This window comes from Drosophila navojoa, chromosome 4, assembly GCF_054131105.1.
Source record: "Drosophila navojoa isolate 15081-1374.11 chromosome 4, UAZ_NAV_1.0, whole genome shotgun sequence".
In the NCBI taxonomy this organism is placed as follows: domain Eukaryota; kingdom Metazoa; phylum Arthropoda; class Insecta; order Diptera; family Drosophilidae; genus Drosophila; species Drosophila navojoa.
This window is the reverse complement of record NC_142892.1, coordinates 7,583,752-7,727,930: the sequence shown is the minus strand read 5'-3', so window position 1 is coordinate 7,727,930 and position 144,179 is coordinate 7,583,752. Positions and strand designations below refer to the sequence as shown.

Here is a 144,179-nt window from a genome sequence, read left to right as displayed (position 1 = left end):
ACGAGCGAGACGGCAGCTGTGATGACGTCGACGGGGCAGCGAACGTCGCTTGCATTCCAAAGATGGATTTTAATATTCTGCATGTGTGGAAAGGTCGCTGCCCGACCAGCAACAAGCTGATGCTGCCTGTTGGCTGCTGCTGCTGTTGCTGCTGCTGTCCTGCTGCATCCTTTTTTATTTTGCCTGTCGTGTTGCTGTTTTATACTACATACATACTTTTTTCTGCTACTGCTGCTGCTCCTGCTGATGTTTTTTTTGCTGTTAGACGTCACCTTGATTCTGCTGGCAATGACCATGAATATGGATGGCAGGCCATGTGCATATTGCCGGCGCTGTTTAGCCCACTTTGCATGGCCAGGCGCTCGAATGTCCTGGCGCTCGTAAAATGCCTTGAGAAACGAGCTATGCGCATTTTACAGCACATTCCTTAAGCTCTGGCCGAGATTAAGCTGCTCAATTTGTTGCTGTCATTGTTGTGGTTGTTAAATTTTGATTTGAAAATATGGAAATACGGCCACAGGACACACAGAGCAGAGCGCACAGGACATGGCCGGAGCACACACACAATAAGAATGAGGCGAAGCGGAAAAAGCACAAAATTAAACTTAAACGCTACAGGATGCACGGCTGGAGGCCGACACAGCGATAGGCAGGCCAAGCAGAGACAGAGATAGAGAGAGGGAGAGAGAGAGAGCGAGTCCGACAGGACGACAGGACAATGGCTGTGGACAATGCAAGACAATGCCAGTTAATATATGAAGATATAATAACTTCCGGTAATTTCAATTTTATGACTCCGCTCTCGGAGATGTCAAGTCAAGCTTTGCTGAGCCGCACAGATAGTGCATATATCATGCGTGCGGCGTGCGGCGGCAGCGGCAGTGGGTGTGGCACTTGCTCAGCCACTTGGCTGGACATCAAGTTAAGGCCGTCGCTTGTTTGGGACGCATAGGCAAATGAATTGCGGCGTGTTTTGCGTTTGAAGAGCGTGAAAAATTTGTGAACAAAAATAAAAATGGAAAGAAGAACTGAAATTGAAAAGGAAAACTGCACATGTCAGAAAGGCCAGTGGGGCGTGGCAGAGGCTGCGACTGAGACTGAGGCTAGGGCAGTTCTTCAGCTGTGGAGCCGGGGGCATGACGAACCCAGGTCGATGGCTGTCAGTGCCAAGTCAACTTCCAAGTCATTTTTTTGCTTTTCTGCTTGCTGGCACGGCTGAGCCCAGGCCCGGCTCTAGCTAGGGCATTGTAGAGCTTCTTCAGCGGCGGCTGCTGCTGCTGCTGGCTCGACACTAAGAAGCAATAAACCTAAAGGGAAATGTAATAAACGAGAAAATCTTGTACGTGACCAACCGCACCAGGGGTGCACAGACAGCGGCAAAAGCGGCACAGGCGCTGGCACTGGCATCGCTCAGGGTTGGCTTGGATGGGACTCGGATTGGGATTGGGAATGGGATTGGTTTTGAGTTGGGCGGCAAATGGACTTTTACTGAAGCGAAATTGCAAAAGAAATGCAAAAGAAAGAATGAAACAACAACAACAACAACTGGAAAGCGGAAGCATTTTAAAGCGTAACACAAAAAAACCGAAATTCAAAAAAAAAAAGAAAAACAATATATTTATATATAGATGTGTGTGTGTATGAGTATGCCTAATCGATATCGTGTGTGTGCGTGGCCCACACGAGAAGGCGAGTCAGTGAGTCTGGAAGTCTGGGAGTCACTACTTAGGCACAATTTGGATGGTTATGGCAATGGCACTCCAGAGACCAGAGTGCAGAGACCGAGCGCAGCCAAGAGGCAAACAGCCACCAAATCGATTTCAGTGAAGCGTTTCAGTCAAATTCTACGAATGAGTTTTGTTCGCCTGGGCGTTAAACAAACTTGGCCCAGCATCGCTGATAAGCCAAGAAGCAGAAAAAAAAAAACTAAATAAAACCAGAAGCTAAATAAAAAGCCAAGTCCGAGCCGAAGTCTTACGTGGAAATCAAAATGCCAGCTCTTGGCCAACTAACTGACCAAACGAGCCACGAGACAGACGTTTGAGCCTTAACTGTGATTTCATTTTAATGGCGTGACACTAGACAACAACAACAGCAGCAACAGCAGCAACAACAAGCTGCAAAACAAGGCTTAATTACTCAGTCGGAAATCGGCCATCGAGCAGCTTGGCTGGCAGCGATCGAGTGGAACACCCAAGCAGGATCAGCAGCTGGCTGATGCGCCGGCCGAGATTTGCATGTGGACAGAGTCCAGGGAGTCAGAGTCAGCGAGCGTCCACTCCCGCCCCCCAGGGCGGCTGCTGCCAATGGTAACAGTAAAAGCCATTAAGCGGCCATAAAAATTGTAGCCGGGCTTTGGCTAAATTGTCATAAGGCGATTTGTACAATCGCGGCCATTAAATCGAAGCGCATTGTTAATAAAGCGTAAAGGAAAAAAAATAAGAGAGAAAGAAAAAATAAAGCTAAAAACTTTGCATAGAAAAAAGCTGAGCAAATGGAAATGGAAAACAGTGGAAAACCTCCCCAAACAGTTGTCGAGCTTCGGAGCGCGACAATTTTAATTTAATGATGCGGACTTAGTCCTTGTAATGGCCGAGTCCTTGCGCTACGTTTGTTAAATTAACAGCCGCGTTTGTCATTGGGCGCAAAGAATCGAAAGCAAAAGAAAGCCAGCGAAATCCGCATAAAAATAAAAATGCAGATAAAAAACAAATAAAAGCATATGGAGACGCGCTCCACGCCAACAACAACTGCAAATTAATTTAAATGATTTTTATGATGTCATTGCGCAACTGAGCCTGGACCAGCGAGGCGCCCCCCCAAATTGAATACATCTATATGCATGGCAGATATACATATACATGTATATAGAGCGGAATATCTATTTTGTACAACAGCAAAAAATAAACAGAAATGTTGCGGGCTGCCCTTTAGCTGCTGCTGCTGCCGCTGCTGCAGTAGCTACGAGCGGTAACGAAATTCACGGTAGGAGATAAAAATGTAGCAAATCGAAGCGACGATCAACAACCCGAGGTGCCTTCAGAGGGCGGACCGGGCTCAACCGCAACCGGCCATGCCAAGCAATTGGATGCGCCACAGCCAACAGCCGCCTCATGCAGCAGGCAGCTATGCGACTCCTGATCAGTATGAACATGGCAATACTCTACTTGGATTGGAGTAAACTATGATAGGTAGTGGTTAGATAAGATATACTACCCACATCATCTAAAATAAAGAGAGGTATATAACTAGAAAGAGGTCAAATCAAGTCAGCTTGCAGAGAGAATATAAAAGTCAGCATTCATTTAATTAAATAATGATTTTAGTGCATGGATATTTATTTGAGTAAACAGGACTTGAGCATTGGCTTCTTGGATGATTAATATACATACTGTGCTAGTTTAATGTATATATTTACAAAAAATATAAAAAATATTTGACCATTAAATACAAAGCACGAGGAAAAGAAAATATAGATATACGATAAAATAATGGTAAAAAAAATATTAAAATAATTAATAAAATAAAATATATAAATAAAATATAAAACAAAAAAAATTTTAATAATTTAGATACATATATATAAACAAAAAAAAAAAAACAATTAAAGAAAATAAATCATAAATGAGCCTTTCATTTCTTCTAAACGTTTCTATGAAACGTTACAAAGCGCATGCGAGATGCATAATATCCATTATTAGCCATGCTCTGGCGACTGGAAGGCAACGAAACTGAGACAAATGTGATAACCACGCTGCGATATACGAGGAGTTTTCAGGTCCGCGACCAAAAGACACGACGCCAGCGATGACGACAAAGCTGAAGCAGCAGGGAAGGGGACTAGCAGAGGGACGGGTGACGGGGCGCAGCTCAGTGCATTGCGACTGCAACGGGGGCATCATTTCATGCACGGCCACTGAGAATTTATTGTCGATTTGGCGAGGTGTATCGACAACGCAACTGCTACTGGGCACAGAATCAGAGGCAACTGTGAATGGCGAGTGGCTAGAGCGAGAGGAGAGGGAGGGAGGCAGGGGAGAGAGAGACGGAGATGAAGGCGCGCTCCTTGGCTATCGGGCAGCGTAAATCTGCATCCGAAAAAAAAAAAAAACAACTCTTGTGCTGAGGTTTTAATTTGTACGCCGTTGCGGCTGCTGCTGCTGCTGCTGCTGCTGCTGCTGCTGCTGCTGCTGCGGCTGCTTCTGCGCACAGTCATCGCCACCGTGGCATGAGGCAAGGTGATGAAGTTACTGGGGCTCGACTTGGGCCTGAGCCTGAGCCTGGGCCTGGCCTGCGCACAAGTTTTTTGATGCGCGCACTGATAAGCGGGTCGGGCCAAGCGGTGGCAAGTGGCGGCGACTCCGCGAGTCAGACTCCAACTACGACTTCTGCTCCGACATTGTGTCCGAGGCCGAGTGCGAGTGCGAGTCCACGTCCGCGTCCGAGTTGCAGCAGCCCAAGTCGCAGTCGCTGTGCTGTGGCTAACTTTGGCTATGGGGCTTGCGGCTTCTCGGCATGATAAAGCCTCCAAAAGTGTGGATTATTTCATTTTGCAACGTTTTGTTGCCGCCTGCCACACCTCTGGGCGCATGCAGCACCGCACCAGCTGCTGCTGCGGTTGCAACTCATGCTGCTGCTGCTGTTGTTTTTGCGGGTAATGAATAAATTTGCGCAATTTGTTAAGTGAATTCCTTTGTAGCGCGATTTTTTTTTTTTTTATTTTAACCAATTCGTTCGCCTCGCTTCGGCTTCGTCCCAGTGGCGCTTGGAGACGTTGGCAGTCCGAGTCGGAAAACTACTTAGAATCAGAGCTAACGAATGGAAAACGATCCAAGTACTGAGCTTGAGTTAAGTTTAATATTTAAAGTTATCTACTAAGCATTTAGTCTATAGCTTTAGCTGAACTTGAGATATAGAATATTATAAATATGAGGAACTCTTCCCATTCAGCTGTAGATCTTATTCATATATGTATATTTTTACAGACATTACAAAGCATTCCCACACTCTAACTAGATTAGAAACGTCTTTGCTATAAACCGACACAAATTAGCCTATTACAAGACATCTCCTCAGGCAGCCGGTATTCACCTCGCCTCAACTCGAGACCCTAACCCTTGACAGCGTTTCCTATAAAATCTGAGCACTTCCGGCAGCAACGGCAACTGCAATTGGGCATGAGGGCATGAGATGCCACCCCGGTTGCATCAAATGTTCGTTTTTCCTGCAACAATTTCCGCTTCGGGTGCAGCAAAGTCGAACAAATTCAAATTAGAAAATCCCAACATAAATATCTATGCATGCGCTTGTAGTTCGCTTGTACAACAATAGATGTCGCTGGCTGTGATTGCCCCCAGACGAAAAGGGTTGCAAAATGCACCCCTGTGTGCATGTGAGTTGTCTGTCTGTTTGCACTCTTTGCTCTCTGTGTATGAGTGTGTGCCTGTGTGTGCCTGTGTGTGTGTGTGATTTTTGCTGGAATTCAAAAGATTTACAAATACTTGTGCACTCCTTTAGTTGTTGCGCCTCGGCTGCACTTAAGCAGCTGAGCGCGTCTCCGTCTTTAAGTGCAAGCAACCCCGTAACGCCTGCCTCTGTCCCTGCCCCTGCCCCTGCCCCTGCCACTGCCTTCTGCTTCCCTCGGCTCTGGTCTGGAGCGGAGCTGAACCAATAAAAATCTACGTCCAAGTCATTTTTAAAGCAGATACTTGTCGTCAGCAGAAAATTTTTACCTCTTCACTTTGAGCGCTCGCACACACACACACACACTCACACACGTTGGTTTATCCTTTTGAGCGGTTTCTGCTTATTTTTTACAGCACCCCAGCGTCTTGTCAGCGAACCTGCGCTCGAAATGTTTGTTTTGTTGTATGCTCCACTGTATTTGTCTTTGGCTTCACGTTCTTTTTTTTCTCCTTTTTCGCTTTGCTTTGCTTTTACAATGCTCGATTTTTGTTTATTTCGCTGACGATGCAAAAGGCGCTGCTGAGAACGCCATGAAATTGTCAATATAGCGAGACGGAGCGAGGCAGAGAGAGAGCGGGAGAGAGATGGAACATCAGCGGGCATAAAAAACACAAGCAGGAGCCACAGGATGCGCCCACATTACCAGCTCTGTGGATTTTTTATGGCGGGAACCTCGGCGCTCCACTCGAGGAAGGGTTAACAATGGCGCTACGTCCAGCTTCCTCCCGGCCCTCGCCCCTCGTCCCACGCCTGCCCCTGTCATATGCAAAGCACTGCAGGGAGCAGGAGCAGGAGCGGCGAGGGCACTAGACAAGGACTGCCAGCAGCGGACTGGCAGCAACACTTTTGATAACATTTTATTACAACGTACTCGTAGGTGTGATTTTTATGGTTTTTGCTATGCTCAACGATTTTTTTTATCGTCCTTGTGCTGCTTCTTCTACTCCATGTTGTCTATGCTGATTGCGTTGGGCGGCCTTTGCCAACTCCAGTAAAGTTGCTTCAGCTCCACAAAACTAAATGGGTTGATTGCCTGTGCCCGTGTCGGGTGGCTGGAGCTGCATGTATGATAAAAGCAAGAAGATGAGCGGAAAAAACGAAGCTGATTAGAAAAAAATCAAGTGACTTTTCACAGAGATAAAACCAAGCTCAGCGAAGAGTTGAAGAGTTAAAGAATCAGCATGTGATTGAAATGGATTTGAATACTCGGATGTTATGGGAGAATGAGAAATGTTGTATTAAATTGAAATGCATCGATGTACTCTGAGGTTAAGTTGAAGAGAGTCGGAAGTTTTATTAGAAAGTATCTATGAAAAGATATATTTATAAATATCTGTATGCAGAATGAATTAGAGAGTAAGAAATGAATTAAGAACTCTTCGAGTGACCCTAAAAATAATAAATAAATAATAGATCCTCCCATTTAACATCTAAAATAATGAGGGAAATTATTTGCAATGCTTTAAGAATCAACTGACTTTGTGTATGGAATAATAAGTTCCATAGAGATATAAAACGCGACTAGCTTTCTACATATTCTATATTCTATACATATAAATTCATAGTAAATGTATAAATAACAATTCCAATTCTCAGTTTGCTCAACTACTCATCCATTGCCGCAGCTTGATAGATTATGTGCATATACTATATAATATATATGTTTATATGTATGCCAAGCCATGAGACACTTGATAATTTGTCAGAGTGACTCGCTCTCTATTTGCTAATTAGCTGAACAATCAGACCATAAATCACTTGTGGGCTACAGCTGGCTCCCATGTCAACAGCTGATTTGAACGCCGCATGCAATACTTCATCTCCCCTCTCTATCACTCTTTAGTTTTTTTTTATTTTTATGCCACTAAATATATATATCAATATGGATTTTACAGCACACTCCACATCTACCTACGATAGTAAACGAAGACAGCGAGCGACTTGAATTATTCATACGCCAAATACAAAATAAAAACCAAAATAAATTATAACAGATTCACAGCAGCAACAACAGCATGAGCAACAGATAATTATTCATTATTATGCACCAGATTTGCGCATAAAAAACAACACAAGAGAAACGTTTGACCAATGTGCTGCCCCCTGCTCCTGCGCCTGCGCCTGCTCCTGCTGGTTCGGCGCGGCGCGGATCTCTAGTTTAGTGGGTCAAGAAATCCAGTTTATTAACATTCAAATTAATACATACAAATGACGTCTCTCTGCGTTTATGGTGCATAATAATTAGCCAACAGGCTGGCGCTAATGCTGCCGCTGCCGCTGCCGCTGCCTGCTGCCACTGCCTCTGCCGTTGGTTAAGGACCAAAACAGTGGCATTAGCATAAAATTAGAATTTGTAATTGCGGCGGCGCAACAGGCTGCGGCGCAGGACTGGCTGTCTGGCATGCGTCGCTTAATTAAAATGCAGCCAGGGGGGACGGGGAGCGGGAAGAGCCGAGCGAATTGCCAGAGAGCAGGAAGCGCCTGCGCAAAAGGACAACGCGCCGTCAGCTTTTGAATTATTCAAATGCCAGTGCGCGCGCGATGCCTTTTTGGCGTGTTGACTTTTTCTAGTTTTGTATTTTGTTGTTGTTGTTGTTTATTTTTTTTTTTCTGTTACTGATTATGCGCATAATTTCCCATAGGAAATGCTCTGACTCGGGCTGCTGGTCGAGGCGCGCGCCTCTTGATTAAGCCATAACAATTAGCCGCAAGTTGCTAGCCAGCCAGACAGACAGCCAGATGCCACGCCCCCTGGAAGACGAAATCAAATCGACAGCCACCACTGATTCGATTTCCATGCAATTTTCATTGAAAGTAAGGAAAATGTCATCCATAAACAATGCCGCGAGGCAAAAGGGTTTCCAAGTGGAGCTAAGCTCGAGCGCTTGTCGCACGGCGGCATTTGCATGTGTAAAGTCATAAATAACGAGACAACATAACACTTAAAGCACATACAGAGAGAGAGAGAGAGAGAGAGAGAGAGAGCGAGAGACAGAGCGAGAGAGAGAGAGAATGGCGAATATATTGCTGTTGCTATCGAGATGCGATGTATGACAGCAGCCCCAAAATGCATGAGCTACGAGAGACAAAGAGAGTGTGAGTGAAAGAGAAAGAGACAGAAAGAGTGGGGAGAAGGACAGGTAGATAGAGCATTTGTTTTGGGCCACATACAGACGTATCGCGCCAAAGTCTGGCCCTCGCTTATCAAATGCAAAATATACAACAACAACAGCAACAAAAAAAGGAATTTATTTCGTTTAGGAAGTTTGCTCGCGGGTTATGCAAAAATTTGCAAAGGCATCGGCGCTGGGGGGAGAACGGCAAATAGGTGGGCTGCAAGTGGAGCATAAATAAAAATAAGTAACGAGCGCCACACACAAATTGATAAAACAGTGAAAAGAGCGAGACCGAGAGAGAGAGAGAGAGAGATGGAGAGAGCTGGAGCAGCAATAGAGTGAGAAATTATTGAACAAAAGCGTACGGCACAAAAATGTTTGAAATTGAATTTGATAAGAATGGAAAACACGAGCAAAGATTGTCAACGAGATGGAATTGTGGAATGCGCTACAGAGTGGAAAGTGAAACGAAACAGATGTAATGAAAATATACCAAGTGATAATAATATAGATAGTTATATATACAATTAAGATTTCGAGTGACTATAGCCTAACTAGTAAAGTCTCTCTATGCTCTCTCAATTACTACTGGTAATCGCTCTCTCCAGGTACAGCTGCTTGCAAAAGTCTTCCACTCATGTGATTCTGTAGAGCTTGCCAAAATGGGTGCAGGGCACATGAGCTAAACCCTTTTTGCATACAAGCACAAAACACGGCAACAAGAGTAGCAAATGGCAAAAAATTTGTAACTGCCCCCCGGTAACACACGGCAGCAGCAAAGAAAGCAAAATGAATAAGAAAATAGAAATTGAAAAGTAAAACTGAGAATAGAATTGGAAAATAGAAAACTGGCTACAATGAATGCTGCTACAGCAGCAGCAGCAGCCGCCGCATCGAAATAAATTAAATTTTCTAAACGATTGTGCGAAGAGGGCCCACAAAGCACCTAAGGCAGCAGCCGACGTCCCAAGAACTTGCCCTCGCAGGTTCACAATGGGATTTGCATACGCGAAAATGTGACGGACCACCTCAAGTGCTGAGGAAATGCAAAAGATTTCCTGCTTTTCACTTTTTGCGACGGTCTCGAATTACGCAATAATGGCGATAAGGATAAAGCCGAGGAAGAGGCCGATGCGAAAGGAGTTGCAGGCGAAATTGTGTTTTGCATAAATTATAAATTAGCGAGGCGAACGCATAACCCTCGCCTCGGCTCCTGCCCCGTCCCCTGCGCCTGCCCCTGCTCCTGCTCCGACACCCATGACAGGCCATTGAGGCAAAGGTGACGCATTTATGCATAAATTAAGGATCAATACCGCGAGCTCTAGCCAGCCCTCTGGGCCGCCTCGCATTTGCATCACAATGGCAAGCATTGGCAAAGGCTTGCCAAAAAAGACGCGAGCGAGCTCCGTTCCGGGCGATAATAATAGGTCATCTATTAGGGGCTGTTGTTGCCGATTTTCGCTGGCTGTTGACGTCTACCGGCAAAACACAGCAGCCGCAGATCAAGACGGAGACGGAGACGAAGACGAAGAGAGAGAAACTACCCTTAAGTCGGCCAGCAGAGATTAGGCGACGACCCCTAACCCGACCTCGATCGCAGCTCAATCTGGCAGTCGCCTTTGATGTCACATTTTGTTATTTATTTCGGGGCAGCATTTTGATTTGCATGAGAATGGAGAAAATTGATATTTGGTCTGCTGAGTTGTCTGTTGTCGGCGCTGCGGCGTCTTCTTCCCGAAAAGGGGCACACGTGTTGCGGCAAGGGTGCACGCCGGGCAAGGGTTGATCCTGCGGCACATTGTGAAAATTATGCAGATGAAGCCAGATCGAGCTACCTTTTTCTGCACAAACGGAAGACGCCCAAGAAGATGAGTATTCAAATGGGTTGAGGCATCTTCTTCCAAGGGGGTTGCTGAGGTAATTTGCCTACGTGGCAGCACGGCCGCTCGGCAGATAGGGCGATCGGGCGATCGGGCTACGCACCAAATGGGATGACATCTGTGCGCAAGGGTTTTGCATATTATTTAATTTTCCCAAGCCTGCGGAAGGGTTAGGCTGAGCGGAGCGAAGATGATTTTTCTTTCCCATGGCAATGCGCTGAGCACAAAAGACAATATTGATCGCGCATTGAAGATGCAATCAACTATAATAAATGCATCGAACCCCTTTCGCATCCTTCGCTCGTCTCTTTTGCATGCGAAATTCAAATTAATGTGAAGTTCGTAAATTCGTAATTTGAATGTGCGAAAAGCGTTGATCGAGGTACGCGAATGACAGTTCGATTCTGGATAGATAGCAGGGGTCGTCCTTTAGAGTCCTCGGATGATCATTGATCTGTGCAGCATTTTTCGCAACGCTTCATAATGATCATCGTTATCTAGAATTTTGTAACAGACTTTCTCGTCTTGGTTTCTCACGCTTCGAGTTGAGGGCAAAGTTTTGGCCAAAAGGGTTGCAAGCCGTTGGCAAACTTGGCATTGCCCCCCTCTACTGCCCCCGCCTTCGGTTTTGCTGCGCACAAAAGTCAAATAAGGCAACAAAGGCAAATAATAATTTAAAAGGTTTTGTTGACGTTTCAAACTGTGTTGTTGACTTTGCCGCGCGCGCGAACCAAACACTGAGACACACAACAGAAACAGAAATCAAACAACAACTCCAACTGCAAGTGGCTGACTGGCTGAGGTTGCGGCGCTGCCAACCACCCGCAACCACCGACAGCCACCAGAGCAAACAACGAGCTGCCAGAGAGACGGCATCGACAGCATTCACATTCGCATTCGCTTTGGCATTCGCTCCTGTTCTCTGCTCCGACTCTAGCGCTTCATTATGAGTATTTGCGGTAAAATTTGTGGCGCTTTTAGAGTCGAATAATGATTTGATACGGAAAGGATTAAAATTAAGCACAAACTTTGTCCGCCTGTCAGCGCCGGGCGAAGCCGCGCGAAGCCAAGTTGCGCATTTGTTGATTAACTTTTTATTTGATTTATTAGCGCAAACAAACGCGAAATGCTTAACGCGCCGCGTATTTCCGCTCGGGTCATGAACTCCACTCCACTCCACGCCGTGACTCAGTCCCAGTCCGAGTGCGAGTGCCCCTCCCCCCGAGAAGCCCCACGCTTGGGCTTCTTTAGCCCCATGTTGTATAGTTTAACGACGACGACGTGTTGCTGCCAGATTCGTATCTGCCAGCTACAGCTGCGAGTACCTACGCACGCTCAATGTGCGGGTGTTGCTCTGCCGCTGCCGCTGCTGCTGCTGCTGCTGCTGCTGCCACTGCTGCTGCCACTGCTGCTTCTGCTGCTGGTCCAAACAATTAGCAGCTCTCCAGCGCAGCTGATCGACTAGCACTGGACTGAATGAGACTACTTCACGTCTGCCAATTGCATAATTCATTAACATTCGACTGGAATTTCCCTCGAATTTACATTGAAAGCGTGTTATAAATAGATCGAGCTAAAGCTGACATATATGTAGTTACAGTTATAGATTGTATTCGAGATATAGAGCATTTATTGATCTATATTTATTTCATATAATATTGTTTTCTTCTGAAGCATTCATATAAGAAAGTCGGTATTTAGTTAAGAAAATAAATTCTTTGGCTAGAGTTTATGAAAATAAATAGCTAAAAATATCTCTAACTGTGCTATGCAGTGTAAGTGCAAGCAGTCTTTCTCTCTCGTTTCTCTAGTTATTTTCCATTAAATTTGATGCCCTCACTTTTGTTGCACAGTGTCATTCGATTTGCAGTCAATTACAGATCAAGCAAAAATCATTTTCTGCCTCACTCTACTCTCTCTCTCTCTCTCTACTCCTCTCTCACTCTCACACTCTCTCCCTCCCATCATTCCTTTGTAGCTCCTCTCAGGTGGGTGTCTTACGCACCCAAAAAGGTGTAAATCATGATCATGTCAATCAACGGGGCAGCGGCCCAACCTTTGGGCGCACACCTCGACTCCAAATTCACTTTTCATTCATTAAAAGGGGCACGAGAGCAACAGCAACAATAACAACAACAGCTGCAACATGAAAAACTGTTGCAATTGTCGCGCCTACTTAAAGACGACGTCGCAGACGCAGCAGTTTAAATAAAGCCTGGCTTAATGATATCCGTTGCCAAGGCTCGTCTGTGCCGTGGGCCGCAGACTGCAGAAGAATGAAGTCAGCAGAGTGAAGACTGTAGAGTGAAGCCTCTCTTCTGGCAGACAGCCACAGGCACAGGCACAGGCACGGGCGTAGCTTAGTGAATGAAAGACAGACGGCTATGCGGTACGTCTTGTAAAGATGCTGTTGTTGTTGTTGTTGTTGTTGATATTGCTGCTGCTGTTGCTGTTGCTGTTGCTCATGGGCATGTCCATGCCCATGCCCAGGGACGAGCTTCAGACAGCAACTCATTCATGAAGAGCTCGCCCCAGAGTTCGCATTTTTTTTTTGTGATTTTTTGTGTGGCTGTAATCAGTCCACGCAATAAAATTGTTGGCAACTCTGGCCGGGTTCTTGTTTATTGGCATTTTGTTGCTATTGTTGTTGTTGTTGTTGCTTGTTGTGTGTGGCTGCTTTGAAGTTTGCTTTTTTGACAGTTTTCGAGGTGTGTGTGTGTTTTATATATATATATATATATATATTTTTTTTTTGTGCCGACTTTGCCAAGATCTTGTCTTCGTTGCCGACAGCGTCGCTTTTCCTGCGTGGCAGTCAGTCAAAAGTCTGTCGAAGTCTGCGTCTGCATCTGCGTCTCAGTCTCTGCCCCAGTCTGCGTCTCAGTCTCATTCTCATTCTCAATCACAGCCAAGAGACCGTGCCTCAAAAGATGTCAATTAAATTAATTATTGCTTTTGAATTTCATTGTTTTACTTCTTATAAAATGTTGCGTTATTTTTTGTTTTTTGTCTCGTTTAATGCAATGCAAAACTGTTGCATGCCACAAAGGTCGCTCTGGCTAGGCCAACACCTAAGCCTCGTACGCTTTTGAGCCAGTTTTTAATGCTTGTACTTCTTTTTCTTTTTCTTTATTTTTATTTATTTATTTTTTTTGGGCAGACCTCAAAAGTATGTCAAGCATTTTATACCCGCGTAATTCTTTTGTTTAATTAATCGCCAACCGTTGACATGTGGCTGGTTCCAGTAGAGCAAGCCACTGCCGAATTCATCAGGGTTGATAACAAGTTGAACAGGTCTGCAGTTGAACGAATATTTGATGCACTAACAAGCTAATTGAGCGAGTATGAAACTCAAGATGTAAGATATCAAAAGGCGAACTTTTGATTAGCAAGCAGAAAGCAAAGTTGATAGACTCTTTGATTCACTTTTATCTCAAAACAGAACTATATTTTTACGTTTAGGTATGAGTTACTGGAGAACAGCCTCAGCTTGCTTCAAGATTCTCTCTACTTTAGGTACCTGGAACAGACTTCCATGCTTCCATGCGAAAACAATGCCTGGCAGCTAGTCGACATTATCATTTAAGCACTTGCAGGCAAGTCCGGGCAGAGCTGCCGACAAAGTGCTTATGCCCTAACCAGGAACAGGGCCTAACAAGCCGGAGCCACTGCGATACCCTCGCCAGCGACTTGGCCACAGCGTTGCAGAGTGACACATTTTCCGGGCCTGTAGGCGCGATATGCGCATAATTAATGAGCCTTTTATGGTTTATTGAACCGCAGCACCAGCGGCAAAGCTAACGGCAACGGCAGCACCAAAAAGTCATGGCTACACACACACACACACACACACACATACATCTTTATATATGCAGTAAGGCAGATGATAAGGTGCCCACCAGCAGCGAGTTGCGCTTGGCTAACTCCTGACAACACGGCCAAGAGACAGCGACCGCAGCAGGCAGGGGCAGGGAGAGGCGAGCCAACACTTGACTTGAAAATTTATGTAGCCGCCTTTATGGTTATTACATGTAGTTTTGGCTACACAGCTGTGTGCTGGCCCGGCTCTGAGTGTGGCCAAGGAGTAACAGTTCTCGACATTAGACGACAGACAAAGCTGCTCTAATTGCTTAATGTGACTTCCTCTCTAGCAATCTCTCTCTCCCACTCCCACTCTCCCTTTGCAACTCTCAGATTATCTGATTTACCACTCACAAGTTCTATGAGCCATTTAAATTAATAATTTGTCAGAGCGCAACGAATGATTATCAAGAATTTTGATCAGCTCCCGAACTGCTTGCGCTTAATGAGCACCAGGCGAGAAAGAACTTCGCGTCAGCTACCCCCGGTATATACATATATTCGGGAATTTTAATTTCAAGTGCTCTCTCTGAAATTAATTTCAACGCACTGAACAACAAACCGCAACCCTTAACCCTTGTGGGCGGGCATTCGGGCAATTGTTGTTGCTATTGTTGTTTTTGTTGTTGTTGTTGTTGCTGCTCATCATCATCATTTTATTTCATTTTATTTTTCCATAAATAAACTGCGTTGATTGTCGTCTGGGCTGTTCCCGTTCACCCCCTTTAACCCTTGCCCCCTTGCTCCCCCCTCCACCCTTACCCCATTGGCATGGGCAGCCCCTTGAGTGCTTTTAAGCTGATGTCGTTGCGTTGATAAAACTGCAGACGCAACTCAAACATGGGCAGGTTCTGCTAGCGCCAACCGTAACCAGCTATGGCTCCTGCTCCAGCTCCAGCTCCTGCTCCAGCTCCTGCTTTACGGTTACGCTTCGTATCTTTCAAATTGTTGCCAGTTGCTGGCTGCTGATTGTTGATGGCCAGCTAGACGGCTGGGGGAGAGGAGGGGGCGTGGCTGTCGCATGTGTGCCTAACAGACCGTTTGCCATTTTTGCATGTACGCACACCCACACACACGCACTGATTATATGGCGCCCACACAGACACAGACACACACACACACGAACACATACACACGCTTTCCATATATTTAATTGACTGTGGACATGTTGGCTGCGGTGGGTTTATGGGCGCAGCGGTGCGAAGGGTCTGCAGCGTGGGCTCTGGGTTCGGCACTGTGATTCTTGAGGTTTCTGTGTGGTTAAGTTTAAATACTCGACAGCCATCAACAGCGCATAAAACATTTAACAATATTATTATGTATAATGCGAGAGTGAATGACTGAGCTGAACCACAGCTCGGCCGAATTGCGTGCCGGGCGATGTGTGAATGACTCCAGAGCAGTTGCTAAAAATATCATTGCATATCCACAGGCGTTGATGTACCGAAAAGGGGGGCCTTGCCGTGGAGCAACTGAAGCCTCATCTATTCATTTACTGTTTGAGTGTTCATAAAGCTTGGTAATGACTTTTACTAAATCGATAACTTATCGATTGACAGACATGAGTCAATGGCAGCATAACATATTCTACAGCATGTTTAAAGAAGAATTTATTTCTAAATTTATTGAATATCAAAGCAATAAAAAAATATCAACAAAATTGAGTTCTTGTGCATCGACAATCGAATACCGATAGGCGCACAGTGTCCCGCTTCAATATCGATTGTCTCTTGATTAATTTTCTCACAAATTTGATAATAGTCAATCATGTTGAGCAAAAATTTGATTTGCGACACTTCATCAGCACGCGGCAAACATGTAATGAAGCATTCACATTCAGACTCCTGCCCCGCCGCTGACCGCCGTCCGGCTGTCCCCCACTTCAAAGTGCTCTGCCGCGCCGCAAAGGATGCCATTTTAACACCCGAGCCGAGTCCACCAGTCCAAGCAAGTTCAAGTGAGTCCAACGCAATTGCCTTACGCACGTACGCAGCTCACTCATCTTCTTTTTTACATCTATACAGAGCTCTGCTGCTGCCGCTGCTTCTTCTTCTTCTGCTTTTTTGGACCTTGCCGACGAGACAGGAAGGCAGGCACATGGACGTTGACGTCAGCCGAGCGAGAGTGAGACAGTGAGAGAGAGTGAGAAGACCTTTAGTAACACGTAAGAATTAAAACTCCAACGCACATTATTATTTCTTTTTATGAATCTCATACAGCCAGCCAGCCAGGCAGCCATCCATTCGAGCAGTTGACAATCCAGCAATCCAGCAATGTATATTGCATTTTGCGTATAATCTCTTCTCTTCTCTCTACTCTTTTCATTTTTTTTTTTTTGGGGGGTGGGCAACGTAGTTGGGGGAGCGGATCGCAACGAATTGTATTGAGTGCCACTAAAAATGTTGAGAAATGTGCGAGTGCCAATGCCACGACATATATATAAAGAATATATATACACACACATACATATATATATATATATAAGACGTTCTGTTGTTGGTCGCGTCCAAAGTCAACGTTCCTTCTGTGGCAGCACGCACGTTTCGTTTTTTTTTTTTTTTTTTTATTCAAACGTATGACATGGACGGACGCTGCCGGTTCGCTTTTTTCATTTAACGTATCAGCGCTCATCGTTGACAACGGCAACGGCAACAGCAGCACGAATGAATGGCCCATGCCCATGCCCATGTCGATGCCGATGCCGATGCCGATGCCCATGCCCATGCCCAAAACCGAGTCCCAATCCCATGGACTTGGAGCAGTAGCTAAAGGCGAGGGCGAACGCTCGTCGCTGTCGCACAGCCGCAAACCAAACCGTTGATCACGTTTGGCGCAGGCTTCCGGTTAATGCGAGACGGGCCAACTCATAGGAGCTCTGCCAGCAGCGAGCAGCGAGCAGCGAGCAGCGCGCAGCGAGCTATACGAGTCGTTATCACTGCCTGCCTTTGGTCATACAACAAATGACGGCTGACGACTGACGACTCTCGACTGTCGACTGATGACTGAGTGCTCGGGCACTGGGAGCAGAGGGCGGACAGCGGGAGGGACAAAAGACAGACGCCCGCGCACGTTGACGGATCGCAACGCACGCGCGTCTCCATTGCCAAGTGTAAGAAATTAAAACGTTCCCAACTTGGACTTTGTTTGGCCTGCTACGTGTTTGGCAACCGGGCAGAGGGCAGTAGGGTGGGGGCAACGGGCAACGGGCAATGTCGACAAAGACGATCCTCAATTTATTTATTGTATTTTTCTAGCTAGCTTCGACAACGCACACACACACACACACGCGCGGGGGGAAGTCATAAATTATGTAACAACCCACACCAGCTCAATCCTCAGTCCAGCTCAGCTTCTGCTGCTGCTGCTTCTTCTTCTTCTTCCTAGCACTTGGAGCTCTCTGCTCTTTTATGAGCTGTTGCTCTCGGCTTTTTGGGGCAATTGCAGCTGCACGCCTTCTTATCAAAGTGGATGGGGCAGCTCGTAAACGCTGGCCTTTGTTCTGCTTCTTATTGTCTTCGTGCGACACGCGTTGTCTATGAACTGCAGATACAGATACAAATGTATCTGCTGGCCACACTCGCGACTCGCAACTGATAAACAGGCGCTGCAAATATGCAAATCGGACAACTCTCTGACGACTTTAAGGCCTGATAAGGCGCGCACAAAGACAAATGCAAACAGAGCGACAGCCAACAAGAAACGGGAATAAAAAACATTTAACAAGTTGCACAAAACATTTGCAATGCCAGCGAGTGGGGACAGGCTGTCAAACAACTTAAAGTCTCATTTATCATGTGCCGCTGTCTCTGTATATGTGTGTGTGCGTGTGTGTGTGTGAAAAGTTTAAAGAATTCTAAAAGATGACAAAACTCAGCAATTTATGCAGCAAAACAACATAAATAGATGAAAATACTGAACTGAAAATATATTTTGCATAATTTGTGAAGGCTCTGAGCGGGGGGAGGGGCCGGGCTAAATGATGAGTACTTAAACAGTGCCAAGACATGACCTACAGCAAGCCGATCAACAAGTGGCACACACACACCCGCACACATAGTCATAAAAATGAATCGCAGACGATGAGAAATCCATAAGTCAATTTTCAAAAATTATGCAAAATTATTTAAATTGCACAAGAACGTAGCCAAAAAATCAACAGGAGCAGAAAGCGAGAGCACACACACAGACACACACACTCTCTCGCTCTCCCTCGCTCTCTCTCTCTCTCTCTCTCTCTTGGCTAACGCTGCTCTGCATGCAAATGCCAAACGGAAATGGCAAACAAACCATAATGTGACGACGACGTCGCTGCCGGCGCTGACGCCAGCGCATAAGCAACAACTTCCGCTGTCGACGCTGGCGTCAACGTCAACATCATTTGTGCCAAAATGAAGTTCTTCTGCTGCCGCTGCCTCTGCTGCTGTTGCTGCTGTTGTTGCTGCTGCTGCTGCTGCTGGCCTGGTGAGCAGACAAAATCGTATGCAAATCAGTCGCCGCAGTGGCAGGCAAAAGTTCAGCGTACGCTTAACTTTCAGCCAGCATGGCCTCCGCCCGCACCACCTACACACCGGCGAGTGGCTCCCTTGGCGGCGCGCTTCCCTAAATCGAGAGCAGCGCGCATGAGCGCCGACATTGTCTGCCTCATTTGCGCCAATTTTTTACATAAAAATCGGAGTGCAAAATAACATAAAAGAAAAAAAAAGAACTTGACGCCTCAGTCAAAGCCAAAAAATGACGCCCAGCCGCCCCCTCACTGCGACTCGCTCGCTCTCTCTCTCTCTCTCTCTCTTTCCCACTCACTCTCTCTTTGTTCGTGCCACATTTACATTTTTTACTGCTGTTGAACTTATTTTCGCATTTTGTTGGTTACTCTCCCTCTGTGTGTGTGTGTGTGTGTGTGTGTGAATGTTTGTGTTTTTCTTTTTTTTTTACTTTTTACATCGATTTTGCATAATTTTTCAAGGTCGCCAGTTGACGGCGGGTGTTGCATACATTAGCATGTTGCCGACGCTGCAAGGCGCCCGCTGCGCGCTGCGCGCTGCGCGCTGCGAGTTGCGAGTTGACGGTTTGTGCAACCAACTCAACTCGGTAGCTGGCTCTTTGGCTCTCTGGCTGGCTGGCTGAATGGCCGCAGTAAAAGTTGTTGCCACAGTTTGCGCATAGTTGGCATATTAAGCAAATGTTATGTTCAGTTTGTTGATTCGCAATGATTTTCCGCTGGCGTGTTGAGCATGGCCAAGGAAGGTGTCACGACTGCACCCTTGCCCCCCCACCTGGCCCGCCCAGCTGTTAGCTGCCAGCTCCCTGGGGGCTGCTTCGAGTGATTCAACAGTTTTCAAAGGATACAGAACGGGTTGGTTGAGCATTTTTATTTATTTTTTGTGCAGCTCAGTGCAATGAGATAATATGAGGCCAATGAGAGAGAGAGAGACAGAGGAAGAGAAACAGAGCGAAACTCGAAACATTTAAAAGAGTCTGAAATGTGGGCATTTTATTTAGTTAATAACGAAAGAGAAGAGAAGAATGAGATAGAGATAAAAAGAGAGAAAAAGAGAGAGAGAGAGAGAGTGGGAGAGAGAGAAAGAGAGGGAGTGGGAGAGATGTCAAGTTCGGATCTTATATGAATATAAACACAAATTTAGTTATGTCTAAGCCTAAGTGTAAGATATATTATTACATTTATACATATGTACATATACATACGCATAAATACACACATATATACATATGTATATGTACAGAAAGAGTAGAGAAATATAGAAAGTCTTTGCTGACTTCTTCTGCTGTTAAATGACGTTTATTAAAATCAAATATTTAATAATGTAATAATATTAATATTAAATAAATATATTATACTAATATATTTTATTTATTTAATTTAGATTTTTATTTTTATTTTCATATTTAATATATTGAAATATTATTAATAATTTTATTAATAAATAATATATTATTTTTTTTATTTTATTATTTTGATATTTATATATTAATTATTTCAATATGCTTTCTCTATTTTATCAATATTAATGCTCATATTGTGTCAATGGGCTAAAATCTTTAATCACAGCTTATATCAATAACCCACATATCTTTCAACTCCCCTGAGAGGTCAGATAAGTTCAGCAAATAAATGTTATGTGCTTGGAAATCTATTAGCATTTTAATGTTGTCGAATTAGCAAAGTTTCAGACTCATTTTTTCCCACATATCTAATGCAATATTATTATTTTTTATTAATTTGCTATATGTATGTATGCTTTTTTTTTTTTTTTTAATATTCAATTGATTTGCTGTTCTTGTGGCTCACATGTGGTATTGGTGGTTGCGGTGGTTGCTCTGTCTGCGGCTGTTCTGGCTGCATTTCGAAAACCACTTTGATCGCCAGGTGCGCACCGAAGTTGTTCTGGTTCTCCTTGTTGCTGCTGGCGCTTGTTGCTAGTTTCTGTGGCTGCAGCTATTTATTGGTGGTGCGATTAGAGGCGAGAGCGCAAAAAATGCTTATGGAACCTTGTTAAATGTCACCGCGCGGTATGCGACCTGAAATTGATAAATCGACCCGAAACGCGTGTGCGTAAGACGCCGTCAAGATCGCCAGCTAATTTGCGATAACTCGCGCAATTTGTGGGCCTTGAGATGGAGATTGAATCGCTGGCAACTGGTTCAGCTTCTGGACCAGTTCATCGAGCAGTGATTTTTCTTTTTCACTCTTTTGGCCAATTGCGAGTCTAACTGCAATTTCTCTGCCTTGACAAAATGTTATTAATTGGACCGAGGACAATGCGTCGGCCCATTCAGTTGCGTGTGATTTCTGCGGCTGCCAAGTGCTAATAATTGGATGCCAATATGGTCACTAAACAGCAGACAATGGCCAGATGATTATCGATGAGAAGAAAAAAAGAACAGATAAACGGAACAAGAGGAGACCAAGAGGCAGCTTGACCAAAACAGGAGAACAACAAAAACTCAGCCAGCTCTGGCCGGCAGCGTAACAATATAATTTGTGTACCTGTAGTATCGAAAGTGTCTATGTGTGTGTGTGTGTGTGTGTGTGTGTGTCCTGGCCAGTACAAGGTGCGCGCAACCCCGTGCTGCGACGCACCAGCTCAATGGCAGCACTGAGTTTACCTTTGTCAGCGATCAACTGAGCGCGTAAATGCCATCAAAATTGTTCCAGCCACGGTAATTAGTTGTTGTCCTGCCGATGACGTTGGCGATCCCCAGCGGCAGCAGCAGCAGCAGCCGCAGCGAGGCAAGGTGTTTTTCAGTTAGCCCCGGGGGCCGGTCATGGCTGGGATCGTGGCTGTAATTCATTAACGCTTCGTTGGGTCGCTGACACGACGAGAAAGTATGCGACTATTTAGCCAACTCTGCGCCGCTGTCAAGGGTGCAGCGCAACTGCGGCAGCTGCCAACTGCAATTGGTGGCAGGTTCAAGGCTGCGCTAGTCCCGGCCAAGGCGAGACAAAGCCATATTTTCATTAGCAGAAACTCGGCTCAAACTCAAGAAGACTATTGCCTCTGGCTTAAATTCCAATGAAAATCGAAATTCGTAACTCGAAATTCGAATATCTCTGTCAACAGTTTCGAGTGCGTGGCGTGGCGTGGCGAGGCGAGGGAATTTCGTCGTGTTAGACTTTCAGGCATTTCGTTGACCAGCACCAAAGATTTCATGCTATTTATGAAGAGCAAACAGAGAGCACTGAGTACAGGCCGTGCAAACAGCAATAAAAACACGATGACAACAACAGCCAGCCCGACGATTGAAAGAGGCCCGAGGAGAGGCGGGCATAGACCAAAACCAAACCTGGCTGCGACGTAAAAGGTCAACAATTACTTCGGCTGTCTGTCTGCCTGTTTGTCTGTTTGTCTGTCTGTCAGACTGACGAATTGTTTGGCCTGTCTAAACTTTGGCTACCAAAGAGTCTAGCTCGACCACAGCGAAGACATCGACAGACGCTGAACGTCGACAAACAAGGCCCGAACAATTGTCAACGCTCTCAACGAGCGTTTAGAGCAAATTGTGGGCCATGTTGTAAGTCTGTAAGTCCCAAGCCCAAGCCACAGTCAGTTGCCAGTTGCCAGTTGCCAGTTGGCAGTGGCACGCACATGTAAACATCAATAAATCAATTAGGCAAGCATTGGCAATGCAAGCAAGTGAATGCTCTGAACTGCAGAGGAGCTGCTGCTCCATGCTCCATGCTCCATGCTGACTCCGAAGCTGAGGAATTCAGCGCCAATCGCCGTCAACAAAAGTGTGACAATATTTCCATGAAATTGTTCATTAACCGCTTGGCACACATTGCACTTGGGCATTGCCAGAGCATTCTCCATTCTCCATTCCCCATTCCCCATTCCCCATTCTCCATTCTCTGTTGCCCAGCAATTTCTGGCAACTGGCAACTGGCAATTGGAGGCTTACTAATTGCTTGCGCCAACAGCTGCCCCATCATTGTTCTGGCAGGACAGCGCCATCCTCTCCCAGCTACAACTACAGCTGCTGCTGCTGCTGCTGCTGCTGCTGCTGCTGCTGCCTTTGTTGCTTTTCTTCGGAAGCTGCATAGCTCACGTTTGCCCGACAATTCAACGGAAGTTTCTGGCCCATTTTGTGGGTCGATCGGGTCGATTCACTGTGGCAAGGTGTGAAGATTAGTGCGCCCCGAAACTTGCCACAAATAGTCACATGGGCAAGTGCATTTGCGAGAATTCCTGGAATTCTTTGGACCATGTGCCATGGGCTCAGTTTGAGCAAAGAGTTAAGAAACTGTGAAATGTCGTTGGTATTTGCAGACTGAGTGGCGGTAGAGCTGTGCCTGGAGCTGAAGAGGGAGGGAGCATTTGGCTGTGCCTAAGCGCCCTTCTCCACAAACAGAAGCATTTACCAAAAGAGTTTCCAGAGCCATTTGCTTAGAGTGAAATACGATTCATTCCAGCTAAGCATCTAGCGGCAGCCAAAGACCACCCGAGAGCGATTCTTGATAAAGAAGGATGTAAACACATTATTATTATTAGCTTGCAGCCATCTCTGAAATATTGCTAATAAATATCAAATGCAGATTTGCTGCAGCTGATTCATTCGTTAACCCCTTTCAGGCCCTGCTTCACACTTCACGCCTCTTAACTATATATTCGCCACATTTATCATCGCAAGTGGCATCCATCTCTCATTCCGGACTAGACACAATGGCCCTGGCTATTACTATTACTGTTCAATAATCGCAACGCCCTTTTGTTGCAAACACAAAGCGCATGGTCTAGCCTGATGTGGCTGCGCCTTCCGCCCGCCGCATGCCCCAGAATCAAAGCACAAAATGACAGCCGCAAAAATTATAACAAAACTTCTGATTCAGCTATGAAGTGGTTGGCAAGGGGCTGAGGGGATGAGGGGGCTGTGTACAATGTTCGTTTTGCCAGCATTTTCAACCAATCAAGCGGGGCCAACAGCAGACAAGCCAGGCCAGGCCAGACCGGGCCGGGCCGAGCCAGGCAACAGCGCGAACAACAGCGAACGACAACAGCAACAACAACAGCAACAACAACAACAACATGTGTTGCACATTCTGCGCTCTCGTATTCCCATATGCCCCTGGGCCACAGTCGCTGCTGTTGCCGTTGCCGCTGACATGTGGTAACGCGGTTTTGGTTTTGGTTTCAGCGCGGTCTTGTAATGCGTATTCAATGTTCCCGGACAGATTGGCAGACGGACAGACAGACGGACAGGCGGACAGGCTGACGGGCCAACTACTCCTGCCTGACCCCCAAATGGCGCAGGACACACGCGTTGCTACACGCTTGTTGTTGTTGCTGCTGCTGCTGCTGTTGCTGTTGTTGTTGCTGCTGTTGTTGTAGACTTTTCCACATTATGCGACGTTCGTTGTGTGGCATGTAGCCTTTGATTGAGTTTGAGTTTGAGTTTGCCTGCCAGCTTTTCACGACGCGTTTTTGACATTTCTCTTCGCCGGCTGGCTTTTGGCTTCCTTTTTTCTCGTTGTGCTTGCTATTCCCCGTCCGAACAACTTTGAAGCGTGTTAAAATGTTTGATTTTGTCCGAATGTCATTTACAGCTGTTTCGCCATGGTTTCTAAATTTCTGACATGAGCTGCTGCTCGGCGGTGATGGATGTTGTTTTGCCAGTGCCACTGCCCACAACTTGTGGCTTATTAAAGCATCAGACGGGCATCAATTGAGAATTGCATAGAAAGGCGGAGTGTAGAGTAAAGCAGAGCACGCTGTTGAGCCTTGGCCGAACTCTGTTACAATTTGTTTATCTGCTCAGTGCTGTTCAACTCGAAAAGGTCCTGCCATAAACTGCAGATCCTTTGTGCTGCGCTCTGTTTTGCATGTTATGCGTCGCCCTTTGAAGTGGCAGCGCGCTAATGTGGCGAGCCCCTGCCGCTGCCCGCAACGGACACGCTGCAGCTATTGGCCACAGTTAGGCCGGGCAGCTAGCGTTAATTTACGACAAGCCCTTTGGTCACGGCCTCTGCACTCGGTGTCCTGCGCTGCCCACACTTCGCGGCCCAGGATTATGGTGGGCAATGCAAGGCTGGCCAAATGCAGTACCCGACTCTAGGCTCGGTGGCCTTTGTGAGCTGTGGCTGAGTGCGCCTGAGTGCCACCTGATGTTCGTGGTCGATAACGATTTATGACACCAACAGACAAAGCAGCAGCAGCAGCAACAGCAGCAACAACAACAACAAGCACAACAACAACGACAGACTGACAGACGGCTGCTGCTGTCGTTGTCAGTTTGACATTGTGCCTGTCGTTGGGTTCCGTTTCGGCTTTGACATTTCCACCACATTCTGTTGCTGCTGCTGCTGCTCCTGCTGCTGCTGCTGCTGCTGCTGCTGTCGTGTGCGAGTCGAGAAGGATATGCTAGCGACTGTCGCGACTTAGATGCCTATCACGACAAAGGGGACACAGGAGCACAAGAGCAGGTACAGTGCAGAGCGGAAGTCTATGGCCCAACGGCTTAGCCATGTTTCAGGAGTTGACTCCTTGGCCCGATTCCTGCCACGACTAGGCGAAGCGATGCTGGCTAGGTTAAGCAGGTGTCTCTTTGAGGCATTCAGCGATTACACAGTAATTCAATATAGTTTATAAGCGACTTGTTGGGGCATTCCATACCCATATCCATATCCATATGCACACCTAGTATATACCTATTATATAGCGCTATATAACCAACTGGTAGTAAATAAGTTTTAACCTTATCTTCAGTTACAGTCGGACAATCGCATGGAAAATTCTTTTTCAAAACTAGTTTTACCCGTTTCTCAGCTGTTCTCTCGCACTCTGCCCCGCTCTGCTCGTGTGGGCCAGTTCAACTACGGGGGTAGGTGCTGGGGTGCGGCTGGTGGGGGTAGGGGCCAAAGGGGTTTGCGTACAAAACAAAAAACCTGAACGCGCTTTAACTAAGGTGATTTATAATGGAAAACATGAAAAGCTATATGCATGCCAGGGGAATTTTTCTAGCTGGAAAAATCACAAATATTTTAGCGGCTTAATTAAAAAGCATAAATTACAGTGCTCGACATATTAGGCTGACATTTTTCCACGTTTCGCTTGCCTCTGCAATTCATAACGATTTTTTTTTGTTTTTTGCACAATTTTCCATTGCTGCTGCTGCTATTGCTTTTTATGTCTCAATTTTTCGAACAGCAGGTGCAAAAATGTACGCGCCCAGACTTAGCCTTAGCCTAAGAAAAAAATATACAAAAAACGTCTAACCTAACCCTAACCATAACCCTTTTTTCGGGTACTACAATTTGCCACGCTGCCAATTCTCTGACCCCCCTGGCACTATAATTAACAGCTGTTGGCCCACGGCCCACGGGCTAAACGGGGATGGGGAGGCGTCTATACATACATATATAATATTTATATATATATATTTTTTTTTTGTATATATTTTTCAAGTGGATTTCTGGTATTCTTGGTCTTCTTCTTGCCAATGGAGAAGCGACTGCAGCGTAAAATTATGCAAATTTCTTTGTTGCTTTGCGTGTCAATAAACAATTTTTGACCTACATAATTATGCCAAATGCCGTGCCATAAAATCTCTAAGCTCGAGACCGAAAAGGAAGCCAGCAAGTGGCATAATTATTTAAATTATGAAGGACGCCGCTTCAAGGGACGAGGACAACGACGCGTGTTCCTCGAGTGGCAAGGAGCACTCGCAGCTTAGCCGAAAAAGTGAAAAAAAGCTAAAACAACTGAAAACAAAAAATGCAAATCGACTTAGTTCCGGCCCAGCTTCTATGCACAGAATCGACGGGATAATCCAGCGTCTGGGCTCATTTGCATAATTATTGGTCAAATAGCAACCAGGAGAGAGAGAGAGAGAGTGAGAGAGGGGGGAGAAAGACAGGGAGAGAGAAGCTTCGATCTGGTCTAACCCCCTGTCTGATACCCGTCGGCAACGTCGGCGTCTAACGATCCGTTTGATCAGCCCAGCCCAGTCTCAGGACAACAACAACAACAGCAACAACAACAACAGCAACAAAATACCTGCACAGGGCTAAGAAATTTATGGGCCAAGCTGACATGCGTGCAACAGCTAACGAATTTGGTATGCCCAAAGACAGTGAAGAGAGAGGACAGAGGGAGTAGGAGAACGAGTGTGAGAGAGAGAGGGAGAGAGAGGGAGAATGGGGTGAGGTGAGAGGCCAGCCACTTGCACTGGCTTTCTAACTGCGCACCTTTCTCCCGGTTGGACACTTTTATCCATTATGTTTTCTCTCCAGTCTCTGGCCGGATTGTCAATAAATTTAAGTCTTGCCGCGGCGTTTTATTGTAATCACAGCCCTCTAGGTCTTCGATTTGGTTGTAATGAGTCGCTCGGCGTTGTCAGGGCCGAGGCCGACGACCGTCGATAAAGTCTTCATTGATTTGTGACCTCTAATAATAGCGTTTAGCCGGAGCCTGTGCGAGATAGCCTAGACCTTTTCTTCTTCATCGTTTTAGTCTCTTTTTGGGGATCTCGGCGTGCTGGGAAGCAACATCTAAGGGTTGCGACAAACGCAACAGCAACGGCAACTGATCCCAGCGGATCTCGATTGGAATCCACAAGATCCCAGCGGCTCCTCAGTTAATTATGTATTTGGTTCGGTGCTCGATCCTCACGGGCAGCAGCAGCAGCAGTGGCAGCGGCAGCGGCAGGTGTGTCTGCGCTGTAACCACCTTTGCGTCGACCTATCAATTAGCAAGCTGTGGCTAGCCAGCACGCTGTACTAGGCTCTGACTCAGCGACTTCGAGCGACTCGTGTGAATCATTCCGTGTGTGCAAAAATTAAGCGTTTACTTCCAGCTATCAATAGACGACGTTTTGATAAATGAGCTAAGATGTGATGTTGTTTTTTCTTTTCTCTCTCTCTTTTTTTCCACCTTGTTGTTTCTCTACATTTTAGTTGGCCAAGAAACAGGCTGAAGATTCCACAATCAAATTGCCCCTCAGCTATGGGCCAAGCAAATACGAAAAGCTCTTGTATTGGCCAAGTCTACATCGAATGCCCAATGCTCTTGACTGGATATAAAATATATATAAATTGTGACTACAACAGATCTATCCCTGAGTTACATAGCCTATGTGAGCTACCCTCTCTCTCTATCTCTCTCTCTGTATTCCCCCTTGCAAGTGTTACCAATCCACTCGCATAGTTCACATAGTTTTGGCACCAGTCTGCTCAGTTGGCCAAATCATAGTGCGCTGTCCAGCTCTTGGCCAGAGCCCGGCTTGTAGTTAATGATAGCCAAGCAGATGCTTGTTTGCTAATCAAAGATCGCAGCTTCTTGAAAACAGTTAGCAGTTAGCAGTTGCTTTTTCTCTTTGTTTTTCTTTTTCTTTTTCTTTTTGTTTTGGCGCTTGAGTACCGTAAACTATTTGTCCAAGTTTCAACTACAAGACATTTGCGATCTTCTCCAGTTTTTGGGGCTCCGGCTGGCTAGCTATGTTGCCATGTCTTTCCCTGTCGGCTCTGACGTCATCTGGCAGCTCTTTTAGCTGCTATCAGCGCGAAATCAAATGCCATCGTCCACGTCGCCGTCGTCGTCGTCGTCGTTGTCGTTGTTTTAGTCCGTCGTCAAGCACAAAACTTTCGATCGAATTTTATGTATTTATTTCAACAACAACAAAATAAGGGAAAAAAAACTGAAAATAAACAAAAATAAATAAACGACGCAAAAACAAAGCCAGGCCAAGCCAAGCCAAGCCAGACAACGGCCAGCGGCAACGCATCAACAACAACAGCAACAACAACAACAACCTGACTGGAAACCTGAAATGTCTCAACACTTGGACCCCCACCGAACACCAGCCAACAGTCGAAGCAGCCGCAGTCAGCCGCAGCAGCAGCAGCAGCAGCAGCAGCGGCAACTGATCGCCTCGATCGAAGCGTGCAATCGTCTTACACACACACACACAACGAGAGTCGAATACAGGCGCGTTTCTAGCCGCGCCAAAGTAAAGGTCTACCGGTGGACATAAATTTAGCTGTAATGCGACAGGTGTATTTTTTATCTATGGAGCGGCATAAAACGAGCGACGCGACGCGTCGCGTCTCAAGCCAGCAGTCGTTGCCGTCGCCGTCGACGTCGACGTCGGCGTCGCGTTTTGCTGCGCATGTGCAACGCATTCAAACTTTGATATAATATAAAAGTTGTTGTTGTTGCTGTTGTTGTTGTTGCTTTAACAATTTCAATGCTATAACTGAAATAAATTCTTGATGGCAACTTTTTGACAGGCGCCGCGAGTGACGGGCGAGTGGGTCTAATGTGACGCCGGTGGTGCTCGAGGTGGTGTCGCGAGTGGAGAGACTGGCAGAGACTGGCAGGCGCGTTGTTCATCACAAAAAGCAACTTTAAGCCGCTTGCAGTTTTCATTATTTACTTTCAATAGTCGTTGATTAAAGCGAATTTCAAATGGCTTCCGTGATGGCCGATAGATTCCAGTTATTGCATAACGATTTCTGACTGACCGCAGTCAAGGACAACTACACACATCTCCCGCTCTGTCTTTCTCTGTCTCCTTCTTTCCCTACCTCACTCTCCCTCTCCTTCTCTCTCGATCTACGTGATAACCACACTCAGTATTATGTGATAAGCCTGACGAGCAGCTTTGTAATTATCTGGGAGGAAATGAGTTTTCATGAAAAGTCACAGCTCTAATAAAATGTGAGCATAAAACAAAGTGAAGTTTCTAGAGATAAGCTAGACTGAGCGAGCCATTTGCTGGATATCAGAGAAATCTATGTGCCTGTCTCACGATTTTGCTATATGTTTCTGAGGCAGAACTGGAGGCGGTAGAAAGTAGATACGATGCAGTTTACTTGAAAGTCAGCTTCCTGCCCGGATATTTGGTTGCTAAGTCAAATTTCTTAGATATGCTTTAGTCTAGTTAAGTTTGGCTTATGTTGAGTAGATTGAGTATAGATATATGTACATATATATGTGCTAATGATTATATATCTTCAGTAGTTAAGTATGTATATCCAAATGTATTTCTGATCATATATACATACACATATAGAATATATATAGACTGACTTTCTGCTGCCTCACCCCGAATATATCAATAGCTAGGGATTTGGGCAGCTTACAAGTCAACTGGCTATGCTCTGACCACTTAAACCCCATTTGCTGTCACACCCAATTGCCAATAGCCCAAATTCTCAACCACTTCTCATATTTGAACATATGCGATTTACACGCTGACAATAATTAGCCGTAGCAAAAAAATAAAAAGATGAATAGAAAAACGAAAAATGGAAAGAAAGGAGAAGTAAAACTTAACGCCCCGGCTGCTTAGCCACATGGATGGGCAGTGTCACAGTAGCAGAGCCACGTCAACGACATATGTCCAATATGAAACCACCACCGAAACAATGCACATGTGTGCGTGTGCGTGCGTGTGTGTGTCTCTGTTGATGGCTTATGGCGAAAAAAACCCAAAAGTAAACACACACAATTTGCGATTTTTATTCGCAATCAATCATAAAATAAACTGCCTGTCTGACGGTCCGACTGTCTGCCCATCCGGGTTGTCTTTGGAGCAGAGCAGAGCGGAGCGAGAAACCCAACTGGAACAAAAGGGGCGCGCGTGAAAATGCGGCTAAGGCGTGGAAGTGCGGATTACCGCAGTACGCAGCATGTGATCGATCGCCTGACCAGAAGCAGCAGGAGCAGGAGTAGCAGCAGCAGCAGCAGCAGGAGCAGGGGACAGTCATAGAGGCCGCCTGTGACACGTTTTGCTGCTTAAGCCAAAAGACAGAAGCAGAAACGTACGGAGACGAAGGCTGAGGCAGCCTCAACGCTGGCGGCACAGGAAGTGTGGGTTGTTCTCTCGGCCATTGTGGCCCAAAGGAGGCGACATGCAAATGCGGCTTAATTAACTTGTTGCACGTCGCCTCAGTTCGCGACGACAACAGCGACACGCATGCGCAGGCTCCTCGCTGCTGTCTGGCCATTGCCTGTTGCCTGTTGCCAGTTGGCTCCCAGGGCCAGCGAGTTCATTTCGGTCTCGCATTGAGCCAAAGCGAACATAACACGGCCGCCAAATCAGCGCCAAATTGAAGTCGGCCGCACAAGGTGCCATCCACTGGCATTCGCTGGCATTCGCTGGCATCCGGAGCTGCTGCATCGCAATCCTGGCAACTAATTTCGCCAAGCGTTGCCCGCGCTGCCTCATTTACATTTGGCGCCAGTGGCCAGTAGCCAGTAGCCGTTGGCCGATGGTCGATGGCTGGTGGCCAATGGCTTTTTTCGATTTGTGCTTTTTGTTTTTAATTAATTCGATATCACAGCAGCATTTTTTTCGGCTACCGGTCTTTACTTGGGCTACCCTTTTTTGCGACTGCCTGGCAGGCCATTTGCATTTGGACAGACAGTCGGACATCGATACGAATTTCGGCATACGAATTTCATTCAGAAATAATTTTTTATGTCCAAATGTTGTGAGTTGATGCGGGACGCTGCTGCCGCTACTCCTGCTGCTGCTGCAGTTGTTGCTGCCGTTTTGGCCTTATCCTCTTGAACTTCATTTGCATAAACGGCATGAAATAAAATCAACAGTTGCAGAATCAACAGACAACCGAACGACACTCGCCCAGGCACCAGAGACGCAGCCAGAGATGGAGACAGAGACAGAGACAGAGACAGGTAGCAGCAGCCTACCTGAACATTCTAAAGAAGAGCAACACAACAACAAAATACAAAAACAAGGTAAATATCACCGAAAAATAATAATAAAATAAGAAATGTGTCGCATGGCGAAAGATAAAGCCCGTCGGGAGTAAATAACTGGCTCAGATTGCAGTTGTTTCGGCTACTGTTTGACTCCCTGATAGAGCTGCCAGGGAGGACTTTCTGCCTGACCCAACATATGGCAGCTGCTGATAGCCAAACAATGTTTAATGGGCCTCCAATCGTTGCTAATATTCATATTGAACTATACTAAGTCTTAGCTACTTAACCATATTTAATAATCCCGTGGATTCAGTCTATCTACCAAGCTGTTTTCCCTTATTCTACTTAAGCCGACGATAACCCTATCTTAACTGCTATCTGCTGTCTGTCATTCATTCAGTTCAGGCACAGCTTCACAGCTTCAGTTGCCTGTGAGGTCCACTTGAGGAGCCGCTCTTAAGATTAGCAATTAGCAAATCTCTGGGCAGGCACAGCATTCGCCATTGGCTGCAGCTACTGTTGGCCCAGCATGTGTCCGCTTGATGTCTGTTAATTCACAGCATTAACGCTGTATTTTTTCTCTTTTTTCTTGTCTGTTGGCCAACCATAATCCTGGCACATTTTTGCTACCAAAACATAAGGCCTTGCTGGCCTATTAGCGGACCCTTGGCCTATTCACAATGATCAATCAGCCGCAGGACGGCAGGCAGTCAGGCCGTCCGACAGTCCGATCGTCCGACAGGCCGTCAGCCATTCAGGCACCGCAGGAGGGCGTGCAAAAGACACGATCACGCCTCTTAAACGCATTACGAGAGCGCAAGACCGCAAGACGACGATGCGGTTGCAATGCCAATTAGGCAGCAGGACGAGCCAATGGACTAATGTGTCAATTATGTGGCCTGCCGTCACACTGAGAGACAAATGAGCCGATAATATGGGAAAAGATCTCTGAAATTGTCAGCAGAAAAAACAAAACACAAAAAGCAAAATCAAAGAAAACAAAATAATGTCTGGGCAAAGTTCGAGGCGGAGACAGACAACACTAATTCAAATGTTCCTCCACATATATCTCTATCACTGCTGGCTGGACAAACAACAAAACGATCTTTGGCTTATCAAACTCTTAATCTAACGCTCACATTTCCATAGTCATTAAGTTGAGAACGGTCAACAACAACTGGTTTGAGCAAAAGTTCCCAAAAATCATGCTCGATTTCCACGAAATTAATTTTCTCATGATTCACTTTCGTATATGTATGCAGAGAGACAGGTCAGAAAACGAGAGTTGAGCATAGAATTTAATTGAAATTGATTGTCGACTGATGTGAGGGAGAGTGAGTGAGAGCAAGACAGTGATAGAGTGAGAGAGAGAGAGAGAGAGAGAAAGAGAGAGAGAGAGAGAGAGGGAGTTCGACAGCTCCACAGATGAGGAAGCTGCCTCAATTGCAGCTCGTGCTAAGGCACTTTTCATTTCTATTATGCCAAGGAAGTTGCATTTAATCAGTTCTACACCAAAATATTGTCAGACACACACACACACACAAACACACACACACAGACATCTACACATAGAGAAATCAGCGCATATCTGTGAGATACATAAAATATTGCAAGGCGGCACGCTAATTTTGCTCGCGTGTTTCCTCAAGTGGCAGCCACTATGCCACTTGCGGCGCGGCAATCGCATAAATACGAATGGCTCCCCCTTGCCTTGCCCCTTAACCTAACCCGTTGACTTTGGCTGCAATTTCCCGCTGCGCTTTGTTTGCTCATTGGGCGCATCCGTTGCCGGTCGCCCGTCTTCGTCGGCTTCAGCTCAGCTACGGCAGCTCCGTCTTGGACCTGGACTATCAGTGCTCATTGTTGTGTCAATTGTCGTGGCTGTTGCTCCACAGTTGTTGCTGTTGCTGTTACTGTTGCCGTTGCCGTTGCTGTTATTTGTCATTTGCCGTGCAAAAGCGCAAATCTCAGACACTGCACTTTATCAAGTCATAGGCAAAGCAATGTCTGAAAAAAAATAATAAAAAAAAAAAAACAGATCGGGCGCTCGACCGCCCACCCGCCCGCCTACTTCTAACTGGGTCAGCCGGCACTTAAGCGAATCGTGCGTCCATCTTTTGGCATTGGCTGCCACTTGAGCGCTCGCTTTTCACATTCAGCGCTGGTGCTGCTGGTTTTGCTACTCCGCCTAGGTTAAGGAGCCGGCCTAATGATAGTGCCCAGCTCGACACTGAGCGCACAGTAGCCCACAACAAATCACAAAATCGTTTAACAATCATTTCATAACAGCAACCCAGGCCTCGACTGAAACTGTTCACAGAGCCGCAGCGCAAAATTATAGCGCGATCACTTAGCTCACGATCGCGATCAGTTGGGGGCATTTAGATTACCGGCTACTGGCAACGGAAGCTCCATTTGGTAGCTGCCTGCCATGCCGACTCCTGCTCCAGCTCCAACTCCTACTCCAGCTCAAACGCCGATGCCAGCTACGATCGCCGCCTGATCAGTCGTCATCGTCGTCGTGTAGCAACCGAGCTGAACGCACGAACAAGCTGTGGCTGTGGCTCAGTGTGGCTGAGGATCTTTTGGCGCGTCGTCCACGCGAAATAATTTTTATTGAATAATTTTTCATTATTTTTCGTTTGAATTGAGAGGCCGGCCCGGCTGGCATCTCGAGACCAGACCAGACCAGACCACGCCAGACCAGGCCAGGCCAGACCAGACCAGAGCAGCAGCCTCTCCAGCCACTGGCTGCTGCCAGCTCGCCTGCTCGGCTGCTGCGACGTAACCGTCAAAAACAATAAAGTCCAAAACGAGCGAACAATGTAAATGGCAAGTCATGATTTTGCTGTTATGCGCTGTTAAAAGGGGGCGCTCGCCGTTCGACACGATCAAGAACAAAACCGAAAGCCAAAAACCCAGGCCCGAAACTATGGCCCTCAGCCCAGGCCTGAGCCTGGACCTCCACAGCCAGGGGCCTGAACCTGGACAGTGGCTCTGTCTGTCACTCAGTCTGTCTGTCTGTCTGTATGTGTGTGGAGGATGCTACCGTTGCTACCAACGCCAGCTACGACGACGACGACGACGCCGACGCCGACGATCAACATGACCCAAAACAATGCACTGAACAGAACCAAAAAGAAAAACAACAACAACAACAACAAAATACTTTACTCATACTTTATGCCCAAAATGCGGCTGGAGGAGCGAGCCGAGGAAGAGCAGACCCCGATCAATGCAATTGTTTGCCCCTTTTAGTCAAGTTGCGCACTTCATAAGCAAATACAACAAAACCAAACAAACCCAAACAGAAGAACAGAAGAACTGAAAAACCAGGGCCAAAAGGCAAACAATGGACGCGGCCACAGCCCACGACGAGTGCATAAAAGGGGCAAGCGACAACAGGTGGAGGGAGGGAGGGCAACGTAAAGAGGAAGAAGGAAGGCAAAGAGAGGAGGGCGGGGAACAAGGCAAAGGCCCAACAACTTTGGCACTTTGATTGGAACTACCCAAAAACTGAGAGGAAAAATACATAAAATAAATATGTAAGAAAATGTAAAGAAAAATGGTTGAAAAGAAAATTTACGCATGCGGAAAATTGACAAGAAAAGCATAAGAAAATACGCAAAAAAAAATACATATATGAAATAAATTATTATATAATGAAAAGTATATATTAAAGTAAATAAATATATAACAAGTAAAGCAAACGAAAATGAAAATGAAAAGAGAAAATTATGCATGTGAAAAATTGACTGAAATAGTTTATGAAAATACAAGGAAAAAAGATAATAATCTATAAAAAGAAATAATAATAAAATAAATTTAAATAATTAAATTTAATATTTACATTTATAATTGACAAAAAAAAAAGAAAATAACAAACAAAAATTATTCATAATATTAAGAATACAAAAATCTTTCATTGAGTTCATTAAGCTTTGCTTTCATTGTGTTAGCCTTCTTCTGCTTTCTTGTTTTGTGAGCTAAGCCTGTTAAACGTAACTCAGTCGCATTTGACACACTGACGTGTTTATAAAGTCCAATTGGACTGGGCAGACGAACAAGAAAGAGTTATAAGCGATGCCCAGAAGACGCGCTGACCTTGAAGCTGCTGTGTTGCTGTGTTGCTGTGCATCCCGAACATTTTTATCATTTGGAACGGATATTTCCACTCAGCAACAATGAAATGCGGCGACAAAAAGTCAACGCCTCCCTACCCTTCCGATCCCTGGTATATGGCCAGAGCCGCTAGCGGTACCGTTTAGTGCGCATGCGTTGCGAATGGCGGCTGCGTCTCAAAGCGAATGCCGCCACCAGGCATCCATGATGCTCCCTCGGCCAGACGGAGGCAGGAAATTTACGCGTGTGCTAAACACGAGACTTCCACGAACCGCTTTGGTCAGCAGCAGACCCGCTCTGGCCAAAGACAGCCACAGAGCCCTTTGGCTGCATTTATGTGGCGTGGCAAAAGACGTCGACGACGTTGTCTCGTATTGTTTCTAAAATGAAAGAGAAATTCCTCAAAAAGCATTTCAGTGCCCAAAGGATTTCTATTGTTTCAGTTTTTGGTTGAATTGTCGCGACGTTCGTCAAACGCTAACCGAAATTCTTTTTTCCTACTCCGAGCAAAGTTTCCAAAAACAAAACCTCAGCTCTGGCTCATTAAAACCTGGCCAAAGACATTCCACGATAGGCGAGAGGTTCGCCTCTCCGCTTTTAGACGCTGCTGTAGGTTTATGGTCGTTTGACGATTACAACGCGAAGGTCGCTCATTAAATGCCAAATCAAATTCGTATAAAAACATAAAAATTGGCTCGCAGCAATCCAGCGATCCATGGGCACACTTGTGCGTGATCGGTTGCGGTCGTAAATACGTCTCGGGGTATACAGCTTTTGTGTTTTGTTGCCGTTGTTGTTGTGGTTGTTGTTGTTGTTGTATTTTGGGGCCCATGCCAAGTGTTAGCACGTTCTATGCCCGAAAGCCACTTGACCCAGCATCGACTAGACGAGACTAGATGACTAGCTGGCTGGTTGGCTGGCTGGCTGGCCCACTGAGTAACTAGCGCCAGCGCTTATCCATGTAGATAGTAAAAAAAATGTATTGCCTTCCCTAGCCATAATGCGTCGCACACTATAAATCATGCCCAGCTTCGACAAAAAACTAAATCAAAGTGTGCTGCCTGAAGATTTCACAAAACCAAACACGGGAAAGAAGACGAAGAAGAAGAAGAAGCTGAAGCTGAAGGAGAAGAAACAGCTCCAACAGCGCCTCAAGCGCATCTGCTAAAACTCACACGCAGTCAGAGATACAGTGAGCACTCGATATGGCAGACAAATTAACTTGATGTGCTTAATATCGCCTCTCTATGCAGTTCTCATGAGTAAGCACTGTCTTTTGAGAACTGCATAGAAGAGCTATATTATATATATAATCAATTTACTTCATATACTGCTCACAAAGCATCTTCAGCGTGCCTCAGCTATAAATATTTATTGGCTTCAGTCAGCAACTCGAATGCCCACTGTACTCTCCACTCGTGTATCTATTGTGTGTGTGTGTGTGTGTGCGTGTGTTTGTGTGTGTATAAATCTTCTTTTAATTTGTGACAAGATCAACAAGTTCAAAGTTGTTTCAATCAATTGACCTCGCTGCTCCCAGAGGCTACAAAATATTGTAACAGATCTGTCCAAGTGGCGCTGACGCTGGCGCTGACGTTGACGTTGGCCGCGACGTCGACAGCTGCAGCAGCAGCGTAAAGCGTATAGCTATCAAAATTTAGCGAGCAATTTGCGCAATTTGATCGCCGCATGCACGTGCAGCATCGTCAGCGGCATGCCACACGACGAGCAGAGAGAGAGAGGAGGGGCAGGAGGCGCAGATGAAGGCAGAGGCTGACCTGCATTTTGTCGCGCGCAGATTTGTGCAGCGGCTCATATAGGCTATTATTCAATTAAATTGTTGGATATATATACCATATATACACATATATATATATAATATATATACATATATATAGTTGGCAGTCGAGTCAACTGCAGTGAAAGGCCATTGCGCATACGACGCGTATGTCGCCAGCTGCGTGCAACCTGTCCTCAGCTTAAACAGACCCATTAACCCAGTTTCTTTGTGTGGCTGCTACTGCTGCCCCCGCTGCCCCTGCTACTGCTGCTTTATGCTTTGTTTGTCTCAATTTAAAGTTCAATTTCATTGGCCCTCGTCGCTCGGCGCTCAAATTGACAATGTGACAGTTTCAGTGGCTACGCAGCTCAAGACGTGTGGGTCAATGAGCTCAGCGCTCTGGCTCTTCTGCGGCTGGAGATCACATTTCTCAACAAATTGAGATTCGTATTTGCCCGGCAATTCGGCGACATGCGGTGAAAGTAACTGTTAAATCACAGGCAAATAACAAACGCAATCAATCTGATGGCTCTTGCACAAAAGTGACGTCATATGCAGTGAGTGAAGCTAGGTGGCAACGCTGGCTGAAGTGAGCAGAGAATGTGAGAGGAGGGCAATCGAGGGAGGTAGCAAGAAGTGGGTCTAGAAGAAGGAGAGACGAGGTGGAACCAGGGAGCAAGATGCTGGCAAAGGCAGAAGCAGCAGATGAAGAAGAAGTTGCAGAGGAGCTGAAGCAAAGACTTAAATATGAAGTACATATATTAATACATTTATTAGTCGCTTACCAAGAAATAAAATAAAATAAAATAAATTCGTATTACTCTCTGATTGCTCCTAAACTTGGCTAATATATTCCTAATTAATGAGTTTTATAGGCCACTCGTTTTGGGGCCACATTAATCAGTTGGAGCTCTTGGGACGGCGCACGCAAACGCCTGGCGTTGCATGCAACATGCGGCGACATTCGCACAAAATGGCGCCCAAAAGCACACAGCGCAAATTTTATGCAGACGCCACCCAGTAAAGCCACCAACGCCCAGCCACGCCCACCGACAGCAGCCCTCAAAGAGAGAGCGCCATCAACTTTAATGCATAAAATATTGAATTTTTGCAGACGGATTAACCTTGACTTTCGCTTTCGTCGTCTGCGTCGGCAGCGCTGCCAGCTGCACTGCGTCCTGTCAAAGGATATAACTTTGACTGGCGCGACAGCAGCAGCAGCAGCAGCAGCAATACAAATGTTGCCAGCCAGCCAGTCAGAGTCTAGCTGAGACCAGGACATTTGTATGTACGACTCGCAGCAGAAACGACTGCGCCGCACACACACACACACACACACACATACAGAGAGAAAGAGAGAGTTCCATTCACATGTAACTGGGCTTCGTCTAACTGGCTAACATCAACTGGTTGCTACGTCGTCGTCGGCGTCGCCAGCTTTTTGCCTTTTTTGTATGCCGCGCAGCGCTTCAAACATTCGTCCTTGGCGGCGACGAAAAATTGTTCCTTTTTTGAATAATTCATATCGCAACAGGACATTCAAAACACACACGCGATGCGATGCGATGCAATCTGAATGCGAAACAAGCTGAAAAGAGGTGGAGCACGTGTGTATAGGTGTGCGTGTCTCTGTCTGTGTGTGTGTGTGTGTGTGTGTGCTTACACATGTTGCTTGTTGTCAAATTGAGACGCATTGTGAACAATTAAAAAGTGCAGCTCGAATAGTTGTGCGAGGTCCTTGCTGAAAGTTATCGATAGACGAGCCAAGCGACAGCAGAAAACAAACTTCCGGCAGCTCATCGGGCAGCTATTTGGTATGCAGGATGCGTTCCACACACACACACAGAGACACAGACAGACGGCAGGCAACGACCTCGTTACGAAACTGGAGCTAAGAGAGACACAGAGAGTGTGTGTGAGAGAGAGAGAGAGAGAGAGAGTCGGCGTGAGTAAGGCAAGTCCTTTCGCACGCCCCACTTCTGCTGCATTTAGATTTAATTTTTGTTTTCTGCTTGTTTTTTGCTTTTGTTGTTCGATGCATTGGCGTGGCTCGTCCTATTATCCAACGCCGTTGTAGGTGTTGCGTGTTTGCGCATTTGAGCACATGATTAAACTACATTTTGGTATGCGTATTGCCGCACCGACCGCGCCCCCGCCTCGGCGCAGCCAAAGGGTTAACGACACCTAGAGACGGCATCTCCCTGCGCCTGTGAGAAGGACACCTGCCACCTGAGATTTCTGCTGCTGCCGCCAGACGAGTTATGCGATAAGCATCAGGGCGAGGCGAGGCGAGGCAAGGCACAGGTACAGCTAGGGGGGCGCGCAGTCACAGGTAGACAACAACAACAAATGCTGCACTCTGGTGTCATTATCCCGCCTGTCAATCCTTTTCCCAGGCAGTCAACTAGGCAAAATGCAAACCGTTGCAATAATTGCAGTGGCAGTGCACCGTTAAAGGATTGCGAACAACCAGAAACAGTTAGACAAGTCCTGGGAATTGTGCAATGATATGCATGTGAAACGGCGCTGAGATTTGGGTTTTGGTAACTGTTGCATAGCAAATCGATGAAAAGCTGGGAACTGAGAGAGATTTTGTGAGGGGACTGTGGGAAATTGTGGGTGTCTTTTATATGACAGAATGAGAAACGGCTTGCATTCGAATGTGAAAATGCAGTTATATGAAAGAAGATATCGCAAACAGCTTATTAGAGATATATAAAGTGCGAAGAGGTTTGCGGCTTAGAATTGTGTAATCTCTTTGGATTATTGAGTAGAGAAGGTTAGATGAGACTCTGAGAAAGGTAGGAAGTTATTGTCAGAACAGCACAAGTTTCTAAATGCTTCTCTCTGTATATATATCTCTATATATGTATACATATATTGCCGCCTTTTAGGACTACAAAGCTTCAGTCTCAGTTGATTCTCTCTTTATAAAAATAAACCAAAGTAAATATTTTTTTTACACATTTATGATAATATAATATATCATAAACACACCTTAAAGTAACTTATTTTACATATATTGAGTTTATAATATTTATATATATTGAACTTTACTACCTCAGCTATATATTTAAGGTCCTGTCTACTCTTCCCATATTTATCAACAACTCCCATTACATACGCGAACATCCTTGTCAAGTTGTAGAGCTCGATAAACTCTTAAAGGCTTGGTAGTCTTGCTCATCTGCTGCCAATAGTTAAAACAATTTAATCATAGTAACAAGAAACACTTGCAACACACACTTCGCGCTGCTCGCTCCACACTCCGCGCCCCTGGCCCCATTGTTGGAGCAAACGGCTTGGATCAAATGTTGCCCGTTTGGGCTTAAGAGTTAAGCGCTAAGAGCATATGATACGCGCTCAATAGAGCTCTTTTTGGCTGCCCCTCCCTTGGGTATCATGGTCGCATAATTTATGACATTTTTGTGCGTCTTTTGTGTCGCGCTTGTATTAAATTTTGAAAAAAGAAGAAAAAAATAGAAAAAAATTCAAACTTGTCCAACTCCAAGTCAAAGTCGAAGTCGCAGAGTTGGGGCAACATTTGCCTGATTTTCACTGAGCGAGGTGCCGCAAGAGCCAAGGCAGAGGCGGGTCACAGAGAGGAGGAAACCAAATTTAAAACGCACGCACAAAATCTAAACTACGAAGGGGGAAGCAGAGGGGGAAAATAACTAAGCGACGATCATTGGGATTTTATTTTATTTTTTTTTTTTTTTTTTCGTTTTTGGTTTTCGCTTTTGGTATTGATTTAAAGTCTGCTGCTTCTTCGTGTTCAGTTTGTGGCCCTTTGCGTGGCCGAGTAGAAATAATAATAATAATAATAAAAATAATGATAAGGTTGACCTGTTGTTAAAAGGCATTGAATGCCCTTTGGGTAATAATTTATTTGTGGGACACAAGCGCGCTTAGATTCGGCTTGTGTTTATTTATTATTATTATTTTGTTTTCTTCTTCATTTAGTTCTCTCCCTCTCTCTCTCACACACACTCTATCACTCGCTGGCTAAGCAAAGGAACGAAAAAAAAACTTGTTTTAAGTTATTGGATTGCTGGCTGAGCACTATGTAGAGGTATATCTTAGCCATAGATATCAGTTTGTGTTTTTGTTGTTGTTGTTGTTGTTGTTGTTTCTTTCTTGGTTTTTGTTTGATTCGGGCCACCTCTTCTCTGGTTAGTTTTGTTAGTGAAAGCTGCAAGAGGCACTTTAAGACGATATCACCAGACTGATATATAGCATGGATACAGGTTTCCCAATCATCGCATATGTGTGTGTGTGTGTGTGTGTGTGTGTATTTGGGGGCGATATGCAACGAAAATCGAATTGGATCGTGTGACAAATTTCAAATTGGGCTCTGACTTCAGAGCTGAACTATGCGTTTGCATTGAGTGGCTGTGATTGTGGTTGTTGTTGGGCTTGTGGTTGTCGCTGTGGATCGTGCAAATATCTATGATTATATGCAATTAAAGAAAAAGCGTTTAACTTGCAATGTGTCGTTACAAATGACAACAGCAACAACAACAACAGCCAGAGGCGTAGACAATACAAAGATCAAACGCTTGGCAAGCTCATAACAAATGAGTTGTTATAAGGCTGGAGCAGCTAATTGCAGGTGCCGGCAGCACAGAAAACAACATTAGACAACTGCAACAGCAAATAGCAACAATAACAATAATAATGTGAAACGTTTAGAAACGACTAAATGGCATTAAGTACGTGACAGAAACTGTAATTGGATCTATTAGAGAGGCTGCACATTGCCAGGCATTAGCCAATTTGCAATGATCGTTGAGATTTTCGACAGCAAATGGTTAAGCAAAGCTGAAAATGAGGAGTTGAGGATAAGCTGAATATATAATAATTTAATCAAAGATCTATATAGAGAATGAGCTAAATATTTAATAAAATATATATAAATATAATCAAAGATCTATGAGAAATCCCATAGGAATAGGAGCAAGCTTTTACTACTAATTATTTAGTTGCTTACACTTCAGTTCTGACTGCCTCAAGCTTATATAGCTTAAGGTTTTTTTTAGAGGAGTCGTTAGGCAGAGGATAGAAGACCCTCTGGAGTTCTGGTTCTACACAGACATGCCGAAAACTTTGTCTGTCTAAGAAGACCCTCTGAACTTCTTGTTGTTTACAGACATGCCGAAAACTTTGTCTGGCTAATACCTTGTTTTATGGCTAATAAGTAATAATAATACACAAATGCATTAGCTCAAAGCTGTCAGCTTATCAGAAGTACGCATTAGCCATCAAATAACAAAGAAACCTATAAAAACTCCAAGTTATGAGCACATTTCAAACAGTTTAAATGTAAATTCATATGAAATGCAGTTGAAATTATTCAAGTATAAGCACTTGTTAAATTATAATCATAATATCGTTTCAGCCAGACAAACAAAATCCATAAATTGGCGCCCCTTTCAATTAGCCAGCATTTAAATAATTAACAATTGAATAATAAATGGAAAATATATTTAAAAAGAGATAAAACAACAAAAGTATGCAAAAGCATGACAATTCATGTGACAAACTATGAGAGAGAGAGGGAGACAAAGTGTGTGTGAGAGTGAGATAGTTAGAGTGTGTTGATAATTATTCACCTGACAGTCCGATTTAACTGGCCAAAATGCTGACTGACTGAGAAATCATTCATTAAAAAAATTAAAACAAACAAACAAGCGTCAAACATGCTGTCGTTGTTGTTGTTGTTATTGTTACTGTTGTTGTTGCTGCTGTATTCTGTTTGTGTTTGTATTTATACAAAAATTAAGAAAATAAAATATACAAGAGACGCGTGCCGCAGCTGCGTGTATTGCTTAAATAATTAATATTTTAACACTTGGTAAACAACAACAGCAACATTTTAATTTATCAGAAAACAACAACAACAGCAGCAACAACAACAGCAGCAGCAAACAAAAATCAAATTAAAACAGTTAACAACAAATGAGTGTGGCGTATTTTACATTTATTATAATAAATTAGCACATATAAGGCATAATTGCTTTGAATTGGATTAGGCTGGGGCGATCAGCGATCGATCCATATGATTGATATGCCAAAGAGCTACAAATATTCGAAAGCTGAGAGAATACATATTTATGCATACAGATAGCCATTGATCATTGTTATATATGGCGCCCTTCTTCTAACTACTCGTATGCATATTTTTATTTAAGAAACAGAAAAAAAAAACGGAAATGAGCTTCATTACCAAAACAAACAGAGAATTAAGTGGAGCCAAGTCAAGTCGGTCGTATCGATAGCAATCGGGACTGAAGCCAAGCTGATGACTGACTGACTAATGTGAGTGTGTGTGTGCGAGTGTATGCTTCTGTGTGTGTGTGTGTGTGTAGAATGGGTTTTGGTTTGGCATGAAAATGGAATACCTGTTTGATTTTTGGCCCGTTTAATTATTTCGTTTGCGTATTTTTTTCTTCGTGCCTCTTTTGAGTGATTGTCATTAATTAATTTTGTGCACAAGGCTTGGCTTTCATTCATAAATCCCATGCTGCCAAATGCTAAATTGAATTGTTTTTGTTTTTCTCCTTTTGCTGTAGTTTTGTTTAGGCTCAACTCAACAACTCGTTGGGGCATTCCTGTGCAGTCATTAAGCGGCGTCTGCGCACGCGCCCAGCAACAAGAGCTCAAGACCTTAGAGACTCTGACTGAGAGCTGCGGGCGGGCAGCATGTCGATGACTGCGCAAATTGCACCTACACACAACACACACACACACGCACGCACACACACACGCATAACAAAGTGCGTGGTACTTGGCAGACGCAGACATTCATCACAGATCAGTCGAGCTGCAGAAACTGGCACAAAAGACAGCAACGGAGTCAACGCAGTCAACGGAGACGACAAAAGGCAGCCAATTTTTCTGCAGCAAACACAAGAAAATTAGTTAGCAACATCGGCTGGGCGCTGGGTTTGGGTTTGGGACTGCAACTGCAGCAGAGAGAGTCTGGCTCTGCCTGGTGCCTGCCAGCAGCATTGGCATAAATCACTTGGCAGGAAGCGTTGCGAGCCTTGTTGCGCCCACAACAACTTCTATGTGGCCATTAAAAGACGTTTGTTCGTTTGTCTGTTTTTGGCCTCTTTGCATTCCGTCGTCGAGACGAGGCCATTGCAAATTGAAATCGAAATCAGTTTGCCAACAACAACAAGAACAAAGGAGCAGAGCTCGTCAGCTCATCATCTTCACGGTCCTGCTCGTCAGCAGCCACGCTTGTCGCGCTGCAGGCCAACTGGAGTCCGATCCTGAGGCTGGGGCTGCGGCTGCTGGTCCTAGTCCCAGCTGCGTAAGTGCCCGGGTCGACCACAAGACCACAGTCACCATGCGTATTGCCCTCTCGGCTTCCTTTTATTTTTTACATTTTTTTTTCTGTTGCACTTTGACTTTGCTTCGCTGAAAAGGGCAAACTGGACAGCGGCGCACTTGGCCCCCAGTCTGGCTGGGCTGCTGCTTCCCCCTAGAGACTGAAATCCAGCAAGCAGCAGCACTGAAAATGCCGCAGAAATAATTATTTCTGTTTGCCATATTTGTTTTTTTTCTCATCTCTTTTTTTCGCTTTTTTGCGCTGTTAGCGGCGAACGCATTCAAGGGCTTGGCTCAGTGTGTGTGTGGGTGGCAGTGTGTGTAGGTGTATAAATAAATGGTGTGTTGAGATATAACACTAAATAATATGATATGTGACAGAACAGAGCTGAGCAATTCGAAAGATTTAAGGTTAAATTGCATTAATGAGAATCGCCAAGAGCAGCAAAATTATTTTTAATGTCAGATATCTATAGTGAGAATTGAATAGAGAGGCGCAATGCTACATAAACACAAATACAAATATTTTAGCTAATTTTAAAGACATATAGTAATAGTGAAATATATATAATATATTTATATATATTATAACACATTCGTAGAATCCATAGCGTATTATCTATATATAAAATATGAATACGACTTTATAGCTAAGTATTTTCCAGGTAACCCATAGCCAGTACCCAGAATACCTATATATACTAGCTGCCCTATTAAATGTATTATGCCTTAAATCAATCACATTAAAATCTAGCACGCCCTTAAACCTGAACATCAAGTTGATATTTGTATTTATAGATATTTAGACGCCGTAACATTGTAATTCCCATTTACTCAGGCTGGGTGTTTTTACTTTGTTTTCAGATCATTTATAGCGATAATTTAATACTAGGAATTACAACAAGACTTGTCTAAAATTTTATTAGTTATGCCACTCAAGTGGGAGGGAGTGAAGCTCAGCTGGGTTTTCCATCCATTTAACCGCCTGATTAATTATCACATGGCTTAGCATAGACCCGAGCCCAGCTGGGAATCACGATCGGATCGATCGACCAATTCCCGACGGCAGCAACTCTATTTGAATTCCCAATCACAATGGGCTGGTAAACCACAAAAAATTCATCTATTTGTTTGCAAAAACCGCAAATCCAAGCACATTGCGTATACGCCGAGTGGGCCAATTAAAGAGGCAGCCAGCAAAAAGTGAATACAGCGTTAACGGGCCACATTTCAGCTAATTACAATCGAAACGCTTGCCATGCGCTTTGTCAGTGCGATGCCCACATATCATAAAGCCAGACATTTAAGAGCTCGGCTGTTATTATTGCCCGTGAGTAAAACGATTTTGCATAATTTAGGCGTTTCAAATCGATTACGCGTGCAGCTCACACCGATTACCCCAACAGAGAGAGAAAGAGAGAGAGAGAGGGAGTGTGTGTGTGTTTGTGTGAGCGAGAGAGATGCATGCATGCAGGCATCATCCCAAAAACGGGTGCGCACGCGCACGCGCCTCTGATTACACAGCAATTGATTTTCAATTTGAAATACGTTCGTAATTTTCAATTCGTTGCCCACGCAGCCTTAACCAAGTCCCAGTTGGCAGCTGTCGATCGCAGTTGCCATCTCGCATGGCATCTCCTTGCCTCCGCCTCCCTCGCCGCCGCCGCCTCCACTCCCCCTTCAAATATCTTTAATGTGCCATAATCAATCAACAGACACTCGGCCAAGTTTTTCTGTTTGTTTTGACTTCGGCATTGCAGCTGAAACAAATATGCCACTAATTACAGTCTGAGAGTCTCCGATGGAGAGTCTCTCTTGGCTCTCGTCGCTCGGCTTGCGGTTAAGAATGCCAAGACGTGGCATTATGTGCATTATGCAACCCAACCAACCTATGTGCAATATATATATATTTTTTTTATCTCTACTGCTGCCGTCGTCGTCGTCCATTGTTTGCCGTGACTCGCCGCAGCGTCTGTGAATCGCCTTTTATACACAATTACATTATTTATCGTTTAATTAACTCAACCCGCAATTATTTCAATTAAAAATGCTGCTCAGCCGCCGCTGAGTAATGCACACGGCTCAAACTGAGCCCCTCTCAGCTAGCTCACTCTGCATCTGAATCTGAATCTCGGACTGCGACTGGGATTGGGACACCAGATAGCTGTGGCTGCCATTGTTTGTAGTGGTGCCAAACCACAGGGCTAACAGGGCGTGTGCCTGGCCACTGAGTCACCTCTCAGACTGTCAGCGCTTTAACTCTGTTCCACTATCAATTTCAATGCAAATCAAAGCCAATCAAAAGCTAATTAAGAATGTAAAAGCTTAGCTTAGCAGTAAATGAAACTTGGATCGACTAAGGTCTAATAGATGATAAAAATATATGCAAAAATAGATATATTGTCAAAGAGAGCAAAACTTGCTCTTGGTAGTCTGAAGTACAGAAAAAGAGCTTGCTGAGGGCTAGACAAAATTATTCTATATAAGTGTTAAAGTCAAAGACTTTCTAGAGTTCTCATATTTTGTCTAAGAATTTTAATTCTAAAATATATTTTTACTAGAAATTTTTCAAATCTCCCAAAGAGAGTTTACAAAAGAGTTCAGTAAAACATTTATATCATAAAGCGCCCTCAGCTCATCATACTCACTTCTAGCATTATCATTCAAGACAATCGTGCAGAATTAGAGCTATATGGGAATCCAGTTTATCGCCAAGACACAAATCCAATCAACGATGGGCTGCTGCACGACACTTGTTACCAGAGAGACAAATGCGTTTGAAGCTATCGACGCGTTATCAAGTTTTGTAATTAAGCCGGCAAATCCGTGGCTAACGAAGCGAAGATCGGCATTTCCATGTGACTTTAAACTGAAATTTATGATAGCCCCAATGGCTAGCTATTGGGTCCGCCTCATGCGACTCATGGTCATGGTGTTGATTAGGCCAGGCCAGGCCAGGCCAAGCCGCCAAGCTGGGCCAGTTCGCTTGGGTCACAGAGCACAAGTGTCACAGCATGGCGCAGTTGAGCCGCCTTTGTGTGTGGAGACATTTGCCGCCATTTGGCTGTGACTGTTTTTTTTTTTTGGTTGGTTTTTTCAGCTTTTTCGTTTTGGCCTTTCTGTAAATTTATATCTCATCGAGTTGACAAGCTAAAGAATGGCTACCCCAAACAGCAACAGCAACATCAACAACAACAACTATGATTTCAATAAAAAGGCGTACCGCTAAGTTGGAAAGTTACATTTTTGGAAATTGGTTAAAGTCGAGTCGAACCAACAGACCAAATGCCATCAGGTTTCTTTCTCATTAAACTTTTGTCTTTTGTTGTTGTTGTTGTTGCTGTTGTTGGTGGCTTTTTAATTTAATAGATTTGCGCTTTTTACGAGCCAAGCCAAAGACATACAGGTATTTAGTATATACATATATATTTATTTAAGCCAACTCTAAATAAACTAGAAGTCAAGTTCTTTTTGGCGCGCCCCGAATCGACGCATAAATTTGCAATTCATTAGCAGATGCTGTGCTTAATTTTTACCAACATCTATAGCTGCTATATATGTATGTATATACATATATGCGTGTATTGTTGTTGTTGTTGTGTTTGTCATATACATAATTTATGCGACAAGTTCTACTTTTATTTGCGTGATTGGGATTAAATTTTAATGGGTTCATTGATTGCCACGATTTGAACATTTTGTTTGCCCGATTTACACGTGGCCGCAGCATCAAGGCGAGCCCAACAAATTCATCAATGACCACCCAAAGCAACAACAGCAACAACAACAACAACAACAACAGCTGCAGCAACAAGAAACAACTAAGCAAAGTGCTTAATAAATTTGTTAGCTAATTTTGTTAAATGCAATAAATTTTAACGAAAATGTGCTACAAAAAATATCTATGGGGCTAAAGTGAGCAAAAAAAAAAAAAAAAAGAAATAAAACAAAAAAAGATCGCCATGTACGCACATTTGCTTAACATTTCAACATACCCTGTAAATGGCGTGCAGAGTTTGGTTAGGATTGTGCAAAAACTGATTTGTTTGTGAAGCAAATAAAAAAATAATAAAGCAAAAATTAATAAATCATAAAATTGTAAAAAATAAAAAAAAAATAATAAACGGAAATAAATGTTAATAAAAACACATTTTGTTGTGTATAAATATTTAATAATTCAAAAAAAATATATATATAAATAAATACATATACTTTGATGAAATTGATAATTTTTTTTAAATATAAATTTGTTTTAGTCATATTTAAAATATTTTTTTTTTTTTTATTTTTTATAATTTTTAAATTTTTTATTTTAGTAAAATTATTTAATTGTTGACTTGTCTTAAATTTTTTACAAATATTACAAATTCTGTTACACCTGCAATATTTTCAGAGTAGCTGGCTAGTCGGGCATGCTCGCTCTGCATTTGACTCGTATTTGTTAGTTGAAGCTGTTGTTGTATTTGGTGCGCATAAAACAAACTACATGTGTAGCAATAAAAGAGCTGACCAAAAAAAAAAAAGACAGTTGAACCAATAAAAACAACAATAACAACAACAACAACAACAACAGCGAGAGGAGCGAAGCAACAAGACGAGCAAACAGCAAACATCAAACACGATTTGCTCAAATGTACGCAATTATTTATCGGAACCGGACACGGACACCAGGCTGGAGTCGGAGTGTGAGTCTGAGTCGGAGTCGAAGTTGAAGTAGAAGTCGAAGTCGAAGTTGGAGCAACTATTGGGGGCTGCACTTGGAGTACAAGCCTCCAAGCGCGGAGATTTATGCACTGTGGCAGGACCCTTTTGTTGGCTGCTGCTGCTGCTGCCGATGCTGTTGATGCTGCTGCAATTGAGTAGTAAAAAATAATTTCGCCTTATGAGATTTATGTGGCTTGTTTGCACATTTGATGTAGACGGCCAAACACCTCGGCAACATGACCAAAAGATGCCAGAGCAGAGCAGCAGAGCAGAGAGTGGAGCAGTGGAGCTTGGCGTGGGCATGGGCAACCTCTGCCCATGTGGCCACTGGACTGGCATATAAATTGCCCTAAATTGTGGCCGAGGGGCGTTCGCTGGACGCTGGCCACGCCCTACTTTCTATTTCTAAACGGCATTTTGGAACGCATCAAGAAAACCCAACGAAACTTTCACCCAAAAATGTCATCGATTTCAAATTTGGAACTAACTCTCTTGGCCACAGTTTCTTATCAGTTTTTCGACTTTTCGCGTGGGCATAGAGCAAGTGAACCTCGCCCTAAACGTGAGAGGAGAAACAAAAGCAAAGCCAAAAGCCAAAAACCACCTTTGCGTGCAATTGCACAAATGTCGAAAAAATAAACTCTTTTTACTGCCAATAAAATGACGAAGTGGAAGAATTAATGCAAATGAGCCGCACCGAGCTGAGCTGAGCTGAGCGAGTCAAGAAACAACAATAGTTCGTACTAGCCGTAACATAATTGTGCTGCAATTGCTGGGCCAGAACTGGGGCTCAGTTTGAGTGTATCGTTAATGCCTCGAAGCACATAATAAAAGCCATAAAGATTAGAGGCACTTAGGCACGAATTAATAATAAAATAAAAGAGTTAATTTTCAGTTGTTTATTTGCTTATCTAACTTGATTTGAATCTTTAGGACTTGGGCTGGCCATCGATCGAAAGAAAGGGCTAACAACACTCTTTAGTTAGTTATTGATTAGCCCATTGCATAATGGAAGTATAGTTTCTTATTTTTCTATACGAGATACGTTTTAATTTAGCATACATGCTTAAATAGTTCCATGTATAACAACAAGCCAAACTGATTTAGATTTAGATTTTATTTATGTTAATTTGAGACAAAAGTCAATAAAAATTCTTTGTATCATGAGCTCAAATTGCTTCAGTTATTTGATTACTTTGCTGAATGGCTCAAGATATTCAGGATGTTGCGTGGGATTAGATCTGCGAAACAGATTTACTTGCATTGAATTATGCCATTAATATAACTAAATTACTGTAGATAATTTAATAAAACTATGCAGATATATTAAATTTTAAGATATCCAGAATAAACGTATATCAAGTCGAGAACTTATGCAACTTTAATTTATTTTGCAGACTTAAATTATAGTGGATAGATTGCAGACTCCAGTTACTTAGCTGCACATCACTCTATCAAAATAGCTTTAATACTTTTCAACTAGTTCATCTTCTAACACACACACACACACCTACATACTTTTCCCTTTTCATCCACTCAATCAGTCCCATCTTCATTTGACTTTTACCTTATTAACTGTCAGATTTGCTTTCCCCTCAAGTGCTGTTATTAAAACTTCAATGATTTAATCGCCCGCTCGACTAGATTATAAATTCCACAGCCGGCTGGCTGGCCCTCAATAAGCTGGCAATCATATAGCTATTTAATCGATTTTAAAACGTTCATAAAAAAATAATAAAAACAACTAAACATGAACTCCAAAAACTCCGAATTACAGAATGATATTTCCAAAGCGCAGGGGGTGCTTCCCCCTCCTGGTGTCAAGCGCCTTTTGGGCTGGCAAGCGAATATATATAAAATTTGGTTTTTATATCGTCGTTGACCTTCGTCTAATAAGAAAAACAACAAAAGCAAGAAAAAACAAGAAAACTAAAACTTTGGCTAATGAAAGAAAACAAATTTATAGGCATCATAATTATGCGAAATTTCGTTATCGAAGCCGAGCTAAGTTTTTTGGGCGCTTTATAGATACCTCTTTGTTGTTGTAGTTTTTGTTTTTTTGGCCAGACCTAATGGTAAATTATGAAGCGCTGTTAGAGAGCCGCAGTCGACTCGAGTCCGCCTTATAGCCATTGCCTGTTAGCCGTTGTTTTGGCCCAATCAATTTCTGGTTAATAAATTTCAACGTAAAATTGTCAACGCCACAAGATGGCAGGCTATTTACGTTGTTGTTGTTGTGAAATTATCGTTGTCTCTGCTGTGAGTTTTATTTTTTAGCCTTTTTTTGTTGTTGTCTAGTCAAGCTCTTCTCCTTCTCTGCATGTGTGTGTGTGTGTGTGTGTGTGTGCAGTGAGGCGTTTCGGTCTCTAAACATTTCAAAAAATGGCACGTGCGCCTGTGTCAGGTTTTTAACGATCGGCTAATTTTGTTGTGGTTGGTTAGCATTTCGAATCTGTTCGCAATCTGCCAACTGCCCAGCTGCCTTCCCTCTACCTAGATATATCTAGGTATATATGCTGATATGCTGATGCGACAAGGCTGGGCTAGTCAATAAAAGTCGAAAATGTAAATGCCTTCAGATAACTGATGGATTGATTTGCTGACTCCCTGATTAAGTTGTTGCTTCCATTCACAAGAATGTCGAAACTTTTGCCTCTGCCTAAGCGAAGCTTCTTACGAGTGCTGTGGGCTAGTCAAATAGGCAAGAATGTCGCTTGAACGTCTGTCTGGCTGGTTCTTCGTCTTTAAACTTATAGCTAAAGTCAACGCTTGAATACAATTGACAGTTTGACATACTTAGTGAAGCTCCACCTTTTGTGGTATTATCTTAGAGAAGATTAAGAGTTCTGGAATAGGTTTGAATCATCATCAACGATGATGTGACATCGTTCAAGGCCTTAAGCTTATATCATCACATATTCTATTTAGTTATCTATACTTATTTTTTTAGAGAACATTATTCATACTTTCAGTTTTCATCTTATTTATTTATTTTAATTTTAAATTTATTTGCCATAAACAACATTGATTCATTGATTCTTTGTTTTCTATATCACGTAATTTATGTTTCGTTCCATTCATTCCTTTATCATAATATATACTCTTTTTTTCATTAACTTATCATAATTTAGCTATATTTCTTTCATACTTTTAAATTTGATCTTATTTGCTTATCTAACTTTAGTTTTCTTTTCCATTCTTGTCCACACAGCGTTTGACAACACTGTCAGCTGACCAGCACTGATTTACAAGCTGACACAACACTGGCACTTGGCAAATCTTGAACGGCGCTGATCACTTTTTATCTTTATGGCTCCACAGCATTCAGCTCAGCGTCTGTCCAGCTGTCTGATACTCTCGAATGAACGGCGCAGCTTCCATTCATGCAAACTGGTAGCCAATTGTCGATTGCAGCCATAAAATTGGCCAACGATCGCTCCATTAGCTGCTCCTTACCACTGATCCTCAGTCTCAGTCTCAGTCTGCCTAAGCCTCATCGTCCTCTTCCTCGATTCGTTGTGTAATTGTCAACTGGCACGATCAGCAGCATCAACAGCTCATCAGGCTGCCCTCTGGCTGCAGCTCGTACTCGGACTTGCGCTGCCTGACAACTCAATAAACACACACACACACTCACAGAGGCAGACACAGTCGCACCTGTTTACACCTGAGCAGCAGAGCCACGTCTGCAGCATTGCTCATCAGGATCCAGTTTGATTTCATTTCATTTCGTTTCGTTTCGTTTCGTCTTTTTCCCTTTTCGCATGCTTATTGCCCGTTTGGATTGCGGCGCTAGACACCCAAACCCAAGCCCCAGCCCCAACCCAGCCACAGCCTCAGCTCCAGCTTCAGCTTCAACTCCAGCCAAAGTTCCAGCGCTGTTCGGAAGGCGTTAAATGCATGATTTGTGGCCACAGTCGCTTAATGGTAATGAAGCTGATGGTCAGTAAGCCAAACAGCCAAACAGGCAAATGGGCAAACGAGTTGATGGCTGGGCCCATCCGCATGCGATTTTACTTTTTATTTCAATTAAGCGGCTGCTGCTCTTTTTTTTTGCGCGCGAATTGTTTAACTTTATGGGAAACTCACGTCGGCTGCGCGATTCACTCGTGCAAATTGTAACCAGCCTGTGCAAACGGAAATGAGCTACAGGCATTTGTGAATTGAATATCATTCCGAAAACTTGCACAGAGTGTAATTACGAAAGTAAAACTGAGCTATATGTACATACAATATAAAGCAGGTTCTTTAAAGAGCTGAAGATTGATATATATTAAATATAATAAGCATTGATGGGAGAAAATGTATATAAAGTTTATATTATAAACACTTTCAACAACTCTTGATTCTTCTGTGGTAATTTTACATCTTAGTTCCAATAATTATTTTTAAAAATTATAAATATGTTTAATTGATTTATATAGCTGTCTGTTTCGTAATTCCTAAAATATCCATTCAGTAGACTCTTTGGATTTGTCCAGATCTATCTGATTCACAGAGCGCGACCTTGTCTTTTATATAGGCGACCTAGAGGAAGCTTACAAATGAAGCTGCTATGTAAAGGAATTTTATTCACACTTAAAATATTATACCAAAATTTAGTTATATAAAAATTCAGTTCCTCCATCTCTTATAAATTCCATGACATAAATTTAGCTTCACCTCTGGCCTAATCATATCCTAACTAATGACTAATGACTCAGCCCTTCCAGTCACTTTCCAAGTGGCAACTCTTAAGTTCATTTTCGCTACCGCAACGTCTCTTAGTTATTAAAGTGGGCATGGCATTGTTATTGTTATTATTGCTAAGAGACCATCAAAATGCGTCCATGACGTCACGCGGACAGGCGACACAAATGGCGCAGCTTGAGCTGTCAATAGGTAGACGAAGTCTGCATCTACTACACAGCGTACACCCAGGGGCGTCATGGTCCCGGCCCCGACTTTTGTAGGTCAAGTCTGGTCCGGGCGGGCGCTCGCTCGTTCGTTCGTTCGTTCGCTCAACTGTTATTTTACTTCTTGCTGGCTCTGTCTGTGTCTAAGTGTATGTGTGTGTGTGTGTGTGTATGTGTGTGGGTGTAGGTGTCGCCGCCGTCGCGCCGCTGCATAAACTTTTAGCAGCCGACGTCGTCGTCTGTTGTTGTTGTTGTTTTGGCCAACCTTGTGCAACTTTTCAGACAGCAAAAGAAACTGCAACAACAACAACTGCAACAACAACAACTGCAACAACAACAACAGCTACATTTGCTGCACATTTAACTGCAGTCGACGGCGCGACAATTGCATTGGCATTGGCTTGGGCTGGCCAAATGGCCAAATGGCTAAATGGCCAACTGGCTGCCACGGCTTCATAAAATTTAATTTCCTGCGCTTAAAGCTGGCCCAAATACGCCGCGACTTCAAGTATGTCTGCCCCTGCCCCAACCCAGCCCTGCCCTGCTCGGCTCTGGCACGCCCCCCTTCGCCCTACCCGACCGCCCACTCGCTGGCCAGCCGCTTTAATTGCGCTTTCATTAACGCGACTTTGATTTATGGCTACCGCGTTGCCAAAGGTTTTTTTTTCCAACGATTTCTTTTGCAAATATTTAAACATTTTTTTTTCTGTATTTTGCTGGATGTTTTTTTTTGTTTTTTTTTTTTTGCCAGCTACGCTGCGTTGTTTGCATTGGTTTTCGACGCAGTTCGCTGGGCGCGCATGGAGTGCTTTTTGTTTAATACATTTCGGTAGTCAATTGCCTCAAACCACACAACAGCCACACCACAACAAAAACAACAACAGCAACCACAACTGATCAGCCCCACTCAAATGCGTTTACAATACATATTTTTGTTGTTATTTGTTATTGCTGTTGTTGTTGTTGTCTCTGTTGTTGCTGCTGTTGTTGCTGCTGCTGCTGCTACTGAAACTGTTGACTTTAGATGAATCAGTTGATATTTTTACATTGTGACATGCTGAGCTTAGCTTAGCCCTACACACATACATACATACATAGCTGCCATTATGATTTTCGAAAGTCCAGACAAACTGACGGCATAGCTAATGAAAAAAAGACATAGCTAATAAAAAGAAGACAAGCTAATGAAAAAGACAAAAGAAGCTGCTTAGAACAATGAAACTTTATATAATATTTATGTAAATATATATGTATATTAAAAAAAATAAATAAAAACATAGCTGGGTTGCTATAGAAATTTATTTTATTATTTTATTTACTTAGTTATATATACATATATAAATATTAAATACTTTTAGTTTGAAATTGAAAAATTTAATTTAATTGAAGCAAAATCAATTCGTTTGGCTTCAGTTCTCATTTTGAAGAATTGTCCAGACCTGTAGCAGCCTAGGGATCTACAATGTTCATGCTGGAGGCATGAGCCAATAATAATACTAATACTTAAAGAAAATTGCAGAAATAATAATCCTAATACTTAAAATATAAAAAAAATATATACTATAAAATATTTAAAAAAAAAGTGCAATAGCATTAGCTAGAAAAATAATAAAAATTTAAATTGTTTTTTTTTTTATATTCTTTTCATAATTAAAATTTTTATTTTTTTATCTTTTTATATTTATTATTTATTTATATATATGTATATACTTTGCAAAACTTATTTTTCTTTTATATTATTATTTATAATTTTGTTCATCCTATGCTAGATCCAAAATGAAAATCTTACATGTATCGACGTTATAGAAGTTGAAAGATGTGTACCGAATCTTTGCCAACAAGATTTTTCTATAGTCAATATAGCTATAGACCTAGCAAATCCAGTCTTCAAAGTGGAGCCTCTAATTGGAAGTTGAAATTAAGTTATTCAGTCATCTCGATAATCAGGAAGCTTGGATAACACTTCTGCCAAGCTCTACTCATTCTACGTATGTTTAATAGTAAAGAAAAATCTCTTTTTATACTCAATATATAGCATAAAATATATAACATAAAAATATTTCCTACGCTATACTCACATCAAATCTCAGACAAGAATTTGTGTTCGCTGCCCAGTTGAGTGCTCCGTTCAGTGGCTCAGCTGCGAGACACAGCTGTTCGGCTGTGTGACAATCAAAATAAACAGAAACTATTTAAGAGACACCTCCGCGATTGTTGCCACACGAGCTGGCTCTTGTTGCATGCAACGCCCCCGAGTTGCATGGCAATGCGAATATGCAAAAATTAGAAATGCAAATGCGACTAGACAACATCGGCAACGGCGAAACCGTCGTCGTCGACGTCTTTTGATGATGCGCAAGCGCAGCTCGAGCGCTGAAACGTGCGATGTCGACGTCGACGTCGGCATCGGCGTCGGCGCTGGCGTTGCGGCGCACATTAAGCAGCGAGCACGTGCGCGCATGCGCAGCACATAACTTGTACGTTTAGAGTGGGGAGCGTGGAGAATGGACCAAGTGCATCCCGAGAGAGTAACAGAGAGAGAGGGAGAGTGGAAACAGAGAGGGAGGGAGAGGGAGAGAGAGCGTGGGCATGCCAACATGCTCAGCTACTTTGTTTATTAATTCTTGTGCGCATTTTTTCGCGCTTGACGCGGGATTTTTGTCGGTTTTCCCGGCGGCATTTTGGCCAAGTTTATTGCCGGTTTTCATTAAGAGATTTATGGCAACAGCAGTGACTGCAGCCGGCCAGTGCCACTGCCACTGCAGCCGATGCCTGCACTTGACCGTTGCATGCCGCTGGCATCCGTTCACGGCCCCTTGCAATAAAGATTAACATTTTCAAATTCTATGCTGCACTTGCTCCGACTTCAACTGGATTCGGCTGTCTGCGTATTTGCGTATCGATAGCCATCGCAGCTCTGGGCGACCTTGTTGCCTGCCTTCATTTTTCTCTATTTTACTTTGCAGCTCGCCAAAATGTCAAGCGCCGCCCGTTGCGTCTGCTGTGAGAAAATATTTCTTGGCTGCGACCTGGACACAGGTTGGCCCACACACACACACACACACACACACGCAGACAAACAGAGCGCCGTCTGAGCTCACCCCTTCTCCTCCCCTGCTCTAACTGCCTCCGCCTGGCCATTCGTTGCGCTTTTATTTATACGTTAAAAATGTGTGCAAACAACAGCGCGAAAAAAGAAAAAAAAAACAGCTAAATCCAAATTGTTATGAAAACGGGCAAAGTGGTTGGCTTTGACACTGCGCCGCTGCTGCTGCTGATCACTGATCACCCAACACCGATCACCGATCACTTGGCTCTTTGGCTGGAGCTGCAGCTGTTGGCCCACGTTCAATTTGCTTGCCAAAGTCTACATTTTATTAGCAAATATATGCATGTATGTGTGTGTGTATGTGTGTCTGTGTGTGCCGCAGCAGCTTATAAAGCCATTAATAACCCGCGCATTTTCAACAGTTTACTCGAAACTGAACACGAGACAATGTCATGGTTCATACATCAATTGAGTTTGCTTATTAGACGAAGAGAAGAGCAGAGAATGAGCGAGCGAGAGAGAGAGAGAGAGAGAGAGAGAGGGAAAGATGCTGGCATATTTGCACAGAGCCAAAACACTTGACACTGGCCTCTGTGTGTGTGTGTGTGTGTGTGAGAGAGGGAGAGGCATAGAGAGACATAGTATGTGTGCTGTTAATTGACTGCGAGGGCGGTTAAATAAGTTGCCAAGTAGACAGCAAGCAAAGCTATGAGAGAAGTGAATGAGAAGAGCAATGTTTAAGCAGAAATTAGTTAAACGTAAATAATCTTAAGCTAAGCTTACTCACCCGTCAGGCACGTTGTATTATTGGAAGTTTAATTTTATGTTATGGAATAAATACATATATATTAGATGATATTATATATTCCCTTTAGGCAACATATATCATGATGACATTATAATAAGATATAGGGAATTATTTACAGCAAATATTTACCTTGACAGTCTTACACTCTCTTTCTCTCTCTCTCTCTCTCTCTCTCTCTCTCTCTCTCTCTCTCTCTCTGTCTCTTTCTCTCTCTCTCTCTCTCACTTACACACTCTATCTCTCTTTTTCTTTTCGTCTGCCTTTCTCTTACTCTCCCTCTCTCTCCCTATTAAAACCTCTTTTTTAGCACCTCTTCGGCACTCTTATACCTTGCCTATATTATAGCTATCTCTACCTTATATAGCATGCCTCGCATTATTTGTCTAGGTGTCTGCTGATCAACTATGTAAGTGCCATGTCGTAGCTGTCGCATTTGGGGTAGGCGGCGCTCCTCTCCCTCTCCCTCAGTCACTGCCCATCCTCCCCTCTCTCTTTCTCTCTCTCTCTCTGTCTTCCGCACCTTAAGCGTCGCGCTTAAATTTGAAAAGTCAGAGCTTAATATGCTTGTGGGTGCTAAAAACTATGTTCGTCACAGCAAATCGAGGCGAACTGCTTTAAGAGCTCATCAATTTTTTTGTAATTAGTGCACTCCTCTCGGTCTCTCGGATGTGACTTACATGAGTGATGGCCGACCAGAATAACTATCTATCTGTAAGCTGTAGTCCACATATATATATAGCGTAGTATACAAAAGTTTCTGTTCGTCTCGTTTGTGGACGGGGTGTTGTTATCTTTTCTTTTTGGGAACTGTCGCACACGAATGCACAGCGGCGAAAGATGAGTGAGAAAAGAGAAACGGAAAAAAACGAAAACTTTAAAAGAAAATGAAAATTCCCAAAGGAAACATAGATAATGAGCACAATGCCACCCCAGTGGCAATGGCCAGTGTGACCAGCCAGTCAGGCAGTCATTCAGTCAGGCCGTCCAGCCGGACGGTTTTGGCCCGCTTGTCAGACGCTGGCTGGGTCGACTTCTGGCCCATGGTGTCAGCCATTTTGCCACGGCCGAGTACAATGGCAACAGCAGCAGCAGCAGCAGCAGAGGCTAGCATATTGCCATTGTGCCTGCTCTCCACTTGTCTCGCAGCTCGTCTCGAGTCGACTCTCTCAGCTGGCGTCGCAGTCGCAGTCGAAGTCGGCGTCGTCATTGCCTGTCTCTGCGTTGCTTTTGTTTTTAGCCATTGTTAGCAGGAGGCAGCTATGTGTGGCTGCTGCTGTTGCTGCTGCTGCTGCTTTTGCAACATTTGAATGATTCTCGTTGGTCGTGTCAGTCCCACGGGTAATTATTGACACGGTTGTATGCACGCAGCCCAAAAACACTCACACACACACACACACACACGTACACAGAGAGAAACTGAGCAGCTAGCATGCCACGCGAAATAATAAATAAAGAGGAAACAAGTAAGAAGACTCTAGTCGAGACTGCTCGACTAGGAGATACCCTGAACCCTCCAAGCTGATATTCTTATCATTCTGCACTTCTTTTATGCACGCACACATACATTTACATGCATCCACCCTCACGCGCCCGCGCTCTGCTAACTGCGCAATAAGCAGCGACTGCGCTTGGGCTGCGCTGCAATGTGGGCAATAGTATGAGAATTTACTTGGTGAATAACTTCTCTTGTAAACATACGATCTTAATGAAACTTTCAGGGCGTAATTATATGGTCAAAATGTGTGTACATTCCAAAGCGCAAGTCTCTAGTACTTGAAATACGTTTTTTACAAATTGGGGGCGAAGGGGGCGTGGTATCCAAAATCTGTTGATTACAAAATGTTTGTATTCATCATCTATATATACACAGTAAATCTGAAGTCTCTACATCTAATAGTACTCCGATGAGGCTCAAAAAACAAAATCAATTTTTCGATTATTCTCGATAAAAAAGTTATCGGATGAGTTATCGAAAAAATAAAGCAAACTCGTACTGCGTATGGTATACACGAGTATGCACACAAAATTTCAGCTCTCTAGCTTTTATATCTTCTGAGATCTCGGCGTTCATACGGACGGACGGACGGACGGACGGACGGACGGACGGACGGACGGACGGACGGACGGACGGACGGACGGACGGACGGACAGACGGACAGGGCTATATCGACTCAGCTCATCGTGCTGATCAAGAATATATATACTTTGTGGGGTCTGCGATGATTCCTTCTGCCTGTTACATACTTTTACACAAAAACATTATACCCTGATTTCCCATTTTCAATGGGTTCAGGGTATAAAAATAGAAGCCAACTCGATATAATAATGAAAATGTCGGCCATACTCAGTGGCTAGCGGCGGGGGAGCTGAGGGTGACCCGTTGTTAAGGTGGTGCCGAGTGGAGCCGAGTGGTGTGAGCGGGTGTGCTCGCCGGCTCGCTCGTCGATGTCGGTCGCACTTAACACGCACGGCTACATTAAAACCAATGAAAACTACAATTTGCCATCTTATATTACTACAGTTTTATCATACGACTCTATATACGAGCATAGCCCTAATGTGAATAAGCATTTATAGCACCCAAGTGCGACGGCAGCGGCAGTGGCAGCGGCAGCGAGGTATTAGAACTATGTCAGAGTGTTTGACGCGAAGGTTAAAAAGTAGATATATACTACACTATGTGAAAATGTAGAATAGTTGCATGCGAAGAGTGTTCGATAGGCGGAGAAATATCTGGACACCTTAAACTATAAGCTAAATTAAGACTTTTGAAATTTCTAATGCAAATTTAGCTTTAGCTAAGTCCTAAACTTCTTTCTATCTTAAGCTAAATATATAAATATGATCTTAGTTAATCTTAAAAAATCTCACATTCTGCTTTACATTTAAGCTTTCTCCAATATATATTCTATATAGTCTACCTTATCTCAGTTTAGAGTATTACGAATTCGTTTTCATTGATTGTTAAATGCCTTTGAGTTATTTAGTTGAAAAAGTTATTTAGCCTAGGGGCAGGTTTTTATCTATGTGGGTGTGTTTGATACGTGTCTGCACAAGACTGTGTGTGTGTGCGTGTGTGTGTGTGTGCTCGCATATCAACCCCAAAAATGGCAGGTGGCAATAGATATATGGTTAGGCACTGTAGGCAGCCATGTTCCTTTTTCTTATATAATTTGTGTGTCTACTTTTTAATTTGTAATTAAGACAGCTATTCATAAAATATAGAAATTGAAGTGCAAAGGCGTGGGCGTAGCTATGTAAGATGCTATATATATACACATATATGAACTTAATATGCATATACAATAAGGTATATACGAATCAGGTTCACAAAACTGCTCGCCTCGTATTTAATGACAAACTTTTTGATAATAACAATAACAATTTTGCGCGATTTATATATTTGTTGATAATACATGAAAGCCGGCGCATAAATTGAAATTATTGCAATTGCGCTTCTGTATATATACTTATATTTATATATACATATGTATCTATATTATACTTATATATAACTGGCTTTCAATTATGCGCGAATATTTGTTGTTTTATTCCACATTAAATTCATATATATAAATTTTATTATTATTTTTTTATTTTTGGGCTTGACAAAAAAAACACACACACACAAATATTGTTGTTAGGCTGACGCAATTTTTATGCAAAATTACTAACTGAAATTTTGTTGTATCAAACTGTTTGTGGAATCAGCAGCTCCCAGTGAAACATGAGATATAATAATATATGCATTTAAATTATGGGCTTAATGCAAATGTCCTGCAGCTAAGGGCAATGAGCAGCCAAATAATATAAACAAATTAAAAGAGCAAAAACAAATATTATAAAAAATGTGTGTATATATCGCTAAAGAGATATTTAAAAATGTATAAATATATATATATATATATATATATATATATATATATATATATATATATATATATATATATATATATATATATATATATATATATATGTATGTATATACATATACATTTCCATAAGCGCAAAAAATAATACAAAATGTATAATGAATTATATAAAATGTAAACAAATTATGTATAAGAAATAAAATAATTCGTATTTTAATTTAATTATTTGCAGTTGAATGGGGAAAAAATTTAGCAGATTTATAGTAGAATTATAATTACATATCTATAAAATTTATTATATTATTCATTATATATATTTTATATTGAAATTATAATTGTTATTATTATATGTAGATTGTTATTATTGCGATAAATATTATTAAATATTTGATCAACATTTTCTGATATATACTTTGTATTATTTTTACTATGAAAAAATATTAGATAATTATATTTTTATCACTCTTAAATGCGGGAAAATTTTGGATGTAGGAACATTTAAAGCCTCACATAAAAATGTATAAATTGCTTAACAAATAAATCCTATTTTCATTACTAATTCTAATACCCACAACTATATAAAATTCCAAAATTGTCAAAATAAAATTGTCCACCCCAACATTCTTGCTAATGATCCATATATACAAACAATATCTCTTTATTTATAATCAATAAAAAGTGAACAGGAATCCGAAACTCTCGTTAACGACATTAACTTTCATTAACAATCTCCACATTAACAGCCACAGCAGCTGGGCAGAGGGTCGCCAAGGGGGCCAAGGGGGCCAAGGGGGCCAGGGCGAAGGCTGGTTTATTAGTTAATTGTGACGTAGGCAATCGCATTGTAATATGCCCACTTAATTGTTAATTGCTTTTCGAACACTTTAAACAAACAACAAAAATAATAACCGTAATTAACGCAATGGGAAATCGAATCCAATTGGAGGCAAACAACAACAATAACAACAACAGGAGCAACTGCAACAATAACAAAAGACTCTCGCTCTGCATTGTGGCTGTAAAACTGTCAGGTCCAACGACTCATCAACTGTAAATGGGCAACGTTAACGCTAATTAAATAATAATAAAAGGACGTATTTTTGCAAATAAAATTCTTGTTTCATTTTTTTTTTTTTTTTTTTCGAATAATATTCTCTTTTATTTGTTTTTTTTTTTTAAGTTTTTCATGTTTTTTTCTTCTTTTTGTTTTCTTGGTTTAAATTTCTCTGTGTATTTGTGTGTGTGTGGGTGGAATTTACCGCTTTGTTGACTTGGTGCTTCCATTTGTTGTAGCATAATTTATTATACAATTGAGGGCATGGCTTAAAGATAAATATTTTGTTTTTTGTTTGTGTTTCAATCATCGTCTTTATCATTAGCTTTATCATTACCATTATCATTAGCATTATCATTATCATCATCTCATTCTCTATATGCATAGTGTTCAACATACCAAACAAAATAACTAAAATTATTTTCGTAATGTTTTTTTTTTACCCAAAAAAGAAAATTAAAAGCAATTTTTTGTTTTTTTTTTTTTTCAGTAATATTTAAAAGTTTTGCATATTTATATATATATTTTTTTCTTGTCATTATTTATACAATAAAAAATTAAAAAAGTTGTACGTATATCAAAAAACACATTTATAATATTTCATTTTGTTTTTTATTTAAGTTTTTTGTTTTTGTTTTGTTTTGTTTTTTTTTTTAATGTACATCAATTATATATTTTACAATTTAGCTTTGTTTGATTAATTTTGTATTTTTTAAGATTTAGCTATGTGTGTGTGTGTGTGTGTGTGTGTATTGGAGTTTGCTTATAGAGAAAGTACAGTACTAAGTAACTAAACTTCTTTTTGTGTCTATTCATTAAATTATCGCCTAGAAATTAAAAATTTATATTTAAGCATGTTTTCTCATTATTTTATATATACGTTTTATATTTTTGTATTTTTTTGCGGTTTTTGTCAGTTATTTTATTAAAAAAATCTACAATTGCATTTAAAGCTAAAAATATGACTTAACTGTAGTTTTATTTACAGAATGTTTATTTAATTTATGTTTTTCTTTTTATGCATTTTGTTTTTGTTTTTTCTTCTTTTTTTTAGAGTACATTCTACTGGCTATATATGGGTATATATATATATATATATATTGGATGTATATATATATCTGCACGGCTGTTGGATAAACTAAAACCCTAGCTAGAACCGAGTTGATCAGAGTTTTGTTTCTTTTGCGGTGGTTCAGCTCGAACCACTTGAGCGCTACGCATATTTTACGATTTTTCTTTAGTTTTGCTTAAATATATATATTTAATATTATTATTTTTTTTTTGTATTATTTTTGTTTTGTTTTTGTTTTGCTAGTTCTCTAAACTCACACGGGCGACAAAGTGTTGGGTCGTAGGCTAAATGGGGGCGTGGTCAAATGTGTTTTGTTTAAGATTTACCTTTGCTTGGATGGAATCGCAGCTGAAGGCCAAAAGTTGTTTAACGATTTCAATTTGCTCTTGTTCTTATTCTTGTGGAACATTTACCAACACTTGTCGCACTTTAGCTAGTTATCGATTTACAATTTGATCGATTTTTATTATGTTTTTGTTTTTTGTTTTTTTAATTTAGATTTAAAAACAACATCACTTGGTTTCACGTTTGATTTGAATTGCGTGTTTAAATTTTTTACAACGAGTTTTTGTTTTTTGTTTGTTTTAGAAAGTTTTTGAAACTTTGAAGTTTGAAACAAAAATACACACATACATACATATACATATATATATATAAATGTATAATCGTGTTAAACAAAGAGATGGGAGGCAGCTGCCAGGCTATGTCTATATGTCTATATGTATATATGTATATAAAAGAATATGAATAAGAAGAAGAAGAGTATTCAGCTAACTGATCCACTGCCCTAACTAATTAGTTGTAACACAGATTAATGCACTGGTAAAAAGGGGACTTAAGGGGGGTAGGCATGGAGCAGCCCCGAAACGGGCGAGAAAGACGAAAGACGAGAGCTGAGACTCCAATCGGAGTTAGATCTACATCTGGTTTTCAGGGCTGCTCGCGCTTGCATTGCGGCCACCCGTCCGGCAGCGTGTCCTAGGAGGACTCGTAGCCAAACCAGGCGGCCGACGAATGCTATTCACCACCCGCACCGCCGCCGCCAAAGCTATTGAAGTGACGCACTGCACCCGGCGCGGCGGCCGCACCGAACTGCAGGCTCAGCTCGAAGAGGCGACGGGCGTGCAGCTGCTGCTGCTGCTGCTGGTGGTGATGGTGCTGCTGGTGATGATGGTGCTGGTAGTGGTGGTGCTGATGCAGTGCCGCCGCCGAGTGGGCATTCAGATTGAGATGGCCGCCCAGCACACTCGACGCCGATCCCGGCGAGGCGGCGCTCGGCGGCTGCAGCGGCAGCCCGCTGTTGCTGCCGGCGCCGGGCGACAGCTGGGAGCTGCTGCTGCCCTGCGTCTGCGACTGCAGGTGCTGGGCGTGGGGATGCTGCAGCTGATCGCTGGTATGGAATAGATGCGGATGATGCGCGGGATTTAGATGCGGATGCTGGTGCGGATGATGGGCGGCATGATGCGCATGCTGATAGCGCATCGGGTCCATGTACATGGCAGCTGCTGCAGCGGCTGCTATGCTGGACGCCTGTTGCTGTTGCTTGACTTGCTCCTCGTTGTTGTTATTGTTGTTGTTGTTATTGTTATTGGTGCTGTTGTTGTTGTTGTTATTGTTGTTGTTCGTCTGACCATTAGCTGAGGAGCTGCCCAGCGGACTCTGCGGCGACATCACCTGACCCTGACTGGTCATCGTCACCGAGGAGCCCGCACTGGATGAGGGTGTATTGGGCGTGTGTTGCTGCTGCTGCTGCTGCTGTTGTTGTTGCTGCTGCTGCTGCTGCTGTTGCTGCTGCTGTTGTTGCTGCTGTTGGTGTTGCTGTTGCTGTTGGTGTTGCTGCTGTTGTTGTTGCTGTTGCTGTTGGTGCAGACTGTTTGCAGGAGTGGACGCAGCTGCAGCTGAGTTCGACTCCTGGATTTCTGATTGCTAGTGAGCCGCCAACTGGTGAGCCGACTGCATGTTCTGGGGGCTCAGCATTGGCGGGCTGTGGCTGTGCGAGTGGTTGCCCATGGGGCTGCCGTGCATGTCGTGGTGCGAGTGGTAGCCACCGTGGTGCATATGTCCCGGTGGCATGCCGTCCATCATGTCGCCGCCGAGCGTGTTCGGTGGCGTCATACGCTTCTCCTTCTGACGCCGATTGCAGAACCACACGCGCACCACCTCCTTCTCCAGCTGCAGCGAGTCCGCCAGCGAGGTGATCTCCTGGGCCGAGGGCTTTGGCTGCTTGTGGAAGTGCTGCTCCAAGGCGCCCTTAACGCTCACCTCGATGCTCGTGCGTTTCTTGCGCTTGCGTCCCTGTGCGGCGATCTTGTCGATGCTCGTCGGCGAGCCCGTGGTGGAGTCGGCCTCCTCGAGCCACTTCTGCAGCAGCGGCTTCAGCTTGCACATGTTCTTGAAACTTAACTGTAGAGCCTCGAAGCGACAGATTGTCGTCTGGGAGAAGACGTTGCCGTAGAGCGTGCCCAGGGCGAGGCCGACGTCCGCCTGGGTGAAGCCGAGCTTGATGCGGCGCTGCTTGAATTGCTTCGCAAACGCCTCCAGATCATCGGATGTGGGCGTGTCCTCCTCGCCACCACTGATCGTGTCACGATCGCCACCACCGCCGCCCATGTGATGTGGTATGTGCAACTGGGGCGACTCGCCGCGCAGCGCATGATGCAGTGGCGCCACCTGATGGTGGGCCGGATGGTGGTGCAGCATACCGTTCATGGCCGCATGGTGGTACTGCAACGGGGAGCCGCCCGTGGACGCATAGTGGCCGGCGTGTGGGGCATGCCACGGCGCCGCGGCATGCGGCGAGGCCATGCCCTGCTGGATGCGCGTCTGTTGGGACAAATGTGACATCTCCTGCTTGACGGAGTCAACGGCTGCGACGGCGGCGGCGGCGGGATGATGGTGCGTCGTGTGATGTGTGGGCAGGGACCACGGATCCGGATGCAGGGCGCTCCAGCTGCCCAGCCCCGAGCCCGGCGTCAGGCCGCCCAGGCTGTTGCCCTGTTGCACCTGCCCGTTGGGCGATGGCGACGATGGCAACTGCTGTTGATGGTGTGAGGCAGCGGCAGCGGCAACGGCTGCATGATGATGGTGGTGATGCTGCATGTACTTCATTTCGCCAGCATCGGCGGCCGAGCGGGGCGAGGATGTGTGATAGCCACCACCGCCGCCACCGCCTCCGCCGCCGCCACCGCCGAGGGCCATGTCTAGATCACCGCTGGGCGGCGTCATATAGGAGGTAGCGGCCATCCCCACCGCTCTGGGGCTGTTCAGGCCCTCCACGCTGGCGGGGTAGGGCTCCAAGTTGGGGCTCAGTTTAACGACTTTGTAGACCGATCGATCGAAAGGAAGACCTGAGTCCCTATGCTCATTCCACTCGAACCGTGAGGCAACCGTTTTGAAGTCTTTTACTGGCAACGTGGCTGCACCAAAAATTGTGGGCGTGGCGGCACGCAACACACTCGCTCAACACTCAACACACTGAACACTCGCAACACACTCAACAAGTTTCGTCACCGACGGCGCGACGAACAAATTTGTGTTTTCAATTTACTGCGATTTTTCTCATTTGTTGCTCAAAAAACTTTTGTTTCTCCTTTTTTTATTTATTTCTTTGCTCAATTTATTTGATTTTTTGTGTTGCGCAGTTTGTTGAATTTCGTATTTTATTTTTTTTGTTATAATTTTGTTTTGTATAAATTTCTTGTTTTGTTATTGTTGCACTTTGTGGCTTGATTTAAACACTTGGCACTATTTCTTCGTTGTTGATTTGTTGTCGATGTTGTTGCTGTTGTCGTTGTTGTTGCTGATGTTCTCGATGTTGATGTTGATGTTGCTGCTGCTGCGATTTCTGTTGTTATTTTTGTTGATTGTTGTCGTTGTTGTGTAGTCACAAAAACACAGAACGAAATTACTTCAACTATTCAGATTTCGAGAATCGGCATTCAGTATTGTGTTTGAGATTTTGTTTCAGCTTGCGGATCAGCTTTGAGACGCCAGAGACAGCGCACATAATAATAATAATATATACTATAAATATACACACTGAGAGACGGCAAGCCCAGCAGACACGCTATAGAGAGCCTATGGGACAAATTCACGTGCAAACTCGTAGAGCTATCGAAGTGAACTAACGTCATGCAGCGGCCAGCGGCGCTACGTAGACGGCGCTCTCGACGTTCGACAACAACGACGGCACACACACGCACACGAACGAGCGAGCGCACACAGCGCACAGCACACAGACAAACACTCACACACTCGCACGCACGTACACAGATAGCGTGGCGAAACCAGTTTTCAACCCGTCTTCCAATGCGCCATGCGCGCAAGCGAGACGCTTAACATGGTAACGGCATGTATGTTGCGCGTGCGAACGAGACGGCCTGTGAGAGCGCCTGAGACTGGAAGTCGACTTGCGCTCTATTGGGCTCGCTGTTCGCTTTCCAGTGCCGCCCACCAAACAGGCAAGCGGCAAGCAGCGTCGCATTCCCATGCAGAGTGACATTTTTAATTGCCAGCAGCAGCAGCAGCAAAAGCAGCAGCAGCAGGCCAGCAAGGGAGAGCGAGAGCGCAAGAGGCGCGCGCGCACACTGGCCTGTGTCAGACGGGAAAAGCTTTTCGCACAGGACTGCGGCCGCTACAGGAAGCTTTGTTCAGTTCGCTGTCGTCGCTCTTTGGGCTGCCAACTTTTGCTTTCATTTTGTTGGTGTGCGAGTGAGTGTGCTCGAGTGTGTGTCTGTGTGTGTATATGTGTGTGTGTGCTTGTGGGGCGTGTGCAATGGCAACACTACAATGGGGCGGGCAATGCAACTCACTACGGACTACTGACTACCGACAACGGGCAACGGGCAGCGAGCAACGGACAACGGGCAAATAGACAAACGGGCAAACGGGCGAACGGCATCGGGCAAACGCTATCTCCGATATCGGAGCATCTAACGCGTCCGAGAACAACTGTAAAATCAGTCGCACATTAATTGAAATGTATCGCGGCAATAAATTTGCATGCAAATGTTACAATGTTTCAATCTTCGTCCAGTTTCCAGTTCGCAGCTTTTGTTATGCATATCTCTCAGTTACTTTCAAAGAAAGGCCCATTGTCTATGTGTGCCTATAAACGGTGTCGGTCTGTCGGTGTATGCGTGCGTGCGTGCGTGCGTGTGTTAGTGCCTCTGTGTGGGTTGCTTTCTGTTTTGGTACTCGTGCTTAGTTTACCGTTAGGGCATTCTCCTTGCTAGTTATTGATTTGCAGCGAGTGTTAATTTTTGGTGTTTCTTTCCGCTCTTATTGATTTCCCATTTAACAGTATTTGCACAAATGCGCGCCATTTGCCAGTTCCCAGTTGCCATTTGCCATTTGCCATTTGCATAGCTGCGATTTGTATGTAAACAGAGTTGAACTTCTTTTGTGCGTTCTCTCTATGTATCGCCATCTCTCTCCATCGCCCTTAGACAGCCTTTGTCTGTGGCTGTTCGAGTTTTGATTTAGTAGAGCTGCACAGATAAAGCGCGCTTTGTAAACAGTTTTTATTTTGGTTTCTGTTTTCGGCACAATGGAGCAACAGTTCATCAGTACACTGCACAAAAATCTGCTAAACTTGAGACTTGATTAAATCTGGACTTTTATCTGCTGCAAAGTTTACGTGCAAGTTGCGGGAAATTTTCAAACTAATCTAAATAATTACTAGCTAATAAGTAATTAGAATCAGCTATTAAATACGTCTGGCGGTAGTTAATATGCAGTGTAATCTATTTATTATCTGTTAATGGCTTTAGATATCGTCTATATTTATTGTAATTTTATGCATTTAATTACAAGTATTTTTTTGAATTTATAGAACGCTTCTATCAGTAGCTATTCTAAATATTTTTAACAAATGAATGACGTTTCTATGTGGAAAATCAATTTAACTATCACATCTTCATCTAGCCTAAAGAGTTTTCCATTATTTCCTCATCTTATTACCATCTCACTCTATCTCTCTCTGTCTCTCTCTTCAACTACTCTTGCGGCAGGTCAAGCGTTCAGTTTGTGTCCAAAATTATGCAAACTAAGGTCAACGCCATGCACAACAAACACACACACACACACACATCGCCAAGTTCAACAATATTTGCATCACTTTGTTTACATTCTGTTGTTGTTGTTGTTTTTTTTTCGAAATTTCTGTGTCCTTTGGCCACACACTTGGGCATAATTAATAAGCCGCAGAGCGAGAGCTAAGCGAGTCAAGTTTTGTCAGCCAACTGCGGGTAGCCACAGAGCCGCGGCTCACGCTCCTTGGCCAAATTTACATGATAATTAGGCGACGGCGTTAAAATATAAAAAACAGAAGACAAAAAAAAAAATAAAAACACAGAAAAAAATATATTTAAATTTCAAATGATGCTAACAATCCTGTTTAGCTCGCCCTCCCCCCTCCAGCGCAGCCCTAGCCTGGACGTATGCTAAATGCGCACGCGCCGCGCTGCCTCAAAAGGACTTGTTGCATAATTATGCGAGTAAATGAGAGAGAGTGAGAGAGAGAGAGAGAGAGAGAAAGATAGAGAAAAAGAAATATAACTAAACGCTGTATTTATGAATGAAGATCTCTCTCTCTCTCTCTTTCTCTCTCTCTGTCTCAGTCGGTATATCCCTCGCTCATTGTCTGCCTTTTGATTTGGATGATAATGAGGCGCGATTAGCATTTTGACTGCATTCGTTTGGGTTTCGTAGCCGGCGCACTTGCTTATAATTATTAGCATAATTTTCTTCTTATTTTGCATTAGCTGGTGTTGTTATTGTTGCTGCTCCTCACACACACGCACACACACGAATTGACAACAAAAATCATATATAAAACACAAATATTTGCCAACTGCTCTTTTGTTTCATTTTTTTTATTCGCAAATTAATTTGATCATCGCTTTGAAGACCAGATTTAAACAGGTCTCGTTGTCTGAGAGGCGCAATTAAGGCGCGGGAGTCCATAGAAGCGAATCGAGCAAAAAAAAAAAACACACACATTTCAGCGCCTAATTGTGGTCTTATTTAACGCTTAAGTGTATTCAAAACAAGCAAATTTATTGAGTAGCTATAAGAATTTTAAGTATTTAAGCGCAAATATGTAAATGAAAAGCGCTTAATATATATGTAAATAATCTATCGTAACTCAGCATTAGCTAAACATATTTGAAGTGCCTCCGTTTCAATGAACCTCGCGCACAAATTTGAAGCTGCAAGTTGATAATCTCATTAAATTAGCATTATCATACAATTCACTTGGCGTACTTAATAATACTATGTAATCAAATATAAGAGAAATAAGCAAAACAAAATTGAAGAGTTGTACATGCGCTTAAAGAGTCCGTACGGCTATTTATATTAATTCATATGTATATTTTTAATAAAAGCATATGTATTTTTATATAGAAATCTATTATAACTTTGAGTACAGAAATAAATTTTAATTTAAAATAAAAGTAACTTAATTATACCTTACCTGGCTTATTTTAAAAATCATATATTATTTAGTTTGTTTAAAATATAAGAACTTAGCTCTATCACAATTCTGTTTGGACTTAAAAGCATTGATTCAATTTAATGATTTTGTTTTCGTTAAGGTCACAATTTCTATAGTCCATCTATCTATCTACACTCTCTTTTTCACCAGCTTTGCCTTATGTTCCCTTACAAAATGTTCCTCATAGAGTTTTTCCTCAGCTCATATACATCCTTAATTCAGCATGATTTCATTTTCATTGCCAAAACAAAACGTTTCATTAGCTTATGTCAAAATACAGCTGCAAATTTTGTTGAGCTCAACAGACATATACAGACACCAAATGAAACCCATCCCAAGGAGACAGTCGTCGGTCAACTCTTTACAAAAAGAAAACAAGAATAATTGCGCGCCAAAAAGTAGCACACACACACACAGATAGTAGAGGAAGCTACCCATAAGACACAAACAGAACTCTTAGACAACCCTTCCTTGCCGTTGCCTGCCCGGCCAGACAAGGTCAGAGCCAGCGGCTTCACATAGGCAAATCGCATAGGCAAATTTGCTCGAGACAGCGAACTTCTTAAGCTGTTTTATCCTTTAGCTCTCCCCTCGTCCTGCGTGCTGCGAACTGCAAGCAGCCATTTATCATTTTTTGCCGTTTCGCATTTTGAAATTTGTGCAATTTTTGCGATTTCTGCAATTTTGCATGCAAGCCAGGGCAGGCCGGTCTGGCTGCAATCAGGCTGCGTTGCGTATCCTTTGGCCGTTATCCTTTCACTTTCGCTACCTACAAGCACCCCAAATGTTTGCCAAATTCCAATACACTCACACACACACACACACACACTCTAGCAGGACTCGCTGTCATATGCAAATTAGCAGAGCCTAAAAAAAACGTTAGAGCACATTTTTTTTGCGTCCCGCCAAAAAACAACATAAAAAACACAAATGGCAATTGTTGTTAATGTGTGTGTGCGTGTGTGTGTGTGTGTGTGTGTACGTGTTCAGGACGAGGTCCTGCGCAACGGCATCTAAATGCATTTCGGTGCGCCTCATTGGCTCTGGCATTGAGCTCAACTGTCAATGCGACCCGGGCAAAGGGCAAAATATGCAAATTAGTTAGTGTTGTTCTCTTCCTCTTGCTGCTCCTCTCCTCCGGCTCTCCTTTTATTTATTAACTAATTTATCTCTGCGTCCCATAGGCAACCCGTCAGGGCCGTGAAATATCGCAAAAACCGCTTGCAACACCTGGCCACAATTCTATTTTCCCCTCCACATGTTTTTTGCGCGATTCCATTTTATTGCCTTGCCTTGGGTGTTTGGGGGAGGGGAGGGGGAAGCGTTGAGGTCGCTAAGTAGTTGAGCAAATAATCTAAGCTAAGCTGATGAGCCTTTCGAAGCTAGCGAAAAAAGTGTTATTGAATGCGAATTTCTGAAGGCGAATGTGAATGAAAGGCGGGAGAAGTTGAAGATTGAAGAAGTGTAATTGAAGTGAGGAAAATGTATTTTTATTTAAGTTGAAACAATCTTAAGTTGATTAGTTGTGATTTATACTCAATATATTGTAAATGAATTCAAATGTGAATTAGTTTGAACTAACTATAAATATTTAAATGTAAATGTTTAAAAAAAATATATTTTAAATGCTTAATAATAATGTTTAAATATAATAATTATAATGTATTCAAATTTTATATTTTTGCTATAATATTCTTCTCAATTTCAACATTTAGTTTGCTTATTTATATTTATGTTAAGCCATAAACAAACCAAAAAATAGTTAAACAACTTTCAACAAGCACTTAGTAAAAATCAAAACGACAAACACTATTTGAACTATATATTTAGAGAGGGAGAGGGATAATATGCTTTCTATTGTGCTTTCAATCAGCTCACATTTCAGCTGCCATAAAAAAGCGATTCCGAAACACTTTAGGGCCAATCACAGCGAAAGAAAATGAAAATAGAAAAATAAATTATTCATGGAAAAGTTAAATATGCGCTAAGTTCGCCTTTAGAGCTCTCACTTTCAGCGCTATTTATTAATGCAATCATTGAAGAGAGCCAAGCCGAGCCTAGGAGCCTTTGCAGTTGAAAATGAATAATTAAAAACCCTGTTCACACCCACTAAGCGCGGCGACAGGAAACCGCACGGACAGAAAACACTCTTTCCTACTTACACGCTGAAAGAGGAATATAATATGTAAAAAAAAAAAACATATGTCAATAAAAATCTTTTAGAAATTCATTTGCATAATGCAGTCAAAAGGGCAAACGCTGAACCTCGGATCGTACGCTCGTTCGTTTGGTTTTCCTGTCACCAGAAAAACAGTGCCCGAGCGAGGTAGCGGCCAGGTGAGGGCATCAGCAACACAGCCAAGCGACATCAAAAAGACAACAACTGCAGCAAATAGTATGGCACGCATGTTTGTTTCCTTCGAAACGATATACGCAAGGGCGGCTGGCAGGAGGAGGCAAGGGCAGGCGGGGGCAGTGGCAGGGGGTAGGGTCACATTCAGGGGTGCATATCATTAGCGCTTAAAAAACTGGCATACATTTTCCGACAGACACTTTTTTCTTTGTTTTTATATCGCGCACACACACACACGCACACATCAAAGGCCAATCAACTTCCAACTCGCATTTAAAGTGCGTCTTATCGGAAACGGAAGTTCACCCTTAACCCCTTTTCACTTAGCCAATGCACAAACCCCAAAACGGCGGGCCGCGTGCTGAGCAGCGAGATGAGTATTTTAAGGGCGTAGTGCTATAAAAATGCAAGCAATTCTTTATAGAGGTGAAAACTATGGAGGTATTCTATGAATAAGATTACATGAGTTTCTAATCAAGACGAAGTCTAGTTGGGAAACTCTCTAAATATTACAGAAGTATGAAATTTCATTAAAGCAATAAATAAAAATTATTTTTATTATTTTACAATTAAATCACATTTAAATTTCATTGCAAAAATATACAGGACTGTCCATAATCGACGGAAACGTCTGGCAACTCTATATCTTTTGAAAAAGAGATTGTTTAGCTATAATATTTTTAAATCGAACTCTCTAAACTTCCACATTCATATTTTTTCCTTTAGTTCTGTTACACCAGAATAAACTAAAATAAATAGAGTATATGTATTTGTATTTAAGCATACATATTTCATATAAACAACATACACCTCTCTCTCTCTTCCTCTCTCTCTGCTCATACAATAAAAAATGATATGCAAGCCATTCGCTTTTCCATTTACACTTAACTGCAGCGATTTCTGTCACTTCAGCTGCAGTTGGCAATCCTCTGGCTATCTGGTTTGGTCGGCTTCATCTGCTCCATCGGCTGCAGCAGTCATAAAAGTGCTTTTCGAATTGCATAATTTGGACAACGCCTTTTAATTGAAACATAAACGCCATTTTTATTGCGCAAACGCACGCGCCAATGATTGAGGCATTTTATTTACCGTAAAAAAAACAAGAAGAAGAAGAAGCAGCAGCAACAGCAGCGTCGTAATTTGCGCAGAAATTGCAAATCGCCCATAAGACATAAATGAAATTTTTATAATCGAAACGAGACGCTGACGGAGGTCGCCACCGGTTGCGCATGCGCCGAATTTTTTACTCTCTTGATTTTAACTGTTATTGTTATTATTAAGTTTTTTGTACGTATTTTCGTTTGTTTTTTTTTCTGTATTTCTGTTTGCGTTTTCTTTTTCGGGCGAGTGACAGCGCATGAGTTGCCGACAAAGCCACGTTTTGACGCCTTAACGTGACAACGCTGGCCAGTCTCGGCGTTTGAGTCAAGGATAACGCGCTTTGATCTTCGTCTTGACGGCGACTTTGAGATACGGTCCGGCGGGGGTGTAGCACGTGCACGGCGGTGCCTCTCCTCTGGGGACGATGCTATCATTGGGGCCGACTGCTTTCTTTAATAAGCAGCACAGCAAAAACTTGGCCGCAAAGGAACGGACAAAAACAACAAGAAAAACAAAAGACTTAAGACACAAACGCGTTTTCGTAGCAGCCCCTTCGCCAGTGCGATGCTTTACACCTGATAACCACGACAACGAACTCATTGAGACCGGCACAGGACTGCAACGCTGACGTCGACTGCAGCGCCAACTGCGACGCCGACTGAGCTATGCTGTTGTGATGTAATCAGGCTGTGCGTCTCCTGCTGCTGCTGCTATTGCTCCTCGCTTCTGCGATTTGCCGTACGTGATATTGTTAAAAGCTTTTAATTGAAGTCATCTTCTTGCTGAAAAAAAAACAGGTAGCTGCCTCTAGAGTTGTCTGCTGCTGCCGCTGCTGCTGCTGTCGATGTCGAGCATTTTTATGATTAAACTAATTTTTCTTGGCCGCAAAAGTCTTATAGCAGGTGATGTGGCTCCAGTTCCCTCCGCCAGCCAAGTTATTTTAATAAACTGCGCGACGTGCCACGCATTTTGAAAGACGATCGGTTTCAATTTTATTATTGTTGTGGCTGCCTCCGCTGCTTCTAGATTATTTCCAGCACTTGTAAGTGTTGTTAGAAGGGAGTGCCAACCAGCCAACCAGCCAACCAACCAACTGGCTGACCAGGCCAAGCCAGACCAGACCAGAGCAGGCCAGGCAACGTGCTCATTTAACAGTAGCCAGCGTACGTCGCTCATAATAACTTAAGCCAGCATAAAATATTTTAATGATAGACATAATAGCTAGTGGCAGGAGCTGAGCAAGCGCCGGCTTAAATACAGCCAGAAAAAAAATAAACATAAACAGAACATTAGGACAAATACTACAAGCTAAGGAATAGGCCAAAACAGATATGCAGAGAGAGCTCATTTCCTGAAAGGTAGAATTGAGAGATTGAGGCATCAAAATATGCTGAGATCAATGCGACTTAAAGACAAATTTATGACAGATATCATAACAGAAAGTAAGTCTACTTTAAACTGCATAAAATTCTAAATTTGTTTTATATGCATATCTATAAAATAATATTCATTTCATCAATGAACTGCTAAGACTTCTAGGATTTATATTTGCATTTTTATATCAAGCGCGATATGAAACTCTTCTGATACACATCCTTATAAACCACATATTAGCTCATGGAATATGACTAAGCTGACTACCTCCACCATAAGCCCAACATGACTTTATGCCACCTTCAACTGTAAGAGGTCCATAACTTCTTTATCCCTGCACTTATAAGTCAATTTACAATAAGCTAAGCAACTGCCTCAGTTGCTGCAGGACTTTTTCATATGCGTAATGCATATAATTTGCAAGGCGAGCAGGAAGAAGAGCAGGAAAAGGAGGAGGAGGAGCAGCAGCAGCAGCAAAAGGAGGGTGGCCAACCCAGAAGGCACTCAAATAAAGTTGTGAAGTAGCGCATAATATAAATAACAGACACTTGACCACTGCTACGACTCACTCGATTAAAATCAATGAAAATTTATACATACATCTCTCCAATGCATTGCAATGGATAGCTAGCCAGGAGCAGCAGCAGCATCCAAAGGCATGACTCGCTTCCAAATAGTTGATGCAGAACGGCAAGATGTGAGCCGCGAGATGCGAGATGCGAGCTACGAGATACGAGTCATAACTATGTGTAAGACCATTTCATTTTTCAACAATTGGCCAAAACAACGCCTCAATAACAAAACAGAAGAAAAAGCCAGGGAAGTGCAGTGCAGTTGGGCATAAGTGACTGCATGATACTCGTTCAAGGTTTGGGAGAAACTAAATCGAATTGAGTGAGGGATATAGAAAGAGCTAAGGAGGTATGATCATAGGAATATTATAACAAATATTAAATCGTGACATCCGTCCCCTGAGTAAATATGGCTCAGATCCAGACTTTAGCTCCCACCAAGAAAGGCAAAGGGAAGCAAAGAACATTTAAAAAAACAATATACTCTCTTCACTTCACGAGCGAGCATAAAAAGGGGGGCGTACGCTGTTTTTGGCGGACAGAGCAAAAGTAATGAGCAGTTGGCCACGCGCTAAGCAAAAAGCATTCATGAATCCAAATGCGAATGTGAATGTGAATGTGAATGCAAAACGCCCGCCAGGCAAGAGCTAAAGGAGCACAAGAAGCAGGAGGAGCAGCCAGCCAGGCTGCTTGAGCTGCACTCGAGTCTATAATTATAATTGAAATCAATTGATTTATTTGCGTTGCCAGCTCGCGAACTCTGCCTATGCCAAAACGCATAAAGCCATAAAGAAACATGGCAACAATACAATTCAAGAGTTGTTGTTGTTGTTTGTTGTTCGTGTGTGCTTAATTGTTGTTATTGGCCTGTGACTGTGGTCTGGCCAATGGGCGCCGCTGGCCAATTTGCTTGGCAGACTAGACGTTGTCGTCGTTGGCGAAGACGTCGATAAGGTCATGAGCAAGTGTCAATCGAGTGCATAAATTATTTATTGGGGCGTTTGCACAAGTGGGTGGGGTCCAAAAATAAATGTTGCACAGAATCGTTGACGCTGTGCTCGAAGGGCAACGTGATGGAGCATAGCTTATAACCCAGCCAAGCGCCAAAGGCGAGACAATCTATTATATTCCGAATGGGCATAGCATGGCATATATGAATACAGTTAACATACACATATATTATACTATATGTGTATTATGTATGTATGTGTGTATATCTGGGTTGGCTGATTCCTGGCAATCTCAACGATCTGCCGCTTGCACCTGCCCACAAAATACACTTGTGCGCGCTGTTGTCAACGACAGTAGCTCTAGCTACATATATACAAAACAACAGCACGCACACACACTCACAGAGAGAGAGAGAGACAACAACCTTTTGTGGCCATAAGACAGGCACACACACACACACACAACCTGTCTCACATTTCAAAATACATAATTAAGTATGCACAGCGAGTTTGTTAGATAAAAATCTTAAAAACCCTTAAAAAGCTTTAAGCGCCTAAGACACAGACACACAAATACGCAAACCGAAAGAGACGAGCAAGAAGAAGAAGAACGGCTAGCAGCAGCAGCAGCATAGGGGCAATACTTGATGGATAGCTTGATGAGTATCGGATAAGTTGTGGGGACTTTGTAGCACAGCACAAATGTGAGGCGCATATACATAAAAATAGTCGAAAGGCCGAGCAGCCGCAGCAGCAGCGGCTGCGGCAGCAGCAATAACAATAACAACAAGCGACACGTAGTCAATGTATGATACGAAAACACTTTGGCGACAATCATGGGAAAGATTTGGTTTTTTGACTTGATTTTCAGTTTGCTTTGGTTTCGTTGGGTTTTACGTTGTGGCTATCAGTTGGTTTGGTTTTTTTTTTTTAAGCATAGCCGCGCACGGCCATTAAACGAACAGGGCCCAAGAGGTCAGAGCGATAACGAGCGAAAGCTAAAGGCGGTTCAGGCTAGCTGCTGGTGCAGGTGGTGCCGGTGGTGCCGATAGTGCCAGTGCCAGTGCCAGTGCTAGTTGGTGGTGTGGGCTATTATCGTTTAACGAAGCCGATTTGTAACAGAGCTTTCACATGTGTCTCCAAATCAAAAACCGAAGAAGAAAAACAAAAAAAAAAAAAACAACCAACTTGGCTAGCCAATCAGTTAAAAGTTATAACGCAAATCAAAGCAACAACAAGAACCAGCAACAACAACAACTACAATAGAAATCAATAAAGTTCCCAATGCCAAATGAAACAGAAAGAAGAAACTTAATTAAAAGGTCGCCGTTAATGTGGTTAATTTGAAAATATTGTCGAAGGAAACGGCTTACACACACACACACATACATACACATAGCATGGACATATACAAAAGAGTTTGTGTTATAAAATCTTTCGTAGAGAAACGCCAATAAAATACAGCAGCAGCAGCCGTCGTCGACGCAGCTAATTTTTATAGTTCCCCTCATGCAGGCTGCTGCGCCGACAGACATCTCGGCGGGATCTGTTCGATGGTTGCTCTAATCAAGCCTATAGGCCATGTTGTCATACGATATAAAAGAAAAAGACCAACACACACAGACACACACACACACCTGCAAAAGAAATTAAAAACAAAACACAAATCGGCTCTTAGCGTCTGACAACAAGTTCGTTGCCTAAGTCTTTTGTTTGGCCGCTGCTCTAAATGTTTGCTTTACATTTTACACGGCTAGTATTCAAATAGCTACCATATTTATATATATATATATATATACTTACTGTTTATATATATACTGTTTACTCGCTTGATATGCCAAGCTTTTTGCCTACGTCATTTATTTACAATTGCACTTTGCTCTGAATTACATTTAAATTCATATATATTTTTAAATAAAAAAAAATATATAGAAGTTGTATATAGATACATGAGTAAGCAAAAAATGTAATTAAAAATACATTATATATAATTATTTATCTTGTATGTATTTTATCGCTTAATTTGAATAATTATATTTAAACCAAGCTGGTTGCCCGACTTATTTGTTTACAGTTAATCGAAATGCATTGGCTTTATATAACTCATTTAAGAGTGTTTTCTGTATTGATGTACATATATATATGTGTGTGATATATTGCTCTCTATATAATTAGACTAAATCGAATGATTTGTGTGATATTTATGCCAAGTTCGTTGTCTCAGTCATTAGTTTGAAAATTTTCATGCTATACTTGCTATAAATCAATTAGATTCTAATACCTATATATAGAAATATAATTATAATTTGAAAATAAATATATTTGAAAAAATATTGCCCCATATATATAGAATTCAAATTTAGAATCTATTTTAGGCATTGCTAAATGAATCAAGTTCTTTGCCTAAATCAAAATAAATATAAACACATAATATAAGCAATAATCTATGCATCTAATACATGCTTTAAAGAAGTTCGTTGCCTAAGTCTTTGGTATAGTGGAAATAATTATATTTAGTTTTTAATTAGATTGATAAAGAATATGTATTTATTAACATAATTTAGATACTCATACACCACGTAAATCTTATATTACATATTTATATATAAATTCATCTCTGTCATAAATAAATTGGTTTTGTGGCCAATGGCCTTACGAAAATTTCACTGAATTTTCAATGTGACAACGGCGATTTCCTCAATCAAAACGAAGGCAATGCAGTGGCTAAGAGAGCTCGAAACAAACTTGAAATACACAATAATGTAATAATAATAATGCATATAATGCATATAAAGAGAAAAGACTAACAACAAATACAACAAGCGGGCGAAGAAGAAGCAGCTGAAGAAGGGGGAGGGTCGATTGCTGCGTGGCCTCCGCTCGGTTTTTGGTACGCCCGAATGGCGATGCACGCACACTAACACACACACGCACAGGCAATGTAACTTCAACCTTCAATTGTAGTTGGTGTTGCTGTAGTCGCTGTTGTTGTTGTTGTTGGTAGTTGTGCTGCTGCCTGTCACGAAACGTTATTCGTGCGGCCATGCGAGTTCACTGACTGCCGCCCAAGTGCGCCAGTGTGTGCGTGTGTGTCTTTTGGTGCTTTTCATATGTACACATTGTATATATGTATTGTTGGCCCGTTCGCTTTGTTTTCACAGCAACGGCAACCGACAATTACAACTAACCATGGCGGCCATATTAACATGCCTGCGAGTACAGTTTGCACCTGCAGCTACGTCAAAATCGTTAAACTTTAACGACAACAACAACAGCAACAACAACAGTAAAGATTCTATTGTCGAGCATTTGCACGTGATTGAATCGATGTATCCCAATTAGACAATCTGCTCACGAACGCTCAACTACAAGAACGCCAACAAGCTGAGACGCGCAGAGTCTCCCCAATAGGCAGCAGGGGGCAGAGGCAGCGCAGCGTTGATAGTTTAGAAAAAATTTCCAAACTATGCGAGTGCTAATTGCCTGTGTGCACAATAATATTTTGGCAATTTGCCTGCAACAACAACAACAGCAACAGCAACAGCAGCAGCAACAACATTCATGGCCAGCAAACAACAACAATGAGTCATGCTATTTGTATTGATGGCAACAAATATTTCGCATGCTCATTGATTGCGCCCACCCACCAAATGCTCACCCTGTCTCTGTCTCTGTCTCTGTCTCTGTCTCGCTCTCATCTTCTTCTTTCTGCTCGTTGTTTTATTGCTTTAAATGTTTAAATATAGTAATCAGTGAAAGAAAAGCCTGAAGAAACATGCGGCTCGTTGTTGTTTAATTGCCGCAGCTCATGCAAGTGCCGCCAGGCAGGAAGGTGTGTGAGAAAAGTGCACATCAAATTGTTGTTGTTGTTGTTGTTGGTGTGCAATTAAAAATAATATATGTATGTGCTTATGCTGTATGTATGGATTAGCTGCCGCAAATGCACACACAACACACACACACAGAGGCACAAAAAAATAAATTCATTAGCTATTGTCTAATTGGCGCATATAACGAAAGCATTTTAAACGGAAAAAAACATATCTATAAAATACATATAGATGTATTTATAGATGTAAAGATGTGTATTTGAGCGATTTCCACCAGCAATCCAAGGCTCAACAAATTTTCTCTATAAATAAACTCTGTTAGGCTAACATTTTTAAGGTACTATTAATATCGCTACTTATATATATAATTAAATTAAAAATCTTTCAGTAAACCATAGGAGAATATTTTTTAAGATTAAGCACACATTTTAAGCTATAGTGCTCCATTCATTTAGTATATACATATATATATTAACCTAAAGCAATTCCATTTAAAGTCTTCACAGGCGCAACATTCACTAGATTAACGTATTACACGCTATTTTCAGCTAATACTCACATAATTTATACATCAACAGACTTACATCAATGAAAATCTCCTTTACTTTTTATGCTCAATCAACAACTGAAACCTTGTTGTGCAATAGCATTGATTGATGACTTCCTTTGACTGCGATCTACTGTCAGCCTGGCCCATTCAAAATTAATTAGCACCAGTGTTGGCCATTTTATGAGCGGGCATTAAAAATGCAAAGTTCCCGACTCGCCCGCTACTTTTACGACCCCGCCATGAAGCGGCGCTGCAACAAATTGTGCTGCCTGCAACAGAGCGCCCACAAATCTAATCGCGGCAATGCACCGCCGATAATGTCAGTCTCTCTGATTTAGAACAGGCACAGCTCAAGTGTTAATCTCCAGCTTAATGTGCGAAAAATGCGCAAAACATTGAGAGAGAGAGAGAGGGAGAGAGAGAGAGGGAGAGAGATCCGTGTGGCCAATAAAACGAATTTTATATTCAATTTGAAGCTGCTGCAAATCAAATCAAAAGATTCTCGGATCGTGTGGCCAGTTTTTATGGTACAGGTTGCCCCCTAATTAATATGCATGAACTCAAACTTCCTCTGCCCGGGCTACCACTTGTGCACGTTTCATCGCTCAGCTCAGATCGCCGCCTGCACACTCTTCCTCTTCTTGTTTATGCGTATCTTTGGCATGGCATTTTAATGCTCTTTTATGATCCGCTGGATGAAGGCGTCGCGCATTTAGAACTCAATTAAAAAGCGGAAGTTAGTGCAGCTCTGGGAGACTTCAATGGCTCAGCTGAACGTTGCCTCGTCCACGCCCTTGACAGACATTCCGATGGCATAAATCGGCGCAAACCAGACGCACATAACTCACTAATAGCAGCAATTGTTGTCAATTTGCCACAAAACAGGCGCGAAAATGCAGACATAATTTTTTTTTCATGCTGCCTTGCCTTGCCGTTGTTGTTGTTGTTGGCTAACACACCTTGACAATTGGCTGAATTTAAATTGTTATAAAAATAGAATTTGTCCCAAAACACGCGCCATCGACAGTGCAGTCGCTTGGCAAGTTCGTGTCTTAAGTCTTTCGTTTGTCTTTTTTCTTGAGTTTCTGTTTTGCTTTGATTTTGGGAGACAACGAAAGCTAGCACTGCACTTTAATAACCGACCCACCCGTCTACGCCTGCCTGCCTGCATGCAAAATACCATTAACAACAACAGCAACAACAACAACAACAACAACAACTGTTAAATATCATAAAATGTGTACCACGCACAAAGCTCTTAGCTCACAGAGCTCGCGGCATTTTCAGCGTCTCGTGTACAAAACTTTTGAATTTATTTATGTCGGCAATTATTTTATTTATATTGTGCACACACACACACACACACACGCACAGACACACATGCACGCACACGAATCAGAGATTTTGCATTGCCTTCTGATTTCGTAGTCAAAATATGTTTCCAACTTATGATATGCTGCCCGCTTCTGTTGTCGCATTTGCTACTGGTTTTTAATGCGGCGCAACTGACGACGACGACGACGGCAGCGACAGTGACAGCAGCAACAAAGGCGACGACACGTCACTGACAAAGTGACACACGATCTGCTGCCGAGAGGCAAATGTGGCATTTTATAGAACTTTAATATGTATATAGAGCAAGGGCTTTCAGCAGAGCAGGGGCATATTCTAATTGTTTTTACCTGAATACATTTTATACTTGAACAATATATATTTAATATGTGCTATTTTATTTGGAATATTTATTTGCTTGCGCAGGCTGTGATTTTAGATCAATATTTTCTATTCATCCTCTTAGCTTGTTTATTCAATAAAAAATCTTTGTTTATTTCCTTAGGCAATAGAAAAGTTTTATGACATTATATCCTACTCTTTTTCGCTTGCTCTGCCTCTACCTCTCCCCCTCCCTTTCTCCGTCTCTCCCTCCACCTTTTTGTATGCCTTTAGCTTTTCCTGCTCCTTCTGCCACACTCCCTGCCGCACCTCTCTAAGCTCTTCTTCTTGTTTTTCTGGCCAGTCTCTGTCGCCTCGACTTGCATTGACGCCTCCGCAAAACAACAACAACAACAGCAACAACAACAACAGCAACAACAACAATAACGGATGACAGACAAGGGACGAGGCTATTGCTGACGCTGACGTTGCGACGACATCAACAACAACAGCAACAACAACAGCAACAACGAGAACCACGTCAACCACGTCTCGCAACTGTCACCAAATAATGCCCAGGCAGCAAAAGTAAGCAACAAAATTGCCTACAGGCAGCGCCGTGTTAACCAGACAACAGTAGCCCGGATTCGCGGGCTCGGACTCTGGCTGCGGCTCCGAGCTGGGGCCCAGTGTTAGCAGCAGCAGTAAACAGCAACACAAACAGCAGCAGCAGCAACAAATAAATTTTTGAAGCGAAACGCCAAAATAAAAACAAAATAAAAGAAAAAACTCACAAAATCGCATTTCAAATTCAAAACGCGATTTTTGCCGAGGTTAAACTATTTTATCATTGTCACAAATGGAATTTTTCACCAGCAATCACCTCGAACCGCCGATCCACCTGCCAACCCTTCTCTCCCATCTCTCCCCCGCCTTGCGGCCACGCCTCCTCCCTTCATGCAGTGGCCACCGTTTGGCAATGCGTGCGAAAACGCAGCAACCAACAACAATCAGAACAACAACAACCAGAACAGCAGCAACAACAACAACAGCAACAGCAAGAAAGCGATCGATGTACGTTTTAGGGCGTTTTCTGGCCACGGTTTTCTTTTGGCCTCCTCATAAGTTTTGCGTATGCAGACAAAGAGACGCGAGCAGCAGACGAAGTGGAACTTGGTTTATATCTCTTCATTTACTGGCCCTGTCCAGTTATTTATTGTATTTTACGTCGCTGCCGTTGCTGCTGCTGCCGCTGCCGCTGCTGCTGCTGCCGTGTGTGTGTGTTGCTGTTTAATTGAAGGCCAAGAGTTGCCGCTGCATTGCTGCATGCATGGCAAGCATGTCCTGGTTGCAATCGCAGCTGATGGCCATTGGCCAGACATGCCCTTATTTGCGCTGCCAGCCAAAACGGCCAGTGCATAAATTATATGAAAACAACATTTTATATACCCTTGACACAAGTGAAATATCTATAGCTTACTTATCATGTGTGTAATGCCCAAGGCCAGGCCGTGCCAAAAAAAAAAAAAACAACAACAGCACAGACAGACACTAGAGATTAAGAAACCTAATCTCTGATTGGAAGTGGAGATAAGCGATGATTATATGACGTTAAGCTGATTTGAGGAGCTTATAACACATTTATTAAATGTAAAAAAAAAAAAAAAAAATTCAACTTAAATAAGTTGTAAATTATATAAATTTAAAAAAAATTATGCAAATATTTTTAAATGAAATAAATAAACAAATATTTATAGTTGAAATAAAAATTTAAAATTTGCAGAAGATTATTGTCCAAAATATATCATGTTATTTATATTTTTATTAGATAATATATTTTATTTTTCCATTTATTATTTGAGAATTGAGCTGCCTACCTCTTCGAAAAAAGAAGAAGAGTTCATTTCAAATGGAATATGTCCCTATTCACAATCGTTTCAAGTCATAAAACTCAGCCTGCTTGGTTCAGAGCTTCATTTTAGTAATCTGAATTTCTGCCTAATCTATCAAAAGTTATGTAAATTGGCAAATCAAAATAAATTCAGATAAAGGAAACTGTATATATGATATTTTTATCCACATTTCGTCTGACATTTGCTTGCTGCCAGCGGGCTGTGACTCAAGTGAAGGAAATGCTTACATATAAAACTACAACTACAGATATACATATATTCTATATAGTCTATATATATCCATGATTGGAGCACAACTTGCGCAATGGCTGTTGGGCACATTTTGAATATGTAGCAATTGTTTTGACATCCATAAAACATGCGCTCGATTGGCCTCTTTAGGCAACGTCGCTCTAGATCATGCAAATCGCATCCGAAATCAATTAAAATGCAACAGCCGCTCGATAATCAAACTTGGAATCGACTCAACTGGCTACCTGGCGGTGCCAAATATGTCGTCGTCGTCGTCGTCTACGTTGCTGCCATCGTCGGTCGTTGTTGCTGTTGTTTTTATCCCCAATCGGGGCAGCGCCTCCTTCTCCTGCTCTGATAACAATCGCGGTACTCTGACACTTATATAAGCAGTCAGCATCCGACCCGAGTGACAGACATCGATCAATGATGCGACCAGCGACATTAACGCTGCATATATTGTCATAAATTACACGATAGAGTCCAACCGAATACTCTCCTCCTCTTCAAGCTGGGCTCGTCGAGCCCTTAGTGTGCTCCGAGCAAAGATGCTCCCATGTGCAGCTGTTGTTGTTGTTGTTTGTTAAGCGATAAGCCCAAAAGTCATCGGCATTTAAACCAAAAGCAGTTGTCGCTGCGGCTGCTGCTACTGCGCTGCTTCGGCTGCCATCCAACACCCCAAAGACTTAACCATATCCACATCAAATCCACATCCCCATCCCCAGAGCGTTTCAGATACGCATCAACGTTTGGCTAAACGCTATCCAGTTTTGGGATTTTTCTCCTTTTCATTTTCATTTTCAGCGAGTTTCTTTTTCTTTGTTTCTGTTGCCCCCTCCCGCACACCCAACTGCAAACTCTCCTCAACGCTGATCGATATGTTAAAAACTGCGATTAAATGCGTCTGCAACTGCGTCTGCTGCGCTGCTTGGAAGTTGTGACAAAACTTTGATTGACATGGCTTTTGTATGTTGGCAACAGCAGCAGCAGCAACAACAACAGCAACAACAGCAGCAGATCCGATTGCAAGCAACAGCAACTGAAGATGTGACAACAATAACAACTTGGGTTGGGGCAAAGGTTTGAAAGATGAGGCAATTGTTGCAGCTGTACGAGAACGAACCACAACAAAAAAATTCTACTAGATTCTATCTCCATCGCCAGCTCCAACTGCAGCGGAAATTTCCAAGTATATTGTGATGAAAAACCTCCTTATTCGAACTTCTCATAATGATGGATAGTGTAATATACCACACTATCTACTTAACTATGCTCTAGAAAGTATGCTATGAAGATTGTTGAAACTGATCTTGAAAAAAAGTAATATACCCACTCAAAAGCTCTATACGAAAATGATAGTGAAGAAGCAACAAATCCTTTCCAGAAATTATATAATTTCTATATATTTATAGTAGCAAATAGATTCTATAAGAAAAATGAATATTCATATTGAAGCAATGACCGACGCAAACTTCCATCAGCTTCATATCATCTTGTTTACAGAGAATCAGCTCAAGTCTGTAGAAAATTTTATTCATTTATGCACAGCTCTAAACATAAATTCGCACCACAGCCTCACGGCTTGATCGTTTTCAAATAAATTTCGGCATCAAATGTACCCAAAAAGAAGAGATTAGATTAGATCTTCGTAAATATATGTAGAGCTGAAAGAAACGCATGAGTGGGCAACCTATATAAACTGTCTATTGTTGTCAGAGTTGTCAGAGAGATGCCGCTCAGCAAATCTATGCAGAGTATTCATATTATAAATATATTTTAATTTCATGCACACATCGAAAATCGAGAAGCAAAAAATAAAAAACAAAAAACAAAACACAATCAACTGGCGAACAAAACAAAAGCAAACTTGGCAGGCAACAGGCATAAAAGTCGTGATACTAACAAATTTCATTAATGTACAACAGCGGCAACAAGTTGCAGGCACGGCTGGCTGGCCACAGCCTCATCCACAACAACAACCACAACCGCAGCCTCATGCTCATCCTCGTCTCATCCCCATTCTTATCCTGCAGCAGCCACAGCTTCAACTGCCTGCGATTCCATTCATAAAACGCGCACTAACAAGAGGCAGATCAGTTAGCGTGAGAGAGAGAGAGAGATAAACTGCTAGAGTGAGTGAGGAGTCGGAGGAGTTGGAGGACAGACTGCGCTTAGTGCGCATTGCATGATTTTGCATAATTTTATGTAAATTTGAGGCGAGGCGGCTCGAGACTCTGCCTGGGCGCATCAAATCGAATGCGCGCAGGCGCAGTTGCCAGACGCTTTTAGTAGTAGACGAGGCGGGGGCGTGGCAGTGTCTCTGACTGTCGACGACATGATATATGCCACATGATGACCACGACTCGGCAGCCAGCCAATGTGCGGCAAACAGTAGCAATTGCTTTTGTTGTACAAGGACACGATTATGCGCAGGATCCGCAGCAGACAAAGAGAGAGTGAGAGAGAGACAGATGGAGAGCAAGTGAGAGCAGGAGCGAGAGTTCAATTTATGCAAAGTGCAAAACGTGGCTCAGCTCCGGCAAAAAATAAATCGAAGAAAACACAAAAGCTAAACAAAACAAAAGCAGCGCGCGCATTTTGATTTTTTAAACAATTTTTTGTCCATTTGTGTTTCGGCTTAAGTTTAGTTTTGTATACATAAAGTAATATGAGAGGTGGAGTTGCAGCTACATATGACAATGACAATGACATGGAATTTATGTGCAACCAAATGCCACAAAATATGTTTTAGGGCATATCGAAACGGGGCTGAAGTTCCACGTAAAAAGGAGGCGAACAAGTCAAGCCAGCGGGCCACGAGATGCTGCAGCCCCCACACGGCAGTCAGTGGCACAGTGGAGCCAAAATATATGTTCAAATATATATGTACATATAAAGTTATAGAATTACATATGTAAAATTTAATTATTATATATATGTATTTTTATATTTTTATTTATTTATTTATTTATATATTTCTTTTTTTTTTTTTTTGTTAATTTGTTTCTTCTTATAAATTATTGTAAAGTAGATGAGAGCTTAGTAGATTTATAAAATATTAAAATAAATGCATATATAGTAACGGCAATTTATATGTCGAATTATTAAATAAATATAAACATTAAAACATATAAATAAAAATATTACAAAATTAAATAGAATTGTTTTATAAATTTATTCGTATTTTAATGCATTTAAAAGTGAAGTTAATTCTGTTTTTAATTAATTTTAATTTCTATTAATTAGAATTAGGAATTAGAATTTTAGCAAAGATTTTTTATATATTATATACAAAAAAAAAATATATATATATAATAAAGTTAAATAAAGAAGCTACTCTATCACCCACTAATACTTACATAAATACAACCCATTACAATATATTTACTCATATGCTCGACTACTGTGCAGCATGAAAGTGAGGGAAAGATTGGCTGTTCCTTGAATTGCAGTTGCCTGCGGTTCAGTTTAGCTGCTGTTGTTGAGGCTGGACGTCAACGTCAACTTCAACTTGGACGACGACGACGAGTTGGCTCCGGCCACAGCCTCTAATCAGATTCAGATGTCGTCGAAAAATGTGCGACGCGCTGGCCATTTTAGCCCTGGCCGCGTAACACGGTAGTTGATGCTGCTGCAACGGTAGAGTCTGCTGCAGAGCAGAAGAATGACGAAGTCATAGCCGCGATGCGTCAATTTTAGATTCAACAAAAATGATTGCAATGCATGTTGGGATGTTCGGATGTTCGGACAGACAGAGGCAGAGGCAGAGGCAGAGGCGGAGACAGAGGCCAGGCAGGCAGGCCAGTCAGCAAACAAGTTTGCACAGCCAGGGAGTCAGTCAGGCAGTCAGTCAGGCTGGCTGGCAGGCTGCCCCGCCAGCCAGGCCGAGTCAGAGGCAGTCGCAGTTGGCAGTCGTCTGTCAGGGCAACTTGTGAAATGCCAATTTATTCGTTAGCAAATATTGCATCTGATAGAACAACAACAGCGGACCCCGAGCAACTGGATGAAGCGAGAGCTCTGGCTCTGGCCATGGCTCTGATTTGAGTGCCAGTGCAACATATGCAGACATGACTGCCAGGACACAAAAGCGCATGGATCGCCAGCAAAATGTCTGTGGCAGAGAGCCGGGCTTACCGGCTACTGAATCATGTGTAAAAATCTTAAGTGCAAACAATTGTACGCGTTTATCGTGTCTCTGGGGCGACGACCACCATTGAAGCTCGACTGGAGCTGCCTGTTGCAGCAGACGGAGGAGACGGGGCAGACGGAGTAGACGGCACAGAAAGCCAGCCAGGCGAGCCTGGCAGCAGGCAGCAGGCAACAGGCAACAGGCAGGCAGGCAGTCAGAGATTCCGTTTAATTAAGCGCGCTTTTGTGAAAATTGGTTTAAGCATTTTTTGGAAAGCCCTTAAGGTAGGCACAAACTCCAACTTACTTGCAGCAGTACTCTATACATATAAATATATATATAGAAATTTACACATATATACATGTATATACATATATGTATATGATGGCTGGATCGATTGATCGCTTTGCCAAAAAAGAAATATCCATCAAATTGATCAAAGCTAATAAATCATGAGATGCCACAGCAGAAGAAGAAGCAGCAGCAGCAACAGCCAACATCAACTAAAAGCTTAAGCAAAAGGTGCTCAGCGTTTTGCTGGAAATAGCCCCCAGTTGGGGCCAGGCTCCAAAATTAGTTTTGCGCTGCGTCCGTTATGACGACGCACGTAGACCCCAAATGCTGACCCAATAATTATGCCCCTTCGCCCAAGAAACTGAGAGTGAAACCCAATCGAGGCAGCCAACGCAACCCAACGACAGACATAGCTAAATATATACATATAAACATATGGTATATACAATATGTGTGTGTGTATGTTGCATATATTTATATATGTAGGCACATTCTATATATGTATATATATATTTAAGGTACATCTCTTGTTGTATTTGTTGCCTGCGGCGATCAACGCACATTTTTGCTTATCAGTTAGAGACAAGCGAAGGTTTTCCATCTTAAAATACCCTAAAAAGTTAGGTAAAACGACTTGAGAAGCCGATAGGGCAGCTGGCAATGAAAGTGTAGTATTAGTGTAATATATTACTTGAAATCAGTTTTATGAAAGTAGTACTACTATGGAGGTCAGATAATTCTACTTGTATAGATAATCATCAGATTTGCTATTATAATTAGATATTTAACATAAATAATAATGATTACATTGATTTAATGTCTACAGTTCAATAGATGAGCTTTGGAGTTCTGATTACCAGAGAAGGTTTCATATAAAACAACAAACTCATATGAAATTCGATTGATTTCCAATGTTGCACCATGTGTATAGAGTATTCGAAATTCGAATATCTACCAACTGAGACACTTGTATTTCTCGTTTAACAAATGTTGAAAATTGGCCAAAAGTAAATTTATATTGTTGTTCATAGCACGCGACACAGAAGCAAGAGCGAGAGCGAGAGAGCTGATGAACGCAACAAGAGAGAGCTAGACAGACACATATATATATATAGAGAGAGAGAGAGAGAGACAGAATGAGAAGGAGAGGGAGATGGCGCTGTAGTGCCCCAGGGGCAAATGTCACACCGGGCCCATTTGTACGTCTAGACATCTTCTATGTTTCAGTTGGACTCCACCGGGGCCGACGCTGTTGACCGAGCTAATCAATTTTAAATGTGTTTTTGCGTGTCAATCGCTTGTTTGCGTGCCGACTTTTATTGATATGTTTAATTTGCTGTTGTTGCTGTGATTTTTAGTGGCTATTGCTTAGCATAGCTCAGCTCAGCTCAACTCCATGCTATAAGGCATTTTTTATTAATAATTGGCTGCTCGCCTTGGCTTTTGATTGTTTTTGAGTGAAATTCATTTGATTTATTGCACAAATTATGGAAAGTTTCTAAAGGGGTGTGCGCGCAGCTCGCGACACTGATGCCAAAAGGCATTTATAGGGTATTATGCAAGCCAAGCAACAACTACAACAACTACAGCAGCAACAACATCTACTTTACACTTGTCGCTGACGCATTTTACAAATTTGGCACGCTTGACCATAAAAAATGGTCCGAACCATGGCTAGAAAAAAGTGTGAAACTGCAAATGGCGTCGCCTTGGTTAGACAGGCACCAACCAGCTCCTGCCGCCTGGCCCCCTTCTCGAATCCATCCTTCTCAAAAGCCATCTCTGGCTCTCGCCCCGTTTGGCATTGCATCGATTAGCATAGTTGTTGCCAGCTACAGATATATAAATATATATACAGATATATATAGGTATATGTATGTGTATATGTATATAGACAAACAGACATCTCTATATCTAATGCGAGATTGTAACAACTGCATTAGGGCTGTGGGCGTGGCTGGCGACAACATAGGCCACGCGCTGCAACGGAAGTCCAACTCATTTGGCCAGCGGCAAACGGAAAGGATTTCTTTTTAAGCGCATCCTGAACGCACACGGCCAGGACAACTCAATTGATATATGTTTATGTTTTGTTACAAACCTTTTCTTTACTGCGTTCCCTTCGTTTTCTACTTTTTTTAAGGCAACTTCCTGTACCGCTTCTGCTGACAACGCCATCAATTTATCTATGCCTACCCGAATATTCCCATTTGAATCATGACACGCTACCAGCTTTCATTGCGTCCATAAAATTGCCTCATCTCTTTCCACATTTTTATTTTGTATAATTAAAAAGCATTTTGGCCAAAAATCCCAAACAAAATCTCAATCAATAAACTCACAAATTACGATGCGAAGCAAATAAAACAAGGCTAAGACTCGACGGTGGACGACTAGAAGATACCCTAAGGAAAACTAGATGAGCTGAATCTTTCATATATATATATATATATAGATTATATATAATATAATGGAATCTATATACCATATGTGAAGTGCCTCTGAAAAGCTGTTAATGTTTCATTTTGAGTTTGCTTTTATTTATTAATTTATAATCATTTCATATTTCCCCATATTAAGAAAGCATACTCTCTATATTCTTACCCAAACCTCCTGCTGTCTGTTACATACAATGCCAACATAACTATCATACTCTGTTGACAAAACTTCAATCAGTTCAGGCTATAATCATAAAAGAACACAAACCGAAGAAAGGCAAAAGACTGTAAATATTATGAGAACCAGTTCACAACCCAAAAAACGAAAATAAAAATCCATTGATTGTTTTATTTCTTGCATAGTTATGTTTTTATGGCAGTCGCTTGAAATGCTCGTGGAATATGGGATGCCGAATGCAATAAACAAAACAATAGATGGAGCACTAAGCAGATGCTTGTTGAAAGTTTGATGAAGTGAGATCGGGCGATATATGTATGCATTATGAGCAGATATATATCTATATCCCTTTCCATAAAAGGGGCGTCATTAAACCACAATTTGTATGCATCATAAAAGTGGGAAGAGTCAAAGGGAGACCAGCTATAAAATTAGTGATTTTATGATATTAATTGGGAAAACTTCTGTTTACGAGCTCTAATATGTGAAAGCATGGGAGAGAGAGAGTAAAAGTATTTCCTCTAACAATAAGACTTGCTCAATTAAAAATATATGAACATAAATAATATTAATAAGAGTTCGCATAAAAACTTGCATAAATATTGATGAGAAAATAAATACAAAATTCAATCAATCAATTTATATATTCTACTAATTTGTTTATTATTGTTATAGATCTTTAATATGTGATTGATTTTTCGCTCTCCCATGTGTTAAGCTCTCTCGCAAACTCTCCCTCAATTTGTATCCTGATTGATATGAAGTTTCCGTCTACAAACACGATTAGGAATTACAAAACTCCGAGAATTTATTTTTTATGGCTACCTTCGAGTTATCTTTATCTGACAAATTGTTGGCATTGTTCGCATCTAACTGTACAATACAATCGTATTATTCTCTCTCCTATATATGTCCTTATTGGAACCCAGGCAGAGGGTTTGCTACGTGACGTTATCTTCATATCCCACATAATGACTGTCACGCACATCCTTAACACTTGTTCGCTGTAAATTCGAGGCAGGAACAACACTTTCCACACATTTTCATTGCTTCCGGCTACTAACTCAGTCAGCCTCTAATAGAGACTTCAAGAGGTCAGCAGCAACAGCAGCCCACGTAATTTCAGTTGTCCAAACAGTTTTTCCGGCTAATTGAGTTATGAGCAAAAACAAAGAGAAAACAAACTAAGAACAAGATCGATTACGATCAGCCCAATACAATATCATTTACCTTTCCCAAGAAACCGTCGAGCACAGACAACAAGTGCAGCAGGAATTGCACGTGCAGCAGGTACCACAGCTCTAACAGTTGACAAGTTCCAGGAACTAGCTGAGGGAGAAAGTAAAAGTGAAAATTAGATGCTTATCCTCGACACAGGTGCTGGCGCCTAACGGTGAACGGTGAACGTAATCCGCCCCCCTCTTTGATATGGACAACTCGTCAACGACTTCTCACAATTGGCCAAAATAAATAAGCGCACCCAAATTATAATATATATAACAAAACATTTTTGGCTGACTTTTAATGACAGGCCATAATATAACGTACTCAAACATATATAAGTATAAGAAATGCAAAGCACGCAAACTTGGTGGGTTTGTTTTTTGGGACAGTTTGCATGACGGCAAATATTTCAGGTATTATTGATTACCAACATTTGCCAAATAAATGGCTCTTTAACTACTTTTGGTGAAGCTGAATGTGTTATGGCGCTGCCGCAGGCACCCGGTCTGTCTGTCAGTTTGTCGGTTAGTCAGTCAATCAGCCCATCAGTTTCTCAGTTAGTCAGTCAGTCAGTCAGCTACTAGCTTATCAATCTATCTGCCTCTCAGTCAGTCAGTCAGTCAGCCAGTCAGTCAGTCAGTCTGCCAGTTCGTCATTCTGTCAGTCTCTCAGTCAATCAGACATTAGACATTGTAATAGCACGAATGCTCCCTGACTTTAGCGCTAATTTGCATTGGGCTCGGTCTGCGGGATCGAGCACAGGTTCGGGTCGGGACTTGATAACAGAGAACGTCGATCGCTTCAAACTACAGAGCGGAATAACTTAAAAAAAAAAAGAAAAAAAAACTGCGTTTATTTCAAGCGTTGCGCACAAAATAAAAAAGAAAACAAAAGCAAAACCAAAAAAGAAAAAAAAAAAACAGAACATACAAATAGAAAATGAAATAAAAATAAAAACGCGATCGTCTGTTCGTCAACAGCAGCAACAGTAACAATAATAACAACAACAACAACAACAACAACAACAACAACTATAGCTACTACAATAAGAATAAACAATATAAATGGCCGCATCGGAATTGCTAATTTGCTATTGAGTTTTGGTTGGTTCGCTTTGGGTTTTGTGCTTGGGTCTGGGTCTGGGCCGAGGGCCTCGAACACGTCGGGTTCCTGGTACGTATCGTCTCTCTGTCTGTCTATCTGGCTGGCTGTCTGCCTGTTCTGCTAGCTCCCTCTCTCTTTCTCTGACGACATTTTTGATTTTTGTGCGACATTTTTGACATGCGGATGTGCCATGTTAACGAGAGAGTAGTCCCCGTCTCGAAAGACAACTGTTTCCAAAATTAGGCCCCAGCACAGCTGCAAACGATTTTCAACGATGCACAAATCCTGAGCCCAGAACAAATCCTTTTGCCATTTACAATAAATTGAATTCGACCAATGCTGTTGCGGTCAAGCAAGCCCTGCCCACTCCGCCTCACAATTCGCTCAATTTGAGAATCAAAGTTGCAACTGAGCCCAACCAGCCAGGCAACCAACCGAAATGCTACAAAACCGCAGGAAATTCGTCGAATTTGCCATGCGGTAAACTTGTGGCTAAGCCAGCAAAAAGGATGCACAAGCAGCAGTCCTTGCTGCAGGCAATTGTTACCAAGTCTCCTTCTCTCTATACGTCTCTCTCTCTCTCTCTCTCTCTCTCTCTCTCTCTCTCTCTCTCTCTCTCTCTCTCTGTCTCTGTGTAGACTGCATCTGTATGCCCCATGCTGAATGCGTTGGCGTATGCATAATTGATGCGAATGTTTGTGGCAGTGCCCAGCTTAGAAACCAGAGCCAGTTCTCATAATTGAGTCGAGCTGCACTGAACCTTGGATTAAAAAAAAAAGACACCAGCAAACCAATAGAAACATGTTAGAGCGACTGCATAATACTCGTTCGCAGCCTGAATTAAATAAAGATTTTAACTATACAACTGTTTACTAACAAATCCAATTCAATCTTATAATTTAAAAACTTATATGTAAATATATACATAGCTAATATTTTACTTGAAAATTAAAATCTTCTATCAAATAAAATCAATCAATTCCTTCGACATACCTTGCATAAAAGCTAATATACCCTCCCCATTTGATGAGCGAGTATGCAAAAGAGCTGTTAGCCAAATTGAAAACGAACAACAAAAACTGCAAAGTTCATTCGAGCAGAGATTTTGGATGAGGAATACAATTAAAAGCTTCCATAGTAAAGCAGCAAACCAATTAGAAATTTTAAAAATTCCTATTAGCTATGAAAAGGTATCAGTTTACAAATACAAATATATATCATATGTTACCTCTGCTTGTCAACAGCTATCGAAAGAGTCATAAAATATTGGCACACCCATAAAATTCCAGTTCCATTTGGAAATCAAACTGTTTTATTTTTTCTCTAATACAACAATAGTTTAATCCCACGTAATTTTACAGTTACTCCCATTTGTTTTTTTTTATGATATCTACTACCAAATTGGTAAATATATATTTTTTTTTCTATGGCGCCAGCCAGTCATAGAAATAACTCATAAAAAAATTAAGGAAAAAACGCAACAGCCCGCAGAATCTAGAAATCCACAATAGTTTGTTTTCTATTTCTCTATACGAGGCTCAACCGTTATCTAAATGGTTTATTTCACCTTCCCTCGACTTGTGGCCGGCAGAGCAATAAATTAATCAAAACTCGAGTGCGACTTCAATTGTAAACGAGTGTCTGGGTTTCCTTGGAAAATTGCAGCTCACACCTACACGCAGAGGCGCAGGCAGAAAGATCTGTAAATGATTTGTTTGACAACAAACACAGTGGGACACATACTGTGGACCTTTCGCAGAAAGGTAGCCAGCGCAGCCCAGCCAGTCGACCAGTGTCTATCAGTGCAAATGATCGAACACCGAACGTTGTGGAAATTGCAGTCGAAGATTATCAATATCGTCATCGTCGCCAGGCATCGCCTGTGTGGCCGCTCGAGTGGGCATCATTAACCTTTTAAATGCCAACAAATACATTGAACATTGGACAAGGGAATGAGGGAGGGGGAGACTGAGGGACTGAGTGAGTGAGCGACTGAGAGACCTCTTTGCAAATGTCAAACGTCATGGCACTTATTGATGTTTGCTCAATACCAATCCGAATACCCGTCTCGGCCCATTCCTCTGATCTTATAAGCCCGCACAAAGGGGTACAAACAAAAGGACACCAGAAGCAAACGGCGACACACGCGCACACACCAATTATCACCCACCCCCATCATGGAAAAAAAAAGAGTCGATTGCCCCTCTCCCTCGCTCCGTCCACACTCCGCCTCACTCCGCCTCACTCTGGTCGTCTTCGTCTTCGTCTCGGGCACAAAGTCAAACGTCATCGTTGACAGGCGAGTCATTGCTCAATGAGAGAGCCCTCACTCACAGCGTCTCAGTGTTAATGAATAAGCAAAACAATAAAGTGAGACCATGTAATTTCAACAACAAAACGCTGCTGCCCATTGGCATGCCTTTACGATCACAGATTGTGAGGGCTGGTCAAATGACATACGCCGGGATATAATATTGTATATCAAAATAGGTTTTGGCAGTGGAATCTAATTAATGGAAATGCTTCTGGGATGAGATTTACTTGGAACGGAAGCAGGGAGTGTAATGCTTAATTGCTGTAAATGACGAATGCAATAGTTATCTACTTGAACGAATCATCGCCTAAGCTGCACATTCATTATTTAAGAGTTTGTCGTAACTATTCAAGTACAATAATATTGTTTTTATATTAGCAATAAAAATATGTGCTGTGGACGTTAAAGCAGTGTCTGACATGAGTACAATAAGCAGGACAGGCAAATGAAAAGTATGCTGCTTGTAAACTGCTTTCTTTTGTCTCATGGAAGTGCTGCTTGCTCTTCAACTAATGGAAGCAGTTGTTGCTACGGGCGTACAATTATTCAAGAGTAAGTCTCAACATGGCGTGACTTTTAAACTATACAAGGGACTCGCAATAAATATACTTAGCAGTCTCCAAGCGAATAGTTATTCCATTTGTATAGTAGGTGTATATAGTGCTTGATAAAGTTAGCTATTAGCATGCTTTACTGTATTTAATGTGACTGTTTCAAGTGCATGACAACCCAATCCAAGCCGCAGCAATTTCTATTTCACTGCTTGCTTTTCAAGACAGCTTTACAGACTGTTAAATAACATTACGTTTTCACTGCTGTTAAGGTTGCATTTCCTAACGCTGTTTCAATTACCTTATTGGCCAAGTTATCCATACCGCAGATGAGGCGTTCGCGGAAATATCTACCGATCCCTGCCCACCCAAGGCAACAGTTAGACAATGCAACAATGCCGACAGCAAATTGCCATAGCGACTGAGAAAATTCCGCAGTTGTTGTTTATTTTGGAAACGACGCAGCCAAACACAACAAATGTGAAGCAAAGCAAACAAATGGAGAAATCATGTTTCAAAGTGCCTGACTAGATAACTAAAGAAAATAAAACACAACGCTTTGTAAAATGTGTCAGTTAACAATATTTTTATACACTTACATTTAGTCAGAAACACCGTAGACAAAAAAATATATAATTTTTAAATTAGATTTATATACATATATATATAAACGAAAAAGTGTGAGGAGCCGCAGCCACAATGCCAAATGCCATACCAAAGCGTGTGCCCATGGGCAGCAAAGGCAACGGCATGGATCTGCTCAGCAATGTGGTCACACGCACTGAGGTCACCGAGATGCAGCTCAAATGGCAGGATAGGCCATGTCCTGCCCCGCCCTGCCAACAGAGCTTCTGGTGGGCCAGCCAGCCAAAGCCAATCAAAATCAAAGGTTGTCCCAAGTAAGTTTTTGCACAGATTTATGGGCGGGCGCGGAGTGTACGTAAATCGGACATGCTTTCATAATGGCCACTGAGGTCAATGAATCCAGTTGTCGGCCTGGCCGGCTTATCGAGCAAAGAAAATAGTAAATAGAAAACACAACAGAGAAAACAGAAAACGAAAGTTCTAACCAAGCTATAAATTGCGTAAATGAATTATTAAACACTAGTTGGCATGTTCGACGACTAGCCGAGCCCACTTGTCGGCGGTTAGGCTCCACTGGGCACGCAAGGAATCTATATAGACCAGCGGTTAGTGTGACTTCAAACTGAAATTGACGCACTTTGCAGTTATGAATGTCGTTAAATGCAAAAATAGACAAGCTGGCAATGCGATACAATACAAACTGTAGACGATGGGTCACGTAAAGGACATCGAAATGATGTGCTATAAGAATGTTGGAATCCTTCAAAATGTCGGTGGTAATAGGATGTAGATTAAACTATAAACCTATTTTCAAAATGAGTTGGCCTTCGCTTATAGGGAGTGTGGAATTTTTCCATTACTCTTGATGATGATATGTTTTCAAGTAATTAAAGGTTTATAGATAGGTAGATTCACTCATATTTAGAAGTCTTCTAATTGAATATAATGTAGAGATAAGAGTTGTTACAATAGCTACCCACCAATCTGCCGGCCTCTGTATGTAGATTGCATCGCGACATCAACTTTGACCTTTAGCTGGCAGCCACGCCCCACGCCCCACGCCCCACTCCCCTCCCTCATTAGGCGACACGTCGATAGCTCCAAAGAAAAGGACATGACTGGGCGACGACTTCATTAATTCTGCTTATCAACGTCGCACGTCAACTAGTTAAGCTGAAGCTTGCAATTGACCTTGGCACAGGACAAGGCGATTCCGAGTAGGCGATAGCTACGCCTACTCCAATTCAATGTCAGCCAAATGCGTGAAGTCATCTCAGCTGCGGCTCGAGGTGTGAGATCAAGTGGAGACGGAGTTTCAGGAAATGTGGCACTTGATAGAAACACCTTGTGGAGTTGGCCTCCGGCTCTGGCGAATTTCAAGGACATGCCACATAACGAGCGGCCAGGAAGCGCTTTTAATTGGAAACACGACCCAGCGGCGCGAAACTTTTGCCAACTATTCGAATACATAATGCGGCATGCAAAAGGTTTCGCCCGAAACCCGAATTTGGCGGCATTTCAATTGTGCGGCAACAGTCGACAAAGGCAGTTAATTGTTGGCATATGCGAGAAACACCTCAGCTCAGCTCACCTCACCTGCCGGTCGGTGGGTGGTTGGAACCCCTGCAGCTGTTTGTGCTGTATTTGTGTGACGATTGACCATGCGATGGCCGAGCTGGCGACCGAGGGCCGATTGCTGCGGTCATTTGGCGTTCGCCACTCGAACAGTGCGGTCTGACGCGTGCTCCTTGCCTTGCTCTGTCCACAGCCACAGCCAAAGGACAAAGGGGCAGCGAAACACTAAAAAAAAAACAAGAAAAACTAGAAAAAAGTAATATTGATTAAGTTCTCGGTGTGTGTATCGTGGCTATTTATACGTAGGCAATGTGTCGCAAGTGTTTTGATTGACCAAGCCAGAGAGTAACATGCCAGAGGGTAACAGCAGCAGCAATGAGCAGCACATAAATCCAGAACACTTCCCAGACAATAGACCGGAGCAGCGAGCACAGAACTTCTCGTTTGCCACCAGCTATCCCTATGCACCAGGACGCAGCACCAACAACCACAACACTAACAACAACAGCCACAACAACAACAACAAGAGCATCCATCAGCAAACGGCGTACAACGTGCAACGCTATCAGAGTCCTTACAACTTTCAGCACGTGGTCACCAACGCCTTCTCCGTGCTGCACAATTCCGTGGAGCTAGACGAGCAGAGCACAGCACAGCACTCGAAGCCCAATCAGGCCATTGTGCGTCCCATCATTCGCGAACAGTCGGAACATGTTGATGAGCCCATTGTCGCTGCGGGCAGCATTTCATCGAATCCGCCGCTGACCACGCGCTCGTTCTTCTCGCGCAGCACACAGGAGGTGCGCAGCTTCGCCGATGAGCTGAGCCAGAAGCTGCGCTTCCTGGCGCCGGACGAGAACTACGGACGCGGCGGCGGCGGTAGCAGCGGTCATAGCAGTGCCACCGCCGCCTCCGGTGCCTGGCTATCCGGACGGCAGATGGAGCGACCACGTTTCGAGACGACCGTGCCCACGGGCATCTTTCTGCCGCCGCCGCATGAGCTGCAAATGCTGCCCCCATCCATGTTGCGGCGTCATGTCTATGCCTACTCCTCCTATCCCATGATCCTGCACAACTACTATAATGCCAGCAACCAAACCAATAACAACAACAACAACAACAATAGCATTCAGAACCCGAATCAGAACAAGGACACCAATCGCCAGATATCGCAGAATGATAAGGAAAATAACAAAGCCTCCACCAGGCAGAACGGTGTGCGTGCCACAGCGGCTGTGGCAGCTGCCACTGCTGCTGCGGCGGCCCCCAAAGGCGATGGCTCCTCTCTGGCCGGTGGCCTGCACATAACCAAGGCGCAGTTCCAGCAACAGCTGCAGCAGCGACGCAATTTTAATAGCGACAAGAGGTAATAAAAGACTGGGCGCCCCATTTCCCCAGCAAAACAAATGGCTATGAGTAGCCGACTTGGAGATACCCTGTAGCCATAGCGTAACTGCTGTTTTCAGCAAGCTAAATGCTGCTTAAGGACTCTTTGACTTATTATTGCTATTATAAGGGAAATGAGAGAGGTGTACAATAGACAGGTAGACAGAGAGACGTAAGAGAAACACAGACAGGCATATTCCGACCCATTGAACTCGCCCTGCTAATAAACCATATAAATCCCAAGCCCCCTGCTGCTTATTAGCCCAACGACAGCATACCCTATTCACACATTTTCAATGCGTATAATAAATAGCTGGGCTAGCAATCCTCCTTCCCACCGAGAGGTAAAAGCAAAAAATGAGCTAACTGCTCCACAAAATATTTCCATAAATTCAAATGAGATGGTGGGGTGGGCGATGGTCGCTTATTTTGGGGGCTGACCAGTGGTGGTTCAGTGGTCAAATCGTTAGTCAAACCACCTGCTTATCGATTGCTGCGTCAACAATTGAATTGAAAACGTGTTTTGTTTTTTATTCAATTCCCTGGAAATTTTAAAAGTCCAATGCTGATTAATTTATTTGGCGCATTCGTTAGTCAATTGGATTTTCCGCGCAAGGACATCGCACGGACATCGACATCGACATCGTAATGTGGCATGCAACGCGCCCATTTCCCTGCAACGTTTACTCTGCCTCTCCCTCTCTTAAATAATTTAAATCAAGATTTTATTGGCAACAACCAAAGCAGAAAAAAAACAAAAAAGAACTGGACGGAAATTTAGCTTAAATGCCATATAATAAAAGCAGAAAAAAAGCCGACTGTAGGATGTACGGCAGCAGGACATTGTATAGAGCACGTACGTGTGATACGTATATATAAAAGAGAATATAAATAGCATATATGTATATCGGTATGAGCTCTAGGGGCTATATGCATACAAATACAAAATATTATTTGTCCGCCAAAGTGTTGCCTACTTTTGCTGTGTGTTGTATATATATAAATATACATAGGTATATGTGTCTAAATGAACTCAATTTGATATTCGGTTATATGGTCCTAGGTATATTAAATACATATAATATATATATGCATAATAGCTTTGTTCACATATCAAACAATAATATTCATTAGTGCATATTGCTTCCGATAATCTATCTAATCTATCATGCTCATATCATAGTGTCTAATATAATTATATAAATTTTCCCCATAAACGGTTTACTAAAATACTGCAGTATGAATTATAATTATTCTCCAAATCAAATATTCTGATTTATAATTACCAACTAAACTTAAAATTGAAGTAAAATTTTAACCCAACATCTAATACGGGCATAGCCTGGTATAACTTATAGATCTGTCTACTAGATATGCCTATCTGCCTGCCTAACTAACACACTAACTTTAGTTCAAACTTGAGCCAACTCACCTGCCTCCTCAGGTCGCACTTCGGCTATACGGCTAAGCTTATTTTGACCATATACATATACACCCTGCTATGGTCCTTTACGCCTATTGAAGTCGTCGCTGTGGTTGATTACTTTGTATTTCAGGACCCAGACCCCGTATGGTAGACATTTACCATTTGGTTGTGTGCTGCTTGGCTGAGAACTTCAATGTGACTTCCTGTTAGTGGGCCACTTCTCTGCGCCAACAAACTCTAAAAATTTGCATAGGTCACGAGTTCAGGTTCCAGGCTCGCTAAGGAGTGCAATGTCTGACAATGTTATATATGTGTTTACCAATACCACTAGCCCACACAAATACATAGTCCTAGACATATACATTCACACAAGTACGTGGCATCTAAATAAGCAAGTCATAAATTACTGGCCAGTCCAGGGGCAAGTGTTGAGAGTCCTCTTTAAGCATTTCTAGCAAGCTGGCTTTAAGACCGTCTGTAAAGCTAGCTAGCTAGCTAGGACTAAGCCGCTCTGCCCATTGACCCAAAAGTGTAGTGAACTTAACGGAAATTGATTCGAATCGGAGATGACTTGACAAGCCAACGCCCCCATTTCAGCTGTGGGGGGTGTAGCAAGGCAAGACGTGATGCACTACACAAATTCGATGTTTATCGCGCGAAGAGTGCAACAGATTTTGGGTATAAATAAGCCTCTATATTCTTCAGAGCGTAGCCCCCGTCGTAGTTTGTTGAACTGGGTCGAGGTTTACTAATTGCCAGCTGTAACTCTGTTATAACTCTTTCCAGGCCCGTCGTGCCGCCGCCAGAGCCATATATGAACATGATGTACGACCGTCGCGTCATAAAGGGAAGCAACTTTGGTACTCCGTCAATGCTAGTGAGTGTTAATTGTGACAGCAGCAACCCTGACCCATGAGTAATTGGCATTCTTTCGTTTGTAGGCGGAGGTGGATCCATTTGACAAGGCTGCTGAACTACGGCGCCGTAATATGCTGCGCAAGCGTTCGATGCAGTGCCGCAATCAGCGCAATGTCTTAGGCACACCACCGCCAGTACAAGGACGAAAGCACGAGAACATACAAACGGAGAAATATTTGGAGAAGCTGGTCCAACGTCCACCAGAATACTCAGTAGACACACAGACCGATCTGTTTCTGGAGAAGCCGCCTACCCCACCCTATGTGCCCGCCAAGGTCGGCGTCGATGTGGCCACTGAGATTGGCGAAGGCGAACTGTTTCACTTTGATGCAGAGGCTCAGCCGATCATTGATGTCCTGGTCGATTCCTGTATTGAGCAGAGCATGCTTGAGGTGGCTCACGAAATGGAACTGGCTGCGCTGCGTCGCAAGCAAGAAGAGTAAATACATGAAATTAGTTATTAAGTGGATTCTGTTAATAATGTAATTCGCCTACAGATTCCTGGCTCAACGCGAGGCAGAGCTGGCCGAGCTTCGTCGTCTCGAAGCCGAAGAGCTGCGCTTGCAGGCTGAGAAAGATCGTCGTTTGCGCCAAGATGCCATTGCCAAGGAGCTGGATGAGGAGATGCAGAAGAGTGTGACAGCAGCTAAACTGTTGCAAGGACATATTGCCAGTCTGGTACCCGAGGTGCTGGAGAACATTGAGCCGGCTAGCGATGCTGTTAAGAAGGAACAACTAATGAAGGAGGTTTGCCCCTGGCTATCTGCAGAAGTGGCCCAAGAAGTTGGACACATTGTCGACTCTCGCGAAATACTTACAGCCATTATATTGGAGATTATCAAGCAACGTGCAGCTGCCTATATTGGGTACAAGGAAGAGGAGCCCGAGGCATCGGCCTCGGATGTCGGCATTTGCGAAGAGGAAGGATGCACAATCGACGATATGGAGACATGTCCATGCGAACCGGAAACCGAATATTCCGAATGTCCAGAGTCTCAGCCAGAGCCACCGCATCTGTGAGAATTGGGACATAATTAAGAATATGATAAGACACGACTTAGTTCAGTTAAGTTTCGAGTTTGAGGCCTGCCCGACTGCAGCTAAGTGCGCATACTAACAAATCCATATAACAACTGCATTGTAATTGTGTCTGGCAACAGGCGGACGAAACACGGCCGCATGCTGCCACACACAATTTCATTAGCGTGAAAATTGTTGCATCAAAAGTAAGCAAACATTGTTAAAGATTTATGTTTTACCGGAGTATTCAGCAATAAAGACAAAAAAAGATTTGCAACATATTTTAATTATTGCCAAAAGCCGTTACTAGCACAGTTCCTAAACGTACTAAAATTTCCTTTACCTCATTTAGTATTTTAGTATTTATATGGAACTGTTGGTATTTATGTGGGTTTTGCGTGCAGTCACACCGATCTATCAAAACAATCAAATCCAGCATGTCCAAAATATTCACACCCACAAATCAAATACGCCTCACAAATGTGGCAATCGTGAGGTTGAAAAAGGCAGGCAAGCGCTTTGAGATAGCCTGCTACAAAAACAAGGTGCTATCCTGGCGAAACAACAGGTAGGTGAATAATTTTTAACGGAATATGCAGAACTCAATAATTTAAACCAAATAGCGAAAAGGACATCGATGAGGTACTGCAAACACACACCATCTTCACGAATGTGTCGAAGGGGCAGACAGCTAAGAAGGAAGAACTGCTAAAAGCATTTGGTGCCAAGGATGATACGGAAATTTGCAAGGAAATCCTTAGCAAAGGCGAGCTGCAAGTCTCCGAGAAAGAGCGACAAAGTGTGCTGGACTCGCAGCTGAATAGCATTGTCAACAGTGTGGCTGCACTTTGCGTAAATCCAGAAACGCGTCGTCCCTATCCGGCCACCATCATAGAGAAATCCCTGAAGGATGCACACTTCAACGTCAAGATGAACAAAAACACCAAGCAGAACACGTTAGAAGCCATCAAAATCCTACGCGATCACATGCCCATTGAGCGCTCCCGCATGAAGCTGCGCGTAAGCTTTGCCGGCAAGGAAGGAGGCGGCAAGCTGAAGGAATCTGTTGTGAAACTCGCAAATACCGTGGAGCACGAAGAATGGGATGAATCAACGCTGCATTTAACTCTACTAATCGATCCCGGACAATATCGAGTTATAGACGAGCTGGTACGCAACGAAACAAAAGGTAAAGGCCTTCTGGAACTGCTGGAACTCAAAGAAGTTGTGGAGAGCGATGAACTTTTCTAGATACATAAAAGCCACAAATCGTATATAAAATATATAGTTGGTTATTTATGTTAACAAAATTTTGAATGCATAAAGATTAAACGGTGCGGCGATCCTATTGCTTCACTTGCGCTTCTTCAGGTTCTCGAAGCGACGTGACAGTTCATCAAAATCGATTTCATCATCATCGGGCTTATCGCTGCCTGGAACATCGGGAAGATCGTTGGGTACATTGGGCAACGAAGGCAAGTCCATTGGAGGTGGAGCGCTGGGCTGCTCTGGCCCGCCAGGTGGCAGCTTTGAGCGTGGTTGAGGTTTCGGTTTATTGGCATTCTGCAGAGAGAAACGGAAATACTTGAGTCAAATATAATAGGTTCAGCAGTATGTGTAAGTCGTGTGGTCAAGATCAAGTCGAAGCTGACCTGCAAATTAACAGGATTAATCGAGGAGTAACGTGGCGGTGGATCGTTATGCGGTTTGGGGCGCTGTTGTTGGCAAAATAAAGTCAAAATTGAAATCATAAATAGTTAAAATCATAAATAAAATTATGGCTGAGTATAAATACATATATCACAAGCAGGAAGAGTAAATAAGCAGATACCACGACCATGACATGACTCATTACAATTGATTACTCTACACTTACGCGCACATTGTGACGTCACAACGGAACGACGACGGTACATTTTGGGTTACAGTGAGTGAGTGGTAAAGTAGAGAGTAAACGAAAAGCAAAGTTAGTTATGGACCAAGTCCAAGCGACCGACTCAAAGCTAACATACCAAAATATTTTCATCCGGACTGCCAGAGCCATCCGATTGTTCATTCTTAGTTATATTTTCGTGCTGAAATTGCGCAATCATGCAGGAACATGCCAAAAACTGAGCTCAACAACTACTTAGGGATTATTGATTATTAATGAACTTACATTGATGAAATTCGTATTCAAATCCTTTTGCTCAGCGCACTTGCCCTGCGCGGAAGTCGTTGGTGGCGGCTGATTGGGCGGTATATTGTATGCGAATGGAGGCGGCGGCTGCACTGCAGCTGCAGCAGCACATGCTCCTCCTCCACCTCCTCCAGCACCACCACCGAAAGGTGGATAATTGAATGGCTTGCTGCTGGGAGGCGCTGGCATATCTGGCAGCTGTGGCATTGGCGGATAGCCAATGAAACCCATTTGAGGTGGTGCAGGTCCACCGCCTCCGCCACTTAGATTATTACGATCTGACAAATCGATCAGATGATGCTGCTGCTGATCAGGCTTCTCCTGCTCCTGCATCACCTGTGGATCTGGTTCGTATTCAATGTTGTAGTTCTTAGCAATGGCTATCAAGTAGTTCTCCACAAGCAACTTAGGCGGTGCCTGCAATGTCAGCTTATGCATCAGTTTCTCTGAAACGTAATGTTCGCCAGTTGCAGTCCGGGCATGCTCTGCGAACTCTGGCCCATACTTTTGGATGAAGATATCGGAGATGACTTTCAATTCGCCAATATCGCTCTGCAAACGGGGACAGACCCACACCAAACTGGACACAGGTTCGGCTATGCCAGCATCCAGTTCTTTCATTTGCTGGATCAGGCCAAAGCGTGCAAGCAGCAGATCGCAGTACATCTCAACAATTTCCATAGCCTCCACCAGGTAATCCTCGCTTAAAACCAAGCAAAATATGACTTCGATTTCTCAGCTTACAATTTACTTGCAGCATACCGTATAATATGCTCCACTCTAATGCGTGCCCTCTCTATTTTACCCGTCGCGAGGTATTCGGCGATCTCCTTACGGGACTTCTGGGTCAGCTCCGCCTTCTTTTTTTCCAACAATTTAAGACGATTCTGCGCTAAGCGTAGATTCGTCTTAAGCTTGTTGTAGTTGGGGCCACTGGAGAACATCTTGTCACCTGTAGCTAGTTTCCGTATCTACTATTTACTATAATTTTTGCTGCTTCGATGATTCACTGATTAGGGAAAAACAAACTCTTTGTGTGACGTCAGGACTTGGAACTGCCAACCGGAGTATCAGAAAATACACAAAAATTTGGCTGAGCTAGCGAAAGCCGTTTTATATATGTACACTGACCAGTGATATGTATTAACGGATATAAACAAATTAGAATTATAACTACTATGGTATTTACATTTTTAAAAATAGTAATCTTTCGCCAGTCATTACATTTTATTAAAATAATAAAAGTAAAGCAATTTTGCATTTAACTTAATACCAATAAATATTAATTTCATATTTTTCATTCATCACGTATATAATTTGACTATTGTAGGTCAGAATAAAAATGGTCTTCAAGTTTGATATGTTAAAACAATGTTTATTTATTTATATAATTTACTTTCGAAACAGATCGATTGGAATTGATCAAATACATTTCGTTTACCCTTTAATAACAGAACTAACAGTCTCAAGTATCGGCTCTGCCAACTTACTCAAAATACATTGCTACGTTTTTTACCCATTGCTTCACTGACTGTTGTTGCTTCATCTTCCTCTTCAAAATAATTCGCAAGAGCTGCGCGCTCCTTTCGCGCTGCACAAGACGTCGTTCAAATTGCCATTAATTCGAATTTAAATTATCAAAATAAAGCGTGCATTAAGACAAGTCAATTATGCGGTCATTGTGTTTTATAAAGGCAAACGTGTCGGACACACGATTTGTCAAGAAAATTGTGAAAATTAAGAAAACTCCAGTGATAAGTGGCTTGCGGGCATTTAGTGGTCCCACAAAATTGACTCACTGCCCTACATGCCAAATAGTGGTACCTCTATACATTAGACGTAAACGCGCCAGAAGCAAACGTCGATAAAAGTGCGAAGCAAAACGCAGTGCTGAAAATGTTTGTAAACAGCTGCTGGCCAGAAGACCGCCAGATGGCGTGGCCTCACCTCGCTTGTTGGCATTGCCAGCAGCGAGTAAACGCCATATTTGATTCTTCCTCATCGCTTTGGTGTTTGTTAAAGAAAGCGAATTTTCATGTCCAAGCATCTGAGGCATATATTGACTGAAATTCACAGATAAAACAAAATGATTTGAATATAATGTGCAAATGTGTCTGTGTATACAATCGTGAGTTGTAAGGCGTAGAAGCAGCAACTACTGGCCAAAGCCCAAAAAGGTAAAGAAAATATGAATGCAAAAGGAAAATTGCGCTGCTGCCTTACGAGGCATGTGACGTCACAGACACACACGCACCTACTGCGTACCAAACAATGCATGGCGCAAAACTATAAGAACAACGTGTCTTCCTTGCAGTGCTCGCCATGGAACAGTACATAGTACATAGCAATAGTGAGGACATGGAAATGAAACCCGTCTACTCCGACCTGCAAGTGGTGCAAGTACCGCACGACGAAGTGAGCGTAAGTACAAAGAAAACGCCCCGCAATGTGGAACTGCGAACTAATACCTCTGCCGCAACAGTCTCTTGTGCTACAGGACGATCAGCAGCTCGTCTTTAGTGATCAGCAGCAAGTGGTCTACCAGACCGCTGCCCCCGCGCAGTATCAACAGCCGCAGCAGACTGCGACGGCGAGCCACTATATTATAGGCGCCGAGCTGCAACAGCAACAGCAGCAGGACGTGCAACAGCAACAACAACAACAGCAACAAGTGGTGATGCATCACCAACATCAGCAGGTGCACTATCAGCAGCAACAACAGGAAGTGCAGCAGCAGCAACAGTTGCGTCTGGAGCAACAGCAGCAATATGTTCAACAACCCGCCATTCAACACACCCAGCAAATCTATTACACATCCGATCAAGTGCTGCAGCCCAACACGATTGTGCAGCACGCCTCAATGCAGCAACTGCAACAGCAGCAGCAACAAAAAAAGCAGCAGCAAGTGCTGCAACAGCAACATCAGCAGCAATATCAACAGCAACAGCACACCGCCTACCAACAGCAAACGACACCCCTGGTACAGGCGGCACCCCAGCAGCAGCAACAGTTATTACAAAGTCCACAACACCAGCAGCAAACCCTTCAGCTACAGACATCGCCAGCGCAGCAGCAACAGCCACAACAGCATCCACAGATCGTCTACCGCATGACAACGACGCAGCAACAGCAACGACAATTAAGCGTAAGCATTAACCAACAACAGGTTGAAACTATCAAATAGTACAGTAAACTCAGCTGTTTAATGCTTTAATTACGAATTTAGTATAGATTTATATATATATAGATACATTAATTATCACGGCGCTTTCGCCTTAGACAGCTGCCAACATTTATTGCTCAGCCGCACAACTATTTTCGTACATACCCCAAACTTGGCGATTGAGTCGCGATCCTATTTGGTCTTTATAACAATCTTGATTCTGCTAGCTACAGAATGAATTGGACGTATCTAGATGTCAGATAGTTGGCTAAGCCTAATATTATCTTATATATACAATTTTCGTATAATATATAAATCATTCACTGACACACACTAAACATAGCGGCAACCGCATTATAGTCTATTATTATGTCTTTGTGTGAGTTGTATTCTTGTCAGATTATTGATTTATCATACTAATGGCAACAAATTGCTTGCAGATGCTCAGCAACACTCATGTGATTGTGCAACAGCCCACTGGACAACAGGTGCTAATACAGGCTCCCCAGCACCAGGAGCTGATTATGCGCCAGGCGACTGGTATACCGCAACAGGGAATCAATATTCATGCTTATAACAATCGCGTGGTGTACACCACATCGCCGCAGCAGCAACAGCAGCAGCAGCACGTACTGCAGCAACACGTGCAGCAACAACAGCAGCAGCAGCAACAACTCCATCTACAGGCACAAACCACACATCTGGTGCAGACACGAGTGGTGCCACAGCAGACGGGCAACGTTGTCTACCAGCAAGTGCAACTGCCGAAACCCACGTTACAGCAGCAACAACAACCTCAACAGCAGCAACAGCAACAGCAACAACAGCAGCAGCAACAACAACAACAGCAGCAGCAACCACAGGGGCAAGTACAGGTGCAGCAACCCCAGCTGGTGACCACAGGCACACAACTTGTGCGTTCCTCCTTCCGCGGCAAAGCGACCCGTGGGGGTGCCATCATAGCCAGACAACCGACTGGCACTGTGATAGCAGCACGCCCCGCCCTAGCACCCACCATTGTCCGGCAGATGCGGCCGCGTGGCGGCCTTCAGACAGTTACCGGTGGCATTGTGCGCAGTGTACGCCCGCAGGGTGTGAGGCCCAATCGAACGCAGCTTGTGGTGCAGACAACGGCTTCCGGCGACGGACAGACCATGCAGCTAGTGACTCAGCCACAGATGGCCAAGCAAATAACTATAACGAACTTGGGTCAGCCTACGGTAACGGCGCCGGGCCAGCAGATGCAGCCGCGCCACATCTACAGGCATGTAGTGAGTGAGGCGGGCCCCAATCCCCAGCAACAGCAGCAGCAGCACCAGCAGATGGTGCTGATGCGCCAACAACCCATTCGATATCGACCAGCTCCAGCGCAAACGACTGCGGCGCCTGCACCCAATACGAACACAATGGGCCTGGATCTGGAGGAGAGCATACAAGCTGTGATGGTCAAGAAGGATCCGCAGCAGCAACAGAAGGCAGCGCCAGGAACCATGCAAATGCAGCTGCCGCCAGCGGGGAATACTACATTGACGACCTACTATCAGCAGAGCTCGGCCACCAATAGCAGTAGTGAAGAAGAACAACAGCAGCAACAACAACAACAACAGCAGCAGCAGCAGCAACAACCACATCAACTTCAGCAGCAGCAACAGCAACAACAAACGCAGCAGCCTGGTGTGAGGACAGCCAGTGGCGCTACCATGAGCCTTTCGGAATATAAGAAGCGCCAGACCATGGCCAGTTCGCCGGCTCCGCAAGCTCCGACTACCACCGGGCCGACAGTCATGCGACCGGCACCTGCGCCTGGAACTCTGGTCCGATCGGTGCCCAAGTTGGTGCCGCAGCCTCAAGCCGCACAGCAGCAGCAGCAGCAGCCCAATTCGACCGTGGCGCGAATCATGCCCCAACAACGAGTGCTTGCCACAGCGCCAACGCCTCCACACGCTTCCTCTGTGCAGCAGACGTCGCACAACAACTACGAGATTCATTCGCAACACGTACTGAATAATCGAGCGGGCCAGCCCATTGCGGATCGCGATCGCAACAGTGCCAAGATGTTGGTGATCCTAGCCTCCGGAGAGCAGCGATTAATAACGTTCACGCTGCCGCGGGAGTCGTGCACCGTGCAGGATCTGCTGGAGCAGGTTTGTGTGCCCTTCGACAATACCACCACTATTCAGTGTGTGGAGCATCACGGCGCCAACGTGGACTTTGTGGTTACGGTAGGCTTTTCCGTCAACGAATCTGCCAGCGAACTGATTTCTCGCGCTGAGGAGAGTCTTCAGATGAATCGGCAGCAGGAGAACGCCGCCGCAGCAGCAGCAGCAGCGGCGGCAGCCGCAACAGGAACAACAGCAACAACAACCACCACATCTGCCTATAATCCTCAATCGACAGCAAACAATTCTGGAAGTACGGATCAGGCCAAGCGGGATACAGCAGCTTCCAGCACGGGATCCGCGTCTTCGGCTGCGAATACACAATCAGATGGGCCCAAGTTGATCGACGGTTACTATGCTGTCTGTCAGCTGTGCGGATTCACGGGCATGGATCATGCCAAGTGCGAGAGATGCAGACGCGTTTTCCAGGAGCCACCCAAGCGAAAAGCCTATGTAACTAAGTCTTCGAATGCAACTACAACAGCGATAGGTGCATCAGGATCATTGACAGGCGACTCGGCAGCGGCTGCGGATAAAAAGCGTGAGCTGGCACGTCTCAACAAGCAGGTGGTCGGCGTTGGCTCCTTTACTCCGGGATCAGCCACCGTGCGAGGCAGAGGCATGGCCATTAGAGGCGGACGGACTCGCAGCGGTCGAAGGGTTGCCGAGGCCGATCCAGTTGTCTTGCTCAGCAGTGAGGATGAAGCTGAACAGGACGATTCCAATGGCAACGCTGGCAGTGTAAGTAGACACTATAGTTATGTATATTAACCACCTTTTATAGAGACAATAATTTTCATTATGATTCGTTTATTAATAACCTGATATCCTGCAGTTTCCCGCCAACAATGCAAAACGTAATTCTAATGGAAACGTTAATCAACTGCCTACCACTTTCGCCTGTGATCCAGTACTAGCCGACGTAGACGAGGAAGCTCTTTACAAAGGTAAGTTCAAAGCAAGAACTCTGTGTATATGATTGATTCAACATAAAATGACAATTTAATAGGAAGTTAAGTGATCAATTAAGACTATGTAGTCATAATAGTGATAGATTAGTTGTGCAGCCCTGGCTCACACAAAATTGCTCTATACATGCTGTGCCGTACATAATTAAGAGCTGGCAACACTGTTCAAATTACGTTATAGTACGCTAGATGGCGCTTCAACACCACGCCATTTTTCAGGCCAGAGTGCGGAAGAAGAAGCAGAGTACGAAGCGAGTGCGTATTGGGCAAGTTAACTAGTTGTGCATTGCATTATAAATTGCGAATTCCTGTGCACTTTAAACTAGATTCTCTATTTTTGTTACCTGCTATGAGTTTTAAGTAATTTTAAACCAACTAGTGTAACAATGGGTGATGATGGTAAGCGACAAATAGCCAGCAGTAAACTAGCAGTGTGAAAAAATGTGACTGCCGCTACTGTGGCTTGCAGAATGCAGCCACATGTATAAAAAAAACAGTTGAAGTTCAATTATGATTTATGCTAATCACGAAAACATTCCATTGCAGACTTTGTGCGAGGCGATGTTACTGATCTAGCCGATCTTCCCGATGGCGAGAAGTTCACCACAGAATTGACCTGCAAATGCCTGCGTTTGATGCCATATCGTTTTATGGTAACAGAGCCGGTAAGTAGATATTCCTACTGTCCGGTTTCTCTAATTAATAAACCTTCCATGTATTTTGTGTAGATAATATTCACCTCTAAGGGCGTTCGCATTGCTGGTGTGCTGCCGGATAAGGATGAGAAATTTGTTTTGAACATCTACAAACACGAGGTTATAAAAGTTATTGCACACTTCGCCAACTACGATCAGGCCCAGCCTCTGGTCACGCTCTATATGCTGAAGACCTGCGCTCAGTATGTGAAATCTCAGCTGCAGCTACCTGAAGATACACCCAACGAACGTAAGTGAATGATACAGTTAGATTGTGGTTATATATATTGGTGATTTCCATTTTTGCATTCACTTGCAGAGTTTGGTATCAAGTGGAATGGTAGCTTTCATGAGCGCCGCTTGATATTGCTCTTCGATACGATAAGCTTTTCGGCACGAGAGACTCTCAAGTCTATGTTTAGTTTTCTGGATGAAATTTCAGCGCGGGATGCAGCAGAAATATTAGAACGTATCGCGGATTCGGATCGCAAGGCACTAGACAAGCCCATGCCACAGGCCCCGCGTCAGCTTCGTCCAGATGAGCAGATTAGTCTGCTGATGTACCCACCTAAGGGCACTGGTGGACTGTGCATACGCATGGAGGATTACGTATGCTTGACCAAGGAGTCGTATTTGAATGACATTATTATTGATTTTTATCTGCTCTGGCTGCGCAACACATTGATACCGGAGGCTCAACGTGAACGTACTCATATATTCAGTACATTCTTTTATAAGCGTCTCACAACACTAACTCGACCAACGGACGTTAAGCAGACAGCGGCACAAAAGCGTCATGCTCGTGTCCAGAAATGGACTAAAGTCGTGGATATATTTGATAAGGACTTCATCATAGTGCCCATTAACGAGCAATCACATTGGTTTCTCGCCATCATTTGCTTCCCCTGCCTAAAAGGTCCCGTCACCTTCGATACGAACCAGCCCGTGGAGCCGCAGCATTTGAAGCGTGCACGAGGCAAGAAGATTGCTCTCCAGATCGGCAACACAACAATAACGCCGTTGTCCAAGCGAGAAACCGTGACACTGCCGACTATGCCCAGCGAAATATGTAGGATAGCCGACGACGAAAGCGAACGCGATGAGGCCGAAGGCGATGATAGCGATATGGCATCAGAGGTTAGTGAAAATTCAAATCCACCCATCAGCAAGGAAGCAACAGCTGCGGCAGCAGCTACACCTGCGCCCACGACAAGTTCTGGCCCCGCACGAGCCACAAACGAGGATGTGCCAGCTGTAAAGCAGCCTTTGATATTAATATTTGACTCTTTGGCGGGCGCGTCTCGAAGTCGAGTAGTGGCTACGCTGCGTGATTATTTGACATGCGAATACAAGGTGAAGAAGCCGGATGCGCAGGCGCACGTCTTCAATAAGGATAACATGCCCGGACATTGCGTCAAAGTGCCGCAACAGAACAATTTTACAGACTGCGGACTTTATCTGCTGCAGTATGTGGAGCAATTCTTCAAGGATCCGATTAAGGATTATAGATTACCTATTAAACAACTGACCAATTGGTTCGATTACCTAACTGTGACTAAGAAGCGTGAAGACATTGCCCAGCTGATACAGCAGCTGATGGATGAGAACAACGCACACCAGACGCGACTTATTTTGCCAGTAATTGAGTTCCCCACACTCAATGGCCAGTTGGTAGAGTATCCCGAAGAGACGGAGAGCGCTGAATTTGAGGAAGAGGAGGGCCACGACGAGGAGGAGCAAACTAGTGATGTGGTAAGCAGTTACCTTACTATACAATTATCTTCACATATTCATTTTACTCTCTCCCTTTATCTTGTGATAGCATGATGATAATACGGCCACTGATATGGAGGTAGATCCCACGGCTGAGGAACTGCAACAGGCCCAGGCGTCCAAGTCGTCCACACAGGCCGTCTCAACAGCCACGACCACTACAAGCGCAACTGTGATGGCGGGAACTACGACGCGCCGATTTGTGCTCAAGCGTCGCCTGCAAAACGGGGCCTCTGCCTCTCCAAGCAATAGCAACGGCGCAAACGGGGGAGAAGCCAACAGCACCAATAGCCAGCTGGTCCCGCAACTGATTAGCACTGCCTCCTCGCTCAGCAACAATAGTAATACACCTAGCGCCGGCAGCGCTCTCCTAGCTAAAGGTGTCGCCAGTGTCGGTACCGGCAGCCTTAAAATTCGCAAGATCGAACAGTAGCATACGGGCGCCGGCTCTGAGCCAGTCGCAGAGATGCCACCGCTACAGCTGCTGCAAATGTTACACCCACTGTAAATAACAAGATAAAAATTATACAAACAGTACATTTAAAATATGCCCCCAACATTTCTTAAATTAATACTAATTATAAAAAGAAAAAAACAAAAGTCGTCAAATATATTGAATAGTGAAGTTATTTGAAAAACTCCATTCGTTTCTATATTGAATACATGGCGGGTCTTTTCTTCGTGGTTGTTGTGTGGGTGGGGGAATTTTCGTTTTCTAATGCCCCTGTGCCGCCCTCACCCAAGAACCAGTTTGCGTTCGCCATGTAAGCTAGAATATCTGCCATGTATACGCTGACATCGGCTCGCACATATCTACATGGTAAGACTCCCATAGACTTTCTCCAAAAAATCTTAATAAATAGCAAATGGTAGCATTACGCTGAACTGGAACCTTCCGCCTCTCTTTTTCTCAGCTATTTAAAACGCGAACTCTTTGCTTTAGTTGGTTATAAGCGTAGTTTTCAATTCGTGCACCCTCTGGCCGCTTGCCATGTAGCTGATTAAGATATACATGGCACACTACATGCGATGCACACACATACAAACGCACACGCATGCATACGTCATGTATTGTTCGGCGTCAGAAGTTTGGTTATGTTGACAGCAGAAGCAAATAAGAGCACGGGGAGTAGGCGGAAGAACGAATGAAGCGCACAAAACAGAATGAAAAAGCGCGCTCACCCTCATCGTTTCAAATGCTCATAAGATTGAAATTATGTGAACCGTCTAAGGTGGTATGGTATGTGATATAAATAAATGTGTTTATACATTAACAAATTCATTGAAATTAACAAAACTGAAAATATTTTCAAATGGGTATATGCTAAAACATATATACATACATAGCTGCGTAAAGCGAATGGATGCGTTAAGTGCTTTTAGAACATCTGTGTGTAAGTATAATTACTTTTGTTGTAACAATACATTTAAAATTGCTATTCAACATCAAAGGTCATTGTCATTTGCAGTCTTTGTTTTGCTAAACGAGCTTTAATTTATCTTATGTTTTTGTTGTAGAATAATTATCGATAAGAAATCAGCTGTTGCATTAAAAATAACACAACTGTTGATTAACTTGGCAGCTTCGTGAAGTTCGGTCACACTGGATACCGGCTTCGTTTGATAGGGAATCGAGCAGCCACAGGGGTATTTTATTTTGCATACATGATGATAATGCAGCTGCTATAAATATCCCAGAGGAAATTTCGCAGCCCAGGAACCATAACTGGCAGTTTTTCGCTTAAACTACATTTAATAACACGCATAAAATTAAAGTTGAGATATCTAAATTATTTTCTCTTTTATTTTCCATATCGTTGGACTTTGTGCCAACATATCCATTGGTATACATAATCACAGCCATGAGGGAATCAACTCAGTCTTTGATCTCTACTTCCACCAGTTTCCAGATTGAGTTCCTTCCAGTATCCTGTAAAGAAACAATTAAAAGGAAAACATTTCCTAATCCAGTCCATTTGTCGTTTGCTGGTGTCGTTCAGTCTTTTTGGCCCTTTGCTTCGCTACGAAGCTGAAGTCTGGGCAATCACAGAAAAATTGCAGTTATAAAATTATGAAGTTGAAAAGTCAATAATACCAGAATAAGTATCGTCGAATAGAGCCAAGGCTCATCAAATATGACGGACCAAATGAAGTTTTGAGTCTTTCAATTCAAATGAGATCTTTGGAAACATTTTCGGTTTCCAGGAGAAACGTTTCTGGTCTTTTTGCATATTTTTTATGCTCTCTTGTCTTGAGGGTTAGCTTGCGGTCCGGTTGTTAGATTCGATTTTAGATTTGAGTCGTTAATTAATAACGATTTATATATACATATGTACATGCATATGCATACATGTATATGTATATATAGCATGAGTGCTGCTTGCTTTTTATAGGGGGTGCTGCGGAGTGTGGGGGCGTTTCATTGACTCCACATAGAACGTTCGATATTCAGCACTTTGATTGCTTTAAGAGTCCAACTCTCGTGTGTGGGGGTAAGCACAGGAATTAAAAGCGCACAGACGCAAACACACACACTCGCACACGCACACACACATTATGCACACATCACTGCTTTGATTTTTTCCATTAACATTGTTAACGGTACGTTCTTGTGGTGCTGTTTGGTTGGTTTGGTTTGGGTTGTTTGTTGTTGTAGCGTCTTTTAAATAAAGTTCACATTTGTGCTTCATATATTTTTTCTCTCTTTTCTGTATTTTTTTTTCTTTTCGTTTTAAAATATTAATTAGATTTTTGTTGTTGTGATAATTTGCTTATTTTGTAAGTTTGTTTAAATCATAGAACTTTCGCATGACAAATAGCTAAGCAAAAAAGGAGGGAGAGAGAGAGAGAGAGTATGTGAGAAACAGAAAGTAAGAGAGAGAGTTGGTTGGAGTGTTGTGTATTGTAAGAGACGAGCTGTGGAGCTGTTCGTACGATTTGATTTGTGGGTTTTTTAAACGATTATTTCGGCGCTGGGGCTCTGTGTGTGTGGGTCCAACTATGTTTCCCGCTCATTTGCTCACTTAACTTATCATTATCATTATAATCGTTATCATTATCATTATAATTTTTCATTGCATTTGAAGACATTATCATCTAGACCATCTTCTTCTTCGTACATTCACACGCGACACTTTTCTAGGGAGGAGAGCATTTTCTTTCGCGCACTTTTCCATATTTTTCTTTTTATACCCGTAAACAATACTCAACGACACATTTAACGTCTGCCGTCCCGATAGCTGCGTTGCCCTCCACCGCCACCGCCGCCACGTTCGCCACGGAATTGTCGCGAGGAGCCACTTCGGTTACCGCCATAATCGCGTCGTCGACCGCCCACGGAGCTGTTGTTATTGTCCCGATTGCCTGCACTGATATTGGGCACATTGGCCCCGCCCACGCCACCACCGGCATTGCTGCTGCCACCGCCATTGGCGGCGTAGACTGGAAAGCCCGGTGGTGCGGACACTGTGGGCAGACCCGCATTCTTCCAGGCGGCAAAGTCCTCGTAGCTGGGCGCTTTATCAAAACCCGGCGGCGGTGGTCGCATCGGCTGTGGCGGCGGGTAATCTGGCAACGGAGGCGCTCCAGGTCCGTCGTAATACCGCACCGGTGGTGGCAGTTGCTCGTACATTGATGCTGGCGCTCCCGGGGGCAATGCATTGCCAGCTCCTGCAGCAGGCATGGGCAGCTGGCCAAAGGGCGGCACAAACGGCAACGGGGGTAGCTGTCCGTGCATGTTACGTATGTAGTCCGCCACATAGGCCTCGGCAGCTGCGGCCGAGGACATGTAGCGCTCCCACGAGGGCATGCCCATGTCGCCGGCTCCGGCTGCACTACCTCCCATTTGACGGTAAGGTGAACCACCGCGCTTAAAGGCGCCGCCGCCGCCACCGCTGCCCGGCATGCCCATGCCCATGCCATGATGGTGATGATGATGCCTATACGGTCGCTGATGATGATGTGGTTGCCCATGTCCGCCATAGCTGCGCTTATGTCGCATCGGTCCCAACTGGCTATTACCACGCCCACCGCTGTGGCCACGCGTGGAGAGACTGCGCGGCGCCTTGTATATGACATGGATGCCTTTCTCACGCATCACACGCGCCGTCTCCTTGGACTTGCGCAAGATGGGCGTCAGCTCGATTTGCTCGTCTTCTGGAAAGAGGCGACACAGCTCAGCGCCGATCTTGGGCTCAATCTCTTGGCCATCCCGTCCAATCTTCACAGGCTTTCCTTCGTTCCACGTGTTGTGCAAATGCAAGGTGGCATTGAACGACAGCTCTTTGCGACATATCCAATCCAGCTCAATGACGCCGCCAAGAGCTTTGGGTGAAATGCTGGGAGGCAGCACCCAAGCCACCTGTGGAATATCTCGCCGTGAGGGCGCGGCCATGCGTGCAAAGCCAGCGAATTTACCTATCACAAGAAAAGATGGCAATAGGGGGAATTATCTATTATCTATCGGAAGTTATTCCAATTAGAAAGCTTACCACTCTCGTTAACGGAGAATATAAGCAACACGTTGCGCGCCTCCTTGAAGGCCTGGCTCAGGTTGGCATCGTTCTGCGGTAGCGTCGCCCATACGCTCTTGCTCTTAGACAACTGCACGTTGTCGCTGTTGTTCGACTTGATCAGAAAGAAGCGGGTGTCGCGGAATAGATAGTTCAGCTTGGTCATGTAGTCATAGGACTTCTGTGTGGTGCCGCTGCCGCCACCATCCTTCTCTGGGGTGGAGCCCTTTGAGCTGTTTGCCATCGCCGCCTTGCTGCGGGCGCCACCATTTCGTTTGTGCTGTATGCCCGAATCCGAGTCCGAGGACTCACTGTCCGATTCGAGGGCAGGCAGCGACGGCTTCTCATCCTCTGCGTCGCTTAGATCGCTCTTGTTGCCGCCGCTTAGTCCACTCAGATGAGCTGCTGTGGAGCTGCTACCACTTACATTTTTCTTGCTTCGCGTCTTCTTCGAACTCGACTCACGTTCCTCGCTGTCCTGAGACTTGGAGTTGCCCTTGTCATCTGTATCCATTGTTTTCTTCGACTTGGACTCGCTGCCGCTACTGCTTGACTTTTTCTTCTTACCATTAAGGTCGCCAGGCGAAGCGGATCGCTTCGTTTTCTTCGACGATTTGCTGGACTTGCTTACGGAGGCAGCCGATGTTGCTGATGTGGACTTAACTGCAGTGTCTTTGCTTGCTTTATTGTTCGATTTGGCTTTGGACGTACGTTTGCCACTCCTGCTGCCATCTGCGGAGGACGGTGCCGTGCTTACAGAGCTAATGCTTGGTTCCGAGTCAGAGGCCATGGAACCAGCTCGCGACTTGGATGCCTCGCTTCGCGTGTCGAACGAATCGAAATCCTGCAATTCCTCGGCAATGTCCGCCTCATTCTCATCCAGGCCGAGATGAACTGCATCTAGATCGGCCATGTCGCGCATTAGCGGCTACTGCGCTTACCCTAGCTGACGCAATGAACGGTACTCTGTTTGTTTACCTTCCCACTAAACTGTTGATGTTGTTTTTGTTGCCTTTTTGTAGTACTATGGACTGCTTGGCGGCGGCGCTGGCGGCTTCTCTATTCCTCTTCTAAGCATTCGTTCATTCAAGCGCGCATGAATGAGACAGCAATCGAAGCAGCGGAAATAGACATAGAGAAAAAAATGCCAATCGATTTAGCAAAACCGAAACTGCAAAACAAAAGTTGCCAGAACACGCAGCGCTCAACACTCACTTTCTGCACGTTGCGTGCAACTAACTGCGCAAGATTTGCGCCAACTTTATTGCACTATTTATATATTTTCACTACATTAATTAACAAACTACAATGGGCGAATGTTTTATACCGAATTTGCGTCAACAGAGACAAGAGACCAATGGCGGCAGAGGAGTACAGCTATAGGTATACAAGAATAATTCACGGTCGCTTTGTGCTGCCTATCGAAATTGTCTATCCACCGGCATATATTTATCGAATAGATTGCAGCATTTTTGCAATGAATTTTAAACAGGGCGTTAGATATGCTAATTAGAGAGGAATATAAAAGAAATTCTATGAATTAAAAATATCAAAGCTAGCAGAATTTTATATATTGTACTATGTGTTTAAATAAAAATAATAAATAAAATTATATTAAATTACAATTGGTTATTACAATATATGTGCAAAAGGCTTCATTCACATTAATATTCATGTCAAAAAAGTAAAGCATAACTAATTGAAAACCAAATTTAAAATCTTATTGCTCTGCTCTAGAGCCGTTACACGTCGGCGTAGGCGCGTTAGCTGAATCGATAACACAGCAACAGCTGATTCATCGATAGACCAAATGATTGCAATACAAACAAAGAGTACAAGCTGACACAATAAAAACACAATAACAATAACTAATTAAAGTATTGAAATTAGTGTGAATCATCGGTAATAGCTTTTTTTCGTCACAATGTCTGCGAGCACAGCAAAAGAATCAGAACCGCCCAGCTACGAGGAAGTCATGCGAGGCAGTGCACCCCCTATGCAAGGTAGCTTATCGACTTATAGCAAAAGACAAACACTGAATATAATAAATATTTATGTATGTATACAGATTCTCGGCTCATAGCTGGTGTGCATCATGGCGCACCGACAGCGCCACCAAACATGGCTAGCTACGGTGCATTCGAGACGACGCCAGTCAGCATTGTGGTGCAGCCAGCGCTGCCCCCAGAGATCATAGTCATTGGCGCTTGTCCCTCGTGTCGCATTGGCTACTTGGAAGACACATTCTCGCCGCTTGGTCTATGCTGTGCAATATTCTTCTTTCCCATTGGCATCCTCTGCTGTCTGGCGATGCGCGAGAAGCGCTGCAGCAATTGTGGAGCAACGTTTTAAATGCCCAGTTAACACTCTCACTCTTCCTCACTGATCGCGATTTAGAGATAAAGGCAGAGAGAGAGAGATTTTTAGCTATATGTATATTCAACCAGACAAATTGGACTGTTAAGTTTTTTAAAAATCACAAAGAAACGACAAATTATGCTAACTCGTTAGCTTGTTAATCATTAAACTATATATATATATATATTATATGTACGTATGTATGTATGTCTGTGTAAATACAAATATTTTAAGGCTTTTATGACGCGGCTGCAGACTCGCCTTTCCATTCCATTCCATTCCACAACATTCCAATCGTCGTCGTTGTCGTGTGGACGTGGCCCGCTTCCGTTAAATTTAATTGAAATATAATGGGGGCGGTTTTGAATTACGCCGCTCGTTTACTCTTGGGCTGCCTTCATTATTATTATTATTTTTTCTTTTTTATTGTTTGCGTATATTTTTTGCTCTTTGTGAAACGTAAACAAGCGAAATTTTAAGCCAAGCCAATGCACGACTTACGCATGCTCTGTATGTAAATAAATTGTTAGTCAAACTCTACTAAATTAAGTACGTTTTATTTGTATGATGTTAAATAGTTAATGAGGGAAAACAGTTGGCTGTAATTGCCAAGTGCCTGATACATACATATATATAATTGGCCTACATGTAGATTGTGTATGTGTCCAGCTAATATGCCCGTCTGGTTAATCAGATTCGTACAGCACAAAGTCGCCGGCATTCACATCCGCCGCTTGCTCATCTTTCAGACTGCAGTCGCAAAAGTCTCTCGCGTCGATATGTCCCATATCTCAGGTCCGTCGGTGCTGCAGCTGTTGCTACTATGGATTACGCTCTGCACTAGCGCAGCTACAGCCTCTGGCCAATCCGCTGCCCGGTACAATGTGGTCATGGTCATCTTTGACGATCTGCGCCCAGCTCTGGGTGTCTATGGCGATAGTCTGGCTCGAACGCCGCATCTGGATGCCTTTGCCCAAGGCAGCAACGTTTTCAGCCACGCCTACAGCCAGGTAAACCAGCAGCCCGGACTAACTTGAACAGCTTCTCATGTCATCTGCCCGCCCGCAGCAAGCGCTGTGCGCACCCAGCCGCAATTCCCTCCTGACTGGACGACGTCCAGACACCCTGCACCTGTACGACTTTTATAGCTACTGGCGCAGCTTTGCGGGCAACTTTACTACGCTGCCGCAGTACTTCCAACAGCACGGCTACTACACCTACAGCTGTGGCAAGGTCTTCCATCCGGGTCTGTCCTCCAACAACACCGATGACTATCCCCTGAGCTGGTCTGCGCCCGCTTTTCATCCTCGCACCGAGCAGTTCATGAACTCGCCCGTCTGTCCCGAGCATGGCGGAGGTGTGCTGCGCAAGAACTACCTCATTTGCCCAGTGGAGCTGCAAACGCAGCCGTACAAAACTCTGCCGGACATTGAGTCCGTAACGGAAGCCCTACGCTTCATTGATACACGCAAGCACAGTCGCCAGCCCTATTTCCTGGCTCTGGGCTTCCACAAGCCGCACATCAACTTTCGCTTTCCTCGGCAGTTCCTCGGCAGATTTCCCCTCTCACATTTCTACAACTACACGGAGGATACACTGAAACCGCCAGACATGCCGGATGTGGCCTGGAATCCTTACACAGATGTTCGCTCCCGAGATGATTTCAAGCATAGGAATATTTCATTTCCCTACGGACCCATTTCCAGGCACCAAGCGGCGCAGATACGCCAGGCCTACTACGCCTCGGTAGCCTATGTGGACGATCTCTTTGGCAAGCTCTTGGCTGGCCTCGATCTGGAGCGCACAGTTATCGCAGTGCTCGGCGATCACGGCTGGTCGCTGGGCGAGCACGCCGAGTGGGCCAAGTACAGCAACTTTGAGGTTGCCCTGCGTGTGCCCCTCATCATACGCAGCCCGGAGTTCCCTTTGGCAGAGCCTCGCAAGCGTCACAGCATCACTGAGCTGGTGGATGTGTTTCCCACGCTGGTGGACTTGGCGCATCTGCCTCCACTTCCAGCTTGCAACGGCAGCGGGCTGGAGCAGCCAAGCTGCTCCCAAGGCAAGAGCTTATATCCCATGCTGCAAGGCCTGGACTTGGGTGAGTTTGAGTTTGCGGCCATTGCAGCTCCCTTAAAAGAGGTGGAAATCGGTTCATCTTGTAGGTGAGGACTATGTGGCCATCAGCCAATATCCCCGTCCCGGCATGTTGCCCACCAAGCATCCCAACAGCGACAAGCCCAAGCTGCGCAATATCAAAATCATGGGCTATACCCTACGCACGAGTCACTATCGCTACACGCTCTGGGTGCGATTCCATGCCCACAATTTCAGTCGAGGTAGGTTTTTAGAATACAGAATTTATTCCCGAAGGAATCTATGAAACTCGATATGATCTACAAAGAAAACATATATATATCGCAATATTAATATTGGCTTAGCATTAAATATTATAATGAAAATTCCTCTTACGTCTTATTAACGTCTGCTTAGATATAAGCTATAACTTAATTAATATCGTTAGCTTAGCTCTAGTCCAGCTGTAGTCTCTTTTATATTTCCTTCTACAGATTGGCACAATATCTACGGCGAGGAGCTGTACGATCATCGTTTGGACTCCGGTGAGGAGTTCAATTTGGCGGCGCTGCCGGAATTCAATTCCATACGCCAACATTTGCGCTGGCGTCTGATCGAAGCCGTGGGCTAACTGAGATTTATAGTAGAACTAACTAAAATATAACTCATTTGAAATTATCAATAAATATCACATTAAATTAATATTACATACATGTATAAAAATATTTAAATATTTTTTTTTTTTATTCACTTGAAATTGAATGACTTTTGACAAAGTTCAGTTGTAATAGAAGTGGATATTCTACTCTGGAAACTTTCCCATCTGTTCGCATGTGTGCGCATACTGTTGGGCGTCAGTGTGGTCGCAGTTGGTGCCGCGCATGCGTGACTTGTGTCCGTTGCCTTTGCTTCGTTGCTTCGTTTTTAGTGAATTTTTGTGAATGAAATTTCATTGAACGTTGGCGTCCATGCCGTAGCCGTTGCCGTAGCTGGTGACGTCGCCGTTGGCGTTAGCGTTGGCGTCGACGCCCATGCTCCAGTTGAAGCCGTTGCCAAAGCTTCGTGTGTTCAGCTGTTGCCAGGCGGGTGAAAATATGCTGGCTGGGTAATTAAATCTGCAGTCGACGCATCGCTTGATCAATCTGATCTGCCCCGCCCACCATTCGCCGCCCGTCTTATTTTGAAGCTTGCAAGCTCTCCACCTCTCTATCTCTCTCTCTTGCTCTCACACTCTGTGTGTCCAATTGCGCATAGACCTAACTATGCACAGTTATATATGTATGCTGTGTGTGTGTGTGTGTGTGTGTGTGTGTGTGTGTGTGTATATGTCTACTCTTTTGGCGTGGGCTCTCCGCTTGGGAGTTGCTTGTGTTGGTGGCTCCGCTTGTCATCTGGCCATATGGGCCTTTTTCTTGAGGTGATTAAACTGAATTTTTTCTGTTATTTTTTTGCATCGCTTTTACTCGCATTGGGCGTTGTGAACCACATTTTCACATTTTCCGCTCGCACAATGCAGCTGCTGCCCAGCCTTAACTATTATCTGTGTACCTCTGTGTATGTGTGTGTGTGTGCGTTTGAGGGGGTGTGGCAGATGCCATAAATTGCAGTTATGCATAATTGGGATACCCAGTAACTGAGCAACAGCCTTTTTCGGGTATCATATAACACTTCATTGACAAATAATTAAAGGGTATTAGCTAGTCTATGTTCTGTATTAAAATTGATATTACAATAAATCTACATCGTGTCAAACTCCTCTCTAATACAGGGTATTAGTTAGTCCATAAACTTCAAGGTCTTCATACAATTCTACTAATACAGGGTATTGGTTAGTGCATCAGATCCCCGATTTCCTTTCTATTTGGCAGCTCCAAGCGTATCCGGCGTAGCTTAACGCTAATCTCAAAACTCTTGAAGGAGTTCTTGGTGCAAGAGAATATCCAAATCGGGCTAAGCTGTTTGCCTAGTTTCCAAAGATTTATGATACATGCCATAATGAGGCGTCTGTATTGTCAAAATCTATGAGATCTAGCTAAATATACATATACATACTTATGTATAAATAGTTAAACATATGATGGACTAGTGGAAGTTTTATTAACAGAAATCTACAAATATCAGAGATATGCAAAGAAGTGATTACAGTTGAAGTTATTCTAGATATCTAAAGATACTCCAAAGTGTTGCCGATATTCGCAGTTTATGTCTTATCTATAGATCGAAATTCCGAATCGATGTCGCAGTCTGAAAGCCAAGTCAAAAAGTGTGTCTCAAAGCTAAGCAAATAATGTGAATACAACTATATGAGATGTTTGTTGTTGTTGTTGTTGTTGTTGTTGCTGTTGTTGTTGCTGATTTCTAAGCTAATTCAAATGCGTGGGCGTTACAAACGAAAATTGCAAAATATGCGTAGGCTGTAGTGGGCATGCACATGTGTGTGTGTGTGTGTGTGTGTGTGTGCCCATGTGTGTGTCTGTGTGTGTGTGTTGGCTCAGCAACAACAACGTCGCGTTCTTACCTACGCACAGTTTTCAAGCAACTGAACACGAAACGTGCTGCTCGCCGTTCGATTGACTTCAGTTTCAGCTTGGCTTGGTTTTATTTTAATTTTTTTTTTTTTTAGCTTCCAGCTTCAGACAACGCGTCGTCCCTCTAAAAAAAAAATAGAAGAAGAAGAGGAGAAAAAAAAATGCTAATTTTCGTTGACATGCCATAGTTTGGCTAAGGCTAATGACGAAGGTTGTTTGTTAGCTTTGTCAGTTGATTTAATTTTTTCTTGCCTCTGCTGCTGCTGCTGCTTCTTCTTCTTCTCTCTTCTTTTTTTTTTTTTTTGGCTGGTTAGTAAACTATCTGTTGGCCATATAACTGGTTGGCTCTAAAATTTCTTTTGACGGAATCTCCATGAATTAATGTTGTAGCGATCATCATGATCATCATGATCATCATCCTTAGGCCATATACATACATATATGTATGTATGCATGCGATGCGATAGTTATGCCTTTAACAGATGTCAAGCTGTGTCAAGCTGGAAGATTTTTTTCGGCTGATTACTTATGCTGATCAGAAAGAAAGAGATAGTGAGAGAGAGTGAGAGATCGTATAGCTGACAGCTAGTAGATAATATGGAGAAGATATTGCTGCAATAACTGTGCATCTCAGATCAGCATTGGCAACTGCAAACATTCGCTCGATCATGCGCTGCTCCTCAATGTCAAGGCCTGATCGCTTCATCAGCACGATAGCTACTCTCCCCCGTCTCTTCAGCCATCTAGCCTAAGCCATAAAATCAGTGAGAGAGAGATGGAGAACGAGGGGAGAGCGACGGCAATGCCAAAAAAGAAATTGGTCAAGCAAAAAATATTTTGAATGAAATTCCAGCGACGCAAACAACAACAACAAACATCATGAAAAAACCAAGCAGAACAAGTTGAGAGAAAATAGTAATGACTGACTGGCAGATGCCCTGCAGGGGTACAAGTTGACAATAAAGAGATCTATATGAGTTCATTAGCACTTATTATATCAGCTGTGGAGGATACTAAAAAAGATGACAAATATATGTATATGGCATAATTAGATAGATAGTAGATACAGATATGAAGCAGAATTTAGTACATATATACATATATAAAAATATTTATACTGAGAGATTAATAATCAATAAACCAATAAAGCTAAGCTATTCCTGCAAAGTTTAATAAACAACTTCAGAGTGAATCATTACATCTATATAGCCGTTGCCAATCTATACAGGGTATATACACAAAGCATTCATTCATTGGACACAATTGTAGTGAAGAAGAGGATACCTAAGCCGGCTGTCTTGTGGCAACAAAATAATTTATTGAAATTCAAATTTATTATCTGGTGTTCGGGCTTGGCCCCGGCCTCAGACCCGGCCAGCCAGCCAACCGGCCAACCGGCCAACCGGACAATCAGACAGACGGCAAGCCGGACGGACAGACAGGCTTGGTTTTGATTTTTTCCCGTTTAGTTTGGTTTTTCGTATATTTCTCCGCGTGTTGTTGCTCCTCTGCTGGTTTTGGAAACCCAATTCAGCTGGAATGCTGCAACACATATGGCCCAGAGCGTTAAACATAACTAAACGAAACAATCAAGAATGAGTGTAGAAATTCCAGAATGAGCCCACGCAGCGAACACAAACCGTCAGCGGGGGGGGGTGGCTGGAAGAGAGCGAGATCGAGAGCGGGAAGGTGAATGAGCGGGTGGGAGAGAGGCCAGCGGGATAGAGGCCATGCGATCAACGTTTAGCTGAACGGATTACGAGTAAAACAAGAAAAAAATACATTTTTTTCGCTCTTTTTACATGTGGCATAAACAAATACGAGGGCGCAGCCAACAGAGGAGCTGATGGGGGGATGGGGGAGCGCGCTCCCTCAGAGAGTGAAGACTGACCGCAAGGCAAACAATTTGAAAAGCAACACAGGCAGCCGCTGTAACGCGTGCTAAACAAGTTTCTTGATCGGCAACGAAGTTCGTCTTGGCCCTTGAACATGGAACCTGGAGCTGAAGCTGAAGCTGGAGCTGGAGTTGGAGTTGGAGTTGGTGCTGCTGCTGGGGCTGGGGCTGAATGTTGTCCTCTTTTCGTTGCAGTGCCCATATAAAAGACATTGAGAAATCGTTTAGCTTTACATTGGGCTTTTGCTGCTGCTGCTCCTTTCAGCCAAGTTCCTCTGATTATAAATATTTATGCCCGCTGCTTGAATGCGCTGCCCGGCTCAATTCAAATCGAAGACGACGACGACAATGAAATAAAAATCTCATTTTTACAGACAAGGCACAGGCTTCGGCTACCTACGCTCTTCCCGTCCTTCCGTTATTTGGTCTGCTGCAGCTCTACTCGCCTTCTTCACTCCTACTTACCTTCTCTTCTCAACTGCTCCTCTACTCACTCTCTTCTATTGTACTCACCTCCTACACACCTCTCCTTCACTCCCACTCTCATGCTCTTGCCCTCAGCCCATCTCCTTCGCTCTTTCACAGGTCCACTATTCCACTCATCTACGCTTCTCCCTCCCTCTCGCTCTGCTTCTATTGTGCGTTACTCACGTTCATATCATTCAAATTAAGCAGCTGAGCTTTTAAGCTCGTAGCTGTTTGCTGCTAGTTATGCGCGCATCTTGACACCAGCCATGTGAGCGTGAGCGAGCGAGAGAGCATGTGTGAGTTGATCCCTTTTCGCTGAACAATGGAGCGAATTCGTACGCCGCGTGCCAAAAGTTTTGATGAACTACCTTGCGGCGTCCGCTTCCTGGAAGCGTTTCGCTTGCAGCCAAGTTTTTTTTTTATATATGTATATGTGTATTTTATTTCTTTGTATTCTTATAATTTGTCTTTTTCTTAACCCTTTTTGATGGAGCACTGTCAAGGGGCAGCAACATTGCGTCTCTGCCGCAGCGGCTCGTGCTGCTGACGTTGCGAAAAGTTTACAATTAAATGATTTAAACAATGTTTTTTTTTTTTTTTGCCTTTTTACGGTTTACACCTGTTTGAGTTCAAACTATAAATAAACCATGACGTAAATACTCATAGCCACGGTTCGCCACAGATCCAAAACTAAATCCGTTCCCTCGCGCTGCCAGGTCTATATATACACTAGATCTATCTATATATACATACATACATATATCTGTATATATACGTGTTTATGTTTGCTTATCCACTTGGCTCTCTCTCATTGTCTGTCATTTGTTTTTCCCCAAAAATTTTCACGCTTCAAATTAATGAGCATTTCAGGTAGTCGAAGGCAATTGCTGGCGCCAGCTTTTCGCTAAAAGCTATTCGAAATATTTTCCCCCATTTTCTTCAATTTTATTTGTGCGGAAAATTTTCGCTGCGAGTGAAAAGTTTTGCGTACAATCAAAATACAAACTGAAAATAGTTTTCCAAGTTAGAGAGATCGTTTATACAAATTGACGGGAAACTCGTCACGTTTGACGGACACGGATCCGGAAAAGCGGCAAAAGGCGGGACATGATTTCCTTTAGAGTCGATCAAAGTTCACTTTAGCAAATGGCATCTAGTTTATTGTAATGTAAACATCGAATCTATTTGTTTGGAAAAACGTACATGAATGGATTAAGGAAATGAGAATTGGATAATGGGGAGTATTTTAGTACGAGTATGAGTATATTGATAATTGAAGAGAAATATTTTAGATACTAAATATGTATTATTAGGAAGGGATATATATACTGTTATGGTTTGCTTATGATTTGCATTACTAAATTATCTATATATTCCATGGATATTATGTTAAAATGAGCTTATGAGCTTATGTACGATTTGAGGTTACGTTTAATTATGATATCTGTTTAGTGATTTTATAAAATTTACACACACACACACACATACATACGCACTTCACATTGCATTGCATTTTTAATGAGCGTTGGCGGATGAAGGCGGTTCCTCCAGCCGATAACAGATACTAAACATGTTTAGCAAGTACAATCAGGCACATTTCCATGTAAATATGTAAGCGCAATCAGTCAGACATACATATGTATGTATGTATATATATGTATGAATATACTATACACATAGTTGGACGATCGGGCAGCTGTTGCACTTTGAGTGGGGCACGGGCCAGGCCACCATAGGGCAGCCCATTTAGCATGCGTACATTCATCTATACTACAACAACAACAACAACAGCAACAAGCAGAAGCAGCAAGAACAACAAAAACCGGGACAACATGGGGCTCTTTCGGCGTTGTTGCTACGCTGTCTATCTTTCTGCGGGTGTTCGGGATTGATGGCCACAGAGAGAGGAAGTGCTCTTCCGGTCTTACAAATGAAAATATTTATTCCTCTTTGTTTTTTTTTTCCATTTTTTTCAATTCTTTTATTTTAATTTTATTTAATTTCATTTTATGAATAGATTGCGTTACGCATACAGATTCTGTATTACAGAGCAAGTGAAGCCTGTTGACGACTAGGTGATACCCTGTAGATGATTTAAGATGAGGTAGTCAGTGTTCTACTAAGACAGCAACAAGATGTGCTAGCCCTTTTAATGACCCGTTAATATACTCAACTAATGGATACTCTGTCTATTGCAACAGCAAATTTGATACACGGCCCTATGTTATACGATCTAAAATTACAGGGTATTTAAAAATATGTCAAATTGTAGTTAGCTGTATGAATGAATAGGGCTCTATGCCTAGAGATAGAGCTCTACACACATTATGTTTATGCATACATTTATAGTATGATGGTTCGACCCTATATGGAATGGGTTAACTAGCCTATGGCATTTAGCGGGCGTATTTGTGATCTCATATGTATGTACACATGTACATATGTATGTATGTGTACGTGTGTATTTGCACGGCAAATGCGATTTATTTATTAGCACCCCACAGCAAAGGCAAACCAAAAGCAGCTGCAACAACAACAACGACATCAGCAACAATCGCAACTATTACTTAAAAAAAAATACCGCGCTTATTTGGATAAACATAAATCCAACCGACACATTATCCCACACACTCGATCCGAAACCGAGCCGCGCGTAATTTGATATTCAGTGAGCATCTGCGCAACAACAACAACAGCAGCAGCAGCAACGGCAAAGTTAGTTTTACAATTTGAAAAATTTACATTTCTATTTGCATTGATTGTGCATGAATCTAAGTGCACACGCACACCTATGTATTGTATGTATGTGTATGTGTGTAAATGTATGTCATTTTGCTCACATACAACTAAGGGAGTTCCTGTTATGTATATTTCTACAGTCTGTCTAACTAGCTATCATGCCCATTGTACATATGTATGTACATATGAATATACATATGCGCATACACACATGCATGCATACGTACGACTCTAATTGCAGCGCGGATGTACGCACACACACATATTTACGTGTGCATGTGTGTAGAAATGTATAAAGAGCAGTGCGTCTTCTCTTATGACATCTAAAACTCTGTTATTCTCTTTTGCGAAAGCTGACCTTGAATAAGAGCTTCAAATTTGTTGAAGAATGACAAAAGAGCATAAAACAGTTACCTTTGCACTCTTTGTCCTTTATTCGTTGATTTTTGGCAAATGCACTGCCGGTCATACAAATAGAAATGTTAGCGCTTGCAAATATTTGATAGAAGTTGATATTAATATTTTCTATGATAGAATTTGTAGACTAAATTGTTTATGTTAAAATATTTCACACTTTTGCCAATCATTTCCGTTTTGAGCTGGAAGCAGTGAGTACACCGCCCTTTCTTTAGTATTTAACAGTTAACAGTTAATTAAGTTTATATTCATGACAAATTCGAAGAAAATTATGCGGCAAAGTTGACTTATAAATTGACCTCAAAAGAATGCGATTCATATGGGCCTACATGCATACATACATCTGTACATATGTACATGCATACATATAAATATAGTCATATCAAATTGATGACTCAACGATCTTTTGTTGTTGAATTCCTTGACCGATTTGATTAATTAATTAAAGCGCAACCCTTTTGTGTCGCGCTTAAAATCGCGGGAAACGGTTGAGGGTTAGGGGTCGGCGCGGTAGTCTGGGTACCCCCAAAGTGTCGGCTTTAGCACTTTTGAAATGCTCGTTATGACATATTTTAAAGATCTCTGACGACCTTTGCGTCTGAACTTGGAATGATGCAAGCGAATAAGTGACACAATAATATCGCTGAATACCAGATCAGATCATGATATTACATTACAAGCTTTTGGATGGTATATTATATACAGTAAAAATATTGCGATTCTAAAAAAAATTAGTTAGCTACATATACATAGTTAAGGAAGTACCAAAATTAAGGGAATGTGCTTATTATAACAATAACAACTGCAGATGTAGTAGCAGCAGCAACAACAAGAAGAATAAGAGAACGAACACAATATTAGCAATAGAAACAATATTAGCAGGAACCGGCGTTAGCCACAGCAATAACAACAACAGCAATATGAGCAAAAGTGGCAGCAAACAGAACAAGAATAACAGTAGCATTATGCGTTGGCAACATCAAGCAGCTTCCACAACAGCAGCAACCGGCATTAACAGCAGCTAAAACAAAAGCAACAACAGTGGCAATAACAACAAGTAACAGAAACTGCAATAGGAACATGAGCAACAACAATAACAGCATCAACAACAACACTGGCCACATACATGCGTTAGCAACAGCAGCAACATTAGCAAAATCAAAACTCCAACAACAATAACAGCAGCAGCACAAACAACAACACCAAATGAACTTTTAATGACCTTAAAGGACGCAACAAAAGTGTTTGCGTGATTTCTTCTAGAAAACTGAAAGCAGTCAAAGAAAAAGAAGCACAAGAAGCAGAGCAAGCCAAGGGCAGACAGAGGCAGAAAGCAGAGAAGGCAAACAGAAGCAAAAGCAAGCAAAAGAAGCGCATAATAATAAGTGCAGCACTCCAAAGCTAACGCAGCCACACTCCAACAGCAGAAGCAGCAGCGGCAGAAACAACAACAATAGCAGCAGCAGCAAGAGCAGTAACCACAATGACAACAACAATATACAAGCAATTTTTATCCAAATGTGCTGACTGCAGACTCCGACTCCAACTCCAACTTCGGCTGCGTTGGTTCTGAGCCGAACGCAGAACAAGTTAAGCTCGAGCGCAGAATAAGAGAGAGAGCGAGAGAGAGAGAGTCAAGCGCAGAGAGCCGAATGCCGCGAGCCGAACGTTAAGCTTCGAGAGCCGAGAGCGATCTGTTTGGCGTTGGAGTGGTTATTGCCTGGCTGTTGGTTGCTGTCAATGCGCCTGCAACTCCCGCTCTCCCTCTCCACCTCCTGCATCTAGCAGCCTGTCCGCAGACGCGGACCAGTTTCGAGTTTGCTTTGCTGCAGTTAAGCCGCACGCACTAAAAGACGATGACGAAGCTTTGTGTTTGGTTTATTTTTTGTGGTTTTTTGTGTACAGGTTTTATTTGTATTTTTTATTATTTATCATTATTTTTTTACCAGCGTCATCGTCATCACATATACATACATACACACACACAGGCATGCATACACACACAAACAAAGTGGGCTACCGTGCTACGCTCTGCGCGGCTCTGCTCCGCTTTACACTGAGCGTAATTTTAGCTTTTATTTTGGCGTCGGCCCGCTTGAAGGCAAATATGTATAATATTAATTTCAAATCAAAACATTTCAAGTGGTGTTTAATAATAAATCAGCGATTGTGTGTTGTCTAATATTATTTTGATACTTTATTAAGGTGTATATTATCATAAGATATTATAAAAAAATTGTTTACCTTCTGGCAAGTGTTTATGTTCTTTTCCTTACTTTAAATTGCCTTCCGCCTTCAAAATAATACCAACATTGTCCATATGGACTAATGAGCTCATGTAGTGTAGTGTATTTTAGTGAGGGCTTGAGTCTATGACACACACACACACATACACATACATTTATGTAACTGCACTTTTCAGTAGCTTCTTTGATTGTCTTCCACTGTCTGGTTACGTCGCTCTGCCTGAAAGTTTGCCCACATGCTTATTTGAAATCTCATTAGCACCCCACACGCCGGCTAAGCCAGACAGCAGAAAAGCAGCCAATCAGCACCTACAGGGCTCAACAACCCATGGAATAGTTACAATAGAAAACGGGAATACTTCCTGGAAATAAGCGAAAAACAAAATTATGCTTCGATTTCGAACTCGAAGCCAAGTTCAATGCAGTCAATTCTGCAGTACAAACACACAGAGAGCATATACAAGATATGATTTTTTCGAACATGCTGCGAAGCAAAGCTTTAAAATACAAAACAACAAAAAAAGAGGCAACAAGCAAAACAAACTGTATCTCTCTGCCGTGGCAGTCGCTAACAATTTGTGCAAACATAAAGCAGCAGCCCGGTGTGTGTACAAATGATGACAGCCCTGGCAGAGGCAGTGGCAGAGGCAGCGGCAATGGCAGCGGCAAGGGCAGCGGCAGCAGACGCGACTGAGGCTGAGGTTTCCAGTGAGGCCAGTCAAACAGAAACCGCATACCAACTACAATTATTTGCTTAAAGATTACTTGGCTTAAATGCCACATACACATGCATACAGACATATTAACTACGTGCATATGTATGCACATGTGTGTGTGTGCTCGTTGCGCACTCGCATGACCTTGTGAAGGATGTAACTAAGAATGTGAGACTGTGCAAAATTTATCGTCAACTAACCAAATAAAGCAAAACTCAGGCAGCCGGTTTACAGCAACAACGGCAACAACAACAACAATAACATCTCGAGAGGCAGTCATAAAAAGCCGCGACCGAGTTTGAGTCCAAATTGGAGTTGGAACCTCTTAAGAATGGGCGAGACAGCATTGAGAAAGAAAGCCAGCTTAAAAGCAGCTTCCAGTCAAGATCTTTGGAGTGCGTTTCCGCTACTCAGCAACAGCAACAGCAACAACAGCGAAGCAGCAGCTAATGATCATTATGCTAATGATCATCGGGGCGCACAGCACACGGCAGCCACATAAACTGCCAACGCCATTTAAGTCATAATTTAAGCCACATTCCAGACGTGATCCTTCACAGATTGCAGATCGCGTGTTCATTGGAAAGAAACCGAATGGAATGGCAAAGAAAATGCACACATTCATAAATTTCACATCAACAGTGGAAGTTTTGGGTGTATATATTTATGTTAATATATGTATACATATGTATATTTTTGAGTGATATACTTGCTATATCTCAAATTACGCATGAATGTATATACCCGTTTTGAGCTATAGGCAAACGAGTGAGCAGTCAAGGCTTGTTCCCGTTCCCGTTCTCGTTCCCGTTCCCATTCACGTTCTCATTCTCGTGGTTGTTGTTGTTGTTGCTGTTGTTGCCCCTGTCTTTGTCCCACATCATTCCCACGCATCTGGGCACGTACGCGACTCAAGTGCCGAGGCTTAACCCAAACTCGATCTGTAGGAAACAAACGCTGGGCGTTTATGTTACAAGTGGCCGAGCGAAACATCCGTTAAGCGTTCCCTAAGTAGCGCATGGTGTGCGCGCATGCGTTCCAGCCTCAGTTCCTTTGTGCTCGATTCCATGAACATGCCAAGGACCTGCTGCCTGTGCTTAGTGCGTACTTAATGCGTATGCTCTCTTAAATGTTATCTACAGCTCTAAGTGGGCGTTGAACAGGATGGAAAGCACTCGTCCCCTTCCCTCGCATATAACTGGAGTGGGAACTAGCGCTATACTCGTCTTTCACACACGCACACATTCCTTACGTTGTCTACTCTCTTAAATGTTAAGCAGGATGGAAGGCACTTACATTATGCCCTGCTCTCGCACACAGTTTCGTCAATGCATGTCCTCTCTTAAATGTTATTTCCAACTTAAAGTGGGCGTTAAGCAGGATAGAAAGCACTCTTCCTCTGCGCCAATTCCCTTCTTTCTCACACGCAAACACTTTGTAATTAAAAGTCGACGTGGGCGTTGTTTTTTATATATATTTTGTATTTTTTAAATGCCCTCTACCCCGTGGCCTACATGTAGGCATATAAAGCTTAATTAAAACAAATTAAAGTGATTGCCATTTAGTTTGAGGTTAATTGCATTAAATGCGAAATTAAAAGCAGCGCCAGCAAAAAGTTCCTTATAAAAAGCAATTGTTGATGCTCAGGGCGAATTCACAAACAGATCTCCCTTTGCCTGTGTCCCATTTCCAGGCTGTGCGACCGCGTTTTTATAGATCACGTAGATATCTACATATACATACATACATATACATATGTTTATTTATATGTATATGAATAATGTCTTGGGGGCACGCCGGAATTGTGTCGTGAGACTTGCAACAACTTTGACCCCGTGGCAAGTGATTCATAATTGTGTGTGTGTGTGTGTGCCACTTGCTGCAGTCGAAAATTAGATGCGTTCTGCAGTGCAATCGTGCAGTGGGAGCAAAAGATCTAGCATAAAAGAGAGCATACGCATACATCCATACACTCATATGCAATAACAGTGGGAGAGTGCTTAAGACCCACAATAAACTGTAGATAACATTTTAGGAGTGTAAACGCACTGAGTAAAGTGTGTGCTTGAGAGGGAGGAGGACAGAGGTCGTCGCAGGAGTGAAGCAGTGAAGTGTGTGTGACAGAGAGGCAGAGGCACAGAGAGAGCGAATTGTTAGCCTAAACTCACTTACTTTTGTCATCGGTATATTGCAAATTTTATTATTTTTCTATTTTCCATTTATTTTGTTGCCCAGTGTAAATTCGCTGTTTGCATGTTCTGTTGCGTTCTCTTTAGCTATGTAGCTGTGCCACGTTAGAAACTTATGAGCATCGTGTCAGCACATAAATTCTCATTATAAGTAGCATACGAGGGGGGGATTGACAGTGCTGGTCGATTGGACGACATGGCCGATGGCACTGAACTTTTGTGCTTAATTTTTTTCGATATGCAATTTGATGCCATAAATTGATCATGCCCAATGGCCAAGCGACACAAATGCATACATATATATAATATATTAGACATGTGACCTGGCAACCCTGTCGCAGCTATACATGTGTACGTATGCAACATATGAAAATTGTTTAACATGCGCCAAGGGCTTTTCTGCTTCTTCTTCTGCTGTTTGCTGTGGAGCAAGCCGGATGAGCATTAATTGCGTTGATTTTGATTGCCGATGTCGACTTTGTCGCTGTTGTTGTTGCTGTTGCTGTGCAGTTGTCGCGAGTTATCGACGCGTGCTGTTGTTGTTGTTGCTTTTGCTGCTGCAATCGCAGCTCTGGCAAAAGCTGCGGGCTGCAAATGCGTGGCTGGTTCATTGGACTGCATGCAGCCAGCCGCATGCGCTGTTGCTGTTGCTGCTGTTGCTGCTGCCGCTGCTGCTGCCGTTGCTGCTGTTGAATAGGTAAAAGTTTTATACTCAAGTCGTCAATGTGATGCTGTTGTTGTTGTTGTTGCTGCTGCTGCTGTTGCCTGGCTGCGTGACTGTTGCTTCTGCTGCTGCTGCTGCTGCTGCTGCTTGTTGTTGTTGTTGCTTTTTTAGACACAATTTCCGGGTCATTGACTTGGACTTGGAGCATTTCTTCATTGAATTGCGTATGTAACTGCAACTGTGCGTGTGCGTATGTGCTTGTGTATGTGTGTGTGCCGATGTGTGTGCACAGCAACACGATCAATAAACGAGACAAGCCAACAACAACAACAACAAGCCACACACAACGACGATGGGCTAGAAGAAATACGATAAAAAAGTAAGAATATGCGATTATCAACATAATACGGCACTAATAAATACCCTGCAAGTCGCATATGAATAAAACAAAACTGAGAAAAAACAAATCAAATTGAATCCTATATTGAAAATACAAAAAAATGTACATTTTATTCGTTATATGTACCTAAATAAAATGTTTTTTTCTAATAGCTAATTGATCCCTAGACATAGATGCTCTCCATCGCAGGGTATTCTCAATGCTGGCCATCTAATATAGACGAAGACGACAACAGCCGTAAGAAGAATCCTTTAAATTGCAGCGACTATTTGAGTGAAGCTGGGCGGTTTGCTTGGGGCGTGGCAGCGTGCTGCATTACGTTTTGTTGTTGTCGTTGTTGCTTTTTATTGGTTGGAGGACGAATACTGTGCGCAGCGTAATGCTAGAAAAAACAGTGAAAGAACCAAACTGAAAAGCGTATTCTAACAACAACAACAATGGAAAGAAGAACAACAGCAAAGAGGAAGAGATCGACGACGCTGTCGCCATCGACTGCAGCGAAGTGCAGATAAAACCAAGCGACCGGCGTGGAGCAGCAGAAAACTCAAAACCCGCTGCTCACCTGCGCGCCGCGCGCCTAAGAGAACCTGATCCCTAATGGCCAGTATCAAGAGAACTTGCAGTCGCGAGCTCTCTCTCTCTCACACACACACACTATGTGCAAGTGTGCGTGCATGTGTTAGTATGTGTGTGGAAATCAAGTGTAGCAAAGCAATGCAAAGGCAAAAGAATAAGAGCAGCGGGCTTGAAAAAGAAAGAAGGAGAGGCAACAAAAAAGAAAACAAGACAAGAAATTACATTTACAGCGAGTCGCATGACAAATACCCTGCAACTAAATAAATTAGCTAAACTGAAGAGAACAAAAATAATCATTGACTATAAAAATAGTACGTTAGTTTAGTAATCTAGTGTTGATGAATTGATTTATGATCAAATAAATAAAACTACATAATTAATTGTATTTGTAATTGAATCGAACTAGCTGACTAAGTGGAGCATACCTCATGCCAGGGTAGCAAAATGAACTGAACGCGTCACGGAAAACTCGTTAATGCAGGCGAAGATTTCACTTGGAGGTCGGTCTGGCAGTGCCTGGCCAGACCCACCTAAGTCCCAGGCATTTTAATCAGCGTGTCGCATAATTACCGGATGCTGTTGAACGACGCTGTCGGGACTGGGACTGAGACTGGGACCGGGACCGGGAACCAGCATGCTCCATGCCAAGCGTAGAAAGACAGGGAGAGCAAGAAATAGAGCGAACGAGTGAGAGCAAGACAGAGCGAGTGTGTGTGAGAGAGCGGTAAAGAGGGCAGAGTAGGTAAAAGAGGCGGAGAAGAGGATATCCAAAAGAGACAGATAGTGAGAGAGAGAGGGACAGAGACAAAGGGGGAGGGATATTCAAAATCATAACAAAAAATGATGGATGAATTGTCGCGCTGCTTGACTCCAATAAAAATAACTGTAAATGCCGCTAGGCAGCTGTAGATTTCTAGGGGGAGATCAGCAGCAACCGCAGCAGCAGCAGCAGCCGCCGCCGCCAAATTAAAATTATGTTGCGCGCTCACAAAAAAAAAAGAATCAGAAATTTGTTTTTTTTTTTTTTTTTAATTCTAGTTATCTGCGCGAGCAGCGGCTGCTGCAGTGAAAGGTGCGCGCGACTGTCTGAATTCGAAGTATTGAAAATATTAATAGAACAAACTTGTTTTGACGGAAATGCACTTTACTTTATTTATCATAGTCCGGCAGCTGCTGCGCATTGGACGCATAGGGATGAATGAAGCAGCATGTGGAGAGGGCTGCCGCCACAGCACAGCTCCTATGTCGATGTTGATGCTGCCTGCTGCTGCTGCTGCTGCTGCTGCTGCCGCCGCTCGCTGCTGATTCTGCTGATTCTGATGATCGTGATGTGCGCTGTCTGTGCGAGAGAAAGAGACGGGGAGAAAGCAAGAGGGCCACAGAGAGAGCGGAAGAGAGGAGGGGGCGAGTGTGTGTGTGTGTCTGTGTAGGTTTTGCTCTTCGTGCTCGTATATTTATGCAGATAGATGGCCGGAAAAGATAAAGTATCGGAGCAGTTGCAGCTAGAAGTGCAAATATGTGTCTACAGATATGTTGTATATGTACGTATATATGTATGTATGTATACGCATATAGATAGATATAGGTATACGGCATAAGGGAAGTAAACACGACCGTAGCATAGCCTACTCCCTATATACAATGTTCCTGGTCTAAGTATCCGCTATCGAAAAGGAATAATATAACTCAATGTACTTCAAAATAGTTTTTTTTTTCCATATGAATTAGAATTAGATTCTTTAGCTTTGCAAAAAATTTGCTTTCCTTTGAAGTATTACGTCAATGTCTGGCAGCCTTTTATTGTCTTCTTTTTGATTTGATTGTCAGTTGTTCATTGTTAGACACTTGACATCATCAGCAGCAGCAGCAACAACAACAACAATAAGGAACAGCTTAAAATGCTCATCAAATGCTTGTCAAGGTTTATTACAATGTAACCACAAAAAGATTTTTGGCTTCAAGCGCTTGTCATGAATTATTAGTAAAACCAAAAGTGCTTAAAGCAACAACAACAACAACATACAAGTTGCTCATGTTGCACATGTTGCTGTTGTAGACAAAGTTCAAGTAAGGTTGAAACCATTTGTCGGATTAAATACGCGCCGCGGTAATTATGTGCTTCGCCTATGGGGCAAGCGGCAAGGGAGGCAGGCGGCAGGAGGCAACAGCAACCGCAGCAACATAGACAACAAGGCAAACAAACCGACAAGATCCGACCTCCGCCCATATATACACACACACACATATACTATACACATATACTATGTATATGTACATATACATATGTATACCCCATCTCCAACTCCAGCAGAGTCGAAAGCCGAAACTAGTTTCCAGCTTGAAAAATTGAACAACTCTGGCGATAAGGCAGCCGCAACAAAGTGTCAAATGAATTTGTCGCACTTGGACGAGTCACAAACAACAACAACAACAACTACTGAACTGCCCAAATGACAAACAACAACAATGAGTAAAACAATCAAATAGAACACGTGAGTTATTCAGTCACAAATCCTATATACATATAGAATAGTTATCTCTGGAGTAATATAACACCTCTTGCCATTTCATGAATGTCAAAGCGGAGTAGAGCTTCAGCTAAGTTTCTAAAATGTAAATCTTCTTTTTCCCTTACAGAACTTTCTGCAGACTTGCTTATCCTATTAGTTAGATTAGCTCTCAGTGAGATCTACAATATATCCATTTAGATGTAGATTTCCCCTATTTTTACCAGCTCTTTCTTCCTCTATTTCCATGCCTTCATACTTTGATCTGTAGTTTTATTCATTATGAGTTGTTCTTATTCCTTTTCGAGGAGAAACCCTTTAAGATACATATGCGTATAAATATCACTAGTATTGCTGCCCCTCTAAGTATGCAGCGAAATACATAGATCGTAGAAACGATAATGCAAATATGTGCAATCAACGTATAAAAACTTATAGAGGTTACGAAAATAAACACTTTAATAGAAAACAAACCAAATAATCTATCAGTGAATCTCTCATTTATATAAGATTTTATAAATATTTGGAGTAGATCTTGTTGAATGATATGAATTTTATTGGATATATTTTACTCAAATTACAGTTAATAGAAACATTTCAATGACAGTTAAATTGTTTTGGTTTTTTATTTTAGTATTTTTTTGACGAGTTCCAGCGATTGATATCTCAAAACTCGGGTTACATTTCGAAAGTAAATCTGCACCTATTAAACCCTTGACTGCTTTAGGAAAAGAGGAGATCTGCAAAAGTTTCATTGAGTAGGATTATAAATGCAATTGTATGAATATAAATATGAGTATCTGAATATATTTATGTAACAATCATGTATATGTTTGTATATATGTATGTATGCGTGTGTGTGCGTGCCTATGCAAAGGTACAGGTGCTTCCGTCGCTGGGCGGATGTGCGTATTTGTTGAATGTTTTTACACCTGTTGCACTGACACGAAAAGAACATCAAAGCGAACATCAGGCGAGCCACAAACAACAACGCTCCATGCACCAAGCACCACGCAAAACGAACGACGAGCGGTGCATACAAAACCACAGACGACTTCCGCTGCACGAGCAACGAGCGACGAGCGAGGCAGGCGCAGGCGCAGGCGCAGGATCAATCCGGAGGCCACAGAGTCGGGCAGACCTGTTTCAGCTCGACGTGAGTTGGCGTTTTTATACCCACGAATGCACTCCGAATGGGGTATGTGAGAGGAGACAAAGAAGCTGGCGTGAAGAACATGAGATGATGGGGATGGGAACGAAATGAAGCGAGGAGATGAAATGATGATTATGATATATGTATATATGATCATATATACCACTTCATAAGATTCTAAAATATACATCTGCAGCTACAGATAAATTGCTCAACTTGAATACGGAGTATCTATCAGTCGATCACTTCCCCACAGCACTGCATTTGTGTTTTTAAGATCGAATGACGATCACATGGACCTCAGACGCAATCTGTTTGCCGTTGATATGCGTATGCGAATTCATAATGATTTCATTGATCTGTCATTCAGGAGCTTCCAGCATGACGGCGAATGACTATAATATGCACATGACATGTGTATGTGTATGTGTGTGTGTGTGTG

At 43.1% G+C, this 144,179-nt stretch overlaps 8 protein-coding genes and 1 long non-coding RNA gene across 15 annotated transcripts; 5 read left to right on the top strand and 4 right to left on the bottom strand.

Moving 5' to 3' along the window:
• Positions 1–64,501: 64,501 nt before the first annotated feature.
• Positions 64,502–68,338, bottom strand: vvl (ventral veins lacking). The gene is given in 1 exon segment (XM_030383094.2): positions 64,502–68,338. A coding segment is annotated over 1 exon segment (2,313 nt). The 5' UTR covers positions 67,438–68,338; the 3' UTR covers positions 64,502–65,124.
• Positions 68,339–94,041: 25,703 nt separating this feature from the next.
• LOC115562301 (uncharacterized) lies at positions 94,042–96,171 on the bottom strand. The gene is made up of 2 exons (XR_003980117.2): positions 94,489–96,171; positions 94,042–94,405 (listed from the first exon to the last, which is right to left on the bottom strand). It is a non-coding gene; the product is annotated as an uncharacterized LOC115562301 (long non-coding RNA).
• A 2,823-nt stretch (positions 96,172–98,994) lies between these two features.
• On the top strand, positions 98,995–105,411 carry Rsph3 (Radial spoke head protein 3). Of its 2 annotated transcripts, none has more exons than XM_018099542.3 (4): positions 98,995–99,350; positions 104,210–104,300; positions 104,365–104,780; positions 104,839–105,411. In XM_018099542.3, exons 1-4 carry the CDS (start codon positions 99,151–99,153, stop codon positions 105,359–105,361), a joined length of 1,230 nt encoding a protein of 409 aa, XP_017955031.1. In that variant the 5' UTR covers positions 98,995–99,150; the 3' UTR covers positions 105,362–105,411. The 2 variants fall into 2 exon arrangements, with proteins under 2 accessions (XP_017955031.1, XP_017955030.1); XM_018099541.3 differs by lacking the exon at positions 98,995–99,350 and adding an exon at positions 100,733–101,977.
• A 332-nt stretch (positions 105,412–105,743) lies between these two features.
• On the top strand, positions 105,744–106,925 carry Sbds (SBDS ribosome maturation factor). The gene is made up of 2 exons (XM_018099587.3): positions 105,744–105,929; positions 105,985–106,925. Exons 1-2 carry the CDS (start codon positions 105,799–105,801, stop codon positions 106,610–106,612), a joined length of 759 nt encoding a protein of 252 aa, XP_017955076.1. The 5' UTR covers positions 105,744–105,798; the 3' UTR covers positions 106,613–106,925.
• On the bottom strand, positions 106,631–108,627 carry Ist1 (increased sodium tolerance 1-like protein). 5 transcript variants are annotated; one of them, XM_018099568.3, is made up of 5 exons: positions 108,303–108,627; positions 107,520–108,243; positions 107,374–107,436; positions 107,014–107,076; positions 106,631–106,924 (listed from the first exon to the last, which is right to left on the bottom strand). In XM_018099568.3, exons 1-5 carry the CDS (start codon positions 108,482–108,484, stop codon positions 106,715–106,717), a joined length of 1,242 nt encoding a protein of 413 aa, XP_017955057.1. In that variant the 5' UTR covers positions 108,485–108,627; the 3' UTR covers positions 106,631–106,714. The 5 variants fall into 5 exon arrangements, with proteins under 5 accessions (XP_017955057.1, XP_017955059.1, XP_089116350.1 ...); XM_018099570.3 differs by lacking the exon at positions 107,014–107,076; XM_089260224.1 differs by lacking the exon at positions 107,014–107,076 and having other exon boundaries at positions 106,631–106,888.
• Positions 108,628–109,081: 454 nt separating this feature from the next.
• Positions 109,082–116,936, top strand: velo (sentrin-specific protease 6 veloren). 2 transcript variants are annotated; one of them, XM_018099506.3, is made up of 9 exons: positions 109,082–109,717; positions 109,855–109,961; positions 110,023–110,685; positions 111,144–113,603; positions 113,698–113,809; positions 114,377–114,495; positions 114,559–114,775; positions 114,845–116,277; positions 116,348–116,936. In XM_018099506.3, the coding sequence occupies exons 2-9, from the start codon at positions 109,863–109,865 to the stop codon at positions 116,729–116,731; spliced, it is 5,487 nt and encodes a 1,828-aa protein (XP_017954995.2). In that variant the 5' UTR covers positions 109,082–109,717; positions 109,855–109,862; the 3' UTR covers positions 116,732–116,936. The 2 variants fall into 2 exon arrangements, with proteins under 2 accessions (XP_017954995.2, XP_089116349.1); XM_089260223.1 differs by lacking the exons at positions 109,082–109,717; positions 109,855–109,961; positions 110,023–110,685 and adding an exon at positions 111,018–111,082.
• A 2,053-nt stretch (positions 116,937–118,989) lies between these two features.
• Positions 118,990–122,189, bottom strand: Ythdc1 (YTH domain containing 1). The gene is made up of 3 exons (XM_018099540.3): positions 122,025–122,189; positions 120,789–121,879; positions 118,990–120,714 (listed from the first exon to the last, which is right to left on the bottom strand). The coding sequence occupies exons 2-3, from the start codon at positions 121,729–121,731 to the stop codon at positions 119,516–119,518; spliced, it is 2,142 nt and encodes a 713-aa protein (XP_017955029.1). The 5' UTR covers positions 121,732–121,879; positions 122,025–122,189; the 3' UTR covers positions 118,990–119,515.
• Positions 122,190–122,580: 391 nt separating this feature from the next.
• LOC108650454 (uncharacterized) lies at positions 122,581–123,712 on the top strand. Its single transcript, XM_018099599.3, has 2 exons — positions 122,581–122,812; positions 122,878–123,712. The coding sequence occupies exons 1-2, from the start codon at positions 122,734–122,736 to the stop codon at positions 123,159–123,161; spliced, it is 363 nt and encodes a 120-aa protein (XP_017955088.1). The 5' UTR covers positions 122,581–122,733; the 3' UTR covers positions 123,162–123,712.
• Positions 123,713–123,827: 115 nt separating this feature from the next.
• Positions 123,828–125,937, top strand: Ids (iduronate 2-sulfatase). The gene is made up of 4 exons (XM_018099548.3): positions 123,828–124,177; positions 124,236–125,265; positions 125,330–125,503; positions 125,735–125,937. The coding sequence occupies exons 1-4, from the start codon at positions 123,842–123,844 to the stop codon at positions 125,869–125,871; spliced, it is 1,677 nt and encodes a 558-aa protein (XP_017955037.3). The 5' UTR covers positions 123,828–123,841; the 3' UTR covers positions 125,872–125,937.
• The last annotated feature ends 18,242 nt before the right edge of the window (positions 125,938–144,179 follow it).

Excerpts from the sequence above, each read along its gene's own strand:
- Rsph3 (XM_018099541.3), top strand. The coding sequence starts at position 100,962 with ATGCCAGAGGGTAACAGCAGCAGCAATGAGCAGCACATAAATCCAGAA. Across the intron at positions 101,978-104,209 it reads AATTTTAATAGCGACAAGAG|GCCCGTCGTGCCGCCGCCAG; the intron begins GTAATAAAAGAC and ends AACTCTTTCCAG. Across the intron at positions 104,781-104,838 it reads CTGCGTCGCAAGCAAGAAGA|ATTCCTGGCTCAACGCGAGG; the intron begins GTAAATACATGA and ends ATTCGCCTACAG.
- Sbds (XM_018099587.3), top strand. The coding sequence starts at position 105,799 with ATGTCCAAAATATTCACACCCACAAATCAAATACGCCTCACAAATGTG. Across the intron at positions 105,930-105,984 it reads CTATCCTGGCGAAACAACAG|CGAAAAGGACATCGATGAGG; the intron begins GTAGGTGAATAA and ends TAAACCAAATAG.
- Ist1 (XM_018099568.3), bottom strand. The coding sequence starts at position 108,484 with ATGTTCTCCAGTGGCCCCAACTACAACAAGCTTAAGACGAATCTACGC. Across the intron at positions 108,244-108,302 it reads AGAGTGGAGCATATTATACG|CGAGGATTACCTGGTGGAGG; the intron begins GTATGCTGCAAG and ends CTTGGTTTTAAG. Across the intron at positions 107,437-107,519 it reads TGAATACGAATTTCATCAAT|CACGAAAATATAACTAAGAA; the intron begins GTAAGTTCATTA and ends GCGCAATTTCAG.
- velo (XM_018099506.3), top strand. The coding sequence starts at position 109,863 with ATGGAACAGTACATAGTACATAGCAATAGTGAGGACATGGAAATGAAA. Across the intron at positions 113,810-114,376 it reads CGAGGAAGCTCTTTACAAAG|ACTTTGTGCGAGGCGATGTT; the intron begins GTAAGTTCAAAG and ends ATTCCATTGCAG. Across the intron at positions 114,776-114,844 it reads TGAAGATACACCCAACGAAC|AGTTTGGTATCAAGTGGAAT; the intron begins GTAAGTGAATGA and ends ATTCACTTGCAG.
- Ythdc1 (XM_018099540.3), bottom strand. The coding sequence starts at position 121,731 with ATGCGCGACATGGCCGATCTAGATGCAGTTCATCTCGGCCTGGATGAG. Across the intron at positions 120,715-120,788 it reads ATTCTCCGTTAACGAGAGTG|GTAAATTCGCTGGCTTTGCA; the intron begins GTAAGCTTTCTA and ends TTCTTGTGATAG.
- LOC108650454 (XM_018099599.3), top strand. The coding sequence starts at position 122,734 with ATGTCTGCGAGCACAGCAAAAGAATCAGAACCGCCCAGCTACGAGGAA. Across the intron at positions 122,813-122,877 it reads CAGTGCACCCCCTATGCAAG|ATTCTCGGCTCATAGCTGGT; the intron begins GTAGCTTATCGA and ends GTATGTATACAG.
- Ids (XM_018099548.3), top strand. The coding sequence starts at position 123,842 with ATGCCCGTCTGGTTAATCAGATTCGTACAGCACAAAGTCGCCGGCATT. Across the intron at positions 124,178-124,235 it reads TCAGCCACGCCTACAGCCAG|CAAGCGCTGTGCGCACCCAG; the intron begins GTAAACCAGCAG and ends GCCCGCCCGCAG. Across the intron at positions 125,266-125,329 it reads GCTGCAAGGCCTGGACTTGG|GTGAGGACTATGTGGCCATC; the intron begins GTGAGTTTGAGT and ends TTCATCTTGTAG.